Source organism: Lynx rufus, unplaced genomic scaffold (assembly GCF_022079265.1).
Source record: "Lynx rufus isolate CCGP_SWC_20201006 ecotype Redwood Valley unplaced genomic scaffold, mLynRuf1.p SCAF_12, whole genome shotgun sequence".
NCBI lineage: Eukaryota > Metazoa > Chordata > Mammalia > Carnivora > Felidae > Lynx > Lynx rufus.
In genome coordinates, this window is record NW_025814826.1 from 25,671,163 (window position 1) to 25,791,407 (window position 120,245).

General features: G+C 41.2%; 1 protein-coding gene across 1 annotated transcript; it reads right to left on the bottom strand.

Moving 5' to 3' along the window:
- Positions 1–10,671: 10,671 nt before the first annotated feature.
- Positions 10,672–93,767, bottom strand: JPH1 (junctophilin 1). The gene is made up of 6 exons (XM_047074055.1): positions 93,238–93,767; positions 86,861–87,620; positions 34,616–34,734; positions 18,903–19,552; positions 12,557–12,652; positions 10,672–12,383 (listed from the first exon to the last, which is right to left on the bottom strand). The coding sequence occupies exons 1-5, from the start codon at positions 93,614–93,616 to the stop codon at positions 12,572–12,574; spliced, it is 1,989 nt and encodes a 662-aa protein (XP_046930011.1). The 5' UTR covers positions 93,617–93,767; the 3' UTR covers positions 10,672–12,383; positions 12,557–12,571.
- Positions 93,768–120,245: the final 26,478 nt, after the last annotated feature.

Genomic DNA, 120,245 nt, shown 5'->3' on the forward strand with positions numbered 1-120,245 from the left:
GCTGAGTAGGTAACTCTCTGTTTTCTAGGAGGTAAGAGAGTTGAAAGACTATTTTAGAAGAAGAAATATGTTTGCCTTTTTGGTTGACCAGGACTTACAGAAGCTTTAATTCTCTTTCTTTTACTCCCTTTTTTTTTTCTTTTTTATTTCAGTAAACAAATACTTGGTCTTTCCACCCAGATAATAACTCAAAAATACTCGTGGACTTCAAGGTCAAACTTTGTTGTTTCTGTTTAAATGTATCTATGAGTTCAGTGGTAGGCTCAGTGGCACACAAAGCTGAAATAACCGGAAGGAGGACCACGAAGCCAGTCCCACCTTGTGCGGGAAGGGGTTTGTGCAGGAGTGATTAGCAGCTGCCCTCTTTTGCCCTCAGGCCTGATGGCCAGGCCCAGGCACCTCCTCATAAAGGAAAACTTTCTTGACCTTCATGATTCAGCTGAAGATAGCTTAAGGGCTTACAGATCAGTACAGTGCTCTAACCGTCAAAACCTGTGATAAAATGAATTAGAAAAAGAGTACGTTTTTTTTTCTTTTTTTTTTTATATTATTTATTTATTTATTTATTTATTTATTTATTTATTTTATATATATGAAATTTATTGACAAATTGGTTTCCATACAACACCCAGTGCTCATCCCAAAAGGTGCCCTCCTCAATACCCATCACCCACCCTCCCCTCCCTCCCACCCCCCATCAACCCTCAGTTTGTTCTCAGTTTTTAACAGTCTCTTATGCTTTGGCTCTCTTCCACTCTAACCTCTTTTTTTTTTTCCTTCCCCTCCCCCATGGGTTCCTGTTAAGTTTCTCAGGATCCACATAAGAGTGAAACCATATGGTATCTGTCTTTCTCTGTATGGCTTATTGGCAATGAGAAAAAATGAAATATGGCCTTTTGTAGCAACGTGGATGGAACTGGAGAGTGTAATGCTAAGAGAAAAAGAGTACATTTGATGTGATAGTGACCTTAGACTCAGGGATAAGAGAAGTTATTATAATAACTTCAAACACCTCTGGAATAATTAAGCCTGAATTAGTGAAATGAATGACCAAATAGTTACTTTTGTGAAGAGGCAATTAAAAAATACCAATAACAAAAGTCTGAAGATGCACAGTGGTGATGGCTGCACAATAGAATGCCACTGAACTATACATTTAACACTCGTTAAAATGGTAAATTTCTGTTATATATATTTTACCATGATTAAAAAAAAATCTCCTGAGTGTAGTCTTGTTGAGAGACCTGCTCTAATGAATAGACAGAAAATTTGTAAAGAGGAAAACGCATCATTGCACATTCCCTTCACCACATGCTCAGTACACATCTTGATCACAGAATTCCTGGAGTTTGGGCCTCTATACCCAATGGCATTCTCTCCACTGTTCCCATCTCGCAAGCCCATCAGGTCCACCATGTCTCAAACTAAATTCCATGTCTTCAGGCCATCTGGGCATAGCTCCTCCTATCTTCCCTTAGTTAAGGACTCTAACTAGCGCTCAATGGCTCAAGCCTGAGCCCTGGATTCCATTCTGGAATCCTACTTTTCCTTTATTCTCCATACCAAATCACCACTTTGGGTTAATTCTGTCTCCTCAGTGTTGCTCTAATCCGTCCGTTTTTTCTTCCCCTCGACAGTTGCCACTCTGAGGCAAATAAAGAATCAGGAACTCTCATCTCATAATGAGCACCTGGCATCCATTCGCCATCCACTTAATCCTAAATGCCTGAAAATATTTCAAGGTGTTAAGAAGTAATTAAAATTTTTATTGTGGTAAGAACACAGCATGAAATTCACCCTCTTAAAAGACTGTTAAGGTCACAATACAGTACTGTTATCTACAGGCACAATGTTGTACAACAGATCTCTAGAACTTACTCATCTTGCCTAACTGAAACTTTATTCTTGTTTATTAGAAACCATTCTTTTTCTTTTAGATTTTATTTATTTATTTTGAGAGAGAGAGAGAGAGAGCACACGTGAGCGCGCGAGAGCAAGCACACAAGCAGGGGAGGGGCAGAGAGAAGGAGACACAGAATCCCAAGCAGGTTCTGTGCCATCAGCACAGAACCCGATGCAGGGTTTGAACTCATGAACAGTGAGATCATGATCTAAGCTGAGATCAAGAGTTGGAAGCTTAACTTACTGAGCCACCCAGGTGCCCCTACAAATCATTTTCTTAATCAAGGTGGATTACCTATTTTCCTTCTTGGATATATTATCTATTAACTTGGCCAACTGCTTTTACAAAGGCTCTCAGTCATAATTTTTGCCAACTAGAAATGAGTGGCATCTGAACAGGATTTCTACACATGCTTAAAACTTCTTACTCTTCCACAAACATTCATTTTCGCGCCCCCACATATAGCTTACTAATATTAATATGATAAGTGTCATGTCCTCAAAGCATGTTGCAGAAGATGGCTTTCTTTCATCAGCAAGTGAGTGGTCCAAGTGGGCAAGGTTATGTCAGTTTTATTAATTCATTCATCAGTCTTACTGGACATATGTATGTATCAGGCACTGGTGGGTAGAGACATGGGACAAAGTCCCTACCCACAAGGAATGTACAGCCTGGTAGTAGAGAGATCTGAAACACAAATGGTTCATGCAGTAAAGGGATAAAAATCAAGCAGCGTGGCTTGGAGTCATCGAGGAGGGACATTCCTTGGAGTTTGGGAAAGGTTCCCAGAGTGAGAAAGTAAAGATGTCTAGAGTTGAGATCAGCGCTGACTCCACATCAAGCCCTTTTTCCATTTCAACTAAGAATGTAGTCAGTGTCACAGGCACTGGATTTTGAAAATCTCATTATTTTAATCTGTGTTTCCCTGGCTACAAGTCAGGTTGAACATCTTTAATGGTTATTGACCATTGTGTATTTCTCTTCTGTTTATTGTCTATTCTTGCCATTTGTGGAAAATCTCAGTGTTGAAGATAAACCCTCTGAGGCCGATAGGGAACTTGTCTGATGCTCTTTGAAGGATTAATTTCCTAAATCCCACACACGTCTCTTGACAAAAATAAGGATCAGGATGTTTTCCTAAAAGCCCCCTTGCTTCCTGCCAATCTCTGCCTTCTCTCTTCGCTGAACCGGGTTTCCTCTTCTAGCCTGGTGGTGGCTGAGGAAGGTCAGCAGGACGTGATGGAATCTGTATGTGCAGATGCTGTTGTCATCTTTAATGGCATAGTTTTGTTTTCTTTTTCCTGTCAAAACTAGGGGAGAAATACTACACAGATGGACAGAGTTATGTGTAGGCTTACAAATGTGAGCACATCTGATAAAACAGAAGCATTTGAGTGTGCAGATCTTAAAAGAATGAGGTCCAATTTCATATGTGGTTTGAGAAATGGCTATAGATAAACCACTACATGGATTTGAGAATGACCCTCATTCAAGTCATGGACAATGCATTACCTTCAACCTTAGATATCAGTGTTTTGTTTCAAGTAACCCCGAGGACTCAACCTTCATATTTTGCCTGATAGCAGTCAGAACAACTTTGCAATGTGCCTTGTGTTCTAACCTTTTGGTGGCTAGAGGACAGACTCAGAGCTGCTGAGATGTAGGGGAAAGGGACGCCCAGGACTTGGAGCCCCAGGTACCTGGGTGGGACTCTTGGCTCTGCTAGTTAGCTGTGTTTTGTCAAACACTTCTCTTCACCCACCTTGGTCTTGGGTTTCTTGTATGCAAAGTGGGGAAAATGCTTCCTAGTTCCCTTAGGTATTACAAGGATCAAATAATATTGTGATACCAGATGTTAGTATGTGTTGTATGCATTTTTTTCTACTTTCTCTTTTTTACCTAACTGTAGTTGGTACCTCATACTTGTACACTGCTTGATTATATAGGCAATGGTTCTCAAGGCATGGTCCCCTGGCCAGCGGCATCAGCATCACTTGGAAACAAATTAGAGACGCAAATTTTCAGAACTACTAAATCAGAAACTGGGTGGGGCTCAGCAATGTTTTACCTCCAGATGATTCTAATGCTCACTGAAGTTTGAAAACCACTGAAATAGAGTTTCCTTCCTGTTGTGGTCTATATAGAATGAGATTTGGTGAGAAGAAAAAAAAATTGTGTGTGTTTTCATGATATAAAAGCTATTTAAAGTCCAGGGAGGTGACTTTCATCTCATGTCAGGTTTTCCTTAAAATAGTGAGTGAAATATGTTTCAAACAGGAGAATTTTTTCCTGTTTTTCTATTGAAGAAAAGCACCCAAGTTCAGCTGAATGCAGGATTTGAGAGAAGCTATCAAGATGTATACCCTGAACTGAGCAGATAACTTCTTATCCTCTTTCTTTATAAATATTAATGAACTTATACACTAATGGATGCTACTGGAAGATCTCACATTATGATATTTTGCTATGCTATTTCTGATTAAATGTATTTTAATTTCATTGAAAGACAGAGCCATTTGCCTATGTTCATAATCATAGTGATTAAACATAATAGCTAGGTCCATTAACACATTTCTGCATATCAGTGAACATCTTGATGCTCTACCTGTATCAGGAAGTTTGTTCCTACAACCAAGAGTATAATCATTGTGGCAAATCTGTGTCAGGCTCATTTCTTGTACACTTTAATTGTATCTTCTTATTATGCAGTTTTTGTGAGTAATAGACATTAATGAACAGTTGTACCTAGTATGAGTGTTCCGTATTCAAGCATGCCTAAGCTTCTAATGAGAAATGCATCAACGCTCACTAGTGTATCTTCTGATCAGTAAGAGCCCCGATTTTTATTGTCTGTCCTTTGCTTTTGAGAAAGAACTCATTTAACTATTTGAGGTCCAACTGATTCTATATGCAGAATGCATTCCTTAGTGCAGGAGGATCTGATGCTTAATGAACAAAGAATTTCATTTCAATGAATTTAAATAAACACCAGTTAAGTACTATTAAAAACATTCAAGAAAACAATTTAGGCGATGTAAACAAACTTTATTTAACACTTCAAAAAGTGAACAGTCTCCCTCTGGAGAACTGCAAAATAGGGTAGAAGTCGGGATGCTTTTATAGGTTAAAATATAAAGAACAGGAATGAGGAAAAATAGAAAGTATCTGATTGGTTGGGGCCACAACACTCAACCTTGTGTGGCGTGAGCAGACCCAGAGTTGGCTTGGGGTGTGGGGATTGGCCGACTGGATATATTGTGTTTCTGGTCAAATGGAACATTTACAGGGATCCAAAAGTTATTGAAGTTCTGGTTGTTGACATAGCACCCTAGGCAAAGGAGGCTCCATCTTGGGCTTAGAATGTTCTTCCTTTCTTTTCCTTCCTTCCTTCCTTCCTTCCTTCCTTCCTTCCTTCCTTCCCTCTCTCTATATCTCTATCTCTATCTCTCTGTCTCTATCTCTCTCTTTCTCTCTTTCAAGTTCTGATTTGTTGACATAGCACTCCAGGCAAAGGAGGCTCTGTTGTGGGCTTAGAATGTTTGCTTTTCTTTTTCTTTTTTCCTTTTCCTTTCCTTTATTTCTCTTCTTTTTTAGAGAGAGAGGGCACAAGTGAGTAAGGGGCAGAGAGACACAGGGTGGGGGAGAGAGAGAGAAAAGCAGGGCTCACTTGGGGCTTGTGTTTTTCCCCAAAGCGGGGCATGAGCTCACCCGAAGCAGGGCTCACCTGAGACGGGACATGAGCTCACCTGATGTGGGACTCAAACTCACCAACTGCTAGATCATGACCTGAGCTGAAGTCAGATGCTTAACGACTGAGCCACCCAGGCACCTGAAAGTTATTTCAACAGTAACATAACAAATGTTTGATGAAAGAATAAGTAAAAATTGCTGGTAATGTTGAGACTATTAAATGTAATAGTTACTTACTAGATGTTGAGAGTCTACCGCATGTTGGGGAGTTGACTGAAGTTCTCTACTTTGATAAGAACACTAAGAGGCAGGTATTATTCCCATTTTACAGACACGAAAACTCTCCTCACAGTGTACCAAAATGGACATGTGCTGTTTGGTGCCGGCACAGCCAATGAACAGGGGGACAACTCATAAGGAAGTGTGTAGCTGGTTCCATAAACTGGCATCTGAGAAAGTGGCATGGCTGAATTGAAGCCTTTTTATGCTTCTCTATTTGAACTAATATCCTCAATTCAGCTGACATGTTTGTCAAAGTACACCAGTAAACTGTGTATGTCTAAGCATGCTGCTGGTCTGGGGAGACTGACAACCATGATTCAGTGCAATGGAGAGCTCACGTTTTGCAGGGCACGGAGGGGTCAGGCAGTGTAGTGAACCCATAGGCCACATTAAAATTCCTGAAAGCTTGTCTTTAAAAAAAAAAAAAACAAAGGGGGGGGGTGCCTTGCTGACTTCAGTTGGTAGAGCATGTGACTCTTGATCTCAGGGTTATAAGGGTTATAAGTTTGAGCCTCACGTTGGGTGTAGAGATTACTTAAAAATAAAATCTTTAAAAAAGTAAAACATAAAAGTAAAACTCCTTAAAGAGCAGGGTAGCAAGTAGGTTTACAGTGCTTCCTTTATAATTTACTCAGGTAGTCTTTAGAATGTCAATACAAATACAGGTAAATTGCTGATAGCTGGAGTGAGCCAATGGAAACTCAAAAATACAGTGTAGGGTCTTCTCTTTTGTGAAGGAAAATATAGATCTGATTATTAGAAAAAATGGAGTTCTTTCTATACACAAAAATCCTAATGGAAGAAAACCAAATTGTAAAGTACGTAAATACTGGGAAATGACATGGACAGTGAGAAATGAAAAATTATGCTGAGTCCCCCACGTTACTTTGTATCATGACAAACAGATGTAGATAGCATCAAACCTTATTTTGGGCACAGATGCACTGCATTCTTTGCGGCTTTCTTGTGTTCAGATTACTTCCCAAATTCTTGCTTGGTCTCAGTGGACTGAGGAGTAAGAAACAGATTTAAGGGACACTTGTCTATCCTTTTAAATGTTCCATAGATTTGAATGTTTCTAACCTTTGCTTTTATTTGGCCCAATTATCTGTTTTCAAAATGCTAGGTCTAGCCCTTAAGGGATGGAGTCCACACCTGTTGGCTCTACAACAAAGCTATGTGTGAGCATCTTTTTGGTTTTCATCAATCTCAGCAGCAGCTACGTGATTCCAGGTACTGGCTCCCGCGGTCAGAAGCTGTTGTTAGAACATGCCCAGAACTGGAGAATTTTAGATGATCTTTGGCTTTTCACCTTTGCTTCTACTTTGACTGCATGGGAATATGATATTTATCTATCAGATTCTTTTCTTCCAAATATGTGCCATCAATGGCAGGAATGTGACTTACATTCCTGAAATCAAAGACCTCTGTTGCTTTCCTTTGAACAAATATCATAATTCCATCAAATGCTCGATACAGTTCTTGATGTTTCATGAATGAGTTTGCTTGGGGCAAGGATGGGAATAAGAAAAGACTTGTACATCAATACTATCATATCTTTTGCTGAGTCTATCTCTCCCTCCACATCTTCTCTCCAAAATTCTCGGCAAAGATTGATACACTATCATAGTAAGTGAACTGCTTTACCAATCACTAGCCGAACAAAGGTTAGGCCCTCACTCTTGTGTTAATTCTAATACTTGACCTAAATCAGATTTGGGATTCAAGAGAATACTGAAGAAACTATATGGAACACTGCGATGAAGTATCAAAAGACCATTACAGTATCTGTCTAAATCTTTTAAGTCTTTTAGGCACAATGTGCAATTTCTAGGTTAATTCTTGAGATCAAGTTCAAGCACACACATACACACACACAGAATTCATTTATGACATGCTTTTGACTCCAAAATACCATTTAAATGTGAACCTTTAGTTAATATTTAATATTTTCTGAGGTTCAAAAATATCATAAATACCTGACTAAAAGTCATGAAACAGTAGAGTATAAATTATTCAGAACTTCTAATAAACTTTACTATAGTTAAATCGACCAAGTGTCCTTAAGGAACTTACAAAAATGGGTTCGTTCAACCCATACTGTTACTTTCAATTTCATCATATTTTCTACCTTTTTATGGTTGATGAGGATGACAGTGTGGAGTAATGATAACATATGAAATGAAATAGCACATTGAGAGTCAGATCTGGGACTAATATAATTTTTTTAACATTTTGGCAGGTAGCCTCAGGCAAGTCATTAACTGGAGAATTCTTTCCTAGGGATCTCATAAGAATCTAACAAGTCATTGACGTGAAAATTCTTTGTAAAGCCAATGTCTCACATCATACTGTACAGAAAATGGCATTTTAGTGTAGAGAAGGAACTCTGTTAAGTGTTCACCACTGAGGAAAGAACATAATCTGACCTGTGGCATAACCTTTAAAAAGGGGCCTTTATAGTGGGATCTATTTTTTTTTAAACTTTTAATGTTTATTTTTGAGAGCGCGGAAGAGAGCGAGCGAGCATGGGAGGGACAGAGACAGAGAGACACAGAATCTGAAGCAGGCTCCAGGCTCTGAGCTATCAGCACAGAGCCCAAGGCGGGGCTCAAACTCACAGATCGTGAGATCATGACCTATGCCAAAGTCGGATGGTCAACCGACTGAGCCACCCAGTCGCCCCTCACTGTATTTTTTTTAATGCGTTTGAGACAGAGAAAATTTTTTTCCTAGTTCCTCCAATTGGTAAAAGCTAACACAAGTTATTATGCGCCAGGCACTGTACTAAGCACTTAACATGAATGAGCTCATTTCTCCTTCACCACCACGCGGTGAAGTGTGTGCTAAGTGCTACGGTTATGTCCATTTTACAAATGAGGAAACCAGGGTCTGGGCTTGAGAAAAATCCACAATTAATCGTGACCGTAGCCAGAATTTTATCCATATCCATTCATTCAGCAGTAGTCATTTTATTCTATATGTTTTGTTATTTGCTCCTACTCCCATAAATGAGACTCCTATAGAGGCTAGTGCAGAACACTGAAGTACTTTTCAGTACTTTTGGGGTACGAAGGAAATGCTGGACCACAAACCTGGGATCATGAAACTCAGCCTGCTGAACTGCTGGGTTCCTGTACTGGCGAAATATGCCACGTGTACAGCCACATAGTAAGTTGGAAAGAGGAGGCTACACAAGTTTCCGAAGCATGGGAGGAGGGCCGCGAGTTGCACTGAGCGTATGCCTGGGGAGCCTGCTTACCATAGCTCCCGAAATAGCTATTGCATTAAAAGGGCATGTAGAATATTTTCCAGATTTCCCAACCACAAAGACTTCACCCCAGCTTTGGTTTCGGCCGTCAAAACTTGTGGTTTGGACATGAAACTGGAATCAATAATCTTTCTTGCACCCTGTACCTTTGCCGCCTGCTCCAAAACAGTGTGTTCTGTGTTCCATTCTTTTAGGATTTACTAGGAGATTAATCATTTAAGTTGATAAATCTGTTACAACTTAAGAGGCGATAACTTTATGTCTTATTTATGTTGGGGTCTCCAATACCTTAGCCTTCAACAGGAATGACTAATTTGGGAATTTAAGAGCACCACAGCAGCTCCCTGGGAAGCCGTTTTGGAGGTGGTCCTTTTATTATATACCTCATTGGCAGCTCGCGGTGCGTCAAGGCTGCCTAGGCCAGCATCGGACGGCCTCAAAGGGAGCCCGGGGGCTGGAAATTCTAGTGGCAGTAAGCTTATTCAACTGCACAGTGTGCTTAAGCTTCCAGAAATGCGTCTAAACAGGGGCCACAGCGAAATATTAATTTATCTGGGGCACAATGATCCAAAAACTTTAATTAATTGAAAAGTACCCAAGCAGGAGGGGGATTTACTCCAACTCTGGGTTTTCCTTAAAAACAGGAGCAGACATAAAACCCCAGATAAGGCCCTAATACAAGTAATGAAGGCACTCAGCAGAAAAACGAATCTTATTTTACAAAATTAAATTATCTGAAACGCCCGGGAAGAAAGAAATGCAGAAAGAAATAACATCACGGTATGAGTACCTCCTAACGATGTGGCTTCTCTGAGCATTTTACACCCCATTTCTATTGTTAATTTTTCAGCAGATCTTTCTTTTAATACAACCACCATCAAAAAATTCCACATAATTTACTCACAAAGGAAACACACCTGCAACTTTATTAATAACCAACTTTTTTTTTTATTAGAGCAGATACAGTTGTGAAAACTGTACATTATACATTTTGGTTTCAAGGATTATAAATAAAGGAACTCACAGGTAGGGAGTTCTTTTTCACAGCAAGAAACTTTAAATAAACAAGGTCATGTTTTATTAAGTACATTGGCAGACTTCATGTGCTGTCCAAAATGTAGAGTACAGTATAACAACCCATTAGAAAGAGCCTTTCATGTAAAATACAGCTGTGCACATTTTAGAAAAATACCAACAATTTGAGCTTTGTTTTTAAAAAAGCTTATAAATCATACACATATTTATAAATGGAACATGCTGACTTTATAAACATATCCTTTAGTTATCTGTTACCCATTATTTCCAAAGCATTACACGTTTTAAATAAACACTTAATAAGATTAAATATTTTGTTTTATTTTTTAAAAAAAATCCGCTTTCCCAGCATCAAGAGCTATGGGGTTAGGAAGGCGCAGTGAGTGTACGGAGACTGACACAGGAGCTGAAACGTTTCTTGGCTAAAAAAACGTACTTCCTAAATTTAAAAGTCAAAGCAAAATGTAAAAAATAAATAAATATACAAGTTGTAATTTTCATTTGCTCTCTTTCTGCTTTCTTCTTTATTCCATATCGGTCACACCCAGGATTCTCAATATATTGCACTTCTGCAAGAAACACCACTGGGTTACTGCCCTGCAGGGGACAAAGCACTCAGTCCACACCTGTGCTAACCTGTGAATTGTCTCTTCTGCATTGAAAAGGTAGCAAACAAGGTAACAAGAATCTGATTAAACCATGCAGACTGTGAAAAATATTTAGGAATAGCTAGCTCCTTCTCCACGATGTAATGTCTTACAGAGATTTAAGATACCTTTCCTCCCCTGATTTCTTTTTAAATAATTATTTTTATAAAGACCACGTAGTGTCTCTAAGTAAGCATGCGTTTGAGTAATAAAGGATAAATTATAAAACAGCAAAAAAAAAAAAATCAGATTATGTCAGAATAACAAAGGACTGCAAAAGACAAATATTTAAATAAAAACGTCTAAACCTTTAAAATGTGAAATAAAATTACGAAAGGACTTTGAAGGACACGAAAGGCATAAAATCGAGAAGCAGAGGTTTAACAAAGCTTTATGCTCTACCTGAATGTATTCAACAAAAATTTAAGTTGGAGGAAAAAAAAAAAGATTAGAGCAGTTATTAATAGCATCTTGCTTAACTTTCATGGGAATTAACATAGTCACTGACAAGATTTTATTTGGTTGTAAAGTACGTCAGCAATGAAACTGAATCCTTTAAACACCGATTACTGCAATCCATGCAACACTTTGACTATACTTCTTAGAATTCTGTTGTCTTTCAGCTTTTAAAATTTAGCACCTCCTAAGTGCATAAATAATTCACCTCGGTAATGTTAAAAATATTTCAATTTTTTTCTTAGGAAGGTATAATGCCTTCACATCGCTAAATTTTAAACAGCCTGTTACAGGTTTTGGAAGACTGCATGACATGAAAACAATGATGTATTGCTATCGAAATGAACACATCTTCTCTAGAATTGTGTCGTTTCTTTTCCTTGAGATGCAACAAGTGTGTTTCATCCAGCCGGGACCACACGTTGTAGAGGACTATACATCCTACTTCAATAAACGGCAAAAATGAACATAGTCGTGCACAAGCCAACGAAACGTTCTCTCCCAGAACATTCCAGGAGATGTTAAAGCAGCAGGTCACGGCATAAGACTGGTGAGTGATGCTGCTACCTATTTCTTCCAATGAGACAGGAGTGAGCGTTGGAACTGTGGCCACAGCAACACAATCCTCCGACCGCATTCCTCAGGCAGTCGCTCGTTTCCCCAGCTCCCTACTAAAAACGTCCGATGGCAAAATAGTAAGGCAGCTGTTGACTTCCATCAAGAAAAAAAAAAAAAAAATGCAGCTCCATACATTTCCAGTTTAGTCACACTCTGCTAGGACAGATGGAGTAGCCAATGCCAAGAACTTCGCCGGATGGGGCTGCTTCAGCAGATTTTAAAAAAGAATGATTATTAAGTTTTGCTCTCCAACACGGCTGCTTGCTTCAGCTCCCAGAGGACCCCAAAGCCACAAAGCATTCCCAGGGGAACATGAACAGGTCCTCTGGCTGAATTTTCCAAGTGTCATCTCTTTCGCGATCCCATCCTAATTCCAAGCCTCCTTCCCTGAGTCTGAGTCTGACTGGGGTGTGCCATTTAAAGGGCTGATGACGCCACGGCAGGGAAGTGTGGGCTAACACCGCTAGTTGTCATGACTTCACTGAGGGGTCAAAACAGTTATATCATTAAGTAACTATGTTGAATCACATTCAGGCACAGCCAAAATGAAAGTGAAGGACAATATGCAGTTGTTAAAAAAAAAAAATAAATTTGAATATGGGAAAAGAACGTTAGAAACTGTGATTTTTATGTAGAAATTAAGGCTATTCTTACCTTTCCTAATTCCAATCAAGTTAGAAAGTGAACAAAAAGAATGGCCAACCCGATATTCAACAGCATGACAAGGACAATCATGACTGAATTAGGGCCCTGGAAATGAACAGAACAAAACAAGGCATAACGTTTCCATGTTAACATCAATGTGTAAACTAGCTCATAAAATCGATTACGAAAAATACAAAAAAACTCAATCCCGTTGCAGTAAATATGGCATGAACAAATGACAACAGCTCCAAAAAGTATAAACTAAAAATAGCAAAGCCGTATTTAGATGGAGCCGTCTCTGCACTTTCACTATGAAATGACTCCAGTCTTGATTTAATCTAAGAAAATGACTTACAAATAATCTCAACATTCACCTCAAAACATTCGACAACAGTCTGGGTGAGAGAGAGTTTGCCACACTGGGGTCAGGAACTAATGGAAAGTGGGCATGACTTTTTGTTAAGGCATAATTTAGATGAGGAAGAATTGTTTCTTCATGAAGGCAGTTGGAAAGTAAGAATAAGATCTTTAGGATACTGAGGCCTCTCGGGAAAAATTTAGGAAAACTCAAAATGAGGGTCTCTCTTTTTCCTGGTCGTATTTTTCGACACCACCACATCCTGGAAGTAAAAACTGCGAGCGGGAATTTGAACACTTGCAGAAATTATTTTACAGGTCTAATTCTTTACGTCTTTTCTCACAGCCACAACATTTCAGAAATCAAGTTCTATTTGATGAACTGCAGACTCCTATTTTGATAAATAAGGCTACAACAAATACCAGCTAGCCAAGGTACTCAAACTTTGTTTACTTGTTTAAACAAAAGGCAACCTTATGACCCATCTTTTCAGAGCTGCTCATGCTTGGCCATTTTTATTACAGAGACATGATCTTGGTATTTACTATTAAAATAGAGTCTAATTCTTAAGTAGTATTAAATGTGTTCTAAACTGGCTTTAGGTGGGTGGCGTCGGTATTTTAATTCTTATTTCACAGATGAGGAAACAGTTGTGTGATTTTTGGTGGGGGGTGTTAAGTAAGGAAGACTGGAACTGTCATTGGTCCACTGCTCATGTCACAAGGTCTAGAGCTTGGGTCATATATCCTTCTAGGAGGTTTCCTCCCCAGATGGGCCCACAACCTCAGAGGCAGAGGTCAGAGTGTCCTGGTCGTTGTCTATCCTGACACTTCATACTCTGTCACTTCTTGTTAAATTCTGTCTTTGTCCTAGACTGAGTTCCACAGTGGCCTGCATTGATCACCACTGTGTGCCCACGCATACGGATTGTCCAATTCATTCAGGTTTCCATTATGGACACCTACTATCATCTGGTACTTTTCCAGGTACTGTGGGTGTGGTAGTTGACCTTATGAATTCATCATCTCAAATGATGAACAGGGTGATTAGTAAAGTCAGGGTGGTTGAGAAAAGGAAGTAAACACGGGTTGAGATAGGGAGTATTAGGAAGAAGAAAAACCCTAGTTCCTAAACCCCAAGTAAACGGGAGGAAAAAGCAACATTTACTGCACGTCTTTATATACCAGGCAGTGGGCTAAGCATTTCTGGGTAGGTTATTTCTTCTTCACAGGTGATTAGGAGTTCCATTTCACAGAGCTCTGAGAGGGTAAGTTTCTTGCCCGAGGTTACTCATCCAGTTTAAACAAATTACAGAACTAAAATTAAACTTTGTCTACTTCAGAGCCCCCTTTTTTCCCCACATCCCTATTATAGCCACAGGACTTAGTTTAAAAATAATTAATTTCTAATCAAGTTCTTAAAAATGGCATTTTCATCTATACCCTATGATTTCATGGTAGCAGAAAAAAAATCAAATCTTGATAGAATACAACTATTCTAGAAGAACAGTTGGTCCTAAGTTACTAGAAGGGTCCTAATCTATGTAACTCATCAATAATGATTAACCTAAAATGTATAATGTAAGAAACATTTATACCTCAGAAAATAATTGAAATAATCTTTTAACATTGTAACTCAGCATGGAAATTAAGGAAATGCTATTACTATCACAAACTTTGATTAGATTTTGCTCAGGAGTATGTTAAGGAGTTTGGATTCACTTAACTCTTCTGAGTCAGTGGATTTAATTTATAATTCCCAAAGACCATGATATGAAAGGCAAGGAAAAGTATATGGGGTCAGAACAACATAATGTAGAGTTCAGTGTTTCATAGTGGTCCGAGGAAAAGCAGACTAACAGAGAAAGTGCCTTTGGTGAATCTAACTTCAAAAGTTTAAGGTGAGTCTGGACATAAATCCGTACAAGTTCCCTGAATTTATCTTTTTGAATTGGTTAGCATTTTTGGATGGATACGTATGTATATATTGAACACCTAACATATATTTATTTATCCAACTAGGACAACTCCGTTTATGAAGCCATTTTTAAAGATGACCCGGTAAAGATGAGGGTGAGCCAGGCATAAAAAGTTCAAACAGCAACCAGGTGGAAAATAAATTCTGGGATGCTATGTTTAATAGGTAGATATTGAGACGTGACCTCTGTGTTCTTCAGATACCTAGGCTGGGCACGGGGTGGAAAGCTTTAAGGTGAAGTCTCATAAACATGACTGTGGTAGCCAGTTGTAGCTTAAAATAGCAAAATGAAAAAAAAAAAAATCAGTCTTGCTTTTCAAGACTGACTGAAACAGGTGGAATAAAAGAAGCTGTAGCCGGCAAAGTGCGTCTTGATTGGAAGAACTTTCAGGCAGTTAGAAAAGAAAGTGTAGGACGGCAAAATGTGGAAAGAAGTTCTAGCTCAAGAAATTTACCGTTTTTCCTTCAAAAGACTATTCCTCTTCTAAAACTGTGAGGAATAGTCTGGTGAGCTACTACAGTTTATGTTAAATCTAAAACTTCTCTAAAAACGTGGAAAGCACACAATTTAGTATTAATAGCCAAGTTTGTACGTATTTACTGTTTTTAGGGTTTCAGCGTGTGTGTAACTTCAAGGGATGCCTTAAAGTTTTATAACAATTGAAAAGCAAGATTAGGTAAATTTCAAAATAGACTTGGAAGAGAGTAAAGGGTAAGAAAAAGTGCAGGCAGTTCTCAGAAGGAGTCAAGATTCCTGCTTAGGAGAGCCCTTGCTGGTCTGTTTGATAAGGCTGTGAAGATGTCTCTCGTAGCTCCTACAAGTTGTCAATGTTGCAAAACCCTACAAAAATGTTGGTACCACACAGAACGGTTTCCCTGGGGCATTAGTCCATGTGCAACCATGGCCCATAGGAGTCACATGTTTCCTGAGAAGGGATGCTAGAGTAATCCCTTGGCATCACCTCCCTTCCCTTATTTGCTTAGTGTCAGCTTGTGTCCCAGAAGATTTTCTCTATTTCTAGAAGATCAATATCCAGGGTGATCCTGAGAATGGGTCCAAATCTATTGGAATATTTGTGAACTATTTTATGCTTTAGCAACTACAGTGTTGAAACCGTAATAACCATTGTTTTTTGAGCACCTATCCAGGTGCTGGGCGCTGTGCTAAGAACTGTGGAAGGAAGCACTAACTCAGTTAATCTCCTCAACAACACTATGATACCAGTGGAGAGGAGCAACTCACAGAACAGGTAGGAAACCTGCCCCAGGGCCCATGGCTGAGAAGCAACACAACTGGGATTTGAACTTAGAGAAAATCTGGCACCAGAGTCCACACTCTTAGCCACCAGCCTATACTGTCTCAGTCAATAGGCTGGTGACTAAAAGTCCAGATTCCAGTGTATCCAACCAGCCTAAAAATGGCGATTCTGACTCAAACCAGATCTCTCAGCTGCCCACCAGGAACACCGATTCAGTCTGATTTTCCGTCCAGTGTGTGCTTTATTGTGAATACTCCTAGGAGCTTTCAAGTTATTTGTAAACCTCTAGCTTATACAGTGTCTATGTCAAAATTGTATGCACTATTCCTTTGTTCTAAAGGTGGTTCATTAACTACCTCTATGACGGTTTTATCACTTCTTAACTGTCAGGAAAACAGTCACCAGGAGTGTGAAAGGCAGCTTTCTGTTATTATCAGGAAAAGAAGGTTAATTGTTAAAATCTTCACAAGGAGGTGCCAAGGCACTCTTGATTTCTGGTTCCTGTCACACACAGAGGCTGTGGAGTGCTAGGCCTCATGTACCTTAAGGTGTGGAAGGGACCCTAGAGACCGACCTACCCAGCTGGAGGGTGCCCAGCTACCTCCAAGAATCAGATGGTTCTGCACAGAAGTAAAAAAGATAACTTTTTCTAAACAAGGAGGTGGTGAATTTATCACACACTAGTAACATTTTAGAGAAAGTTTACAAGACACTGTATATGGCCTTGCATTGTTTGAATTTCACCCTTGTAAGTCCAGCAAACCAGCACTAATAGAGTTAGTCTGTTTTGAAAACCATTTATCCCCATGGAGGATGACTCTCAGGAAGTTAACGCAGTTAATCTAATTTATATTTAGATGATTAAAACGATGAGAACTAGTGTTGTAAATATTAGCAAAATAAACCTAAGAAACATCAAAGGTAAGTTAATTAAAAAGATGAGAACTGGTGTTTGTAAATATTAGCAAAATAAACCTAAGAAACATCAAAGGTAAGTTAATTAAAAAGATGAGAACTGGTGTTTGTAAATATTAGCAAAATAAACCTAAGAAACATCAAAGGTAAGTTAATAAAAAAGATGAATTTCAATTTTTTAACATTGTTACTGTTTAATTGTAAACAGTTTAACCCTGTTAAACTTAACAGACAAAAGAAAAAAAAACTTACAGTGGTATTATATTCTTGTTGCCCAATTTATTAATCTGCACATTTACGGAAAAGTCTCAGAAATTACTAAGTATTGGGTCAGCTGTGGCTTCTTCCCTAAGCTACATTTAACAAGCAACACCTTTGTTCCAAAAAACATGTGACTAGGTCAAAAGATCAGTTGGTCAGCTTCCAGATTTTATAAACTCTATAGAATTTGATAAAGTATGAATTCCTTATATCATTGAACAAATAAATCTCTACATGCTTATCAAATGACATTAGCAATAATATGGTTGAAGAATTAAAAACCTTAAGTGCTCCAGACTGACAATAAAACTAGCATTTACCAGGAAACTGAAATCTCTGACAAGTTAGAAGACCAAAGCAATTTTCTCAAGTAGTTGAAAAGAAAATGTTCTAGTTGCAAAGCCTGGCTAATTGAGTAAAATCCAAACTAAGTATTTAGGGGAATAATTCGCAATAGCTAGAAAAGATGTTCTTTTTTCTTTTTATTTTTAATTTTTTTAATGTTTATTCATTTTTGAGAGACAGAGCATGAGCAGGGGAGGGGCAGAGAGAGACAGAGGGAGACACAGAATCTAAAGCAGGCTCCAGGCTCCGAGCTGTCAGCACAGAGCCTGACGCAGGGCTCGAACCCACAAACTGCGAGATCATGACCCGAGCTGAAGTCGGACACTCAACCGACTGAGCCACCCAGGCGCCCCAAAGATGCTGACTGGAGTAGCTTTTCCTACTCCTTCACTTTTAGTCTGTCTCTTTAGGTCTGAAGTGAGTCTCTTGTATGCATATACATACAGATAGGTCTTGTTTTCCATCCATTCCTTTATGTGTTTCGTGAGGGTCAAAGCAGGGCTAAGAACCTAGTGAATGGTAGTGGAAAAGCCTCTTCCCAGCTAGGGCTCCGAGAGGTGCTGGCCCTGGTCAGGGTCCCATGACTCCTTTCTTAGCTACAGTTAAGGACTACATGTTTGTGTTTCTCCAAAATTTGTATGTTGAAACCCTACTTCCCAATGTGACGGTATTTGGAGGGGAGCCCTTTTGGGAGATGGGCCCTGGGTCATGAGGGTGGGGCCCTCACGAGAAGAGACACCACAGAGTATGCTATTTCTCTCTCTCTCAGCCATGTGAGGGTACGTACAGCAAGCAAGATGGTCTACGAACCAGGAATTGGGTTCTTGCCAGACGTCAAGTCTATGGCACCTTGATCTTGGGACTCCCCAGCCTCCAGAATTACAAGAAAGAAATATTGTTTAAGCCATCTAGTTTATGGCATTTTTGTTACAGCAGCTCAAACTAAGTGACCACAAGACTTACCAAGAAGTGTGGGTAAAGGCTTGCTAACATGTGACACACCAATAGCCTGGCTATCTGAATGATGTCTAAGGTGGGTGGCTGAGCCAGCAAGGAGGAATTTCTGCTCTGACAGTTCTTTGCTGTCTTAGGCTACAAAGATGCTAAGCTCTACCCTATACAGTCCTATGTTCATTCATCAGAACTTTCGCTAGCCGAGCTGTCATCGAGATGCAAGTCATCCTATGCCGCTACCTGAAAAGAACCAAAAGAAAGAAAAAACACATCTTGCACAACTTACCGAATTGGCTTCTTTTTCCAAAGAAGGGCATGAATCGTTGCTTGCTGGATTCTTTGGTATAGCAAGTTCAGACTTCTTAGCTTTTGGCTCAGCTTTGCTTTCTTTGGCAACTGGTTTTGTCACAGATTTAGGGGGACTCCACTTGTTGGGTGATGGCTTGTGCACCAGCGCTGAGGAAGACTGGCTCGATCCTTCATCTTCCTCCATGTCTTCCGGGGGGTGCTGGGGGGCGTTCAGTTTCACGTAGTAGCCGTGGTACTGAGAATGCAGCTCCCCGTTACTGGGGTTAGGGATGTGGTGGCGGCCAGAGTACTTGGAAAGGGGCACCATGGCTCCCACCTCCTTCGTGGGAGGCTTTGACATCAAAGGCTTGTTGATGATGGCTGTCACGTGCTCATCAGCCACACTCCGTTTGTCTTGGTTGAGTCTTGCCCCTGAGCTAGGGTTCTGCTTCTTCGTGGGTTTCGGGGAGGAGGGCTGGGGAGAGTGGCTTTGTTTGGGACTTGCTTCAGGAGACCTGGGGGGTGTCGTGCCTTTGCGATAAAAATGAGGAGATTCCTTTGGTGTAGGTGGCTTTTCTGGTACTTTTTCTTCTGGATTTTCTTTAGCATCTACACCTTCCTGAAATCTCTGTTTGATATAATCTGGGCCTGGGGAAAAATGGACAACAGAAGGGAAGGTAATAAAATAAAAGCAAGGCGTAAAGGCTTGTTCCTTAGGGCTATCTATATGCATTTTTTGCTAGTCAGATTAGCCATTCCTCTTGTTTCTTTTCCTTTAAAAATATTGACAAGGCTTGGATTAAGCATGAGCACACTTCATTTCCCAGGGGAAAAGATTATTTGTTGCTGAAAACATTAACATTTACCATTATTTATACTATTGTGATAGCTATGAAAGTTAAACAGTTCTGACTTCTCTAATAATTGCATCATTCCTGCCTGCTTGCAGAACACCGAGGTGAAATTCAGGTCGATGCAGCACTGGTGATAACACCAGAATTAATCTGCATATTCAAATTATGTGGCATAATTAGAACATACAGTACATACTCTACTAAACAGACAAGAGTCCGTTTAGTATATTAAAATATTTAAATTATTTAATAAACTGACATTTAATAAAGCGTCTACTGCGTAAGCAAGAATAGAACCTGCAGATGACATTTTTAACGCCACTTCCTCAATGGGTCATTCAAACTTCATGGAGTCTCTTCACAGGGGCTGTGAGCATTTTCTGTAAGCATTAAAGTCATGACAATGCAGTTGTTGTCTTTGACTCTGTAGTCCCAGGATTTTTTTTTTTCTTTTTCTAAATACTTTAGGATTGTTTACAACAATCATGCTATTTTTACATATGGAAAAATCTGCCTTTCAAGAAAGTGTTGCTACTTGGACTTATTATTTTTTTTGCTTTCATTTGCATGGAGTATCTTCCTACTCTTTCCTTCATTTTCAGTCTACAGTGAGTCTCTTGTAGGCATATAGATATAAATGGGTCTTGTTTTCCATCCATCCCTTTACTCTGTCTTTTGGAGCATTTAGACTATTTAAAGTAATTATTGATAGATATGTACTTATAAAAAGCTGGGATAGCAATACTTACATCAGACAAAACAAAGACTGTAACAAGACACAAAGAAGGGCATGACATAATGATAAAGGGATCAATCCAACAAGGGGATATAACAATTGTAAACATCTATGCACCCATCACTGGAACACCTGAATACATAAAGCAAATATTAACAGATATTTATTTTCTGCCTGGATGATCTACCCAAGTGGGTGTTAGAGTCTCCTACTGTTATTACATTACTGTCATTTTGTCCCTTTATAAGGGAACAGTGTCTTTGAATGATACATTAGACCAGATGGACTTAACAGATTATATACAGAACATCTCATCCAAAACCAGCAGAATATACATTCTTTTCAAGTGCACATGGAACATTCTCTAGGCCAGATCACGTTAGGCTGCAAAACAAATCTCAATAAATTTAAGAAGATTAAAATCCTAACTGACCATAACAGTGTGAAACCAGAAATCAATTATAAGAAAAAAAAAAAAAGGAAAAACCCACAAACATGTGGAGACTAAACAACATGCTACTAAACAACCAATGGGTCAACAAAGAAAGAGGAAATAAAAAAATACACGGAGACAAATGAAAACAAAAACACAGTGATCTAAATCTTTGGGATACAGCAGAAGCACTTCTAAGAGGTAAATTTATAGCAATATAGGTGTACCTCAAGAAAGATCTCAATCTAACCTTATATTTAAAGGAACTAGAAAAATGGAATAAAATCCAAAGTTGGTAGAAGGAAGGAAATAATAAGGATCAGAGCAGAAATAAAGGAAATAGCGAGTAAATATACAACAGAAAAAAATCAAACAAAACTGATAAACATATAGCCAGACTCCTAAGAAAAATGAAAGGAAAAAATAGAAATATGGGGGGAACAACCAGCACCACACAAATATGAAAGATTAAAAGAGACTAGTACAAAAAATTATATGCCAACAAATTGGATAATCTAGAAGAAATGGATAAATTCCTAAAAACATATAATCTTCCAAAACTGAATCAGGAATAAACAGAAAATCTTTTTTCAATGTTTGTTTATTTAGAGAGAGCTTGTGCACAAGCAGGGGAGGGGCAGAGAGAGAGGGAGAAAGAGAATCCCAAGCAGGCTCAGCACAGAGTTCTATGCAGTGCTTCATCCCACGAACTGTGAGATCATGACCTGAGCTGAAATCAAGAGTTGGACACTTAACTGACTAAGCCACCCAGGTGCCCCAAGAAGAAATAGAAAGTCTGAACATATCAATTATTAGTAATGAAATTGAAATGGTAATCAAAAAACTCCCCCAAAATAAAGTCCAGGACTAGATGGATTCAAAAGGTGAATTCTACCAAATACTTAAAGAAGAGTTAATACACAGTCTCCTCAAATTATTCCAAAAAATAGAAGGGGAAGTAAAGCTTCCAAATTTATTCTACAGGCCAGCATTACCCTCATACCAAAACCAGACAAAGACATTATAAAAAAAATACAGGCCAATAGATATGATGCATACAGATGCAAATACCCAACAAAACATCAGCAAACTTCATTTAACAATACATTGAATGAATCATTCACCATGAGCAACTGGGATTTATTCTGGGGGATGCAAGGATGATTCAATATTTGCAGATCAATCCATGTTATATACCACATTAACAAAATGAAGGATAAAAATTGTATGATCATCTCAATAGATGAAGAAAAAACATTTAACAAAATTCATCATTTACTCATAAGAACTGCCAACAAATGAGTTTAAAGGGATCATACCTCAACATAATAAAGGCCATATATGACAAACCCATAGCTAACATCATATTCAGTGGTGAAAAACTAAGAGCTATTCTCTAAGATCAGAAATAAGTTAAGAATGTCCATCTTGCCCCTTCTATTGAACCTAGTTCTGGAAGTTCTAGTTATATCAATCAGATTAAGAAAAAGAATTAAAGGCATACAAATTGGTAACGAAGATACAAACTTACTATTTGCAAAAGACAACATACTATATATAGAAACCCTAAACACTCCACCAAAAAACTATTAGAACTAACAAATGAATTCAGAAGTTGCAGGATACAAAATTAATATACAGGAATCTGTTGTATTTTTATATACTAATAATTTGTATAGAAACATTTAAAGAAAATTTTTTTGTAATGTTTATTCAGTTTTTGAGAGAGAGAGAGAGAGAGAGAGAGAATTTGAAGCAGGTTCCAGCTTTAAGCTGTCAGCACAGAGCCCAAAGTGGGGCTCAAACTCACAAACCGTGAGATTGTGACCTGAAGTCGGATGTTTAACTGACTGGGCCACCCAGGCGCCCCTATTAACAATTTCTAACAAAGTGGCAGAAAGAAATTAAGAAAACAATTGCATTTACAAGTGCACCAAAAACATTGATTAAAGAAACTGATAATACAAGGGAAAGATATTCCATGCTCATGGGTGGGAAGAATTAATATTGTTAAAATAACCATACTATACAAAGCAATCTACAGAATCGATGCAATCCCTATCAAAATAACAATAGCATTTTTCAAAGAACAAGAATAATCCTAAAATTTGTTCAGAACCACAGAAGACCTTGAATATTCAGCCAAAAACAATCCTGAAAAAGAACAAAGCTGGAGGTATCACAATTCCAGATTTTGAGATACACTACCAAAGCTATAGTAATCAAAACAGTATTGTACTGGCACAAAAATATATTACTGGAACAGAATAGAGAGCCCAGACATCCATGCTTATATGGTCAACTAATCTATGACAAAGGAGGCAAGAATATACAGTAAGGAAAAGACAGTACCTTCAATAAATGGCTGTTGGAAAAACTGGAGGACTACAAGCAAAAGAATGAAACTAGACCATTTTCTTACACCATACACAAAAATAAAAACAGATTAAAGACCTAAATGTGAGACTTGAAGCCATAAAGCCCCTAGAAGAAAACATAGGCAATAATCTGTTTGGCATCAGCCTTAGCCAACACTTTTCTAGGCAAGAAAAACAAAAGCAACAATAAACTATTGGGACTACACCAAAATAAAAAGCTTTTGCAAAGAAGAAACGAACAAATCAAAAAGGCAACCTACTAAAACTGGAAGAGGATACTTCCAAATGATATATCTAATAAGGGGTTAATGTCCAAAACATAGAAAGAACTTATGCAACTCAACCCCCCAAACACCACAATCTGATTGAAAAATGGGTAGAGGACCTGAACATTTTCCCAAAGAAGACATACAGATGGCTAACAGACTTGAAAAAATGCTCAGCAACACTAATCATTAGGGAAATGCAAATCAAATCCACAGTCACTTTACATCTTTCAGAATGGGTGGTATTAGAAAGACAAGAAGTAAGCATTGGTGAGAATGTGGAGAAAAAGGAACCATTCTGCACTGTTGGTGGAAACATAAATTGGTGTAACCACTGTGGAAAACAGTATGGAGGTTCCTCAAAAAATTAACAACAGAAATACCATATGATTCAGTAATTCCACTACTGGGTATTTACCCACAGAAAATGAAAATACTAATTTGAAAAGATATATGCACCTCTATGTTCACTGCAGCATTACTTACAATAACCAAGATATGGAAGCAACCTAAGTGTCCCTTGATAGATGAATGGATAAAAACGTTGTATATATAAATACTGAAGTATTACTCAGCAATGAAAAATAAGATTTTTGACATTTGTGATAATATGGATGGACCTACAGGATATTATGCTAAGTGAAATAAGTCCACATGAAATACCACATGATTTCACTTACATGAGGAATCTAAAAAGCAAAACAAAAAGCAGAAATAGCTTCATAAATATGGAGAACAAACTAATGGTTGCCAGAGGGGAGGAGGGTGTGGGAGGGGCAAAATGGGTGAAGGGGAGCGGGAGATACAGGCTCTTGTTGTGGATAATTAGCCACTCTCATCTCCTGAGGTGAAGTCAAGGTCACAGAGTGCAGGTGGCCCTTTTCTCTGCAAACAGGCAAGAACTGACAACATCATCTCTTGAGTAAATAGGGAGAAACCACCCCACCAATTTGTTTACAGAAATTGGCATCTGTTCACTTTCCTTCCTGTCCTCCACTTCCATCCCTCACACCAAACTTAAAGGATTTACAGAGGAGCTTAAGAACAATTATCCTTAATACTTAAAATACATACTGTCCACTTAGACTTTTAATTGCTCTTCCTGTGCTGAGTAGTAACTTATTGTTATGAGACTATGTACTATTTATACAAGGTATTTCCCAAAGTTTAAAGCCTCACCAAAATCTTAGGAAGCAGGCATTATTATCCCAATCTGCTGATGTGAAAATAGCTATAGTAGCTGAAAACCTAAAATCACATAGCTCCTGTGTTTCCTTAAGACAAAATGTAATTCAACATATAATGTAATATCTTAAGCCAAGAAATGACAATTCCCAAGGATCCACAATTACAGGTTATATTCAGGGGTGAAAACATAGCAAACAGCATTATCCCACTTTCCATCCTCCAGAAGTTTGAAGGATGCAAACTTCCCAAATAGGATAAAATCCTATGTCACCAATTGTGCTTTCTTCTCTAAACCTGATAAGCTCCCTCAAAGGCTACCACCCCTTTTAAACCTGGCAATTTTCGGGGTGCCTGGGTAGCTCAGTCAGTGAAGTGTCTGGCTCTTGATTTCAGCTCAGGTCATGATCTCATAGTTTGTGAGATCAAGCCCCACATGGGGAACTGTGCTTAGTGTGCTTGGGATTCTCTCTCCTAACTCTCTGCCCCTTCTCTCTCTCTCAAAAAAAAAAAAAAAAAAAAAATAATAAATTTGGCAATTTTCTTTGAAAGTATGAATTCCTGGCCCAGAAAAGGTATCTCAGTGGAGCAAAGAGAAAGGGGGATCTGCAAATCCCTCAAAAGGTGAGATCTTCCTGTTTCTGAATTCTTTCTTGGTGCTGTGACCAGCACATACCTCCACCAAGAGAAAGAAGTGGCAGCGGCACCAGAAAGTGACCTTTCATCAACAGATTTGCCCCTATTTCAAAAAACCTATTAGGATCATTTACGCTGGTGTTTCATGGAGAAAGAACCTCATTATTCTATGGCAGATTTATTTTTTTTATAAAACCCCTCCTACCCTCCTGTGATAAGGGATATTATCTGATAGAGTTTGAGGCAGTGTGTTCCTTACATACTTTTTCTCTGACTCCTTCTACTCAAAATTTCATCAGAGTTGGTTGGTTTTATATGTACTTCACTGTTATTCAATTTTACAGCATTACGGAAATACAGAAATTACAAAGTACTTTTATTTTTATTTTTTTAACACTTTATTTTTGAGAGAGAGGCAGAGGATGAGTGGGGGAGGGGCAGAGACAGAGGGGGAACAGAGGATCTGAAGCAGGCCCTGTGCTGATAACAGTGAGCCTCATGTGGGGCTCGAACTCATGAACCATGAGATCATGACCTGAACTGAAGTCAGATGCTCAACTGAGTTGACTGGGTACTCAACACCCAGGTGTCCCACAGAGTTCTTTTAATGTCTTCAATCTAAGGGGTACAAGCAAAAGTTATTTTTGCAAATCTAAATATCAAATCTAAAGTTAATATTTAACTTAAATAGCCATACAGAAGAGAGTGGAGAAAAAACAGACTCTGGCAAACACGATTGCTTATACATTCTTAAAGTTGTGAGGAAAAGATACAGAGTCACTGAACCATGAGAAATAAAGCTGTCACAAAGCCCATGTGCTTCACTTGGAAAATATGAGACTGTAACAGTGCAGCTTACAAATTTAGGATTTATCCAAATTTGTAAGGAAGAAATAAACTGTCACTATTTGCAGATAATATGATACTATATATAGAAAATCCTAAGGGCTCCACCAAAAAACTATCAGAACTAGTAAATGAATTCAGTTAAGTTGCAGGTTACACAATATACAGAAATATGTTGTGTTTCTATATACTAATAATGAAGTAGCAGAAAGAGAAATTAAGACAAGAATCACATTTACAACTGCATCAAAAAGAATAAAATACCTAGGGATAAATTTAAGCAAGGAAGTGAAAGACCTGTACTCTGAAGATTATAAGACACTGAGGAAAGACACTGAAGGTGATACAAATGAAAAGATATCCCATGCTCATGGACTGGAAGAATTAGTATGATTAAAATGTCCATACTACCCAAAGCAATCTACAGATCCCTATCAAAATACCAATAGTATTTTTAATAGAACTGGAATAGTCCTTAAATTTGTATGGAACCACAAAAGACTTCAAATAGCTAAAGCAATCTTGAAAAAACAAACAAACACCAGAGGCATCACAATCCCAGATTTCAAGCTATACTGCAAAGCTATATAGTAAGCAAAACAGTATGGTATAGGCACAACAAGAAACACATAGATCAAGGGAACCGAATAGAGAGCCCAGAATTGTACCTATGCTTATATGGTCAGTGTAGGATAAAGAAGGCAAGAATATACAATAAGGAAAAGACAGTCTGTTCAATAAATGGTGTTGGGGAAACTGGCCATCTACATGCAAAAGAATGAAACTGGATGACTGTCTTATACAAGACACAAAAATAAACTCAAAATGGTTTAAAGATCCAAATATCAGATTTGAAACTATAAAACTAATAAAACAGGCAGTAAGCTCTTGGGCATTGGCCTTAGCAAAGGTTTTCTAGATTGTCTCCTGAGGCAAGGAAAACAAAAGCAAAAATAAAATATTGGGACTATACCAAAATAAAAAGCTTTTGCATAGAGAAAGAAACCATCTACAAAATGAAAAGGCAACCTACTGAATGGGAGAAGATATTTCCATATGATAGATCTGATTAAGGGGTTAATTTCCAAAATATATAAAGAACTACAACTCAACACCGAAACCCCAAAATAATCTGATTAAAAAATGGGCAGAGGACCTGAACAAACATTTTTCCAAAGAGATATATAAATGGCCAACAGACACATGAAAAGATGCTCAATATCACTAATCATCAAGGAAATGCAAATCAAAACCACAATGAGATGTCACCTCACACCAGTAGGAATAGCTAGCTAGCTAGTATGAAAAAGACAAGAAATAATAAATGTTGAAGGTATGGAGAAAAAGGAACCCTTGGGGTACTTGGGTGGCTTAGTTGGTTAATAAGCATCTGACTGTTGACTTTGGCTCAGGTCATTTCCTGATTCGTGAATTTGAGCCCCACACCGGGCTCTGTGCTGATGGTACAGAGTCTGCTTGGGATTCTGTCTCCCTCTCTCTCTGCCCTTATCCCACTTGCTCTCTAGTTTCTTTCTCTCTCTCTCTCAATAAATAAATAAATAAATAAATAAATAAATGGAACTCTTGTGCACTGTTTGTTGGTGGAAATGTAAATTGGTGCAGACACTGTGGAAAACAGTACAGACATTTGTCAAAAAATTAAAAGTAGAAATACCATACACTACAGTAGTAATCCCACTACTGGGTGTTTGCCACAAGAAAAGAGAAACACTAATTCAAAAAGATATATGCACCCCTATGTTTACTGCAGCATTTACAATAGCCAAGATGTGGAAGTAACCCAAGTGTCCATTTATATGAGTCAGTAAGTAATACGTGGTACAAACACACACAGAGAGGAATATTACTCAGCCATAAAAAAGAATAAGATCTTGCCATCTGTGACAACAATGGACAGACCTAGTGAGTATTTTGCTAAGTGAGGTAAGTCAGAGAAAGACAAATACCATATGATTTGACTTATATGTGGAATCTAAAAAACAACACACAAAAAAGAACAGAAATAGATTTATAAATCTATGAAGAGAACTGGTGGTTGAGAGGGCATTGGTGAGATAGGTGAAGGGGATTAAGAGGTAAAAACTAAATAAATCAAGGGGATGGAAATGACGGCACAGGAAATATAGTCAATATTGCAGTGACACTGTAATAACTTTGATGGTAACTACACTTAAGGTAAGGCTTGCAGAATGCATAGGATGGTCATATCAATCACAGTGTTGTACACCTGACACGAACACTGTATGTCAAGTTTATGACAAAAAAAAATTACTAGAGTGGGGACGTACATTCTAGGGCCTACTTTACATCTTAAAAAAATTCTCAACTTTACTATGCATTCATAAATGGCTAGGTAAGAAAATAAATGTACTGTAAAGCAGTGGGCTCCCTATTTGCTGCCTATCAGAGGCACCTGGGATATGATTCCCAGAGACTTTGAATAACTATGAAGTGCAGCCTTGAAATCTTGATGTTTCACAAATGCTCCAGGTGATTCTAATGTACCCAGATACAGCCATTTAACAGCATGCCAAAAAAACCCCCAAAACAAACAAAAAAAACATTGACTAGAGATGGACCTAACTCCAGCCTTACATGATTACATCCAGCTGGCAATGGTTCCAACATGGTGTAGTCATGTGGAGACTGGCCAGGAAGGAGGATATACAGTTAGATTTTCTAGAGTGAGATTAAATGCTTTTTTAAACAAGACATATAATGCAGAGGACAGAAGTTTTTCCTGGACTATCTTCTTGGAAGGCATGTGTTGCGCTTGCTACTTGTTCTGTGGAGTAATGTGTGTCAGGCAGGGCCACACCAGCGACACAGGATTGAGGAGCCACAGTAGTTCATTAAAAAGACTGGTCAGGGGGCACCTGAGTGGCTCAGTCGGTTAAGTGTCCAACTTCGGCTCAGGTCATGATCTCATGGTTCGTGAGTTCGAGCCCTACATTGGACTCTGTGCTGACACAGCTCAGAGCTTGGAGCTTGGAGCTTTGAATTCTGTGTCTCTGTCTCTCTCTGCCCCTCCCCTGCTCATATTTTGTTTCTCTAAAATAAATAAACATTAAAAAAATTAAAAAAAGACTTGTCAGAATATTTCCAGGAAGCAAAATTAGGATACATGTTCATAGTTGTTGCAGTAAGCATTTTCATCTATTTTTACAGACCGTATCTATGAATCCTGAGGGACTCTTCCCCCACCCCAGCGATTCATATGAGGAAGAAGTCAGATACAGGCCACACGACATCAAACAACATTCAGCACATGTCATCCACCAACACTGAGAGGTTACTTGCTATAGTTGGCATGGAGGCCCTGAACAGATACGGCAGATGGTAACAGCAGGGTATGCACCTAGTTCCTCACAGGTGAGCCGTGGAGGGCTGGGTATGGGCAGAAGCAGTGCCATGAAGATTCCCCCAAACAAATGTCTGCAAGGACCGGGCGGATAGCAAATGCTTTATGGCAACGTCAGAAGTCATTAAATAGAAATCAGGTATTTTCTATGGAGACTGCCAATCAGTAAAGATTCTAAACAGATTACATAAGTGGTAGCAGGATTACTTTTATATTCTATGTGGAAAGAACACCCGTTTCCTACAGGACTTCAGAGTCCCATCCTTAAAAACACTGCTACTTCTTTGAACGTAGCCATGGCGCTCTCGTCCGCAGGCTGTGGTACGTCCATTCCGCTGCCTTGCGCAGGGCTGGCTCTTAGCACACGCTTGTGGAACCGAACATACTGAAATGAGTAAGTGGTAAGAATAACCAAACTCATGAATTATTAATTTCATGTCAACTAATAGATCATTTTTAAATATTTTAAAATATTTTTTAAAATATTTGAGAGAGAGAGGGAAAGAACACACAAGCAGGGGGAGGGGGAGAGACAGGAGAGAGAGTACCAAGCAGGCGCTGTGCTGTCAGCACAGAGCCCGACATGGGGCTCGAACTCATGAACGATGAGATCATGAACCAAGCCAAAATCAAGAGTCAGATGCTTAACTGACTGAGCCATCCAGGCATCCTGTATTTCCCTTTTGCTATGAAAACAGTTACTCTGAATTCTGGGTTTTGGAAAGTGAGTTTAGAAGTCATCTGTTTCAGGACACTTCCCTTTTCTTAACCAAAAATACTACATATTAATGATAAGCATAGACCATTAAATAATGAAAATATGCTTTGATTTCTAAAGATTTATCATTCATACCACAAACGTGACCTTAGTTTAACCCTGGCTCATAATAACCTAAAGACTTCACTTTTACTTTAAATAATGTACAGAGTGTATGTGTGTGCACATACATGCTATTATGGACTGAATGTATGTATCTCCCGCAATTCATATGCTGAAGCTCCAAATCCCAATGTGTTCGTATTTGGAGGTGCGGCTTTTGGGAGGTAAGTAGGTTTACATTAGGTTATGAAGGTGAGACCTTCATGATGGTATTAGTGCCCTTATTATTATTATTATCATTATCATTATTTTTGGTTTATTTATTTGGAGAAAGGGACAGGAGAGCATGGGCAGGGAAGGGGCAGAAAGAGAGGGAGACAGCATTCCAAGCAGGCTCCACACAGTCAGCATTGAAGCTCCACGTGGGGCTCAACCCCATGAACCACAAGATCATGACCTGAGATGAAATCAAGAGTCAGACACTCAACTGACGGAGCCACCCAGGCACCCCAGTGCCCTTATTAAAGAGGAAGAGAAACCACAGTTCTCTCTCTCTGCATACACATGTACCCAGGAAAGGCCATGTGAAGAGAGGGAGAAGAAGGCCATCTGTAAGCCAGGTCGATGGCTCTCTACCAGAACCCAACCATACTGGCACTGTGATCTTGGACTTCCAGCTTCCAGAACTGTGAGAAATAAATGTCTGTTGCTTAAGCCACCCAGTCTGTGGTACTTTACTTTGTTATAGCAGCCGGGCTGACTAATACACGTGCTTAAACACAGGAAGGCAAAACTTGCTGAGGATGTTGCCTAGGGAATAAGCTGGCAATCTCTTAAGAGGGCTCAAAGCAAATATGTTTACCACATTCTGGGGCAGTGTTTTTCAGTCTTTTTTTAGCCCAGTCACTCCCACAATTGATAAAAATATAAGTTTTACACCTTACTTAATATCACTTGGAATTAAAAACAAAGTAAGCATCTTGATGGAAAGGAAATGGAAACAGTGGGACAAAGAACCACCACATAGTTTCCCAGTCATCCTCCCCTCCACTTCCCTAGCGGTCATGCAAAATCTCATCTCAGCTTTCCTGGCTTAGAAACCCAATTTCATCAGCACTTTGAAGTAGAGCCATCCCCTGGGGCAGAATCACATCACCAGAGCTCACAATCCTGATGTATAACACCAGAAGGTCAAGTCATTAGTTCACAATGGGCAATGTAAACATGACACAGGCCAAGGGGCTTACACCGGGAACGCCAGTGCATGCTGTTCCTGATGGTAGACCTCCATGACAAGCTCACCCGAAATCAGAAGGTTACAGTGAGCGTGGACTCAGGACAAGATGCACGAGATCAATCAAATATCTACAGGCATCAGGCTGAGCAGGGCTGATGCATCCATTTCCCCAGTCGGATGATCTTGCCAATAAGGCCATACACGGTTGGCCACAGTTCCCTGCATCCTGCCCCATAACACAAACGTCCCTGCCAGTTCCACTGCAATACTCCAAGGTTCTGGCCACAGCTTCTCTGTCCTCTGGACAGTGTTTGGGTGGGCTTTGCCAATTTTTGCCTCTGTGGCTTTTTCTTTTTTTTTTTTTCTATACTACTTTGGGTGGCCAATTGTTTAGATGTTTTAATACACTTAGGTTACAAAGAAATCTTGCTGTAATACAGCTGTGCTATTACTTATGCTCACTTTGTATATCTTTGTGCAGCATCACAGGCTCATTTTAAAATTTCACTCTCAGAGGGAACTCTCATTTCTGAGTTCCTGGGGGATGCCTTGCCGTGCCGCTCACACATGACAGTGTAGGTTTCTGTGTGTGTACACGTGCAATTATCTACACGTACATTCACATACCTACACAGGTATGCTTTCTGTTACTCATTAGAACTTAACCCTTTGAGTGACAAAGCCATCCCTCATGCTCCTATTTTCCCCTTAGTTTTTAACTGAACTGTAGAATAATGTGATTTTGAACTAAAAGCATTCGGCTTAACTAAGATGGTAAATATCTGAAAATACTGCCTGCTCCTGAGAAAGTGTTCAAAGTGTAAGCTACAACAGACCTCCTTTATTCCAGGGCCAACAGCTTCTATGTACGACAAATGTGTTTCAAACAATGGAAATATTTATATCTAAGATATGTGAATTAAATGAGCAGCCTGACTTAGAAAAAGGACTTGAAAGCCCTTTTAGAAATGTCTATCTGATTTGATCACCCTATAAATGCAGAGTGGAAAGCTTGAGTTATGCTCCCTTGAGAAGATCAATAATACTTAGTACAGAAAAGGCTTTCTATCCAGCTGCTGAAGGAAGAGTTGGCTATGGGTCAAAGGGGATTGCAGCCTTCCCCTTAGCTCTTGTCTCCAATAGACCCGTTGTCATCTCGTGCTACTGTGATGTATTCATTACTGATGGACAACTTGAGTGTATGAAGCTGGCATGTTAGCTCCGAGGCTGGAATTACATTTTCCCACAATATTTTTTTCCCTCCAATGCTTTTATGCCATAAAAGGCTTTTAAAACCATTTAGTCTGGGCAACTGAGATGACCTTCAGTATCATTTACCTCTTGGTAACACCTAACAGAAATCTATTGGGACGCTATTCCCCAGGAGAATTAACAACAGACAACAATACTAAGTTTGTCTGCTTTCCAAGTAGCTCCAGCCCAGGGCTCCTCCATGAAGCGGCACTTGCTGAGCTGCTTCCCAATGGCAGTGTCACTGGGGAGGGCAAAGGACGGTCCCTCCTGGGTGGCTGAACTCTGTCTGCAGCTCTCACACCAACAGGTAGTGACTGACGTACTTAGGCACCAGAGAAGTGTGAGTTCATTTCACACCAGAACATAGTTTATTCCTAGCAGCGGTCACTGCAATGAGCAGAGTTTCCCTTTCTTAGAAATATATGCATGTATTAAATGGCTGAAATCTCACCCAGAGGTTTAAAAAGGAGGCACATGAAAGAAAACCCCCACGACTGTGGTTGTCTCCCTGGAGGAGAACTACTACAGAAGGTACTCTGACAGCCCTAGCGCTCAGCGGCTAGCCTGGGCCCCTCTCCATTCTCCTAGAAGAGCGGGGTCTTCTCAACCCAGCCTTTTACCCGGTCCTCATTCTTCGTAGGAAAAAAAAATCACCATGTCCCTCATTCTCATTCCTCCATCCTTTATTACAGCCAAGTTTGTAGCTTTGGTATGGATCTTGTTATTCTGTGCACTTGGACCTGCCTTGTTCATTTAGTTATAGTGCCCTGTGGACTCCAGGATTCTAGGACGTTTATTGGAAGCAAACATGGATTGAACACCTGTGTTGTGCAGGGTGCTTGTTTTCCAGCTTAACAGAAACCAGTGTGGAAAGATTCTTTCCCAAGAAACTATCAATTGTGATACTAAGAAATTTAAAGCATTGATTTTGATCCCTTCATCTAGAAATCTGTTGCCCCTCAATCACTAGGGAGCTGTGGGTTCTAAAACAATGAAGAAACATATATAAAAAAGAGGCGAGCATTATAGAAAGGGATAGAAACAATCTACTAGGAAACCACTAAAAGGGACTTAAATATTTAAACCTACTGCAAATATTCGTATATTGCTATTTTAAGACATTTGAGAGATAGATGATCTGGATTTTTTTGAGGTTATTTTAATTTCTTCTACTATGACCTGGAATTTCCTCTTAATCTGTGCAAATTAACCTGTTTTTAAGTGATTTACTTCCTTACCTAACCACAGTCCTTTGAACTTTAGTTCAAGTATATTAAAAAAATTAGTCACAGTAGTTACTAGCTCATTTCTTTACTACTGCTAATGGTATTGTTATATGTGCCTCTGATTTTGGAGTATTTGTTACAACATCTGCAGTGGTCACTAACACACTAACACCGTTTCTTAGAATCAGATGCTTCTTTTAGATTCCCATTTCATTTACTGCTGTCAGCTCCAAGTTTGTGGCCTAGGAGTCGGGAGGCAGGAAGGGAGAGACACTGGGCAACAAGCCAAATCTCCAGCACTAACACTCAGACTTCAAATACTTAGGACTTTTTGTACCTACTTGTTTTGTAGTACTGCTGGTATTCACGAGGCATAGACCTTTAAGGAGGAAAAAAAAAAAAAAAAGGAAACCAGAGGCAATACCCCTACCTCTCCCATCACTGGACAACAGTCTCACCTGGTTGGTAGAAGTCCGGCGACAGCTCCCTGGCCACAGCTCTTGCGATGTCACACTCCTGGCGGGCAGCCTGAGCTGCCTGGTCAGCGGCGTCAGCTTTCGCTCGTGCGTGTGCGGTCCTACACGGAGCACAAAGGGCGAGTCAGCAAGGGCGGCACCTTGTTAATCACACACGGACATGCAAGCTGTCTGCGGTCTGGGGAGGAAAATGCTGTGATCGTGGTCACACGCCTCCAACTGCAAGTTTTATGGTCATATTGTGAGAGATCAATGACGACGACATGGATGAAACCACCCGTATATTGCCTCAGTCCTTTCAAGGGAAATGAAAAGGGTGAGCAAGTTCTGTGCAGCTTGATGCAAAGCCTGGTTTTCAAAACATGGGATCAAATCTCCTGCTGACTCCTGCTGACTGATCAAATCTCCCCTGCTCCAAACCACGGAGAGTAGAGTTAGAGCTTATGAATATATAGTGTTCGTGAATTTAATTTCCTATGGTAGAATCAAAATAAGAATTGGATGGAGAAGGGTCTGCCCGATAGCATGCTGGAAAAGTAATTCTGGAAAAAAGTAGTAAAACTCTTTATTTGTGGCACTGATTACCATGGTATAAATACTCCCTCCTTGACCAACTGAAGCGACCAATGTGATGTCACTGAATGTGTAGCTGGGGAGACACGCACACAATGGGCTCTCACCAGCCTGTAGAAGCAGAGCACAGAGTGTGCTCTTAGGAATGTGCTCTGGAGGTTCTAAGGAGCCCATTTAACTTTATGTATGTTTTTGTGTGAAACAAGGAGACAGAGTTGGGAAGGAAGAAACAGATGTCTTTCAATCTTCTACCTGCCCCTTGGCCCATCCTCAACTGACAAAACCTCTTCTCTTTCCAGAGGACTAGGGTGAGGGAGAAGGCAGCTGGGTAGAGAATGGCGGGGGTGGGGTGGGGTGGGGTTCTTATGGCAAGGCAGGAGAACTGATGTCCACCTGCCCAAGCAGAGAGGATTTAGAGGGCAAGACGGGGAGCTCTGGGTCATCTCCTTCCAAAGAAGATCTTGTCCAGTTAGTATTTAGATGATAGTCATGGGCATCTATTTCTTAGAATTCTGTTAACCTTCCATCCTATTTTACTAGCACCAGGCAGGGCTGTAGATAACTACTAGTAAAAGCTAAATGAAAGTCTGAAAGAGGTGCTTGCGCTTATTTCAGAAACAGCAGGAGACGAAAAGTTGGGAAATAGCATTGTGCCCTAGCAGTTCTTAGTGGGGAAAACGCAGGTGGCAGCTGGTGCAGGCCAGCTGGGACTAGCTGCAGGAAGGACGTGGGGAAGATGGGGTCTGACCTGAGACGGGGGTGGGGGCTCACTGGCAGGAGGTCCCGTTCTCAAATTCTCCAACTACCTCCTCTCATTCTGTGTCCTCAGGGGACCCCTCACTCCTCCGCAGGACTTAGCGAAGCTTGGAGGCTGGCTGTACTAGGATGTAAGCTTCCCAAAGACTGGGATTTTACATTTCTGGTTCTCTGCTAGATTCTCAATGTGTACAACACTGCCTAGCACACAGGGTTTATTGGGGGCTCATTTTATGAATAAAGGATTGAATGATGCTTCCTTAGGAACATCTGGGTAGTTGCTTAAAAATGAACAGATTGACACAACCATAAAGCCAGTAAGAAGATCAGTGGTGGCCAAGGCTTCAGGGCAAAAGTGGGGGAGGAATGAAGAGGTGGAACACAGGAGAAACTGAGGGCAATGAAACTACTCTGTATGACATGTGACATTATGCATGTGTCAAAACCCACTAAAGAAGAGTGCGCTCTAACGTCAACTATGGACTTTAGATAATATTAATATGTCAATACTGGTTCAACTGTACCAAATGTACTTCTCCTGCAAGATGTTAATAATAGGGGAAACTGTGGGTGTGGGGAGAGGAGGTATATATACATGGGAACGAACTCCATGCTTTCTGCTCAATTTTTCTATAAATTTAAAACTGCTCTAAAAAATAAAATTCACTAATTAAAAATGAATGGATCAACTTCCAATCATCAAAATTGTTATTTCTGAATCACAGAGGACATTTTAGGTTATAAGGGACCATGAAATGGAAACAAAATTAACGGTTAGTCCCCGTGTTGAGTCTGAGAATCAATGGATGCTCTGTGTTATGTTCTTTCAGTTTCTCAGAATCCCCAACCCTTTTTCTCAGAATTATTTTCCATTTTATCTATTCTTAGATAGAGCCTAACTATGTCTAGGCATCATAATTAATGAAGCCAGAAGAGTACAGTTATGCTGCCTTATAATAAAATCTGCTAGCCCTTCAATGATAAATTTGTAAACCTAAGTACAAACAGTTTATTCTGATCCTATCACAATGCACCACCATAAAATGGTACCATTTATCTCCACCACTTTTTACAATATGCTAAGCTGGAGAATAAACAGATATAGCTTAACCTTTCTACAAATATATTTTGGAAGTACAGTGTCAGTAAAGCTGTGACCCTTTACTTTTTTACTTGCTCCTTCCTGTAAGCCCAAACAGGGAGGGGAACCTTTCCATCTAGTGCCCCACCCTGCATCAAGGCTCCTGCACAGCCAGCAAGATGAGTCAAAACCACATTCAAAACCTAAACGAGAGGCCTGCGTGAGTGCTTTTGGTAGCCCTGGACCCAAAGACAGGAAGCAGAAAAGGAACCCATCTGCGTTTGCTGTCACCACCAGCTTGGGGTGGCCAGGCCACTGACAGGTCTAGATATTAGCCCGGGGAAAAATCCGGGCTTAACTCTGGCTCATGTTAGTGAATTCATGTGTTCAAATCCCAGGCTCAGTTCCAGAGCCACACACAACCCCTTTATTCAGCCAAGTGGTAAGACATGCCATTGTTCATGGGTTGGGGGGGTGGGGGGTTTAGGCAAGTCAGTCTGGGGAGGTCAGCTGAAGCAATGCAAAGTGGACGCTTTGCTGCTGTAGCTGGTCACGTGGAAAACACACACACACACACACACACACACACACACACACACACACACACACAAGGAGCACACATGCCCAGTAAGTCTTTCACATATTCAAACACTGCTGATATCTGTAAGTGGTCAGACCCTTACCAATCTCAAAACACCATGATCACATACACTCGCTCCCATAAAATGCAGTGAAAAGTAAGTAGAAAGCAACTTCTTTCAGTTGGGCATCAGCTGTCGACTTTCTGTTAGGGCCATAATTTTACAAATAGACCCACAGTTTTAGCTTGTAGAGAGTTACTATGTATGGGTGAAGAGGCAAAGGGACCTGAGAGGCTGGCTAAGCTCACACAAGCAGCTGGGTGATGTCCCCCCGGACATAAGCCCCACAAAGGTCATGTGTGAAAAGCCAAAATGGTAAATGTGAAATTTCTGGATGTGAGGCATCCCCTGTATACAGGTACTTAATCTCAACCTATTTTTCCAATCAGTAATTTGATGATGAATATCGGAATTTCTTTCTTTAATGAAATAGTTTTTTCACAAACTCTCAAGTCACCGTGCTCAGAACAAAACAGTCCCGCTTTCCTGATTTTTCTTAAACCTAGTAATGCTTTTACACACACACAAAAGTCTATCGACAATATATTAAACACGCCTGGCATATACTCACTCCTGCTAAGGTAACATGCTGACCGCTTAGATGTCTGTCCCAACTTTTAACTTCAACCTTTCACTCATCCACTCGCTGACACGGCTGATGAAGATTTTAATTTAGAATGGATAAACTGTATACCACATTTACAAATTTTGTTCTTTCTGCTTTTTATATATTCTCTCCCCAACAGTAACTGCTTTTTTAAAAATGTGGATTTTGAGGTCTTTTAAAATTTGTTATATTAAATCAAAGTCAGCTCACTGATAGGATTTAAAATTTGATGGCAGAGCCTATGATCTACTTGGTTCAGGGGTCATACGTGTGATTTGCCTTGATGTCCCAACATTTAAAGAAGATTATTAGGAAAACTTTAAAATGAGAGCAACTGTGCATTAAGAATCCAAATCTCAGGTGATGGCAACCCCATTCTTCCAGTTCCTGAAGCCTACACCCTTGGAGTCACCCCTGAGGCCTCCCTTTCGGTCACACGCCACAGCCACAGTTGGCAAATCCAGCTGGAACTGCCTCCAAAATACATCCTCAATCCAGCCGGTTCTTGTTCGCATCCCTGCGCCTGGTCTGGTCACAGCCACCGTCTTCCACTGGGGCTACCACAGAGGCAGAACAGACCCTGCTTCTATCTTTACTGCCGACCATCCTATTTCCCTTCTGGTTCTCTTGGAAATGCCTGATAAGAGCTAAAACTCTTTCCTGGGTTAAGACATCATGGTAAGAAAATGCAACAGATATGACCTGTTAGCCTTCCTTTTGGACTGTGACCTTATTCATTTACAAGAGACCCAGATTTGTGAAAGCCAATCATCTTGTGTATACAATTTAGTCCTTTTAAAGAAGAAATCAGTCTGTTAAGGAATACTCCTGACAGGAACAACAGTGAGGTGACTACACAGACCTCGGCTTAAAAATGAGGCATGATTTCTGAGTTATTGCACCCGGAAGAAACTGTTCTTTCAATCTTGATTTGATTCTCTGATAAGACCAGCCTGGCAAGGCTCAGCATATACTCCCTCCTGCTAAGGTGCAGGCGGGCCCCTTAGATGCCTGTCTCAACTTTTTTTTTTTAATGTTTATTTTTTTGAAACAGAGAGAGACAGAGCGTGAGTGGGGCAGAGAGAGGGAGACACAAAATCCGAAGCAGGCTCCAGGCTCTGAGCTGTCAGCACAGAGAGCGATGAGGGGCTCAAACTCACAAACCACGAGATCATGACCTGAGCGGAAGTCCCAATGCTTCTTTTCCTAAAAGTGATAGCAAGTGATTGAGACATAAAATGTAAACGAAGGAGCATGATATTCCCATTGAAGTTTGGTATTTGATCTTTCAAGGGCTCAAACTTTCTCAGAGGTGTGATAACACTGGCTTTGAAAGCATTATTAGCCAGAGACTACACTGAGGCAAGTCTAGGCCACAGATGATTCTTGTCCCAGAGATCAAAAGTCAAACCACACCTCCTTAGCTATCATAGAAATCCCTTCATAGAATCATAATTCATATCATACTTTTGGCTTTTTATCAAAGGGAGGGAGGAAGAACCAAGATCCATATGAAGAATGTTTACACAACTTTTGTAAAATGTTGTCCGTTATGTGTGACACCATTATGTTTATACAGACCTTGGTGACACATTCCTCTTACAGTTTAGTCCCAGGGGGAAAAAAAAAAGGTCTCTGATGATAAATTTGTGCACCTCCTTGTATCATACGATGAGAACTACATAATCTATCATTTCTCTTTTTGTTAAGGCCACGAGGAATCTTGGGAGTAAAACTATCCTCAATCTATGTGTATGGTTATCTTCTCTAGCTACATGGCTTTAACATTCCCCAATGTCAGGATGCTACTATGAATGTGAACCATAATGTCCTGCAAATCCTTTTTTGGAAACTGGCAGGATATTGAAAAAAAAAAATCACCAGATCAATAAGCTCTTGTTATACTAAGTTTTGTGAACTCTAACCCCTCACTGTGTGTTAAAGCTGAGGAACACACATCATAACTTACGGACGAGCAGAACCTACTATTCAACTTCCTTAATAGGATTTTCTTCTATATTCAGAACACTTTCAAGCTTGAAAAACAAATCTTCATTCTTATGTATATTACAGATTTTATTCTCTAACATTTGATCAAACTTAATAAGCTTAAAGGCTGTATTCTCTGGACAGGCCAGGTCAAAAGCACATCTATAATCCTCAGCTGAAAGAGGCCAAATAAATAACTGGCTATCTTCTACTTTATTCTGAATTTTATACAACTTACCTAAAAGTCACCTCCCTATGTATTTTATGCACTGAGAAAAATCTGATGAAAAAACAAATTTAAGGTATGTTTTATTCTTTAAATAATTTTTACAAAAAGTCCTTTTTAATGAAGGTCATTCTAAAGTTTAAAAACTAGCACAAAATAAGCACTAAATAAGATTACAACTTCTCTTTAAAATATAATCACTGGTAACTCACCGAGTGGGAGAAAAAATTTGCTGACCATTTATCTGATCATGGGTTAATATCCAGAATAATATGTAAGAACTCCTTCAACTCAGTAACAAAAAAGGCCAACTAAAAAAAGGGCAAGGGACTTGAATAGACGTTTCTGCAAAGAAGATATACAAATAGCATGGGAGGATGCTCACCATTGCTAGTCATAACAGAAATGCATGTGAAAATCACAATGAGATACTACCTCACACTCATTAGGATGGCTACTGTAAAAAAACAAAAAGAAGAGAAAACAACAAGTGCTGGTGAGAATGCTAAGAAATTTGGAAGCTCGTGCACTGCTGGAGGGAGCGTAAGATGGCACAGCTGTTATACAGAATAGTATGGAGGATCCTCAAAAAATTAAAAATAGATTTACCGTATGATCCACCAATTCTGCTTTTGGGTGTCTGGCCAGAAGTGACAGCAGGGTCTCAAAGAGATATCTGTACACCCATTTTCTTAGCAGCACTATTCATTCACAATGGCCAAACGGTAGAAACAACCCAAGTGCCCATTAGTGAATGAATCAATAAACAAAACATGGCGTATACATACACAGAATATTATTCAACATTAAAAAAGAAGGGAATTCTGACACATGCTATAAAACACAGACGGACCTTGAGGACATTACACTAAGTGAAGCAAGTCAGTCATAAAAGGACACACATCCAATGATTTCATTCATATGAGGTCCCCAGAGAAGTCAAGTTCATAGGGACAGAAAGACGTGTGGTTGCCAGGGGGCTAAAGCAAGGGGAACAAGGAGCTATCATTCACCAGGTATAGGTTTTAGTTTTGCAAGATAAAAAAGTTCTCAAGATGGGTTGCATAATAGTGTGAATGTACTAAACACTATTGAACTGCACACTTAAAAATGGTTAGGACTGTAGATTTTATGTTGTGTATATTTTACAATTAAAAATTTTAAAAAATCACCCGACATACAAGTATTTATGGAGCATCCTAGGTGTGCTGGGAGAAGTGAGGAGAAAAGACCAAAGGTTAGGCTCTCAGATAAGAAGCCACTGCACTAGTCCAAGCCAGGGCATGCTAAGTATCTAGTGAGGGCAAGAGCTGGAAGGAATAATCCATGGACGTTTTAAGGGAAGGACTATCAGAAGTCTGAAACATGAGGGCAGCCTCTGTGTTAAGCCAGCTCTTAATAAAAATCCTGGAACAGAGGCTGAATACTGGTGGAATGGTAAATGGGTAAGGAGAGAAACACAGAAGATAACCCCCAAATACTGTATCTCACTCGGTATCCAGATGAATGGCTTACTTACTACAGATAGAAATGGTGCTGAAACAAGCACATTTAGAATCTGAGTAAGGGTTGATGGTGCTGGGGAAAGGGGAGGGCATAGGAGAGGCTGCTGAACTTGGTAAGAACCTTTGAGAGGGTAGTACTAACAAGCAGTCCCACTGCAGAAGCCAGTCGGATGGGGGGCTGGTGAGGAAATGGGCAGAGGAAGTGGAGGAAGCAGGTGTGGGCCACATGCTGGAGACCTTTGACACAGAAAGGCAGGAGGAAATGTGGACAGTAACCAGAAGGATTAGCTGGGACAAGGGAAAAGACGTTTTACTCTTAAGAAAATGAAAACTGATCTTATCACGAGGTGGGAAGAAAGATGCCCAGACAACAGCAGAAAATGAAGAATCTTTGAGGTGACAATTGCTGGAGACAGGTCCTGGATGAGGCAAAAGAAAGGAAACAGGAAAAAAACATAAGAACAGTGATGGATCCATCCAATGTTTTAAGGTTATCTGAAAGATCCTTTGAAAGCCTGCGAGAGCTCGAGAATGCAGTGGGCTCTGAAACCAGACAGGCCTGGGTTTAAACTCCAGGTTATCACATACTGTATTCCTTTCTCCTCAATTCCTTATGTATAAAATGGGGGAGGATATTACCTTGTAGAGTTGTTCTGGATCACAATTGATTGATATGAAATACTTAGTCCTAACTTAGGGTATGGAATCAATAAATGGCCATTATTAGTCTTCTGCTAAAATTTAGGGCCAGTGGGAAGAATCTGAGGGGTCAAAAAGGTGAAGATTTGGAATCAGAACTGTACAAAAGTTCTAGGGAATGGAAACAAGGAGTACTGGAATTGCTGAACAGGACCAGGAGGACCTTACTTCAGGTCTCCATGATTCCATCACATCTTCCTCTTGAAAGGCTCTCTCTTCTGGGAGAAGCATAGAAAGTGGAAGATGGCCTTGATGCAGGGTAGATGCATCAATGAGGAGGACAGAGACAGAACCTTAGGTAGGGAGACAGGGCACATAGCCAATGGTGGACTGTGGACCAGGGGAAACAGCAAGGGTTAAATAAGGACCAAGAGAAAAATGCAAAGGCAATTTGGTAATTGAGAAGTCCTATCAATGCAGACTATTATTATAGTTTTAGGTGCTTTTTAATTGATCAAAGTAAGGCTTCTGTCTTTCCTATGGCAGATTCATAGAAACTCCTTATTCTGAGACTGAATCTGATATACTATAAGTTCAAATAATCAGCCAGGAGGCTCTTAGTAACAAAAGATGGGTCAAATTATTTGAAAATGGATGCACGTTCAATAAAATGACACTAGACATCATAACTTTATTTTCTATTCAGCACTGTAACAGAAACATCTGGATGTGTCTGGTAAGAACTTTGCAACCCTCAGAACAGAGAAGACCTGGGTAATAAGAACTGGCAAGTCAGGGGCACCTGGGTGGCTCAGACAGGTGGGCGTCCGATTCTTGATCTTGGCTCAGGTCATGATCTCATGGTTTGTGGGTTCGAGCCCCCACACCGGGCTCTGTGCTGAAAGCATGAGCCTGCTTGGGATTCCCCCCACCCTCTCTCTCTCCCTCCCTCTTTGTCCCTCCCCTGCTTATGTGTGCTTTCTCTCTCTCAAAAGTTAATTAAAAAAAAAAAAAAGAATTGGCATGTCAATGCTGTTTTTATTTCTTCATCAGTGTTGTTATACTTCTTATCCTTTACCAGGGGTCCATTATGGCTACAAATTAAAGTCCAGTATGACTAAGAAGTAGAGCAACTTAAGACTACCCAGCGATCAAGACACATGATAGCAGCCAATGGCGTTCAGCTGAGTGACAGGCTGACAGGGTGACTGGCTCACAGGTGGACCTAATCTCCACCTTCCTGCCACCAGTACCCATTAAATGTACACCCTGGTGCTCAAGCTATTCCATTTGGTAAATATTTCTACATTAGGAAAAATTAAGAGAACAGCATTCACTCATAAAAATCACGTAAAACCCTCAGAATTCCTCCCTGAACTCATAGTTGAAACACATTCTCTTAGGTAATAAGATACCCGTTTTCTATCTCAGATGACCTAAAATGGCTCTCTAAATATCCCAAATCTACCAGTTTCCACTTCACTTTGTTCTATTTAGATATGCTTTGACGGTGAACAACAAGGAACCTATTCCTCTGTTGAACATTAGATGTGGAACAGTATTAGCAAAAGCTGACTTGGGACTGGCCGTGCAAAACCATCCTGCATCTTGAGCTCTGTCATGCTAAATGTGCATGTTTTGAAGGTGTAGAATTTATGAGACTTCTTTGACAGGGATGCCGAAACAGAAGGGATAAACAGTGGACCCTTGAACAATATAGGGGTGAGCGGCACCAACTCCCCGCATGGTCAAAAATCCACGGGCAACTTTCGACGCTCCCAAAACTTAACTACTAACTGCCGACTGTTGAGCAGAAGCTTTACTGATCACGTAAACAGTCCATCGACATGTATTTTTAAAATATGTATTAATATTCTTACAATCAAGGACATCTGACAAAGAAAATGGTATTAAGAACATAGTAAGAGAAAATATATTTGCAGTGTATTGTACCAAAAAAAAAAAAAAATCCATGTCTAAGTTCAAGGGTCAGCTGTAGTTATTCTCTCAGCAAACTAGTTTTAGTCACTTCATGTTTCCTTGTAGAAACTGTAATTCAGGTAACCCAGTTATTTCATGACTAGTTTGTGACAAGGAATGACTCAACAGTTCGACTAAGAATCCTTGACTATGTTTACTTTAAATCTTCAGTCTTTTGCTGCAACAGGTACTGGGGACAATATAAAAAGCATACAGGATTTGCTCTGATTTATGTTAATCTTCTGGTTTTGAGGAAGTGACTCTCGAAAGTTCTGCTTTACCAGACAGATGAAAAAACGCACTTAGAACTGGAAGGGCCTCTGAGAGCCCACACGGTCCCCAGTGGGATGAAAGGGCAGAACCCGTCTTTGAAACTTCAGGGCAAAGTGGGGTGACTATGTTGTGAAATGATTTCTGTATTATTATCCTCTGGATTTTGCTTTAGCAAACATTGTATTTAATTTCATTTTCCGGTAATAAACTTCTTTCTGCTATAAAAATTCATTCATACCCATTGTTCTTATATTCATGCCTTTCTCTGTTGCCCTCATTTCTCTATCCAATGCTTTAAAATTAACAGACTTATGACTCCCATTGAAAAATGCAAATTTTGAGCTTTCTTCTTTAAATATTTTTTAAAAATCAGTCTTGGCTGACTTTCAAATGAAAATAACACAGCTTAGAAAACATCTCACTATAGACTATAGGAAAGATTCGGTTTTCATCAAGGGTATTCTTTAGCAGGAACATTTTTAGGTGGTGTTAAAAATACTACAGATTCATCCAACTCATAGTTGCCTTTCCCCATATCACCAAATCAGTAATTAACGCCTCCGACTTTAAAAGGAGATATCAGAAGATCATCCAGTTCTTCCGGAATTCTTAAAAAGTTTTCTTCTTCATCTCCATGAGAATCTCAAAAAATTTCTGTTGTAATTTTACCTGTATTCAGTATTTGCTGTGTTAAACTGAGAACAGCAATTTTTCATCCCAGTATTCAATAGATAAAATAATGGCCTACCCTGGGACACAGAAAAATGGAAACAGAAAACAGATATATAAACCAGGGTAACTGGTTTTCTGTGCTGCATCTTTCAGTAAAAGTAACAATACGATTTGGGGGGCAGAGGCAGTCTTGAAGATGAATATATGTATATTGAGATAAAAATGTATATTTCATTAGCGATGGTGGTAGAAACACAAGGCAGAATTCAAAGGAAGTAAAAAAAAATCATGTTATATTCTGGCTCAAATAATAATAATCTTTTCCTTCTGATCCCAATAGACTATGAGTGATCCTTTAATTAACCTTTAATTTTCTTCTCTGTGGGATTGACACAGGGGCCTGGGATGCCATGCCTGTCAGCAGCATGGATGGGCCCCTGCTGCAGGCCCCAGGGAATGCAGGGGCTGTCTTCCGGGACTCCATTCCTTAGGAGACAGATGCATTAACCCAAATGGAGCTACTTCTCACCAATCCGAGATTCAGATCTAGTCCAAAGAATATCAGGAAGAATTCCAGGCATAGAAGGAATACTGCACATCCCAAGAATGGGGGGAATTTAGGATGTGATCTGCATTAAAGTAAGGATTCCCTCTGAGGCCCCAAATTAAAAATCTACTAATTGCTACCTTATGACTGGGGGAAAGTCAGACTGAACTCTGGAGGGACAGGAAGAATTACCTGGCAAACTCCAAAGCCTACTCTTCCCCCGGCAGAGAGATCCAGGGTCTTACCTGCCGCTTCACTGCTTTCTGACAGATGCTTTAGAGGTCTGCAGGTTTACCTCAGAGCATTGGTATATACTTTCCAAGTTGGATTTCCTGATTGTGCTAAATTCTAGCCACAGCAAGAGTACTGGAAATAGTGTTTCCTTCCTTTTCAATACAATCACGGTATCTACTGAAATGACAACAGTCTTGGGGACAATAGGACATGCTCTTGCCTTAGGGCTGCTCTGCCCTATCTGAGGTAGGAATGTGAAAAATCCCCTTGCACTTAAGGCAGAGAACCGGGTAGCATGAGAGGCTTTGTACGATTCTGGTAGAAACCTGTAAAATGTATTTATAATTCTGGACCCAAATAATGTCACAATGGGCACAATGGAGTATTACACTTCATGGTCTTCATTTTGTTCTAGAATGAAATGGGCGCCCTTGGGTCCATCAGATACCCTGAAAACATGAAGGACATCAAAGAAAGGAGATGCCTTTGAGAGTCAATCATAATGCATAAAACACACCCGTCCTGAAGAGACCTCATTCTTCTAGAGGATGTGTGGACTCCGCTGCCCTAGAGACAGGGCTTCTTACAGGGAGGAATTAGAATGACCTGAAAAATAGCATTTGTTCCCAGAGTAAGAAGAGGAGTTCCACAGAGTGAGAAGAAGCTCTTTCCATCCACGACAAGGAGGAGACAGCACACAAAAGACCAAGGCTGGGGAGCAGCCTTAGCTGGAATCTACGCTCTTAGGAGCTCCTACATAATGTTCAGAATGTCCCGCTGTTCCTTGTCTTCCTACTGATGCTTCTCCGGGTTTCAGACCTTGGATTTGGCTTCCTAAAATAATCACCCCTGGCTGGTCTCTCCTGACATCTCTCCATGGCGATGCAAATCCTCACTTCATGATCAACTCCTAATGTCTCCTACCTCAAACACAGCCTCCAGGTACTTAATTATTACAAATGTCTAGAAAGACTTTCAAATTATCTGCCAATCCAGGCACATATACTTCTACTTAATTCTAAATATCATGCTCACTTTTCTTTCCCTACTTAACTACATTTATATTGTACACATCACCATACTGCTCTGACCCCACTGCAATTCCAACAATGCTGGTGGTGAAATTAAAGCTTCTTTTCCCTTAAATCTCTCTCTGGCAGATGATCACTGTTGGCAACAGTCAGTTGTAAATATGAAATTTCTCTGCAATGTTTTTCTGAGACATCACAGCAATAGCAGCTCACATGAATGATCTTGCATGGCAAAATGAAATGAGAAAGGTTCTGATGCTGGTCTGAGAAAGAGGCCTCTGTCGTATCATGAGCTGAGACACTATATATATAGTAAGTTAGCACAAGGGATGTATTTTAATATGATAAATAACTTCATGGAATTTATGTTAACATTTCTTTTCCATAGTGCTGGCATAATCCTAGTAAACAGCTTACCTATCACCTTAGTTCTACAAATCTGAAATTAATTTTTAAAGCAAATCTTTTTTATTCTAGATATAACAGAAAGACCCAGGATTATGATTTTTTTAAACCTGCTTTGTAATCTTAAAAGTAACTATCAGTTGCAACTATTAGCTATCAATTTAATTTTTTTTTAATATTTATTTATTTTTGAGGAAGGGAGAGACAGAGTGTGAGCAGGGGGATGGGCAGAGAGAGAGAAAGAGACACAGAATCCGAAGCAGGCTCCAGACTCTGAGCTGTCGGCACAGAGTCCGATGTGGGGCTCAACCTCCTGGACTGAGAGATCATGACCTAAGCCAAAGTCGTATGCTTAACCGACTGAGCCACCCAGGTACCCCTCAGCTTTCAATTTAAATGCTGTAAGACCATGAATCTCTTCTATCATTAAACACTTCCAAAGTAGTACTAAATGTGTACTTGGTAGGTTTAATCAGACAGTGAGTTTTAGGGGAAGAATACACAAATATATGTACATATATAATATACACACATTTTAATATGTGGACATTATATTTGATTGAAATATATCTCTGTACCAACAAATATTGACCACTATTATGAGTGTCTGAAAGTTTTTTGTTTGTTCTCATCTGGGGCAAATATTTCACTGTACTTATAGTCCTCTAATAAAGTGTTTTTTGGTTTAGTGAATCCCAGGGAACGTGACAGAGTTGGAAGTAAGGAAAACTGAAACCAACCGAAGAAATAATTTTAGGAATAAATAATTTAACCAAAATACTAGCTAAAACTCTTGTGCTGACCACTAACACTGCCCGGGCAACTAGTTAAATCAGGGCTGCTTGCATTTTTATTTATTTTTATGGTATTTTTTTTAGGGCTGCTTATATTTTTAAATTATAATGTCATTATGTACAGCACCAGGCTCCTTTGTCAAAATGAGGCTTTGGCACAGGGTTATGATGTAATTCAATTCACCGGTTAAAACATCTCCTATGCCTGGAAAACCTAATTGCAATAGTATTGTTCTTGACTCATGATAAGAAATCATTAAACTGGAATTCAGGAACCAGATTCTAATTTAAAATTAATAATACAGCACATTTTAATCTGTTTCTGAGATACCCGTAGAAGCTTCTGAGTGTTTTGACCAGTTTTCTCTTTTATGCTCTGGGAATGTACACTGACCTGAAATTTAAGTTACAAAGCAGGATCCCGGGGTGTCCTATTTGCTGTTGTTATTCAAGCATGTATAATCCATCTCAAAAGCCCATTTTCCCTGTCCCTTAGCCATCTCTTGGCAAAGAGCCCCACTGCCTGCCATTTGCCACTTGTTCTGGGCTATTTTAATTCTGGACAAGTTGTGGTAGTAGGCTATATTTAAGTTGGCCTGCTCTGTGAAGAAACACGGCAAATGCACGTGGCACCTTTTCCCTTTTTGACATAATCCAATTGCGCTTTGGCTTTGCGTTCAGCTGCGTGAGATTCTGTATCATCGACACTGGCTTGGTCCCACCGTCCACCTTCCAGGTGCCTACTATCCATTAGGTGGGGCGGGGGGCTATTCCCCGGGAGCGATGAGCCATGGCAGGGACCCGTGCAGTAGTCACCAAAAACTTAGAGAGTAAACTGAGAAACACGAATAATGAAAGGAAAAATAAAAACACCTCCAGCTCTTGGCTAAGTGCTACTGGCACATTTGCAGAATAATTTTTCAAAGACCAACTTCCAGATACGAATGTTGGATTTTGTAAAATATGACGCATCTATTGGGAGAGCCTTAAGAGAAATTACATGCACCTAGAAAGCCAGCTTTCTCATTTCTGAGCTTTTAGAAGTGGACATTCTAAGAAACACTTGGTTCTAACCTGCCCCTCCTGAGGGGTCCCCACCCTTCTTCAGTGCTAACACTTGATATACAGAAGTGTAAGTTTTTACTTGCAGTTATGCTGTTCCTTCAGAGAAGAAAAACAGGTCTGAAATGCACCCTGATCATTAAAAGTTAAATACCATGTAAAAAACACCTTTCTAGAGAACTCCGCTGAGGTCCTCGTAAGCTTTGGAAGTTCAAAGCTAGCCTAAAGGCAGGATCTGTGATGAAGAACCAGAAGACGCTTAACTTTTAAGGAAATATTTTACAAGTCTGGGAACTTTTGCCTCTAGACCTTGATGTACAAATGCTGGTACTAACATACTTGTTTTGCTGGCAGTGGGATTAAAATGCAGACTAGTTACATGACCCTATTCATTTAGCCAGCCTAGACAGCTGAAGTATACAAAAACCAGATTCCTGCCTATTTACTTGAGAGATCCTTACTCTGACTGCTCGGACTCTCAAAAATGATCAATTTACTGACTTACTGTCAGCCAAGATTCTACTTGATTTTTTTTGCTGCATAAACTTTACGGCCCAAGTAGGGAGTAAAGAAGACTGAGCTTTTGTTTTCTGGAATGAACAGGAAAACCATTTTAGACATACTATGTTAGGAAAGCATTCACTCGCACAGACTTGTCAATTAATATGAAACCACTTTTAAATGTCCCTGACAAAGGAAGGGCCATTAGTAGACTATTTGGTTACATGTAGTCAGGGCTACAGGCTTTCAAACTTCTCTACATAGTAGCAAACCAGAGATGAAGAAAACTGATCAATACAGAGTTGCGTGTTTTTACTAGAAGGCACACAAGTGTCACGGAATATCATTACGTTCTGAGTATCATGAAAACACAAGGCAAAAAATAAATGACCCTTTCGTTCTCTAAGCTTTTGGAGAGCAAATTCCAAATTTCAATCCATACAACGCCATCTTCTTTGCCAAATGCATTCATTGCCAGGCTCCCTGGTATTCTTTTAGGAATGAAAATTACCTCAGGTGTCCCAGTTTACCTTTTCTTTTCCTCACATACTGTCCAAGCTCACTTTCTTAAAGGCAGCAAGACAATAAAAACACGTAAGCGACTGTTCCACCACAACCATGCATCAGGATTTAGATAAATCATGGATTTACAAGTCTGGATCAGAAACCCGCCCTGGAAATGCTGCCAATGGGAGTATATAACTGTGGCTACAGCTGATAGAAACATAATGTCCCTGAAGGAACTTCACATCCCCTCATGGAACTGCGCTAACGGTCACCAGGACGTTCCTCCTATAACCAGGATATGACGGGGGCTCTCCTGCACTCCCTGCTCTGAGAACACAGAGACAGAAAGGTCTTTGTGAGAGCTGTCCTCTTAGGACAGAATCAAGGCAGGGAAGAAAAAAATTCTGGCTTAAAAAAAATAAATGATTATTAACACTGTATTTTCTTTTGCTTTTTTGTTTTTGTTTTTGTTTTTGTTTTTTTTGAGAGAGCAAGAGCGAGCGCAAAGGAGGGGCAGAGAGAGTATCCCAAGCAGGCTCCGTGCTGTCAGCACAGAGCCTGACCTGGGGCTTGATGTCACAAACTGCGAGATCATGACCTGAACTGAAATCAAGAGTCAGATGCTTAACTGACTGAGCCATCCAGACGCCCTGATTACTAGCACTTTGACAGACGTTTTAAATAAGGTCTTAAGCATTCAACTTTTATTATATTGTGTGCTTCTGGTATTATCAACTAGAACACACATATATACAGATCACACATGTCCCAAAAGTAAAATAAACAGAGGGCATATGTGTCATCATTTCTAGGAAGGACAGGGAAAACGAGAAGAGAAATTCTATCATATTTCTTAAGGAGCCCAGGGAGAGAAACATACATTAAAGAGACAAAAACCCTAAAACCATAGGTGGTCGGAGCTGAAAACAAAGGGGCACAGGCCAAATTTCTGGGCTTGAGGGTATAAGGAGGGGTGAGTGGTGGGACAGGTCCCAGAAGGTTAGAGCAGCCATGGGCCTGGGTTTCACACAACCTCAACAACAGGCCACAGTAAGCTGTGAAGTTGTAAGCAGGTTAGTGACCTGTGAGCTCTGTCCTCTGTGGCCTGGAGGTCAGCCCTGACTCTGGTCATTAGGCCGCCCTGACAGGACCAGACACAAAGGAGAGGGACAGGTCCTTTCTCGTCAATGAGCTACACTCCACAAAATACCACCATTGCAAAAATATAAACACCTGGGATATACTTATTGTATTAAGTTAACCAAGCATTGATGGTGAAGCAAGCATTGATGATGATGACCATTAACATTTATTGAGTGCTTTTTACACACCAGGTTTAACTTGCATTATCCGTTCCAAGAGCTTTATGTGTAATACCTCCTGAAATCCACCCTGGGTTATGAGCTAGTGAGTGGAGTGGTGGGAGCTAATCTGAATTGCAGATAGGAACTGACCCCCCCCCCCCAAGTCCTTGTCAAGCCACAGACTTTTCCTATGGTAATCTTTTCATTTCCTATGGAAAACTTGGTTTTCCTCATCATCTGAGTTACTAAAAGATGAACATTTTGTTCCAGGTATTATCTAAATTAGCATATACGTTTCTCCTTTTTGCATGAATCGATCCTTGTATAGAATCATCTTTTAGTGATAATTTTTAGTTTAAATAAGAGTATAATCGATGCTATCAAGTAAAAAGTGATTATTAGCTGCACCAGCTTTTCAAATGATTTTCCTCCAAGCTGTGGGATTCTTTTTTTTTTTTTTTTTAACCAGGTTGCAATACCTCCCTCCGACCTCTGTAAGATGTTGAGGTCCTGCGGTCTTTCACTGGGGTTTCAGTGGGTGACACACACCAAACCCCCTGCAGCGGGCACCTCACCCCCGCGGTAGTGGCATCTGAAGCCTTCTGCCTGCCCAGCCACCCTGAGGCCACTTTGCCAGCCATCCTGGTCCCTGCTGTCTCCTGCCATCTGGAGGCTCTGAACTGTTCCCTCCCCACCTACTGCCCTCAGCATGTCCTTGGGTGTCTCAGCATTTGTAATATTTGGCATTGAAACCCCAATATCTCAATCTACAGCATGGTGTTACAACCACAGCATAAATGTAATCCTTGGATTAGATTAGCATAATAGGAATTTCACGGTCTCCCTGTACTTGCTCTATAGATGTGGACACATTATTTAGGATTCACAGATTTCAAAAGTGCCAAACTAAAAACATCTCTTGTGTCATATTGGAACACACTCAAAACTGAGTTTCTTGCTGTTTGTCTAATCCTTGCCTCTACTGGTTATGAACATGGGTTCTAGAGTCAGGCTGCCTGCATACAAATGAGCTCTAACCACTCACGAGCCTGTAACCCAGGGCAAGTTACCTACGCTTGCTATGATGCTGTTTCTTCTTCTATAAATTGAGAACAGTGGTAGAACCTACTTTGCAGAATCATTATGAGGATCACAGGTGATACAAGTAAGACACTACAAACAGATAATGCAGATGAAGCTGGGCACAGAAAACATCATTATAGATAATATTTATCCATTTAATTTAATAACTTAAAAATATATTAAGTTGCTAAATAATATATTCAAATGGCTCAATAAAATATAAAAAAATAATGGAAGGGGCGCCTGGGTGGCTCAGCTGGTTAAGCATCAGACTTTGGCTCAGGTCATGATCTCATGATTTGTGAGTTTGAGCCCCACATTAGGCTCTGTGCTGACAGCTCAGAGCCTGGAGTCTACTTCAGATTCTGTGTCTCCCTCTCTTTCTGCCCCTCCCCTGCTCGTGTTCTGTCTCTCCCTCTCTCTCTCTCTCTCGAAAAGTAAAAACATTAAAAAAATAATAATAACGGAAAAACTCTCCCTCTTACCTTGTCTGTTATTCATACCTTGGTGTTAGACACAGCTAACCAGTGTTTCTATTTTTTTAAAAAAATTCTTCCAGAGTTTCTTTAAGTATATACAAGAAAATTGGAATGTGAGTTCCTATTTTCTCCTTTTCTACACAAAAGGAAGTAATATATGCAATATGTCTGTACCTTTGTGACATGCAACAAGAAAGTGGTGACCAGACAGCATTAGGCATCATCTTGTGCCAAACTAATGTAACCCTTAACCTTCATGGGAGGGGGCAGCAGAGAGGTAACAAGGGCTCCGGTCAAAAGACCTGTATGTATGTCCTGGTCCCACCATCTGCAAACTATGCAGCCATGGACAGATTACTTAAAAGTCTTAGAGGCACAAACTGGTTGTCAGCGTGTTTATTATGAGATATGCAAATCTGAAGACACACACAGACACACCCAACCCACAGTGTAATTACCAGTTAGAAGCTTCCACAACCCACAGGGCCACTCCTTCTATCCTGGAAACACCGGTTTGTGGATACGGAGACACAAAGTCTCTACACATGACCTGGTATGTGGCCTGCCAGGTGAGGTTCCTTGTCTAAGGTGGCAATGGTCTACTTTTCCTTGAGGAACAAACACCTGGTATGGGCTACACTCTGTATCTTACCTTGATCTACCTTGGTCAACTTTTCCAACAAGGATCCAATTTTTTGAGAGCTGATCTAAAATTGCATCACCAGTAATGTTTACCTGACATGAGGCTTAAGTTTTGAAAATAAACGAGAGGTAAATTGGGAAGGAGAAGAGAAGACTGAAGGATCTAGTGGTTTTCACTTCCTCAGAGGCAGCCAAATGCGTTCAGTCCCCTGAAGGCATGGCTGATGGGCCTTCTCACTTTGTGTGGTGACACTGGCTGCAGCTGGGCCCATCGCTTCTCTAGGGGGCCGAGCCCTTGTCCAGGAGAAGCTTTGCCTGGGATGTAAGAGATTTGGCTTCTATCGCTGATTCCTTACTCTCACCTTCCTCTGATATATTAGCGTCCTCATCCATAAAATTAAGGAATCAGAATGAGAACAATTCGAATTTGTTCTTATAACCAAACTTAACCTACTTTCCCCCACCCCCTTTAAAATAGGATACAAGTGCTTACTTATGTTCCAGCTCACAGATGCCGATCTCCACCTCCTCGGCTTTCCCCTGCCTCCTGTTCACCGCCCCTCCACAAAACCTGACAGCTCTGAGGTACCCAACTACCCTGGAAAAGTAAAGAGTTTTTAAAGTTCTCCTCGACTTGGGTTTTCAAGAACTGTGGCAGGTGCACTTATTTCTAGGGAAATCTGCTTACTACATGTAAGTAAGAACCAGGCCTCCTTTTGTTTTTTTTAAAGTGATGATAGTCTTCCTACTAAATCTGATGAATTGTTTTGCTTTGGTAAATAAAGATAGGGGCATCAGATTCAAGTCGGAAAGGCAGCTGTACCTTCTAACTACAACTTTCCTACAATTTGAATGATAAAGAACTCTAAAAACAGCCTGTACCCGGCAATCAGATCATCTGCGGAAAGTAAAAACTCAAGTCGTATGTGTTTCATGACAACACAGATACAAAAAAAAAAATCTAGCAATAGGTGCTAATACATATGAGCATAATAGCCCAAGACTCCTTGAGGATTCATGGCGGATCATTCTTATAAGTGGATACCTAATGCTGGCGGCAGTCTTTAAACATCCCGTAATCAGCTAATTAAAGCTGGAATTATTAATAGTACATCAATGTATTTTACAAAATCCAGAAAGCAAGAAAGACCTCAGAAACCATTTGGCTCCAACTCATTTACGTAGACCAGGAAGTTCAGGTCTAGAGGGGTCACGGTTCTGTCACACACATGCACATGCACACACGGGGGGGCTGTCTGTGTTAGGTGACCCCAGGCTCCCCAGGCCAGTGCCCGCGGGGACTGCTTGATGGGAGGCTCTATGACAGACACAGAGGATGTGAAGTAGTAATATTCCTAACTAGTTGGGTAAACGGTATCAGTTCACCAGCCAGAAGGTGATGAAAGGGGACCTGCCATCCTCAGGGGACAGTCAGGACCCCTGCGTGGGGACGGCAGTTTCAGGTGTGACTGTCAACAACTGGGCTACTCCTCAGCAAAGTGGACAGGTGTTTTCCACTCGTGTTTTTCCCATTAGTTATACTTCTAAGGTATTCCCCTTGCTTACTCGTGATGAAATGGATGGGAGAGGGGAGCCGCAGGGAACGAGCAGCCCATACAAAAGGAAGGAAGGTGACTGGGAAGGCAAGGGGGTGGGGGTGGGGGGAGGAGAGATGGCAATGCACGGGGCTACCCTGGGTTCAACATAGCAGAGGGCAACCGCGTGGGAAGTATCCTGGAGCTAAGGCTGATGTTGAAAAATGATCTTAAGTCCCTGAGAGGAGCATGAAAATTAAAGTTTTCATATTTACTACACTACTATAATGGGTGTGTGTGCATACACAAATACATACTACCCTGCAATCACTGAGCATCTATGTTCCGCGAACTGTGCTACACACTCGATGAACAAAATTACTGTGTTGGACTCCTGCCAATAGTCCTTCAAGGCTATTATTCTGTCTATTGTATATAAGGAAGCAAGTTCTCACAGGTAGCGTTTTGCCCAAAGCACACAGCAGAGGGGCGTCTGGGTGGCTCTGCAGGTTAAGTGTCCGACTCTTGATTTCGGCTCAGGCCATGATCTCCCGATTCATGAGATCAAGCCCTGCATCGGGCTCTGCACTGACAGCACAGAGCCTGCCTGGGATTCTCTCTCTCTCCCTCTCCCCAGCTCATGCACTAGTGCTCTCTCTTTGTTAATATAAGTAAATAAACATTAAAAACAAATAAATCCAAAGCACACAGCAGAATTGGGACTGAACCCAGGTATGTTTAATGAAAAAGCCCATGCTCTTTCTTCCACATTATGCTGACCATCTTCTGGACATAACTAAAATGTTATGGGGGGAAATCTGCCAACCTGTGATAATGGTTTACCTATTACGCTGGTTTTTGTATTTAAGTCTAACGTAATCCCAAAATCAACTTTCCACTGAGTTGATCATTCAGATAAAGGTTCTTATCAATCCTGTGAGCTACACATAAAACTAATAATCAGCTGGAAATTCACTGCTGAACCAACTCTGCTTACCATTGTCCTCCCCAGGTCAGAATGTTACCAGTGGTCACTTAGGCATTTAAAACCTGCCTTAATATAGTAGGCGCAAAAAGCCTACTGATCCCTCAGTGAGCCAATCTGGTTAAGAGAGCTGAAAATACTAAGTGGACAGATGTGTTTACCCCTTTATTTCAGGCAAACAGACCCAGTCTTAGTAGCCAACACACTGAAATAACCCCATTCTTCTTTGGAAGCAAGTGTGCATGGACAAGTTTCTAACGGAAACTTGGTAAGAATACATTGTTTTCATGAGAGTTTGTAAAGGACGCTCCATGTTCTTCCAATTGCTGGAGCCCAACTACCCAGCCCTGGCTCCCCACAATGTGCCAGACCCGTTCTCATCTGTCCTTTGTGCTTAGTGGGAGCTACTCGACCCTGACCTAACTCAGCCCACAATTATCTCCTCACATTCACACTTTGATGATATTAGGTCATGGGATAAATCTTCTTAAACACAGTTGGATTTCCCCCTCCTACACCCTGTCCTTTTCTTATAACCACTGGTGCCGCCCACTGTCAGCCTCTCCCTGCCCAGGAGTGCCTACTACCCGCCATCTTTGACATTTTAACAGATGGAAGATGGGGAGAGGCTGCAGAGAAATGACCAAGCTGGCTCTTGGAAACATGTTTGAGAAGTTGTCTAATCCAGTCTGAGGTGAGACTTTCCTAATGTCCCACAGTTACCCCATATGGAAGGCTCACTATGTGTCAGGCATCACAAAAGATCCATCTCATGTATTAGCTTATTTAATCCTTTTGATGTCCCTATGAGGAGGACTCTACAATCCTACCATTATTGATGAAGAAATGAAGGCTAAAAAAAGGTTAAATAACTTGCCCAAGGTATAGTTAAGACATTCCTGGACTCCAAAGCACGTGTTCTTCCCATACTTTATGACCTTAAATTACAGAGTGTGAATAAGATCAGTCCCCCACACTAGTCTAGAATGTTCCTCCAAGTTCTGCTTTTCAAAGACCCAAAGTATTAGTAGGGAAAATGTGCGAGTATTTAATTCTAAAACAGAAGACCCAGAGGCTATCTGCCCAGCCACAAAATGCATTCCATCCTCCCCATCAGAAAGTTTTATTTTTTTCTGTGCCATCAGGGCAGAGATGCCAAGAATACTCATTCTGTGGTGGGCACCAACATTATTCTAAACTATACAAAAACTTTTAAATTATGAACTTTAGAATACATACATCTGAATTTTAATAGGTACCCCAGGATTTCTCCTAGAGGTACTTTAATGAACTGCAACTTGGCTTTTAAAAGGTAGTTGAACATAATGTTTTTATAGTGCTGTTCGTGACAGTGGGGTGTTAGAAGCAACGTAAGCATCCATCACTAAGGGAATGGTAAGGAAAACAGGATGCATGTGTACTTCAGAATACTGTGCAGCTGTCTGAACCAATGGCCCAGGTGTACATATGGCAGCATGAATACCAGGTGTACATCTTTAAATAGTGTTGAGTGGCAAAAAAAAAAACAAAACCCAAAAACAAACCCAAAACTATAACATTATATAAAAAATGTAACATGTTATGTTAAACATAATTAGAAATAAAAGAAAATGAACTGTGTAACATAGTGTCTGCCATATAAACTAAAAATATATAGAAACACACTATACTTTTCTATTTATACAGAATCGATGGCATGGGATCAACATTTATTACTGAGTGCTTAGGGAAGGGAAGGGAATGGGCCCCGGGGAAACAGATAAAAGGGAAAGAGGGAAAAGAAGAGAGGGACCTTGTATTAATGGTTGCAGACAGAAAGCCAGAACCTGAGGCCGTGATGACTTTAACCTTCCACACCAAAGGGTTAAGAAAACAAAAGGGAGGAGGGAAGGAAAGAGGGAAGGCGGGGAGGAGGAGAAGGCCAGAGGAGGGAGAGAAGACAGAGAAGTAGGCAGACAGAGGATGGACACCAGCTAGGAATCCAGCTTGGAGCTTTGTCTCCACACTCATTTTTATCTCTTAGCTCTGTTAGTGGTACAGTACCTAATCACCAGCTTTGGGAAGCTCTTTAATGTGTACACAGTCATCCCTCACCCCCAAGCCGTGCACAACCAAGCCCGGATTAGGAGCCCAGTTTGTAGGCTTGAATACTAATATTAACTGAAAATCATACTTGCTGGCATTAGAATTGAACCCTTGGATTTACTCCTACAAAAAGAAGCCACTTTCTTTTTATAACTACATAGAATGGTAGAGCATAAACAGTGCAGAATGGAGACCAAAAATTAAAAAAAAGAAGAAGAAAAAAGAAAAGAAAAAAAGGCAAGCTAATGACTGGATGTGATTAAAAGTTCGTTTCTCCCCTTCTTCTCCCTCTCGTCCTCCTTTCCCTCCCCTGCAACCTGCACCCAGTGAGTCCCAGGGGTAGCAGTGGCTGCAAATCTCCTTTCCTGGGACCCCAGCCTCGGAGAGGAGAGGCCGGCTGGGGAGGCGCTGTGGTGGCTGGGGAAAAAGCTGTCGCGAGCCAGGACTGGTGAATGAACTCCTAAACAAACTCTCCTCTGACACATCACTAAAAATAAGTATGCTTACATGCATAACACATTTTTGGAACAGTAAACTGAGCTCTCTCTTTCATCCTCTCTAGAGATTTTATGTTTCACATTCAACTCTACAGAAAATAAGATGCAGGTGTCGACAACGGCGAGCACTGCAGGTCCTAACTTTGGATGTAGGTGATAGATGCACATCTGCCAAGACGTTACGGAATTGCAGAGGGCGGACAAGCTCCGCACATCAGCTGCTCCTCCGTACTGCGCTCAAACGCTGATAAGGCTCAGTTGGGCATTGCCTTATTTAGTCAGGCTCCTCTGCCCAAACACCGGTGCACGGTGACAACGGCACATGCTATTACCAGGCTTTCTCCTTTCAGTCATTGGTGCTGACACACCAATTAAAAAGAGCGTCTCCGATATTTAAACAGCTTCTTGCCTCTCCTAGTAGCAACTATTCTACAAAGAATGATGATAATGACACGACAAATACATCTGCATATGTTTGCTTGGCAAAGAATTCTCAGAAGGAATACTGAAAAGGAAATTCTAGTTCTTCAGGCTGTTTCCCCCCCCCCAACACTGAACAAATTATAGTGCTGTGTATTATGGCTCTGTTGGTTTGGCTAAACTGTGTCACAAAGACGATGATTACTATTTTTATTTTTTTCATAAACCAGTATTATATTTCATACTATTATTTTTTAAAAACAGGCATTAGAGTTTCGTAAAGAGGCTTATATTAGTTAATAATTTGATCTAGACCTGACTCTGCTAACTATACACACATAAATGGATACGTACACAAACCACTATATGTATTTAAATTACTTCCTACAAGAAGTCAAGTATATGAGTCCATTCTAATTGTTTATGGAATGAGGAAGTTATGTACTGGCATGGGATGAATTCCAATATATACTATTAAGTAAAAAACAACAACAGGATACAGAACAGTGAGCATTCTAGGCTACAATCCTTTATCTGTAATTCCAGATCTAAAGTTTTAAAAACCAAAACTTTCTTTTATAAGTTTAATGTCAGAATTTATTTGACAGTAACACCTGAGAGCAACTGAACAAGCTATTTATGGTTCCTAGTTACTTCTTATTTACCCCATATGGTGAGAATATTCAGTTTCCTTGGAGAATTAGTATGTTCGATTACTCTGCTGTTCAGACCACCTGTAGATATTATGTAATTTATGCTATAAGCACCATATTGCTTTTTCTAAAATCCAATAAATTCTGAATTCTAAAACTTATCTGGACCTAACATGTCTTGAAAAAATTATGGACTTGTATGTAACCATTTGTGTTAAAGGGGATAAAATGTATATTTGTATGTATAAATATCGGAAAAATTTTATGAAGATACTAGTAAAACTGGTTGCCTTTAGGAAAAGGAACTGATTAGCTGAAGTCAGGAGTGGGAAGGAGATTGATCACTGAGTCTCTACCATTTTGTGACTTTAAAATTTTGAACCGTGAGGGTGCCTGGGTAGCTCAGTCAGGTAAGCGTTTCACTTCAGCTTAGGTCATAATCTTGTGGTTCGTGGGTACAAGCCCCGTGTCCAGCTCCGTGCTGTTGGCTCAGAGCCTGGAGCCTGCTTTCGATTCTGTGTCTCCCTCTCTTTCTCTTTGTCCCTCTCCTGCTTGTGCTCTCCCTCTCTCTCAAAAATAAACAAACATTAAAAAAATTTTTTTGAACCATGAGCATGTTATCATTTATCCGAAAAACAAGGTTAAAATTAAAAAAAATCTCCACTTATAAGCACACGACAAAGCCTCATCTATTTAAAGTACATTCTGTTAACAAGTCTTCAGTAGGCTACATTTATACCACTGTCAGTGGATCCCCTCAACTAGTCCTCCTTACCATGAACTCAAGTTGTTCTTGGCTCTCATTGTAAGCCCAGCTCTTTCCAATGCCGCCACCACTGCCTTCAAAATGCCATTTATAATTCATTTTTAAAAAATTATTAAAAAAAGTTTTTAAGTTTATTTATTTGAGACAGAGAGAGAGAGAGCGTGCAAGCAAGCAGGGGAGGGGCACAGAGAGAGAGAGAGAGAGAGAGAGAGAGAGAGAGAATATCCCAAGTAGGCTCTGTGCTATTAGCACAGAGCCCGACGTGGGGCTGAAACCCACAAACCGTGAGATCATGGCCTGAGCTGAAACAGAGTTGGATGCTCAACCGACTGAGCCACCCAGGCATCCCTCAATTCATTTTTTAAAGTTTATCTATTCTGAGAGAGAGGGAGAGAGAGAGAGAGGGAGAGAAAGAGAGAGAGGATCCCAAGCAGGCTCCACACTGTCAGCACAGAGCCTGACATGGGGCTTGAACCCACAAACCATGAGATCATGATCTGAGGTGAAATCAAGAGTCAGATGCTTAACTTACTGAGCCACCCAGGCGCGCCCAATTCATTTCTTAAATGAAGCTCTTGTCTTCCTAACTCACCTGTGGTTACTTCAGTTATGCCTGTCACTCTATAAAACCCATGGAACTGGCCAGCTATATGCTCCCTATTTGTCCCATCTTTTCTATTACACTGGAAATTCATGAAAGGAGTGATCAAATAATCTAGCTTTAAACATTCTACTTGGCAGTTTTTCTTACATTGATGGTTAATTATACTGTGTGTGTATTTGGTCGTCCTAATGAGCCTTCCAGGGCCTGCCCAAATAATAAATGATAAATATTAGCTAAACTGAACTAAGCCTACAAAACAAAAATCATTTCCCAGGAAAGCTTTATAATGAAAATGAGATTAAAAAAAAAAATAAATCAAGGCAGGCTTCTGAAGACTCAAATGCCACCTGTAATGACAATGAGCAGTAGAGCCTGGGCTGACGGGGAGCTTTTTGAAATTTCCCAATTTCTAAGTGCTAAGATGTGCACCGATGGTGGAGAAAACCCAGTTTCATTTTGGTGTTCTTGTGCATATAAGAAGTGGTCTAGTAAGAACTGCTGTGAGTTAAAAATTGCATCTGTTCCCTGTAATGTTAAGAAGTAAGTTCTCAGGGCGCCTGGGTGGCTTTGTCGGTTAAGCAACCAACTTCAGCTTGGGTCACAATCTCACCGTTTGTGGGTTCGAGTCCTGCGTAGAGTTTTTTGCTGACAGCTCAGAGCCTGGGGCCTGCTTCAGATTCTGTGTCTCCTTCTCTCTCTGCCCCTCCCCCACTAACTCACATTCTCTCTCTCTCTAAAATGAATAAACATTAAAAACATTAAAAAAAAAAAAAAGGATGTTCTCGACTAATTGTGATGAATCCTGAGGACTCAAACTAAGATTCAAAACCTTTAAAATCATGGGCTACTGAATTTAGAAACAACTAAATCCTTATATTTTTTAGAATCTTTGAAATCACTTCAAAATGGTTTTTGAAAAGGTCACAAAACTGCATTATTATATTCAATTTAACAATTAGTCCAGTTTTTCTTTTTTAAGACAAAAAACACAGCCTTTCGAAGAAGACTAAAATTCAATACAATGAAGTAAAATTTCCCTCTGACTATACATTTCCTTCAAGGTCACTGTTTTGGCATTGGTAACAAACTTTCATATTCAGAACTATTAAAAAAAAAAAAACACCAAAAAGAAAAACTATGTTCTCTCTCCTTTTTGTCCTTAGAAATTAATCCTACTAAAGAAATTAACTTTTAAATCATGCCTGTGTCATCACAAAATAAAGACAAAATGTGTACAGGATTTTCAATATAAATATGTACTTATTTTAGTGGAGTATCATAAGGTGTTGTTTTCTGTTTTTTTTTAAAGCCAGGAAAACTTTGGCAAGAATTCGAAGTCACTGTTCTCACTTTACAGAGGAAAAGACCGAGCCTGGGCAAGTCAGTTTGCTGGATGTGTCCTACCCCCCATCCAGTGTTAGGTGTACAATTACTAGTAAGAACTGGCTGGTGAAAACAAGCACATACGTATAGTCTAAGAAGTACTGAAACAAGAGGTCTGTATGGAATGGCAAGGAGCAGGGAGGAAGATGGAGGGGACTGGAGAAGGCGGCCCCAGGAGGGGCTCTGGCGGGGGCAGGTTTCATCTTCCCATCATCCGTGGGTCGCTAAGCCTCCCGCCGCCCTCTCCAGCAGATTTTCAGCCACACCAGCATTTCTGCCTGTAATGGGCTGTTTACTTGTTTGTCTCACCTCATGACATGATGAGCACCCAAAGGGCAAGTGCTGCCTTTGAAAACCCATTTCTTGAACATGCATCATGTCAGCAGGGAGCAGGTTCTCAATTAACATCCATTAAAGGAATTGGGTCTACAAACGACATTGGGGTAAAAGTGAACCACGCAGAGCTGGACATCCAGAAGGATAATAGATGGTAAGTCCAGAAGTGGGAAAGGTTGGGGGTGGGGAAAGGCAGATGTAGGCAGAAGTCAAGAACAAGCAAGAGGCAGAAGGAGACGCAGTGAAGGAGCAGACAATGAGCATTCAAGGAAATGTTTTAGGAGGAGGATGAAACAAAAAGAAAGCTGAGCCCATGGACAATTTCTCAAAAGAGATTAATCTGATTATCATCCTTAGTCGGCACTAAGTTAAACAGAGGCCATGAAACCACGGTCTTACCTAATTGTAACGACAGTCTTAGGTTATTTGAACAACCTTTTGTTCACATGTTTCTGTTAAGAGGTAGTAAATATTTTCACCGTGTGGAGCTACTTAGCCTTAAAAGTGACTTTCAAACTATGCATTTCTTTTGTGCAATGGAGTGAGGATTTTACTTAAGAGTTTGCTGCTTAGCAAACATGGCCTCACCCATACGTGAAGGGAGTGGATGGACTACTGGAAAGGAGGCTGCTGTGTAAACTACAAAGGATACCAACAAACCAGTCCCAAGAAATACACCTGCACTAAAACCACAAGGTCCATTAAACCAAGCAACCGTCAAAAAGGGGAAAAGAACATTTTCTATAGAAACCTCACCTGAGAGAATGGAGCGAGAGAATTCAGTTAGATCCAATTTTCATTTCTTTACAGCATTAAAAGGAAATAAATGACTACTGAGATTAACATAGCTGCATTTATGGCAATGAGTGCATCTATCACAAATATACCACCAGCTACAATATGGCCCTCTTCAGAGAGAGAACACAAATCTGCTCAGCAAGAACAAGATGGCCTAACAGATTTATAATGGTAATTAAAGCTTTTTTTTTTTTAAAGGCGATATCCCCAAAGGTATTTAACTGGAAAATGCACAATAATCACAAACCTTCAGTAGCACACCAGGACCTGTGTACATTATGGGATGGTCCCCATTGTGTCACTGTTGCCCCCTGCCCCCATATCCGCTTTTGTGCCCTTTTCTCATGCTCTTTGCTTAAGATGTGCTCTTGCCCATCTCTGTGTGCAGGAATCCTTCCCAACGTTCAAGATCCAACTCTAACCCCTTCCCAGAGGCCTTTCCTGACTCTCCCACATGGAAAAACAAATCCCTTTGTTCTCTTAAACTTCATGCAGGACTAAAAAGATTCTGAAAACTGCAATGGACTCTATCATGGCACTTACTCTCCACCACGGTGATTTGTTACAACCGCACTACTAGAAGACATCCTGCTAGAGCGCCAGGAAGATCTCAGACCCACTTCTGAACTCCTAACAGTGTTCACCCATGGAAGCATCCACAAGTACTTCCTGTCTTCCAAATTTGTCACAATGGCCTACCGCATAGGGGTCTGTAAGTACTGACTTCTAGATCCCTACTTTTTACTCCATTCTTCTGATGTCACTTCGCAGATTGCAAATTTACCCAACTATATATGGGGGAAAAGGCGGGTTTCAGTTATTTCCCTAAAGCCTAAACAGACATGCCCAAGAAAGAACAACAGGAGGATGTTTTAATCATCATACAATAGACATTTCATGCTCTGTCTTTTTAAAAAATTTTTAAATGTGTATTTATTTTTGAGAGAGACAGAGTGCAAGCGGGGGAGGGGCAGAGAGAGAGGGAGACACGGAATACTAAGCAGGCTCCAGGCTCTGAGCTGTCAGCACAGAGTGCGATGCGGGGCTCAAACTCCCGGACCGCGAGATCATGACCTGAGCCAAAGTCAAATGCTTAACTGACTGAGCCACCTGGAACCCCCTTTCTGTTTTTAACCAAACATGAACACAGTAGGAGGAGAATTTTCTATCTAACTTTCACGTCATCTTCTCATACTTTCAAGTCTGGCTATTTTTTCTGAAAAGTTGGCTGAAGCACTACGAGGCAGGAATGCAGAAATGCAGGCATGCAGGTGGGTAACTGTGGAAAAGAGAAGTCCAATCAGATCCTGTTTTGCAAGGCAGGACCTGGACAAAGACACAGGTGTTCGGCTCAAAGCTGTTTAAACTTCCACAGTGCACAGCACACAATGGCGAATGAATCAGGCTGGTCTGAGTCTCAGAAAGGAAACCTGCGCCACCGAAATCTGTCTTTCCATTCACAGCGTGCACACACCCTGGCATAGCCTTCGGGCACTTCAAACAGAGGTGTGGCTCCGTACCCTGCAGGCTGGAGTTTGTCTTCCTATTTGTAAGTGATTTATTAGGAGAAAATCATCTATCCTATTCCAGAATATTGGGAAAGAACCTCTATAGCTACCTATGAATGCCGATGGGCTTCCACTAACCCAGTGACTGAACATGCATATTACTTGAACTTCAAAAAAGCCTCGGGTAGTGAGTGCCGCAGAGGCGTTGTATCCTCACGTGTGCCCAATGAGGCCTCAGGAGAACAAGTTCACCCTAGATTTCTCTATGTACTCCGTAACAAGAAAAAGAGCTCATGCCTGCACAATGCTTCCTGATGTCTAGTACTGTTCCGAATACTTAACACACACCAACTCAGGGAGCACTCATTTTAACCCTTGGCACTATTAATGATCACACCCATTTCACAGATGCTGAAATTAAGGAAGGCTTAGAGAGGTAACATTGTTTAGCTGACACCACTCAGCTAAAAATGTGACAAAACCAAGACATGAAGATGCTTTGGCTCTAATATCTGTGCTTTTGACTACTATACCATATCCAGAGAGAATTCCCAAAACCTCTCTGGGGAAAATCGGGCTGTCAGTTAAACATTTATTTGAATTGTTTCCCTCTTTTCTCCCTTCTGAAACTCTGCACCATAGCTCACACTCACTTCTTCCTTGATTTTCAAAGGCAAAGATGACTGGGTTAGAGCTGACTTACAAGCCTCTCTTGCCAGGACCAGCCTGACCAAAACAGAGGGGATGGCTTGTCATCAGAGCTCAAGCTGTGGGGCAGAGTCAGGCACAAACCACCATCCGTGAGACGGTTCTGCCAGAAGTAGGAAAGCATGGACCCAACTGTTGGAAGACACGGGCCAACAGAAGCCCACCTCTTACCTGTGAGCTGGCAGCCCCTGGGGGACATGGGGACTCTTGGAGAGCATGGCAGGTGCTCCTTCACTACAGGGGAGGGTTGCTATCACTTCTCTGCTTTCTCACATCCGGTTTCCCATTCACAGTGCAGGCCTCACTCCAGTCTGTGCTCGGGGAGCAGTGGGGGTGGCGACCTGAAATTCTGAGGGGGTTCTTCTGAATGTGGGGAGTCGGCGCTGGAACCAAGAGCAACAAAACAGAAGCAGTGCAGGGGCTGGAAGGGGAACTCCGTGAATGGGCTCCAAAGCCTAAGGCCTGGGGACGTCCCTGTAACCTGACTTCTTCCCACTGCAGATAAAGTCCCAGTTCCTGACTGCCCTCAGCTCCTGCTCTTCCTGGCTTACGATATAAAGACCTACCTGATTCACCCTTCCAGCTTCAGTTCTAAGGGAAGCATTTGAATGCCGTCCAGGTAAATGGCAAAGGAGCCAAGACAAAGTCGGCCCTGGAGAGGGAAACAGGCCCAACAATGCGCCTGGATGGTCCTGTGCTGAGTCACACACAACAGAGCCAAAGCAAGCCCAAATGAGCACTGGGTGAAAAGTCTACACCAACCGCACTTCTCTGAAGAATTCCTCCTCCTCCTTGGAACAGATTTCTTTTCTAGTGATGCTCCCACACACTGCTTTAACCTCCACATAGCTCTTGTTTAATTTCCAGCTGCACTGCAAGTTGTTGACCTATCCATCTCTGCCACTAGGTTATAAATTTCCTGGAGGACAGGGCCATTTCTCTCTCTCTCATTTTGGTTTCTCCCAAAGCACCCACTCTTCCTGCTTGTGCACAGAGTGGTATTCAGGAACCACTGATTGAAATAATTACAACAGTTACTCTAACGTGAACCAGCATCCACTTTCCACTTCAAATTTATTACCTCGCTTAACACTCACAATAATCCTGCGAAAAGCTATTGTTCTTTCCCCACTGTGCAGACAAAGGCACGTAAGGCCCGAGTTTCATCACTGACAGTGCCAGGATCTGAACCCAGACTGTAGCCACTGTGTTCTTTCTTAAAATTTTTTAATGTTTAATTATTTTTGAGACAGAGAGTGCGAGCAGGGGAGGGGCAGAGAGAAAAGGAGGCAGGGGAGGGCAGAGAGAAAAGGAGAGAGAGGATCTGAAGCGGAGCTCGAACTAACAAACGAACCACAAGATCATGACCTGAGCTGAAGTTGGACACTTAACTGAACCACCCAGGCGCCCCCACAGCGCCTGTGTTCTTAACCACAAAGAGCACACACTGCCTCTCTATGCCCTGGAACCCCAGGAGTATAAATGACAATAGCATTTTATCAGGGGAAGGAACAAACGAGAGGTCTAAATCTTCCACGCTTTTCCCCATGTGGCTCCCTCTGTTAGGAAAGTCTTTCTTCCCCCTTCTGTTCCCGGCAATGCCTACTTGTCTCCTCAAGACGGCCCAAAAGTTGCCCCTTGAAGTCTCTCTCAGTTCCTCCAGATACCTAGGGATCTTCTGTTGCTTTCTTATATGCACTGTCTTTTGCTGTTATCACATCATAGAATCTGCTGCTTTTCTCCTCCCTCTCCTGCCTTGGAATATGCCTCAGAGGGTGAGGGCTGTCTTTATACAGTACTCGACACGGAAGTAATCCAGGACTGCTGGTTCTATCAGTTCATTTAATACCTACTGAGTGCTACTTATCGTGTTAGGGGCATTCAAATTGAATTCTCCCAACTTCTGTGAGCTGGATGCCAAATCATCCCATTTTCTGATGAGTAATCTAAGGCTTAATATGTCACATGGTTAGATGACATCTGAATAAAATCTCCTACCTCAGCCCAGTTTGCTCAGCTCCCAGAGTCTTTCTGGCATCCTGGTCCCCAAACATAAGGTGGGGCCAATACCATGAGGAAGAGCGGGATGTTCTTCAGGTTGACTGTGAATGGGTTTCTTGGGGTCTCGCTCCTGGGCCCTGCTCTGAGCCTGTTTGAGAAAGGGATACAGTCTCCAGGTGATGAGTGAATCAGACCTCTCAAACTTCAACTCTTTCACCTGCTTGTCTCCTATCGCTCAGGTTTCATGTGTGTGTTGTAACTGAGCCCTAGGAAATCGGTGTCACTAGCCATAAAGGACTCAGTAATGAATGATCGTTTTCATTAAGCTTAAAAACTTTTAAAAAAAAAAATTTTTTTTTCAACGTTTATTTATTTTTGGGACAGAGAGAGACAGAGCATGAACAGGGGAGGGGCAGAGAGAGAGGGAGACACAGAATCGGAAACAGGCTCCAGGCTCCGAGCCATCAGCCCAGAGCCCGACGCGGGGCTCGAACTCACGGACCGCGAGATCATGACCTGGCTGAAGTCGGACGCTTAACCGACTGCGCCACCCAGGCGCCCCTAAGCTTAAAAACTTTTAAGCAATGATCTGAGCACAGAAATTAAAAAATATATATATTTATGCAGTATTGAACTGATATATGAACCATCAGAAACCTGATGAGGTCTTAGCTTTGAGGTGGATTTTAAATCCCTGGGGGAGAAAATCAACTCAAGGATGACAAATGAGGAGCTCAGTTGGTTAAGTGTCTGACTTCGGCTCAGGTCATGATCTCGGGGTTCACGGGTCTGAGTCCCACATGGGGCTCTGTGATGACATATCAGAGCCTGGAGCCTGCTTTCAGATCCTGGGTCTCCCTCTCTCTCTCTCTCTGTCCCTGTCTCTCTCAAAAATAAATAAATACATTAAAAAAGTTTAAAGAAAGAGATGACAAACGAATCAAAACCAAGTACTTCAAGTGCCTATGAGTTCTTGATACTTGTGCTGGACCCCATGTACCGTGTAAGATAGAATTAGCTTTATTTGCTACACAGTCTATATTAATAAACATAAAGTAGACTACTGAAGTCTAAAAATGACCAAAAATGACCACTTACTCACAATTATCATTTTCTTTCTAGGTATAAGAAACATCTTATTCTGGGCATAACTCTCATAGTTCTTACTAAGAATGATTCCAGCATATTTAGATTTGTAAGTAATTATTAGGAAAAACTTATAGTAATTCTAAACAGCTTTATAGTTCATTAGTTCAGCAGTAACTCAGATTTCTAAAAATTATTTAGTACTGAGGTGGGCAGAATTTCATACTAACTGTATACAGAGATACAATGGATGAAGAAAAGGAAAAACAAAAAAAAATTAAGAGAAAAAAAATCTTGAAAATGTCATGAGGAAAACCAGCTACATATGGCCTATTTTAAGCTCCTAAAAGTCACTACACCTGCTTGGTACAGGGACTGTAAATATATTTATTTGTCTACAAGTTTTACCTTTGTTTTCCTAAAAAAAAAAAAATCTTAATCCTTAATTAAGGAATCCTTGATTAAGGAATCCTTAACTCCTTAATCTCCATGGCTTGAACACCTAAACTTTTACATTCTTAGCTAATTCAGAGTCCTCTCCGACAGACAAAAGTTATAAAGCATGACTCGATGTAATCCACGCTTTTGAAAGAGCTACAATTTTATATTTTGATTCATTTAATAAGTGTTCATCATTTAGTGCAAGTTGTTTTTCTTTTCATATTTTCCTGTTTCATGAGAATAAGAAAAACTGCTGACCGACTAGACCACAATATACAGGTAACCAGTTTCTTCTTAATGGAAAAATTGAGACCGCTCAACAGAGACCCCTGGACCTCATCAAGCACGCCTGCACCTCCCTGATTTCCAGCAGGAGGGGTGATCTCTCAGGTGATTGGTCAGACCCTGCTGAGCAGGGGGCCTCTTCAAGCTGGGACTTGCCACTGCAAGAATTTGCAGGCAGGGTGGACTGTGTTCCTGGACACTCCTGCTCTGGGGGGCCAGGCAGATTCTCTATTACAAACCAGAGAGGGGTCAAACAAAATAAACTTGCAACGAGTTAGAGCAGAGACCCAGGGGAGAAAAAAATGTAGATGCTACTGTGGAACACAATCATCACAAAACAGACGCCCGGTTCTCCCGTGGTTTGGATCTTAAGCTGAACTCACATGCTCTTTGTAAGACTCGTAACTCTCTGCTCTTGGTCCTACCTCCTCTGTGTAGGTAAAATGCCTACTAATGTCCTTCTGGAGGGAGGTCCCAGCTGATAAGGTTTGGGGCCTGAAATTAGCTTCTGCAAAGTTTTCACACTTTTTGTTTAATTAGTAACTCAGGCATCTTCATGCAAGTCATGTGCTTATTTTCTTGATCCATTTTGTATATACAACAACGAATCAAAAATCAAAGATACCTTACCTAAGGCAAAGAAAATCATAGATGTCAATTTCAACCTTTTACAACAGGCAGTATAAAGAGTTAATGAAAGCTCTGATTACTATACGGCTGACCATCTAGATACTTCGATGGCTACTCTATTAATAGAGTAAATAAAAACTTAAAAGGATTTGCTAATTTGACTTGATTTCAGACAACGGAATTATGTGAATAGAGATGTTGGTTATAACCCCAAACCTTGGCCAGTATCTTGCCTAAAACTTATCTTAGTATAAAATAATTCCCGTTTCCACAAATGGCTATCTCCAATGATTCCTTCTACATTTCTCTACCCCAGCCTTCTCTACTCATTTTCCTAACAACTATTACAAGTGACTATGGAAATCTTTGATGTTAATGTTTTCATTTCCGTTGGAAGCTCTTAAACGCACCATTTAGAGGCTTCTGAGCACCATCCTTACAGGAATCTCTTTGTTTTGTTCTTCTTTGAAAGTCCGGGACTCAAAGATTCATTATCCCTCTCCCCAAAGTGTCACCACCATCATATACGGTCCATGTGTGCTCTTAGCTGACTATGCTCAGATCCTTAGGGTTTTAACTCTCTGGCACACAACCAGTGATATACAAGATGAGTTCTCCTTTACCATTTTCAAGGATCCAGTTTTTCACATGTAGACTGATTTGTTCATGCCCTTGATGGTCCTGTCCCAACTCTGCTTCCAGTCCACCTTGTGCATGACAGCTAAAACCATTCTCCTCAGATGTTGTTTTGATCCTGTTACTAACTTCCTCAGGACTCTGAAACGGTTTCCACTTGTGTGTTGCATAACACCTGATTAGAGCTTTTAAGATCCTTCAATAGTCAGCACCCTTATCTAATTGTCCTCCTCTCTCACCATGACTCAGCTGTACTCTACACCACCCACTACAAAGCAAAATACTGTGCCTCTTACATTCTACACACCAGCAGTGGGGTGTACAATCCAGAAGGGTTTTGAGTACGTTTTTGTACACATATTGTAAGATTTCTCAAAAGAGGACGGAGCTTCAGAGTAAAGATCTAACAGAAATGTTAGATCCGGTGTCCCTAGCCTCCCACCTTCCTATGATTTTTATTCTTTTCTACAAACCAACCGCATTAGCTTTCAGGAACTTCAGACTAGCACCACTAGTGCTACGCCCAAATTTACTAACTTTCTGGATAGTTTTTTTTTTTCCTGGGTGGTAGGAGGAGGGGGAGAGGGAAGGGTCTGCATGTGAAAGACCCTTGTTTTCAGGTTCTGTTGGCCATGGGAGTCACCACGGAATATCAACATAGAACATCAAAAGGTTAATAAGGCAATAAGGCCAAAAGTAATACCCACTGCAGCGAAGCACAAGGACACAGTAATGCCCACAGATAATGAACACTGGTGATCTCTACTGCCTTGAAGCATTTTTCTTTCTCTTCAGGCTGTGAGTCATCAGAGACACTATTCTTGCCCTACCTGGTAAAATCTCTGTTGCCTCTGTGACAAATCATGCCTTCGCTTCCCTTCAAAATATCGCTCAAGGCTCAAACTCCTTATGAAATCTTTCCAGACCAATTCCACCTGACACCAGACACGCCAATTATACCAGAACATCCTTTACTCATGCTGTCTCTCTCATTTTTCTCCCCCTTCTCATTACTCGGCATTCCCTTAGGACCAGCATCTTATACACATGAATTTACATAGATTCATATGCATACACGTTCACATAGACACTGTTTATGGGGGGATTCTTGAGGCTTTTTTTTCCTTCCCTTTGTTGGCTTATGCCTTCTGTTTCCTTTGCAATTTCCATTATCAGGCACTGAATAGAGGAGGCCCTGTAACTGTTACAAATATAGCAAACTGTAATTTAAAGAAAACTTTTCAAGAGTAAACGTTAGTAACTGAACTTTAACACCACAAAATTAACCTATTACTGGAGATTCCGAAGGGGGCGGGGAGAAAACTGTTACACATGGTTGTCTTTCCTTTGTTTTCATTTATAGAATGAAACATTAGAGACTGTCTGCTCACTCTATAATTAGATTTTAATCATTCCAACAATGGGCTGAAAGTTATTCTGATTTAGTGAGGAGTTAAGAAGAATAACATAATTTTGAAAAATGCTCTGTCAAGTTTGTGAGGTAACATGAAAAAAAAAAAAGACCTCAAAATATTCCTAGTGGCCAAGAAAAAAAAAAAAAACCTTGGGAGGTGCTTTATGGACTGGTCCATCTATTCTTCTTTAATTCCCGTAAGACTGACCATTCAGACATTTACATAAACTACTTCAAGACCTGTATGGGATGAGGCAGGCACTAATAAACAGCTGACTGAATGAATTGGTGTCTTATTATTTAATGACTCCCTACAGGTATGAGGTATCTCCAATCAACCCTAAACTTGTGGAAGATTCAGGCCCATGCTTCCTTTCTCTCACTGCAGGTCTAGGGCAGTACTAAGTGTGTAAGCATTGAATAATACCCCTCAGATGATCAAGAATGATTGGCATGTGAGTTTTGCTCCTGGAATGTTTATGGGTACTTCAAAAATGGTTTTGATTTTGGTGATATGTCCCTCACTATAATCTTGTTCCTAACAGTATACACAATAGGACATTTGTCCTTTCAGTACACCATCTTCTGATTGAGGACAAATCTGGAGTTGGAAAAGTGAAACGTCAGTGATATGTTCCACCATGTTTCCTATCTGAATAATTTCTGTAAGAAATATTGTTGGTGTGGTTTTGTGAAGTGCAAAAACTGGCAAAGGAAGGGAATTCACACAACAGTGGAGGCCCAGACTTGGGCTTTCTGTGACAGTGTGGTCCAGTTCCTCACTTCCTCATCTCCACTGATGAGAGACCCAGAAAGATTACTTTACTTTATATGTTTGAAATAAATGACCCACATTCCAGGAATGATGAACCTTTTCACTAATCTTATTCAGAAGCATTAGAATATCACACGCACAAATGTCTTAGATGTGCCTCTGTTCCTTGCCCACCACTTCTACCCACCAATTCCTGCTAATTTCATTTCCTGCTTCTCAGGCAAGGGCATGGGTCTTTATCATCTGTCCACAGCCCAGGCCTCCACAGCCTTGGCCCCACTTATATCCATCTCAGAGACAGATGGTTCCCTGCTCACCTTCCTTCAAAGACTCCCCAAGGCCAACAAATGGTAGACAATCCAGCTCCCAAACCTTCATGACATAATTTCCTATCCTATCTTTACATTTATCAACCTTCAGCATACTTCAGAATAACCTGGGAAGCTTGTAAAAGCAAACTTCTGAGCCTCACCCAAAGAGATGCGAAATCAGCAGTAGGTGGGAGCCAAAAGATTTTAAGTGCCCCTTCTGATCTGCTGCAGGGGGTGGATGGACCACACCTGGAGAGGCAATGTCACCTCTATCCAAAGGCCGGTAGGAACCTACCCTATGTACTTTTATCCCACTCCATCTTCCTCCAGATACTCCTTCTGTCTGGGGCATCGTTGCCACCATTTGCTTCCTGCGGAATCTCGATTCACTCTCCACAGCACAGGCTCAGCCCCACATGTGTTCAGTGTTCTTTCTTCTGATGTGGTTTCAGTTTTTCTTAGAATTTACCATATTAAACTGACATAATCCGTCTGTTTGTCTCATCCACAAGATTTGTGGCTATCAAACGAATATTGGTTAAATGAAACTGGCAAAATGAAACATGTGACTAAATCACACTGCTCCCAGATGGATCTTCCTTTATGAGCCTAAGGCAGGTACGTGGGGTAAAAGGAAAAAAGTTCCTACCCCAATTCTCAAAATCTAGTGGACATTAAAGGCTTGGGCTCTGATGCTGTACTGCCTGGGGTCCACCCTACACAGGGCACCTACTTGTTTTGTGAACTTTCTACGTCACTAACGGGGTTGCTATGGGGATTAAGGGAGGTTACAGATGCCAAGGTCATGGCACAGGTTCAGACACCAGGTGAGCACTCAACCAGGTCAGCTTTGTTTGTATGTGGCCAAAAGGCATCACCGAAATTGCAATCCTCAGAGCAAAAGGGGAAGGGTGCTTGCACTGGTGCGTAGGATACGTGGGGGAAATGTTTAGCAGTGTCGACACTGCTTCCTTAGCTGGAAACACCGCCAAAAAATCAACTTACCGCAAAATAGCTAACTTTGATGTTTCTATGTCCAAATGATGCTGGGATTCTGCTACCATCAAAAATCACATCTTACAGACTCTATGCAGAGATGAGTTAAAATGTGATTTAAAATTATTTAACTATTGAAAAACTTAAAATTTTTTTAAGTTTATTTTTAAGAGAGAGACAGAGAGAGCGAGTGGGGGAGGGGCAGAGAAAGAGAGAGAGAATCCGAAGCAGACCCTGCATGTCAGCATAGAGCCTGATATGCAGCTAGAACCCACAAACCGTGAGATCATGACCTGAGCCGAAACCAAGAGTTGGATGCTTAACAGACCGAGCCACCCAGGCACCCTGAAAAATCTAATAGTTTTTTTTTAATGTTTACTTTTGAGAGAGAAAGAGAGACAGAGAGCATGCACGCCTGCACGCAAGCCTGGGAGGGGCAGAGAGACAGGGAGACGGAGGAGCTGAAGTGGACTCTGTGCCGACAGCAACAAGCCCGATGCGGGGCTCGAACTCATGAACTGTCAGATCATGACCTGAGCCAAAGGTGGACACTCAAGTGACTGAGCCACCCAGGGGCCCCATTAGTTGTTGCTGTTGTTTTTTAAAGAAAGTGCTAGTCATCTTCTCCCTAGTACTATTCAACTCTTACCTATGTATATTCCGTTGATAGCACTGCTATTGTCAGGGGTAAAATTACATATACGAAAAGACATTTTGTTAGGTTTTCTTAATTCAGTCCCGTATGGACCTTGAGCGTGATCACAAAGGACTAAGAGAGGTTAGGCAAAGGGGCGTGGGTGTGAGGGCGTTCCAGGCAGAGAGCTGCTTGTGCAAACAGCACAGGGGAGTGTTGGTGACAAGCTCACCCAAGCGGGTCAGGTGCTTCCCAGTGGGTACTTCCACCTCACAGCCCCCATCCGGCTCACAGCTCCCAACCTGACACACGGAAGTGCTATGACACCCCCCACCCCCAACACACACCGCCCCAGGGTATTTGCTCTCAACGGCAAGTTTTGTTTCTTATTCATCTTTGTATTCCTAGGGCCTAGTATCGTATTTGGACAGAGCTGGCACTAAATAAATGTTTGCCAAAGGATGTTTCTTCAGCACAATAATTTGTGAGGGTGATATTTTGTTCCAGGATGTTGCCAAGAAAGAAACAGGCCAACAGATCTTGCTCACTGGGTAGGTCCTTTGAGCACAAATCTTAGAAAGCATAATTTCACAAATTCAAGAATAGATATTCTGATACCTGAATTGCATGGTCTTAAGGCAACAGATTCCTCCTAGTCCTTAACATGAGAAGTGCTTTATTTGTGCTTCTTTAAAAGAGCTGCCTCCAGTATCCTGGACGTGGAATTCCTCTTTTGCAATGTGCCTCATAAATGTCTTTGTTCCTCAGGGTTGGGTCTGAGCTCTCTATGTATGGTACAAATCTGAATTCCAGGCTATGTTCCCTTTTGTCTTTGGGGCCAGCATCTCCCAATTCAAGAATTTTCCTCTCAAACCAATTTTCCTCTCTAAACCCATACTTTCCTCTCCGGTCCCTGTCTGAATAAACAGTACTAGCATCCATCCAGTTGGCCAATCCTGAAACTCAGGGGTCACTCTGACTCTGCCTCTCCTAGGTTTGCCACATTTATTCAACCAACCATCAAGTCCTATGGAGTCTGCCCGGGATGCTGTCACCATACATTTTCTTCTTTCTATCCCCGCTGTCACTGCTTAGCTCAGCCCATGGGCTCTTACCTAGATTGCTAGTTAGCACATTACCACTTAATCGGCCTCCAATTGTATTGCCCCTTACTCTTCCCAGTCCCTATATCACCTGCATCCAGAGTGATCTTTCTAAATTTGATCATGTAATTCTGCCTAAAACTATCAGTAGCTCTCCTCGGACTTTGGGATAATGTCCAAACTCCCCCTTTATAGGTCAGTGAGCCCCTCATCTCATCTCCACTTCATCTCTCAACACCCCCCACACCTAAGTAGTCTTTTTTCCAGCCATACCAAACATTTTACAATACCCCAAATACATGTGGGCCATTATCCTTTGTACCAGCTGGATACAAGCTGGATACCACCTGCACAATCATGCCTCCGGCCCCAGGCTATGACTAAGCTCCTCCTATGTGCTATCTAAGCTCGTAGCCAGGTGCCAATCACCTGAGAGGTAACCGCATTTTTATTTTTTGAGAGAGAGAAAACACATGTGCATGCGTGAGCAAATGATCTCATAAGTGTGAGATCACAACCTGAGCAGAAATCAAGAGTTGGCTGCATAACGGACTGAGCCACCCAGGTGCCTGGGTAATTGCAATTGTATCTGTCCTAACCAGGCTCTATGATGGGAAGAGCTGGATCCTAATCATAGTATTACATTTACACAGTATGTCATCGATTAATATTATAAGAGTGATTAAAATCATTATTTCCCTGAGATAAAAAACCAAACCTTTCTGCAAGTTCAGACCAGGGTGTTAACTAACGTGTTAGCTAATGACCCTTCCAGGGCATTTTCATCTTTGCAAGGTATCTATCAGTCACAGCTCAACTCATTCTCAAATTGCTAGGGTGAACAGGAGGGGTGGGAATGAGGGACAAGGGCCGGCAGTGGGTGGGTATGGCCCCGTCACCAGACACTCCTCCATTCCTACTCCTTAACCTGAAAGTCCAGCTTCTATGGGATTTTTCCTTAACATGTTTTGACTTAGTAGGGTCCCCACATGAATATCAAACCTTTCCCTTAATGGATGGAAGTGAGTGTAGGAAATCCTGAAATACTAATTCAAAAAGCTCTTACACCAATGTAAAAAATTAAACAGGGATCTCTGGACCAAGCCAATTGAGATCAAAATTTGATGGACTTTATGTAGTAAAACTCAGCAAAATTTTAACCTTATTCAAAAGAAAACTGACAAAAATCTAACAGTTATTTGTTAATCTCTGGCACAATTATTTTTAAAATGTTAGAAAATGAATTAATGTATTTTACTTGACTTGAGTAAGTTTCTTTCGGCACACAGGGAATTCCTAAGAAGATCTGACTTCAAAGAGTTGCACTCTTTTGGAGGCAATCTTGATTCCTTACATCTTAATTAAATTTCTGATAAAGAAGCTTATTTTGAATTGAAGCATATTATACAAATAAATGTGAAACACCGACTAAAATAGAAGGGCAAAATTATTAAAGGCTTATTTAGTTTTATTCTCAAGGGGCCGTTGTACTAAAGCTGAATGAGTTACATAAATACCTTTGGCATTTGTTGGATCCTGTTCCTAAACACAATGTTCATATTTCATCTATAATAAGAAAAGCATCTCAAAGATTTGCAAGGCACTAGTCTTGCAAGCGGCCAGTTTGGTGTCTTGAGTAAAGTGAGATTGGCGGAGTCAGCTTAATCCATGATGGAAAGTTGTGAGCGGGGTCCTCTGGCTGTCGGGCAGCTGCCGCTCAGAGGAGTCTCCTGGCTCTGTGAGCGTGCACGCAGAGCTCTGCCACTCGCCTGCAGACAGAGGCTCTGTCTCCAGGAGCACATGGGATGGAACATGGATGCTATCACACTTGTGGCTTTCATCATGTATGTGAGAAAGTCATTGCTGCTTTAACTCTTCGTATTTACAGCATCAGGAAAATGTCACGTTTCAGAGATAAAGGAGATCGAACCTGCTGCGGTTTGTACCGTCTAAGTCAACTCTGATTTTTATAGTTAAAACAAGGGTGACCTGTGTCCCAAAAACCTGGCTTACCCTCCCCTTAGAACGTTGCCTTTTTGCTCCAGTTTTCACCAAGTTGATCTCCGCAGGACTGAACGCTACCTCGTATCCCATGCACACCACACACAGCATCTCCTCCTTATGTTCTCTGTTTAATCAAAGTGGAAAGCCATGCCTCTATGATCCCCAGGTTTAAAAAAGTATGTTTCTAATGGCCCGGAAGTCTGGATAACTGTGTGACCCTCTCATTATTACGGCATAAGACTAATTTTCGTGACATTTGTATTGCTTGAACCTACTTGTTAAATCATTAGAACACCCGGCCACCTCCAGGCCTGTTTCTGAATGGGGCTGGACTCGAGAGGGCAGGTGGAAGAGTTTTTTCAAGAAAGATATTCAGAAACAAGATTCCCATAACACAGTAGGTTCCCCTGTTATGTGTAATGACCCACTAAATTTTCACAAGGTTCCCATAACACAGTAGGTTCCCCTGTTATGTGTAATGACCCACTAAATGGCGACACATCTCACAAAACATAAACTATATGTGGTTATTTACAGTTTATAAAGCCCTATGATAGCCACTCTCTCATTCAACTGTTAAAACAACTCTCCTGTGAAGAAAGAGGCAACTATCAATTCCCATTTACAATAACTTTTTTGCACCCCAGCCTGAGTGTATTAACGAAGCCTCTGGAATCTGCTTGTAGAAGAGCTGGTGATAACAGGGAAAGGGGTGACGGGTAGCAGAGGTTGATATGGAAGAGTACAGGAGGCCTAAATAAGGCAAATAATTAATGCTCTCCTCAGTAGTGAATTCCCATATTTTAGGTGATTTCCTCCAAAATCACTTTACCTACTTAACAGCCTCTTCATTAAAATGGCTTACAAGGCATTACAGAAAAATCCAACCTTCCTGAAAAAAAAAAATCACTTGCGTTAAAAACTGAACATTAACCAGAGCCCCAGTAGAAGATCATCTACAATGGTCTGACAATCTACAATGGTTTTTAAAGATATGATAGGACTACTAACATTACAGAAAAGAAATAAAGATAGAATATAAAGTAGAATTTTGATTTGCAAAAGAGAACAAGAATCCTTTTCTCCAACTGAATTTAAGAATTTCAAATTCCTGGCTCTTCACAATAACTTGGAAGAGACTCAGCTTTTTTTTTTCTAAAATTGGGAGAAGTTTAATTTGGATCCATAATGTGCACTGACTCATGGTTGACTCTGGGTTTTAATTACTAATAAGTGAAGTGAATCAAGTCAAGTAATCTTGTGAGGAACTGTTCCATTGAACGCTATTTTTTGAGCTTAAGAAAAATGACCAGGAAAAAGAAAGAGGTAAGACAAGAAAAACTTTCAAAAGGAAAAAAAGACAAGTGAGCATTCGGCGAACAGGTTTTAAAAAACAGTAAGCTCTTCGGCTCTGCTCTGATTTATCCCATATTTTGGTGATGTCAACCAGGTAGGGATGAGCTAATATTTTTATAGTGAGTATAAGCTGACTTCCTGGAGTTTCCATATCTGTTTACGGGAAGCACTCACATGTATCACTGGACCAGCTCACACCTATGAAGAATGGAGATAAGAGTTTGGCTTAACCTCAAGTTCTTATTTCCCAGCCTTGCCTTTGTTATGATTTTTTTTTTTTTAATTTTTTTTTTCAACATTTATTTTTGGGACAGAGAGAGACAGAGCATGAACGGGGGAGGGGCAGAGAGAGAGGGAGACACAGAATCAGAAACAGGCTCCAGGCTCTGAGCCATCAGCCCAGAGCCTGACGCGGGGCTCGAACTCACGGACCGCGAGATTGTGACCTGGCTGAAGTCGGACGCTTAACCGACTGTGCCACCCAGGCGCCCCTGTTATGATTTTTTAATGCTGTTGACATAGTTAAGGAAAAAGGTACCTGAAACATGCACTTTTGCATTTTCTGTACTTCCTTCACTACGGTCAGATTATAGCATGATGAATTATGAGAGCTATGTTTCCTTCCTTTAAAGCTGGTTTATAAATGCCCAAGAAAACAGAATTAGAAGCACTGGCAGTGTTTATAGCCTAAGTAGTGAGAATTTAATTCACTCATTCATCAAATATTTACCGGAGCCCTTACCAAAGTGCCCTGATCTAAACTAGCTCCTTGGGTGTACCAAAGTGAGCAAAGCTCCTTTCAGGGCCTGGCTTTCTGATCTAGTTGGAGAAAGAGATGTGAAACAAACATACTGAACTAGACGAGAGCTCAGACAAATGGGCATTTAGGTGGAAGAGGGTGGCAGTAGAGTGGGAGGGTATGGGGTTGGGTAAACCCTCCATGAAGAGGAGACTTGATGCCTAGACCTGAAGACAGAGCAGCCCTGAGCAGCTGGCTGGGGCCAGGGCACCAGGAAGAGGGAAGGGATGAGCAAAGATGTCCTTTAGAACTTCAGGAAAGCTGTCGTGGCTGAATCATTCAAGCCATGGAAGAAACAGGAAGAGTGGTAAGAAATCATAAAATACCTTTTTATTTAAAAAAAATTTTTTTAAACATTTATTCATTTTTGACAGTGAGAGAGACAGAGCATGAGTGGGGGAGGGGCAGAGAGAGGGAGACACAGAATCTGAAACGGGCTCCAGGCTCTGAGGTGTCAGCACAGGGCCCGACGCAGGGCTCAAACTCACGGACTGTGAGATCATGACCTGAGCTGAAGTCGGACGCTTAACCAACTGAGCCACCCAGGCGCCCCTTAAAATACCTTTTTAAATGAAAAAGCATGGGGTGCCTGGGTTAAGCATCCAAGTTTGGCTCATGCCATGATCTTGCAGGTTCATGGGTTCAAGCCTCGTGTCAGGCTCTGTACTGACAGCTCAGAGCCTGGAGCCTGCTTCAGATTCTGCATCTCCCTCTCTCTGCCTCTCCCCCCCTCATTCTTTCCCTATCCCTCTCTCAAAAATATTTTTTTTTTTTTTTGCAACGTTTATTTATTTTTGGGACAGAGAGAGACAGAGCATGAACGGGGGAGGGGCAGAGAGAGAGGGAGACACAGAATTGGAAACAGGCTCCAGGCTCTGAGCCATCAGCCCAGAGCCCGACGCGGGGCTCGAACTCACGGACCGCGAGATCGTGACCTGGCTGAAGTCGGACGCTTAACCGACTGCGCCACCCAGGCGCCCCTCCCTCTCTCAAAAATAAACAAACATTAAAAAAAGTATGGAAAATATGTCTTTTATGTAGGAGTTTTGAAAAAAATGATGTCATTTTTCATATTCAAGTCCAAACCTGGCAACATGGAATCCAAACTCTAGTTGTGAAAACAGGTGCAGCAGGCACACCTGTGCACCAGTTCCTTGGGCTTCAGGCCTCCACATTCGACCTGGTGCTTCTGTCCCCTGTACAACTGCATCTGTGACAAGCCTGGCAGGGAGAGTGCTGGGCCAGGGACAGCACAGGGCTCCCTCCTGACATTACTGGCCCTGCTGTTACCCCCTGAAGTTCAGGAGAGGCTGGGAGCAGCAGTCACTGACACGTCACGGTAGTCCTGGAAGCCTGCCCAGTAGAGTGAGCACCGTCCCAGCTTCAGGCAGTCTGGCCACAGAGTCAGAGAACAGGGTAACTATTCCATTCCACTCTACACTTCCACCTTGTTTCCTTTCTTTGAATCTGTGTGCTTCAATGAAGGCAGTACAAACAAATGCCTAAGGTTCTCAATTGCTTTAAATTTTTTTCAAATGTTTATTTATTTTTGAGAGAGAGTGGAAATGGGGGAGGGGCAAAGAGAGGGGGGGACAGAGGATCCGAAGTGGGCTCTGTGCTGACAGCAGTGAGCCTGATGTGGGGCTTGAACTCACAAACCATAAGATCATGAGCTGGACCAAAGTTCAAAACTCAACTGACTGGGCCCCCCAGGTGCCCCAGGTTCTCAACTGCTTTAAGCCAGCTCTCTTCCATCCTTTAGCATGATAACCATGTCCTCTGGGGCTCAGAGTCTACAAACCTCTTCTTTTGTCTACATCCTTTTCTAAACGATCTTTTTCCAAAGAAGAGTGGTTCTCTGAGGGCCACTCATATGCTATCTCAGCCAAATGCCTCACTTTAAAACTCCTTAAAATATTTTTCTCAAGAAACAGTACTCTGAACATGTCTTAAGAAATTACTGAAGACAAGAGTTAAATGGGGTAAAAATGCCCAAATGAGAACTGTCATTGAAACAACAGGTATGGAAGGGTGATCTTGGGCACAGCGCTGGTCTCGGCCTCTGAATGTGAGGGGCTTGAGATATTCAGAGCTGCTCCCCTACATCTGGAACCTTTCTTTAAAAACAAGGGTGAGACAGTTTCTCAATTCTAGCAGGTGATTTTTACCCGCAGGACCAAGACAAAAAGGGAAGAAAACATTTTGTTAAATCTTATACTTTTGGTACTTTTTAGATCAGAACAGAAACCTGAGGAAAAGTTACAGGAGTCAGCAAATTAATAGTACCCCTTAGAGTTTTCACTCTTTCTTTTAAAAAATGTTTATTTTTGAGAGAGACAGTGTGAGCAGAGGAGGGGCAGAGAGAGAGGGGGACAGAGGTTCTAAAGCAGGTTCTGCACGCTGACAGCAGTGAGCTCAATGCGGGGCTCGAACTCACAAACTGTGAAATCATGACCAGAGTTGCAGTCAGATGCTCAGCCAACTGAGCCACCCAGACGCCCCAGAGCTGTCACTTTTTAAGTGCTAACCTGCTAGTAAAGGATCAGTATCTACTGATTCTTTATCTGCTGCATTATTTTTACTATCTACTGGTAACATGATTCCCCACGTTCTCTTATCTGTAAGAATTAAACAGGGGCCCACAATAAGTCTTCTGAAATACGCCTCCTGTGCATTTCCTACGGAGATACACCACTACTCCCTATTCAACGAAGCAAAAGAAAGGTCCACAGACCTTCTTGAGTTTCTGGGCTGAAGTTGGTTGGTTCCATGTCCCCCGATCTCCCTGAGGAGGATATAATTATTTTCTCTCAAAGCCAACTTGAAGCTTTGCTTCAGGATAATATAAGGTGATGGTACACAAATGGATCCAACTCCCTGAGACTTAAGTAACAAAAAATTTTCCACAGCCTATGAAATAACAGCAACAGAATAATGATTAGCACTATCTGGGTGGCAAACTAAGATGGTCAGTAACTATTAAAGTTATCATCTCCCTCTGTTGCTAATGGCGAACAAGTGATTTTGAGAGCAGCAGCTGCCAGGAGGTAGTTATTTCTAGTTGTTATTCTGCCATTACTGGGGCAGGATGAGGGGGAGAATGTCACCTTATGTTGTTAAACTTTTGCTATTTTGTAAAACCAAAACACTAACAGTAACTACTGGAGGGTCCAGGAAGTACTGAGCAGATACTGAGACATTATAAAGAGCCATGGTTTATGACAATATAGCAAGAAGTCCCCCCCCCCCAGCCATCTCCAAAACCTTAATGGAAGCTTTTTTTTTTTCTATTATTTATTCATTCACTCATTTAATGAGAGCATGCTTTCATGCTGGGGCAGGGGAGATACAGAAGGAGAGATCGAGAATCCCAAGCAGGCCTAAGCATGGAGCCCAGCGTGGGGCTCAATCCCATGATCCTGGGCCAAAATCAAGAGTCTGAGGCTCAACCAATGAAGTCAGCCAGGTGTCCCTCTCTTTGTTTAAAAAAAAAACAAAAAAGCTTTTAAAAGAATGTAGAACTTTAAACTCAGAGCTACTGAAGGGGAATGTCAATCCATCAGCTATTTTCTACAAAAACAAGTGGCAAAACTCTATATCTGAAGTATCATTAAAACAAGGAATCTGGAAAGAGGAGTAACACAATGAAAGTAAGGAAGACATAAAAGGTTACTTGAGAATTTTGTTTTCTCTATTGCATCATCCAAATAGTATACATATATTTTTTACTGTAGTTAGAAGAGTTAACATGATATCTACCCTTTTAACAAATTTTTATGTGCACAATACAGTATTGTTAACTGCATGCACAATCGTCTTGCTTAACTGAAACTTTATACCTGTTCAACAGCAGCTTCCCATTTCCTCCTCCCTTCAGCCATTGACAACCACAATTTTAGTCTCTGTTTCTAGGAGTCTGACCATTTTAGACACCTCACTTAAGTGGAATCATGCAATATCTGTCCTGTGACTGGCTTATTTCACTTACTATAATGAATTGAGCATTGAAAAGATAGCTAGGTGAAATTTTTAGGAAGTAGTTAACTGGCCAAAAGTATATTTGATTAAAAACTATACAACACAGTAATCTCAAACTATATTACCACTACCCCCAAAAGATTTTCAACAGAGAGGATGTGGCTAGCACTTGGGTAGGAGTTTATGATACTAGTATAATCAGAGATCCTTGCATTACAAGCCTTTCCCTTTCATTATGTAGATTCCTCCCATTTAAACTAATCATAAAAGTCAATAACTAAAACAAGCTTAAGAAAATCATTTGCTAGAGTGTCCTGCACAGTTTTACTTTGCATCTGCAGAGATCAAACTGCTTCTACTAGGATCACTAAGCTGTAAGGTGAAAGCAAATGGAAAAATCCAGGAGTGCATTTAAAATTAGAGGCCAGGGCATAATCAAAGGTATAGCACTAGCTCAAAAGTTAGCTGAGGGCCAGGAAGCCAGTAAGATTAGAGGTGCCAAGTATCCCATCTATAAGCAAACTGAAAAGCAAGTAATTCAACGCTTGGCTATTAGGGAAACTATGGTCTAAAATAAAATAATGCTCAACAGAGAAACGCGGAGAGGCCCTTCCCGAAAGTTTATGCTAATCAACAATAAGCAATATTAACTTTAAAATAGGAGGAGTTTGGGATAAAGATGGAAACCCTGAAAACTTTTGACACCTATCTCAATATAACACAAAAAACATGACCTCTTCATTTTCCAAGTAATGTTTCAGATACTCAGAAGTAAACAGTGACCATAAAGTTTTTATTTTTTAAAGAAACTTCAAAAGTCTGAAAGTATAAGGTTGAACCTTGTGCCTTGTGCAAGTGCCATTTTTTGAACATCAAGAAGTTCAAATATCAGAAATTTTGTATGGTTCAACCAAAGAAAAGAGAAGCTTAATACAATGCTAAGAATAAAAATCTGAAGACACGCTAATATTCTGTGGCTTCCAAAGGACATTTACTTCTACAGGAAAATATTACTCAAGCAAGAAAAGGGTTTTTAATATTCTATGCTAAATGTACGCCTCAAGTCACATGATACTGTGGCCATTCGGTGGCCATGTAAATAAGCCTAAAAATCATATTTTCCATTTATAACCATCTTTTTTTTCTTTTTTTGTCTACAATATGACAATTCTATTCCCAATAGATTTCTCCATCCCTCTCTATGGACCCCAAATCCAGCTATTCATGGCAAAACTTCAAGCACATAGTCCTTCTGTGCCCACATACACCCCACTTCTCAATCTATAATTCATCGCGATCTCCTACTCACTCCATCCCTTCTCTACTGCTCTACTTTCTTCCAACTTTGGCACACTGACAGTCCCATCTGTCCATGGCAGGTTCCCCCCACCCCTTTCCTTTTAATACACCGGTGATCTAATCATTCCAGCATAGAATGTGACAATTTGTATCAGCCTTAGTCCCTATGCCATTCCCATACAGTTGAGCTCTGTTGTTTTAAACAATGCATAGGAGATTTGGTCTTGTAACTTTCCATTTCTGCCATATCTAGATCTTGGTGGCTTTCTCAAAAAAAAAAAAAAAAGAAAAAAAGAAAGAAAGAAAGAAAAAAGAAAAAGAAAGAAAAAAATCATTCTCTGTGGTAGTATTAAAACAACACACCCCTGAAAGTAACTTTCTCGATTCCTGAAAATGTGCACAGTCTGAGTGACCCGACGTTAAGTATTAGGGAAGTAGTTTGTGACAGCAAGGGGATCTCAATGTGCTTCCACATTTTGCGATGACGGCCAGGTTCAGAACAGTGCAGGTACATTTCTGACTCTCATTCCATTGGAATTAATCATTTTCTAACTTTGATTCTGGCAGTTACAGAAGCAAATATGGTGATGTTACCAACAGAATGACAACCAAAATATTTGATATCCCACTGTTTCGAACGACCATGCACAACCGCCCTGCATTTACATACCTTGAATTTGCTATTTCCACTTTGGTTCTCGCCATGGCAGCTGCCCTTTGCGCGCCTTCAATTGCTCGGTCCACCTTCTCCCTAGTTTTTGTATTTCTTATTGGTATAAGCTGCTTCCTTATTCCACGGACCAGAATATTATTTTTGTATTTCCCCTCTTCTTTGGAGCCGTCGGGAAACACGGTGCAGCCATATCCATGCCTCTTGTTATTTGCCCACTCTCCTTCATACTTCATGCCGTTGGAGCGCTCGCTAATGCCAAAACCATTTCGCTTGTCGTTCTTCCACTCGCCCATGTAGGTTTCCGTGGTGGTGGCGTCGACGTGGTCTTCCACCGGGCAAAAATCACAATCTACGTCGCCGAAGCTGATCGTGGAGTTGGCATCGCTGGAACTAATTCTGCTCATGGCCGCGTCGCTGCGGACCGAGCTGCGTTTGCTGGAGATGGAAGACTTGGATTCGGACTTGCGAAGTTTCATGCTTCCGAGAAGGGAGCCCCTTCGGAAGAGGCCGCCCTTCTTCTTGCCCGCGAGCTCCGCGTCGGCGTGGAAGTTGAGCACGAAGCCGCCGCGGGTGCCGGCGGGGCTGTCGGCAGCGGCCGCGGCGTCGTGGAGCACGCTGCCATTGCTCTGCTCGCTGCGCAGCGAGGCCATGGACGTGCGCAGCGGCGAGCGGATCACGGTGGCCATGCCGTAGGGCACGCTCTGGCGCACGCCGTAGCCATGCCGCATGCCGCCGGCCCATTGGCCCTGGTAAGTACCTTCGAGAGAGACGGCAAGAAAGCACAGTGTGAGTCGGGGGCGGAAGAGGTGCGATCTCGCCTGCCAGCACCTGGGTGCGTCCCAGGAGAGCCCGGTGCTCACAGCAGGCAGGCTCATGGTCAAATCCTACACGTATCCAAGTCAACTCTAAGTGACACTTTACGTTTCATCCACTTGTGGGTTCCCGCCCTGTAATCTTGTGTCAATGGTTTCAATGTAATTGTTTAGCATTTTCCAAGTTTGGTAATTTTCCTTTTCATTTAAAAATTTATACGAATGTTTCAGATGAAACCACCACTTTCTAATACAAAAAGAGTGATCATTAGAAAACAACTTTTCTCCCCTGATCAAAATCCCTCATACGAAGGCAGTGTCACAAAAGATGAAATGAGTTCTCTTCCTGAATTTTAATTTTACTCATTCAGCTGAAAAGCTCTAAAAGCTCTAGGTCTGTCACAATAACATTCCAACAAGCTAAAAGACTTAAAATTGTTAATGATCGGGACATGGGTCATCAAACACATTATTTTACTTTACATTTTCTTTCTTTCATGTTCACCATCTTTTTTTAGGGCAGGGAAAACTTTAATATTTAGGATTAGATTTGGGAGAAATTTTTGAAGCGAAGAGTGATTTGACAAATATGATACAGATCCTGAATATTGTGGGACATGAAAAAATGGGCAATTTAACATTTTGTACTTCCAGGTGAAATGGTCAAAGATTTGCCCTGTACTCGTTGCCAGATTTCTGCTTTCTCCCCGTCATTCTCTTCATGGATTTCCCTAGTCACTGCCACTACATGAGCCACATCATGGACTAGAAGCACTCAGAGAGCAGGAGTTCCCTCCTAAGCGAGGGCAAAATTTCCAGTCTCACGGCTTATGTGTCTTGTGATCTGCAGGTGTTGATGACTTTATAGTAAACAGCTATGATGGCTCAAAAGAATATGCTATTTACCCCTAGAAAAACTGGACTAAGGCCAAAGTAAAACTTCCATTCTTTAACAGTCTGGAATTCATCTCAGAGCAAAGGGGTGTTTGACAGTGTCCCTCAAAACTCTGTTGACACCAGATCACTTCAATGAATATTATGCCTTTTTAGGAATAGGATAATCTCTAATCTAAAGCATTTGTGCTCAGTAGACTTTTCTATTAAACAAGTTAGCAAAATAACATAGTGCTGCTTTTAAAATAATCACATGCTTTTAACTGAATACTAAAATTAGGGAACTTATGGGTGGCTCAGTCAGCTGCAGGACTCTTGATTTTTAGCTCAGGTCATGACTTCATGGTTTGGGAGTTTGAGCCCCGAGTTGGGCTCTGCCCTGGTGGTATGGAGCCTGCTTAGGATTCTCTCTCTCTGCCCCCTACCTGCTCTCTCTCTCTCTCTCAAAATAAATATAAGTAAACTTTAAAAAATCTTAGGGAACATAGGGAAAAAATTAAATTTAGGAGTTGAGAATTTTCTTTTCAAAATCAAGGCCATTTCCTTTACTTAAAGGCACATTTTAAATTACAGTATCCCCCATAAGTTATCTAGAAATTTTAAGATGTAAGTATTTCTGTATGATTCATAGTAACTCACAATATCATAGAAAATAAATTACAGCGATATAATTATTTGATGTAATCAAATGTCTTGACCTCTCTCAGTTTCTGATTATATAGATCCACCTTGCAGTCGCCTTTCGTTTTATATTGCTACACACAGATTTCCACTGTGTGACATACATTTACTTTTTAAATACTGAGCAATGATGCTAGTGGTTTTGTACCATTGTGTTAATACGTACTGATTATTTCATTGCATTTAGAAGTTAAAACTGTAATGGATCCAAAATCAAAAGTTTTGACTCATTTCAAGACTACCTTCTTTTTTTGTTTATTCTGATATATTTATGTCCTATAAACAGACCTAACAGCAGGGCAACAATGAAATTCTAGGATGCCTGGTACTGTGAATGTCCTATTCTAGGCAAATGTAAAAGTTTGAACCTGACCTTTATGAACTTCTAAGAAGGTAGGTGGGCCATAGCTTTCTCAAAAGGAGTAAATCCAAAAGGATAAGATAGTCATTTAGACAATTCAGGTTAAGAAGGTTTCTACTGAATATTAGCCATTTCCAAATACACCACCTTAACAGGGAAGGGAATTAAATTATTAGGAAATTTGAACTTTGACTTTTCCTTTGTCTATATAGATAAAATACAAGTTCCAGGATAAAAGTTCTACAACTTGACTTACATGTACTAGAACAACCTTTTTAAAAAATATTTTGTTTAGATAAACAAGGGATCCTATAATCATCTCCTACCTTTCTACATCATGACAAGTTAATTTTGCAAAAATAGTTTCCAAAGGTGCTATTTGAGATCAATTAAGTTTTATACTTTTAAAATGCAACCATATCATCTTAGTAAATGTTTAACAGTGAGGGAGAATTAATAAGTAGCTTCCTTGAACTGGTATCTCCAAAAGTAAGACAAGCATTCAGAATTTCCAAATAAGTACTGCTTGAAAATCCAAGCAGTTTGAGGCAACAGCAGTAATTAGAAAGTTTATCTCTATGCTTAACTGTCAAACAGGGAAGTGGGGGGTGGGCAAGAGCATTGGCCACATTCCCATCCTATTTTGTTAAATCACAGTATATGGAAGACTTCCTCCATAGAATTGCTAAAAACCAATTTACAGTCAAACTGTTAGTAGTTCATTTGAAATTTAAAATAGGGTTAGTCAATGAACTTAGGAAAAAAGGGCTTCTATTTTTATGAAACAGGTGGGTACCAACTTCTCCCCGCTGTCCAAATAAAGTTCTAATTAGTTCCTCTCCATTCCTCAAATAAAGATGCGTATTTCACAAGTGTAAAAAGTATTTTGATGGGTTTTTAAATTACATTCTATGATTTTTCATCTGGGAGCTGGTTTTCTAGATATAGCCATTTTAACTACAGCCTTGTAGTGGAAGGCATCCAGTTCCAGTAAAATGTATACTGTGCTATGCCAAACTTACATCTACGTGCTATGAATGGGCATATGCAAGCATATACAGTTGATAAAGCAATGCATCTTCCTAGATATTTTCAATAGTTTTATGACTGGTGGAAAAAAATGAGGTGCAGATCAGAAGTTATGCAAAAAATTCTGGGCACCTAGATGTGATTTCATTACTATGGTACTAATTTATTTTTAATTAATTTTCAGGCAAGTTCTATGCCAGCAACACTTCACACAAATTACTGATGAAATAAGTGGTACTTCCCACATGAAACTTCTAGTTTAATGTCATCACAAAATACATGGAATCAGATTTTCCCTAAGTTTGACAGAAGGTGCACAGGGATGGGCATGTGGTGGTGCAGAGACAAAAATAAGCTAATTCTTAAGAATAGGGAAGGTGATATTTCCTATTTTGGCCAAAACTTTTGTATAAAATAAGTTATTGCAATATACCTCTACTTAGAGCACCACTTCATGATTAAGGACCTTCTAATTAAATGGAGTGACATATGAAAGAAAGCAGAAAATCAACTTGCACAGAGGAGACCCTGAAAGTGATTTTTAAGGGTTTTTTTCCCTTCCTAATTGGTAGCATATTTGATTTCTTTTAATAGAAAAGGAAAACCACAGTCCTATGGTGATGCCAAATTTTAAGGGTTTAAAAAATTTTTAAGTTAGTTTTAAACCAGAAGGCAGATTATCCATAAAGTCATCCCAGTCACTTAACTGAGCTTCTAAAACACATAGAGGACCTTTGCTATGCTGCATATTATATATATATATATATATATATATACACACACACACACACATATATATATATACACATACACACATGTATTTTATTGCTACATATTATATATATATATATACACATGTAGTTTATTGCTAAGTGTAATGAATATTCTAAACTAAGAGATTTTGTTTAATGAGTAGTAACTTTTAAAAGACGAATTTATTTTTAACCTTCCCAAACTGAAGAGAACTATCCTTGTCCTTCTTAAAAGGTTGTAAAATAACACGCACATTTAAAAAATAAATTTTGCATTCTACTTTTGAGCATGGAATTTAGTTATATTACAGATCTGGGGCCTCCAATAAAATCCAATCACAAGCTAGCGTATTTATAGGGCTGTCAACCAAGGCACTATATGCCCATTCAGAACATTTAAGGGCCCGAATTAACTACTGTGGAGCTCAAGACCCATGCAACCCTTATAAAAGTATTATGGAAACAGTTCCCCCCCCCCTTAATCCATGAGAACCATATCCTTTATTTATACTGTGGGATGGAAAGATGTCCGTTTTATCGAATTCTACCATTGTACTGTTTTGCATCTGAAATACAGCCCAAGTGTTCTGAGTAACTGAAGTGTACAAATTGTATAAGCTTTTATATAAGTAGTGGCCTAACTGAGGTTGCAGTGGGCTGGAGAAACTTTTAATTGGATCCTTTTCATACCCTTCAGCTCTGAGCTGCATAATTACGAAGCTGACACTGCCTCCTATAACCCTTTTCAATTAACTATGATTATGTTTATTACCAGAAAATGTATTTTGCCAAAGTATAACCCATTCATCCTTCTCCACTTATTGCACAAGGAAATTCATCAGGTTTTGCACCTGTTTCAGCAATGTATACTTTTTGTAATTAAAAAAAAAAAAGGACTCTGCCTCTACACAATTCATTTTGCAAATACTGTTAAATATGAAAATAAGGTGATTTTGTGCATAGCCAGCATGTTGAGGTCATACAACTTAGTGCAATTTGGTGATTCCATATTGCCACTCTCTGGAGTAAAGTGGCTAACTTAGCAACTGCAGGACCAGAGCTTTCTAATATATTTCTTAAAACGGAGGCTTCCTCGTTCCTTTCTGAGACATTTTCCTAGTAATTTGCCCAAAGCTCTCCAGGTCAACAATGACTACCAACCATTCTTTTGCTTGAAAGCCACTACTTTAAGGAACGAATGAAAACTAGGAAGAAAAACCCACACCCTCTGAGCCCCACCTGCATCAGGTGGCCTCTCCACTTCCATAGCTAGGATATTTCCAAATGCACTCCAAATAAGGCACAATTCCCCTACATCCTAGTTATGGGGTTCTGTTTTCTATCTTTAGGCTACGAGAGGACCAGAAGCGAAATACGACTCCACGTGAAACCAATCCGGGGAGCGGTCAGCACCGACCGCCAGGCTCACAAGCCCAGGGCGTTCGCTCTAACTCCACGGGAGTGGCGTTTTCAAACCCGGCCGGGAGAGGGAGGGATCAGGAACGTAATGTGACGGGCTCAAGTGACAGCGTCCTCTCTCCAGCCCAACCCACCCGGGCGGCGCTCCCTCCTGGTGGCAGTGCAGCGCTGGCGCCGGCCAGGTATATTCACGCCTTGCTCCCCCGGGTGTGGACACACAGCCCGTTCCAAGAACCAGGGCAGATCAAACCCCCGCGCACTAGTCGCGTCTCCACGCTGGCGCGGGAGGTGGGTGGGAGGCTTTCCCAGGTGTTTTGGCGGGTTTCCGGACACGTGCGCCTCTCGTCCTCCCCGCTTCCCCGCAGCCTGGGCAAAGCCCACCGCACCAGCTCACGAAGCAGCCGAGCCGCCTGCGACGCTGCTCACCTCCGTCCCCGTAGGTCTCCACGCCGTACCCGTCCTGCAGCCCGTTACTCCAGGTACCCTCGTAGCGAGCGGGGGTGCACAGGCTCTGCCGGACCCCGTAGCGCCCCTTGAAACCATGTGACCACTCCCCCCGGTACATCCACTTGCCCTTCGTCTCCACCCCCAGCCCGTGCCGCTTGCCCTGCGCCCAGTAGCCCTGGTAGGTGTTGCCGCTGGGCCAGGTGTAGCCTCCAGCCACCTCGAAGCCGTGTGACCAGGAGCCCGAGTACTCGCCCTGGCCCTTGGGCCCCGTGCAGATGCCATGCCCGTGCGCCTTGCCCTCCTCCCAGCCGCCGCAGTAGGTGCCGCCATCGTCGAAGTCGAACCTTCCGCCCGTCATTCGGGGGGCAGCCCCGGCGCGCTCCCCGCGGGGGCACGGACGCGGGCAGAGCTGGGCACGGCAGGGTGTAGCTCGGGGATGGGGGCCCGGCGGGCGAGCTCACGACAGCGCCCCGGGCAGCTCGCGCCGCCGCTCGGCTCCAGTCCGACGCCGCCCCCGTCCTCCCCTCTTCTTTCGCCGCCGCCACCGCCGCCTTCCTCCTCCTCCTCCTCCTTCCCCGCCGCCGCCCCGGCCAGCGCCGCGCGCGAGAGGACAGCCCAGGCTCCGGAGCGGACCTTCAGCTGCTCCCGCCCGCCCACGTGAGCCGGGCGCCGCCCCGCGCCCGCCCCTCGTCCCCTCCCCGGGCGCCGAGGCCCGGCCCCGCGGCGCTCCGGCCCCACCCGGCCCTGCCCCCAGCCCCGGGAGCCAACGCTTCCCCGGCGGGCGGGCGAGCGAGCGCGGGGAGCGGTTGGCGCGCGTGTGTTCGCGCAGTGGGATGCCGGTGGGGGGCGAGTGTACCCAGGGACGCGCGAGAATCCCTGCCGGTAGACGAAGGCGCGGCTGCATGTGTGGGGGCAGCTCGCGGGCGGCGGAGCCTCCTGTGTTTGTGTTTGGGGTTTATCAAAGTGGTTAAGCTCCTGTAAGTGCGACCACGTGTGCGTTGAGGGAAAACTCCTGTATGCGTGTTTGTCTGCATGGGGTTTGTAGTTGCATTTTTTCGGCATTCCAACTTGTGTACTGTTGCATTTGTCATGCTCAGCTGTCATCGTGAATTAACAGCTCCTAGATAGATGTATGCATGTGATATAAATCTCCGGCAGCCTAGATATAATTGTGCAGAATGTTCTTTTACACCTACCCATTTCTAAGCACATGTGTTTGCATTTATTTAATGAAGATACTGGGCGGGGGGAGCAATGAACTTTGAAAATGAACTTTGAAAAGGCTTTTTATTTGTAATAACGAAGAGGATGTTTTTCATCTGTCTTTCCAGGGGTATGAGCTATTTCCTTTCACATCAGAGCCCCTAATGCCTCATTTGTTCTTCTGACAACCTTAGAAATTCTTCAGTCAGGAGCTATGTACCCAACAGGCAGACAGAGCAGTCTTTGAATATTGTGTAAGTATCTGGAATGTACACCTGGTACCTCTCCACCGGTATCCACAGTTTACCAAAGTAAATAGAAGATCTCAAGGAGGAATATGGTAAGTAAGACAGTGCTTAATCTAAACTTACAAAAAGCCTGTGACCTAAAAAACTGGGGACAGGTGTCAGCTGATCTACTTTCCAGCTACAACACTGCTTTGTTGAATTCACTTTAGGCAACTCTTTTGAACTTGCAAACCTCTGTGTCACTATCTGCCTAATGGGAATGACAAGATTTGTTTGCCCCTCTCTATGTTAGATAATAACTGAGTATGTTGTGGTATAGTGCAAAACCAAGAATTAGAGATTTCGTAAAAGGCAAGTTGAATAAGTTAGTATTGTCTCTGGTGAAAGCAGGCATTGGTCTCAACCTCACCCTCAAAATATTTATGGGAGATACCTCTCTGTGGTTCATTGCCTGGAGTCTTAGGTTGGCCTCTCAAGGACACTGCTTTGCAGAGTATTCATGATATTCCTAGGCTGAGAGGCTTTTGGATGACTGGGGGAGCACCAGAGGCTGCCAAAGTTTCTCTCAGTAGGTATTTGATAATCAGATAAAAATGATCTGATGTCAGGGTGTCAGGGTAAGGGAGCAGGAGAAAAATAGATGAAACTACACAGGAAAGGAACCGAAATTGACCTTGATTGGCTCTATCTCAGGATTGGAGCTGGCCTTCCCTGCTTATCTGGCTGAAATACTGAAAGAAAAATCTCAGTTTACACAGAACGAAATCACCAAAGAGAATTAGAAACCCTCATCCACGGCACCGCCTGCAGAGTCGCCCGGAATAGTGCTTACCCTAGTGGCCTGGAATAATTACGCGTCTTGCTCAGCATCTTGTCCTGGACTAGGGATTGATTTAGGCCACTGGGAAAACAAGGGCCCAGGACTTTGCAGCTGAGCCATAATTCCATTTCTCTGTTATGGGGTACACCACGATCAGGATCTAGCAGAGAGACGCACATTGCCATCTATTGTGGGGTTCTATTTGATGTGAAAAACAGTGTAGTTACTCAAGTCAACATCTTTTTCTTCTTTTTAAACTGTTTTTTCTCGTGAAGTAACTTTTGTCCTTTTGCCTTTTTATTGTTTAAGAAATAACACACCCGTTTGTGTTAGAATCCATATATGAACATCTCACGACTAAGTTTTTGTTTGCAAGCATGGTGGAAACACTTTAAAAAAAATTTTTTTTAATGTTTATTTTTGAGAGGGAGAGAGAGCGCGTGCGCGCGCACAGTAGGAAAGGGGCAGAGAGGGAGACACAGAATCTGAAGCAGGCTCCAGTCTCCAAGCTGTCAGCACAGAGCCCAATGTGGGGCTTGAACCCACGAACCGTGCGATTGTGACCTGAGCCAAAGTCGGACGCTTGACCAACTGAGCCACCCAGGCACCCCAGAAACACTTAAAAAAAATTTTTTTTAACGTTTATTTATTTTTGAGACAGAGAGAGACAGAGCATGAACGGGGGAGGGGCAGAGAGAGAGGGAGACACAGAATCGGAAGCAGGCTCCAGGCTCTGAGCCATCAGCCCAGAGCCCGACGCGGGGCTCGAACTCACAGACCACGAGATGGTGACCTGAGCTGAAGTCGGACGCTTCACCGACTGAGTCACCCAGGCGCCCCCAGAAACACTTTTTAAAAAAAACTTTTCCTAATGAGCTCTCATGCAAATGATGGATTTTTCTGAAATAAACTCTCACTGAGCAAGTGTCTGGCTTCTGTGACGGATGTCTACTCCATCTGTGGTGGGTGGACAGAGGATGATGATGCACACATATCTGGATAGAATATGGAGATTAGGGGAAGATAAGAGACAAGGCCATTTGTCTGTTTATCTCTTGCTGTCCGTAATAGATGTCTTCTTTGGAAGGAATCTTCATTAAAAGAGATAATCCACCACCAGATATGTGGTATTCCATTTCAAGTAATTATAATCCTAATCTGAGTCTGCCATTGGCTCTCTTCATGGGAGGAAATTAGTATTGAATTTTTGGTTCAAAATTCAAAAGAACAACTTTGGCACAGTAACCATTTAAGCCATGCTTCCACTTACCTGCTGCCATCACAATGGAATGTTTCCCCAGTCACACTGATGTGTTTGTTAATGTAAGTGTTCAGGTTCAATGGTTGGAGAAGACTGGGAAAGAGAAGTAGAAGGAAGAGGTGCTGACAGTGAGGGCATTGCATATAGTAAGCAGTGGAATAATGTTGCAGTTCACTAGTCGGGGTTAGTAATGTCCTTATTTTCCCTCTCACTCTGAACCTTTGCCCTGGATAAGGGGGAGTTGAATTTAGCTTTAAGAAGGGATTAGTAAGAAGAGAATGTGAATGTTGGTTTGACAGGTGGGATGGGGGAGGCCATCAAAGCCCAGGGGCCAACAACCACTCTTGCAGTTTCTTTTTCTCCATGCTCAAAATTCAACTATTATAGGCTTCTATTCTAAAAAAAAAAAATTGTAACAAAACGTAAGCCATTTTGAGTGTGAATGTCTAGTGACAACCTGTTGGTGAGGATGTTTTGTTTAGAATTTAATACTTTATGATGAAGATGTGCTTAAAAATGTATTGGGGGACCCCATTTTATTTACATATTGGAATTGTTGAAATTCTTGGTAAATATTTACAAATGACAAAGTCTAATCTGTAGGTGTGTATGGTCTAAAGTGTGTTTGTTGCTTCAACGTGTGTAAAAAAATCACATGCAATTAATTACTGCATTAGGTAAATAAATCAAACTGAGTATCTATCACATTTGTAATACAGCATTCATAAAAAATTAATGTAGTGTGGAATAGATATAAAAGTTAAGAAATATGGTTATAAGCTCTGCAGACAACTTGATATCAAAAGGGGAAGAAAATTCCAAAATTAATGGTCTTCAAAACTTTGAAGGCAAATACTAAGTGCCAGATGCAGTGCTAAGTTCTTTACATGCATTAATTCATTTAAATCTCATAACATAATACCCATGTGATTAATATTAGTGGTATAATTTTTTTTTAACAGAAGAAGAAAATAAAGTTTAAGACATTTATGTGCCTGAGATCATTCTGGGTAGAAATGGTCCAGCTGGGATTCAAACCAGGTCTGTCTGACTCTAGAGGTAGTTCGTTCCCTCTCTCTCTCTAATTTGAGAGAGAGTATGAGAAAGCTGGGGAGAGGGGCAGGGAATGGAGAGAGAGAGAGAGAGAGAAAGAGAGAGAGAGAGAGAGAGAGGGAGGGAATATCCCAAACAGGCTCTACACTCAGCATGGAACCTGACGTGGGGCTTGATCTCAGAACCATAAGATTATGTCCTGAGCCAAATGCTCAACTGGCTGAGCCACCCAGGCACCTCAGACATGGTTGTCTTTATTACCATCCTTCACTGGAGCAAGGATTAGAGCTTTCAAATGAGGGAAGGAAGTGGCTGGGTGGAGAGCAGGAAGGGCTGGTGAAGGTGACATTTATTTCTTATATTTTAGACTAGCTGGACAGATGAATGGTGATGCTACTGTATAAAATCAAAGAAGTGGAGGAAAGGGGCACCTGGGTGGCTCAGTGGGTTAAGTGGCTGACTTTGGCTCAGGTTGTGATCTTGCGGTTCATGAGAGCCCCCTCGACATCAGGTTCTGTGCTGACACCTCAGATCCTGGAGCCTGCTTCAGATTCTATGTCTCCCTTGCTCTCTGCCACTCCCCTGCTTGTGCTCTCTCAAAAATAAACAAACATTTAAAGAAATAATAGAGAAATGGAGGAAGAAGAGTAAATTACAGAGGTGGGAAGATAGGTTTGTTAAGGAGAAAAAGATTCAGAAATATATCCCAGGGGAGATGTTCAGTAGACAGTTGGGTAATGCAGGTCAAAAACTAGAAATAAATTAGTCAATAAGTAAATAATTCTTAACTTGGCTCCATCTTCTCTAGGTCACTGCCCCATGTTCATCCAGGACTGGTGGCTCATGCCCTCTCCACCCCACACACTGTTCCCTGTCATTGTCCCGAGCAGCTTTGTCCTGCCTCACAGTCCATTGTCTTTCTCAGCATCATGACCTTTATCCTAATGTATCATCAGACACAGTCTGGACCTTACTTTGACTGTGACGTAGGCCAGCTTGAAAGCTGGAAGTTTACAATCCTACTCTTTGACAACACTGTCTGGTCTTTTCCACACACTGAACAAGCCCTTGACTAACCAGTCTTTACTCCTTTCATGCACTACATGTCCTCCTAGCCCTTCCCTACCCTGTCTGAAGGCCCTGGTGAATGATTTCTACCACACTGTGCTTTACACAGTGATCTCCTGGTGCCTGCCCAATCCCCAATCTCATCCCCTGCTCTTAGGAAGCCCCTTCTGGAGACAATCGCATCATGTACTGAATGCCATTGCCATGGCAAATGTCAGTCTTTCCACACACACAGCAGATCTCTTCCCAGGAAACTTCCAGATGCCTGTCATCTGCTCCCCTCTCAGCCCCAGCTGCTTCCCGTTGAACAGGGGCCTTTCTTTTCCCTCACAGAGGAGAAGGGCTAACTTGGGAACATCTTCCCTCTTTTTCCTCTCTTTGAAACTTAACATTGGTTCTCATTTTCTTCCTTTTCCCACCTACTCTGTCCCAGAGGAAAAGATATCCCTTTTCTTTTCCTTGTTCTGGGTCAATTCCTCCTCTCATTTGAATATGCTGTAATTTCTTTTCTTCTGTCCAACAAACATGCTCATGTGTCCTCCATGTAAAAACAGTCCGAATTTCCTGGTGCACCTCAAGTGCTCTATGTTTGTTCTTCTCAAAACTGCTGACCTCCTTGAAAGTCTATTACATTCATAAAACATACATATTCAAGTATCATATATGTTCATATATACATTCACGTATCCCAGCTCTCATTCGCAGGCCTCTCGATTTGGGTTCTGTCCTCACGAGTCTAATGAAGCTAATCTCACCATTAGGGACCTCCTAGCTGACAGATATAATGGCAGCTCTTCAATTTCTATCCCACTAGTGGCAGCTGTGAATTTGATACTTGTGAGCAGTTCTCTCCCTCAGCTTCTGAAAAACCCGCATCTCTCGCCTCTGCTCGCTCTGTACCTCTCCCACCACTTCGGCTGTCTCATCCCCTGTATGTTCTTCTTATCCCTTTCTAGTCTCCTTAATTTTAGGCTGTCTTTTGTGTTCTAAGCATTAGCTTCTTGGTAGCAGAATTTTGTATAATTGCTGGATACTTGTTGAGTTATCTTATCCAACTAGGCAATCCTGCCCTAGGGGCTACGAGTCTAATTTAGAAATAGTCTAATTCAGGTATAAAAACGCCAGCTGAGCCTTATTTAAGTCTTAAGGGCAGTGCTTTGGTTTCTTCCCATGACTTGTCCCTTGTGGCTCTCTGCCTGCTCTTCCTAATGGGCAGAGATCCACGTGGACTTAGTGTACATGTCCAATGATAAGGCTTACAAAAGGTTTCAGGAAAGTTCTCACAGTGACAAAGATGAAAACAGACTAAAGGGAGACTTAAAACAGGCAGTAAGCTTGAAGACACCGTGTGGACTGCAGGCCTGTACCAAAGACCCAGTACCTGAATGAAGCCAAACATAAAATGTACGTGTGTCTGTGTTTATGTGCACATGTGTGCAGATATGTACATGTATATATGAGTAGTGGGTTAGGTTTGGAGACGCAGAGAAGTAGAAGGCTCAGCCCTTGCTCCTAAGGGTATAAAACATCTCTTTAGAGGCAGAAGATCTAAAAAGAAAAGTAATAAAGGGACAAGGGAGGCAACTACAAGCAGCAAATAGATGCCAAGTGTCCTAGGAGCTCAGAGGACAGAGTGATTTTTGTGGGCTACAGTACCTGAAGCTGTTTGTAGGAATCACATACATATTGCTTCACTCTGTGGGTAAAAAAGAAGGGGCTCTCTTGCAGACATCTATACAGGATGACCTTCTTGCATGAAGAGCTGCCCTACAGAGGGAGGGAGTGAAGGGAACCCACGCCTGCGATGGTGAGAAAGAGGAGGCCTCCTGGAATCTGCAGACATAAGGTGATAAGTTCATTTCTCTTGTGCTACCTGGAAAGTCACAGTGCTTTATTCTGAAAATAGGAAGATGTTGAGGCAACTGGATATTGGAAATAGCACACATTGGGGGTGACAAAGGAATATAAAAACATATTTGGAAGTGCTGGCATTTTTTCGATTTTTACTTAAAATATAGTTAGTTAATACACAGTGTAGTGTTATTGTCCAGTGTACAATATAGTGATTCAACACTTTGTACAACACACGGTGCTCATGGAAGTGTTGGTATTAAGATGTTAAAAGTTTTGAAAATTGATGAGATAACCCTTTTATAATGAATTGTATAAAGAAGGGAGGCACACAATTTGCTGAAGGCACAACTAAAGGTAAGTAGCTGGTAGATGCCTGATAGCTGAAGGAGAGAAAAAAAAATCAATTATTAGGCAGTAAAAAGAAAGGTAAGTTACAATTGGGGAATGAAGAGCTCTGGAATGGAATTTGAAATAATAGCCAATAATAGAAAAGGCTGTCTTCTAACTGAATGACACAGGAGAATGTTTTATCCTTGCCAACTGTTGCTGTCCTGATCCACAGCTCACCTCAACATGCACACTTCGAAGCCTTGTTGGATTCTTCAGGTGCTGACTGTGTTCCAGATAAAGCTTAAATTCCTCTTCCTTTCCTTAAACATGTCCTAGCATTTTTGTCATCGCTGGCGTTTTCCTTATTACTTTCCCATGGCAAGCACTTGGTAAAGCTTACTGAGAAGTAGAAACACTCTGTGGGGTGGCCATGGAGAGCAGCACTCAGATCTCCCTTAGAGAGACCCTGCAGTGAGGAGGGTACTTATCAGACAGCCTCTAGCTGGTGCAACTTCGGATCTGCTGTGGTGGTCACATCAAGGCCACATTCTTCCCAGGATGCCCCCTCCAAAACAAAAGGCAAACTGCTGTATCTTATGCCTTCTTATCCAGAAAGGTAGCCCTCTTGGGCCCTGGAAGCAACGCAGATCACACTTGCAAACTGCTGCAGCCTATGTGCTGAGTGACACGGAGGAAAGCTACCATCTTGGAGAGGGCTCAGAGCAGGGAAGAGTTTTGCAGAAGGCCCAAGCTGTAATGCAGGCACCCCTGCCTCTTGGGCCATACGATCAGGCAGATCCTTTCGTGTTGGTGTTTGGTGTCAGTGGTGAGAAAAGATACAGTAGGGAGATCATGGCAAGCCCCAGTGGAAGAATCACAATGCAGGTCCGTGGGGGATCTGAGGCAAGGCTATATCATCTGCAAAAGAGAATTGTCTATCTTTCTTTAAAAAAAAAAGTTTATTTATTTTGGGGGGAGAGGGGCAGAGGGAGAGAGAAAATCATAAGCAGGCTCCATGCTGTCAGCACAGAGCCCAACACGGGGCTTGATCTCACGAACCTTGAGATCACCTGACCCGAAATCAAGAGCTGGACACTTAACTGATGAGCCACCTAAGAGCCCCTAGAATTGTTTATCTTTTGAGAAACAGTTCCTGGTAAGTTGCTTGACCTTGGTAGAAAAGGAATGCTTGACCATAGGACACCAAGGGACCAGTCATCTAGAATTTCCCATTATAAACTGGGTCTTGTGGAACCTGCCAAAACAAAAATCAGAAGGGGTCAAAATAGTATACTGTAAGTTGGATACAGTATGTACAGAATCAAGCTGAGTGGAAGCAGGGGGCATGAGTAAGTTACCAGAACAGGTTGCCCAGACCCCCATATCTGTAGTGTTGCACTAGGGCCCCTTCCCTAACTCTCACCTGTGGGAAGATTGGGGTTCTATACAACTAGCTGAAAAAGGAAGAAACGCCTGCACTTGGTTTATAGATGGACAGGCTCAGTATGCGGGTGAAGCTGAAAATGAATGGAGGCTGCACTCAGGAGTGGTCTTGAAAGTCTCTAGAGAGGGAGAATCTTTCAGAGGGGCAGAGTTGTGAGTGGTAAACCTGGTGATCTATTTTGTGTGGAAGGAAAAGTGGTCTGAGGTAGGAATGCATGTAGACTTCTAGGTAATGGCCAACAGCCTGGGCATCTAGTCAGAGGCCTGGAAGGAAAGAGACTAGAAGATTGGAGACATGGAAGTTTAGGGTAGAGACGTGGGAATGAACACATGGGAATGGACAGGAAATGTAAAGAGTTTTGTGTTGCATGCCAATGCCTTCCATGGGAGAAGCACTGAAAACCCAAGCAGACAAAAGTACTCAGCCAGTTGATGTCAGCCCTCTTCCTTGTCAACCACCCCAGATCTGGAACAAGGGACATATGAATTTAGTGGCCTCAGTGGCAGAGATGGAGGTTATACATGGGCCCGCCAAGAAGGACTCAGGCTTATCAAGGCCAATTTAGCTACTTCTGCCTCTGAATGTCCAACCTGTCAGCAACAGAGACTAGTTCTTGAGAATACCAATAATTTGCTTGGTGCCGAGTTGACTATATATTGAGCCCCTTCCAGCCTGGAAGAGCCAGTGGTTTATCCTCTCTAGGGAGAGACTCTCTTCTGGGTATGGGTTTACCTATTCTGCTCACAGAACCTCAACCAGTATCACCACTAGCCAGGAACTTATAGAATACCTGATCACAGGCATGGAATTTCGCACGTCACGAGTGATCAGGGGACCTACTTCAGAGTGAACGAGATCCTAAAATGAGCCCTGACCATGGGATCCATTGGTCTTACTACATGCTGCATTACATATTAGATACTGCATACCTCTATTGTCTATGAGGAGCTAGCCTCACAGAGTGATGGAATGGTCTAAAGGCACAGCTCAAGTTCCAGTTTGCTGGTAGTGATCTGCAAAGGTGGAGTGGTGCCCTTCAGGATGCAGTATATTCACTAAGTCAGCTTCTGTGTAGCACTATGCTCAGTAGGAAGAACCCATAGGCCTGGGAACTAAGAGGTGGAAGCAAGTGTACCTCACTCAACCTCATGTCCAATGACCTGTTCATGGTCTTTGTTCTTCCTGTCCCTGTAAGTCTGGGCTTTGCAGGGCGTCTAGTAGGGAAGTACTTTTGTAAGAGGACAAAATGAGAGTCCTGTTTAACTGCAAGTTTTGAGGAGGAAGAGGCTTTTCTATAATGGGGACAGTAGGGAAGATATGTGGAACACAGGTGGCCCATTGGGTGCTTTCTGGTACTCCACTGACCCTTTATGACTATGGATGCACACATTCAGCATCCCAGGTATGAGAAAGGCATGGTTTACCAAGATTCAGACCCTCTAGGAATGAAAGTTTAGGTCACACCACCAGGTAAACCACTAGAACCTGCTGCTAAGGTAGGTGAGGGGAATTTAGAATGGTTAGAGGAAAGGGAAAAGATAATCATTCACAGCCCCAAGACCTACTACAGTCTACTGCTACTGTGGACCTACTACAGGGCTCCTATTTGTCCCATTAACTCCCCTTTTCTAAGCTTTCCCTTAAGAAGAGAGCTCCCTAGGGGCACCTGGGTGGCTCAGTCAGTTAAGTGACTCTTGATTTCTGCTCAGGTCATGATCTTTGAGGGTCGGTTGTGAGATCGAGCCCTGCGTCAGGCTCTGCACTGAGAGAACGGAGCCTGCTTGGGATTCTTTCTCTCCCTCTTTCTCTGCCCCTCCCCTAATTGCGTGTGCGCTCTCTCTGTCTCGCTCTCTCTCTCCCTCTCAAAAATAAACATTTTTTTGAAAAAAAGAATAAAGTTCTCTATGAAATGATATGGAAAACTCCCTAAGATCTATTAAATGCAAAAAACAAGGTACAGTATAGTGTGTGTAACATGGCTGTATTTTTATTTGTATGTATGTAAAAACCTGTAAAGATACAGAGAAAAATAGAGGGAAGCGGGTGGCAGTGCTCCCTGAAGAGCATTTTGATTTGCTTTTAATTTGAACCTTGAAATTGTACTACCTATTGATAATTGTAATCAATTTTGCATCTTAGCATGTTATTTTAAAAGTCAGTACTTTATACATGATTGCATAGACTGCTGGTTGGCATATGACACAGTAATGTGTATAGTAGTGAGTGGACCTAATGAATTTTATGACCCTCAAAAACAGTGTCCCAAATGGAAAAAGACTGGGTAGTCCAGATGGCATGAGTGATTTCTGACTCACCAACTGATTGAATAATTCATAGGTTGTCTGCCTGGCTGTGGCAGAGTGGACATTTAGAAACCTCCAGCTGTATACTGGTGTATCATTCTTGCTGTGTTTGCTGGTCTGAAAAGTTTTCTACTTCTAGGAGGAAGTAGGCACCACCATGTTTTTTCTTCTGTGTTACAGCCTAGGCTAAATTATGCCTCATTTCCACACCTCAGATCCATATGAAATAATGCTTTAGGACTGATACTTCACCAAAGTGCAGGTTTGAATCTCTTGGTGAACATTTTCAAAAGATGCTTGTTCAGGTTCCCCCCTCCCCTAGCAAAATCTCATCACATACATTCTGAGAGCATCCCCATGATCCTAATGTATTTCCCTGATGAAGAATCACTTATGTAGGGCAATTTCCAAACCTCCCCTCATGACAATCACCAGGGGTTACTTGTGAAATAATACACATGCCCAAGTGTCTCCCATGGTGAATTCTGATTTAGTGGGTTTCAGTTGGGGCTCAGGAATCAGAGTGTTCTTCAGGGAAACATTGTAGGGCAGGCAGTCCCTCCATGTGGACTACCTTATAGTCCATAAATTGATAAAACAAATTCAATGTTGCCTGACACCAGTGATCCTAATATTAGTTCATCTTTCTTGCATGGATTCTCTTTCAGAATGCTTTGATATTACAAATAATATTCTCCCATCATTTTAAAAGCAAAATTCAAAAGTACTATGTAAGAGCCTGTCTCCTGAGGATAAATGCACAGCAGACAGTGAATACTTACAAAATAAAACAAGCCATTACTGGGGTGGCCTTGCAATCCAGACCTTAACAAAAATCTGATAACTCTAGACCAAATCAGTTGGTGGCCAGGGACAATCTCCATTCCTTTCCCTAACATCTCTGGAGCATTGACTCAGGGAGTTAACGCTATCTTTAGTGATCACTGGCTTTGAGAGGACTGTCTCCTTCATCCATCTTGAAGCAGCAGGGCACAGAGTCTGGGCTAAGATGGGAAGACCTGAGGGTTACCACACAGCAAAGGACCTCGAGCCCCAGCTCCTGAGGTTTCCAGACAGTTTAGAATTACCTGGCAAGTGTCATGTGGCCTTGGACTAGCTGGGCACTGTGGCAACTGAGCACACTGGCCTGCCCCCTGCTACTGATTATTGGTACCTGGATTAGCTGGGTTTTCTGTCACTCTTGGGAGTTTAGAGCAGTGTTGAGATAGGAGGGGCTTAGGGTTAAACACATGGGAAGAAAATGTGTCCAAATGAACCTGGGACCACGTCTTCTAGATTTAAAAAAAATAATTATATCCGTTAAGTGAAAAAAATATCTATTATGAGCAAATGGTTTAGAGAAGACTGAATCATACATATCTTAAGAGCCATTCTGCCCAATCGCTAACTGAATTTTACTAAAAAAAATCTGTAGTCTTTATAGTCACTTTCACACTGGCTATAATGTGTATATTTTTTCTTTGATTAGAGTCTCAGGGGGCTGGCTGTATGCAAGGGCGGTTTTAGTTTGTGGTTCTTTTTCACCTCAAAGGCCAAAATTTATCATTTTCCTCAAAATTTATCATTCTTTAGATTGTCCCATGTTAATGTCATCATTATTTAAAGGACATTAAAGTGTTTTCAGTTACTTTACTCCTGTGAATGTAGTCTTCAGGTTTTCCTTCTGTTCATTTACTATATATATGTTATATATATATATATCATATAGTATATATACTATATATATAATATATATTATGTAATATATATTTAATTATATTACATGTAATAATCATGTAATGTACAGTTCACTGAGGGGGGTGTGGATAGATAGTAAGTTAATACATCATTGAAAATCGCTGTAATATAGAAGAAAAAGTAATGCTATGGAAAGGAATGTTAAGCAATACTTTCATTTAGATTGCAGGGTCAGGAAAGGCCTCCCTACCCATCTACCCATCCATCATACCAATAGATACTGCTCAGATGCTTCTCTAACAAAGTGACATTTAAGCTAAGCTCTGAAGAACGAGCAGGAAATAGCCTGGAAAATACATAGGAGATCAGCTGGAGAAGAGGAAATAACTGTGAGGTAGAACAGAGCTTGGCACATAGAAGGAACTGAAGTGGGAAAATATGCTGAGGCTCACTGAGCAAAGGAGAGGATCTTGGTGAGAGATGACAGTGGGGAGGGAGGCAGGAATGAGGGCATATTTGTGATCTCATTCTAAGAGGTCAGTAAGAAATGATGACTGTTTTGTCACTTATGCCATAGTTGGAGGTAAGGCAGAGAAAAAGAGGAAGAAGGGTAGTGCTGGAAAGAAAAATACGAAATTAGTGCTAAATGCCAACCTCTCCTTGTTCATTCTGATACACACCCTGAAGCAAGATGTGACCCCCTCTTCTAGAGAACGGTGTTTTTCAATCTTGAGAGATGTACAAATAGCTTTTGAAGGAAAAAAAAAATTATCCAGATCTTCCTCCCATGGTGGTTTAAATAATTTTATTTTTATTTGAATGTGTGATCATTGCATATGTATACTTAAATATGTAAACCACAAAGTATACTTCTGTATGCTTAGTTTATTTACAACATAAAACAACATAAGTTGAAAGTGATACTGAAATTAACAACCTGAATTTAATGTGACAGGTGATGTTTTGATGAATTGAAACTAATGCTTACATTTTAAAAAATTATAGCCATGCCCGCAGAGACATAGCTTCTCCTGATTCAGCACATGGTGATGCCTTTGAGGACTCCTGTATGGGATCTGTTAGGAAGCCTTTCTTTGCATGCCATTTGACTATTGCTTGGTAGAAGTGCATCATTTACAACTAGGTCTGCCTCTCTTCTCATTAGTCATAAACAAAGTAGAAAGACTTAGTGCCAAAGTTAGCCTAAACGTTAATACAAGATCAGCAACAGTCCATGGAGATGGAAAAATCTGGAATTACTAGACCCCTTAGAATACATGGGTTAACTCCCACGGGCATGTAGACTTCTGTTTGGAAGACAGTTCTATATGAGAGTGGGTTATTCCCAGAGTCTTCCTAGAGGAAACTATTCCTTCTCACAGAGCCATGGGGACAGGATGAATTGTTTCTTTTAACAGTCTCCAAAGGGGTCTTTGGAATCCAAGGTTTGGTGGAGTCAAGAGGGATAATTAAGTTTTGAGCCTAAGGAGAGACCAACTGGGGTGTCGTCAACAAGTGCCCGTGGTTCTTGTTTACGGCAAGGAAGACAAGATCAGAAAGAGGCAATCCAGAGTTCTCTGCCTCCCTGGCCTTGTGGGTGAAAAGGCTTCTAGCACTAGCTTCCCAAGTCAGGTACACAAACCCATCCATTGGAGTGTGGGAAGAAAATATTAAGGGTCCTGGGAAAGCTTAGCTCTGCCCTGAGGCACATAAAGAATGGCTTCCAAAGAAATGTGAGTGGGGACTCTGTAAAACTGAGCACTCAACAGTTTGTATAATTTTCCAAATGCAAAGAAGAGCCGGTAAAATAAATGTGCATTTCCTGACAAGGCAGAAGATGATGTAGTAGTAAATTGATCAGGTTAGTATATGTGGAATGTCAACTAAAGTTTACTGTTGGAAGTTGTCACAAGTCTTCCCATCCATCAGCAGTGGGGTAGATGGCACAAGGGCAGGGACTGGATGGAAGATGTGGTTGAATTCCAGACGATTAGTTAGAGCCAAGATTGAGTCAGTGCTGGGGAGGGGAGACCGCCACACGCTGACTACGCCTGGCCATGCTGGAGGGACCGGCCATGCATGACCTCAGACATAAACCCTCCACCACATGCAGCAAGGCCAGAGCTCAAGTTCCAAAGATCCACCTGGACAAGATACCTCAGGGAGGCCAGTGAGGACAAGAGGCCGATTGTCAAGTCAGATGTCCCTTTTCTTGAGGTCAGGTGAAAACTAAGGCACCAGAACACTAGACCCATTCCCCGCCCCCACGCGCACCACCAGAGAGAGGGATAATGGAGAATGAGTATTTACCTCAGAGAGACTTGTATTATATGGCAGTGCCTGAATTACCAGGAAAGAGACAAAATTAAGAGGAAATGGGTGGAAATGGGTCTCTTAGTTATTCCACCATCAGTGGAAATGAATGCAGAAATATGCAACTGAAAAGAGGGAGTAAAGACAAAAACATAAATCAGGGCACAAAAGGCTGCATATGTGATATATATTTATATCACTTTAACACTAAGAATCAGGCCTTGTTTTAAGGGCCTCTATTTAAATTGTTCTGTAATTTATGGACTGTCCAGGTGAAAATTATCCAAGTGCCAGCTGATAGTACACTTTAAATACTACCCTGGACATTGAAAAGGTATTTCCCCGGCTGGCAGCCAGAAACATCAGAATCTGGAGCACAACTGCGTATTGTCATTTTAAGAGGCCCAGACGGAAGGAGAACCACAATGTGCTAGAGTGAGGTTAAATTTCTCTGCCCTAAAATGAAAAAACAAGGCTTCCGTTCTCAGCCTTTTAATCTTCCTGTGTTTCCATATAGTTTTCTCATTTAATTCTTACAACCACTCCTGAGGGGCTACTATTATCATCCTAATTTTTATAGAGGAAATGGAAGCTTAAAGAGGTCCCCCAGCGGGGCCTTGATTGAGCAGGGCTTCAAACCCAGGTGGCTGGTTCCTAGCCCACACAGGCACACGTGTCACCCCTGCACCCCACTGCTTCCCCCACGCTTTCTGCTTCTGTGTCCATTACCAATGTGATTTGTGTCAGGGCACGTGAAACCTAAAGAGTCCTGTTAGCAAAGCTAGGGACGTGGTTATTGCCAAGTGCAGATGATCAGCCAAGGTGAGCACTAACGTGGACGGATTATGAGCTTTGCTGAAGACCTGACGGACTGGGAAATGACTAGGGGCCAGTGGTAAAGTCAGAGCCACTCACTTCTGGTGCATGGGGTAATGCATGTGGTAATTAGTTATTTATGTGTCCACGTTCTTCATTTAGAAAATCTGTATATAGTTACTTTCCAGGAGCTGTCACCTGTGCCCTGTATCATTGTATCCTTAATAGGAATTTCTGCGGCTTGTCATTTGGTCCCTTCCATGTCCCAAGAGGGGAGTGTCTTAGTAACGAGGAGTGAAGGGATGGAACCAAGTGAGGTCTTCAAGTGCTCTGGTAACATTTGGACATTCCCAACAGACAGCAGTGGAAAACTCAACATTTGCCAGATTTCCAAATTGTGTTTATCAGTCAGGTTTCCCTCCATCCCCGCCCCCCCCCCCCCCCTGCTTTGCAAAGTTTTCTTTCCTGAGCAAAGTTGCCACCAACAGCAGTTTATAATAGTGGGATGCAAACGGTACACATGTAAAACTTAGGACTACAGAATTTAAAGCTTTTAAAGCTTTATAGCATTAAAGCAAATAGACTGGGAATACTTAAGAACTTCTCATTATAACTCTCCTCCTGATAGAGTCTATTTGTATCCCTGGTTTTAGCCTTAGCAGACTTGGAGGGAGTGGTGAAAGATGAACGGGCAGTGCTCAGCCACAAGGGGAGAAAAACGTCATCCGGGCCCCAGAATAGCAACAGCAATAAATATGGTCATGTCGCTCTTCTGCTGAGGCCGAAACGACAGACAGGATCACATTTGCAGCACCAAGCAGGCCTCCTGGCGATGGGGGGCTGGCTCAGGAGTTGGGAGGAGACATGTACAAAAGCTGATGCTGACTGAGAGGCTTGATTTTGGAGCTGTGATTTAGCACACGACATGAGAGGGCACAGAACCCACCACAGAGCTAGACGGGGCCCTGCAGCCTTCTGGCCCCAGGGGACTAAGTTCTAAATCAGCTTTTAGGACAGCTGGCTCAGGACTCTTGAGAGCTGAGCCGTGAACTTCCTTGCACGTCTGCCTGAGAACTTGCTGTTATCTGCAGCTGCCACAGCCATCAAGGCACCTGTGTAACGAGGAAGGTGAAAAAGAGGGCTCTTGTTGGTCATCGGTTATTTGAGGAGGGCCCATCGGATTTCAGCTACTTCATTGTACGGAATCAGCACCTTCGCTCTGGGAAAGTCTGGGAGGAAGGGGCGTCTCCCTCCCTCTAAAGCTACTCAAGTCTCCTATCCAGACCAAGTTTCTGGGCTCTAGACATTTCTGGGACTCGTGGCGCTTCATCTTCGTGTGTATTTCAGTGTCCCACTTTGTGTGTATTTCAGTGTCACATACTGAATGGTCATTTCTCCGAGTGCTTGTGATCTTACCATCTTCATATCGTTTTGCCACTTGGAATTGGCAAAACTGGGCTTTTACGTTTGCAGAACTTGCATGGAACACTAGTCTTTCAGGCTGAAAAGTTGACATATGCATCTTTTTGGAACCCAAAGTATCACCTGAATTTGACCAGTTTTTTTTTTCTTTCTATTGAACTGCCATGCCCTAAAAGGATGTAATTCCTTCTAAAGCCAAGCTCCTTTTCTCTGTGAGGCTCACTGGTCTCCCCAACCAGTCCCCAGTGTCACTTAGGGAGTTGTTGTAAACAGGTTCATTGTGGTCACATCACCCATTTCTCTCACGCAGCTTTAACAAGTACAGATTCAATTCCATGCTGTCATTCGTCTCAGTTATATGCTTAGGATTTAAATTAATCTTTTCTCTATGAACCAGAATATTGCTTTTATCTGAAAAAAAAAAAGGCATGTAAAAATTAAAGCAAATGCTGCTTTAGACTTTGCTATCTCCATGTAAGATTCCGCACTTTATTCTATTGTCACTATTATCTTATGCTTCTTTAGGATCTTGTTAAGATCAACAAGATAAATGAAGTCGCTTCTGTAGCATTAGCTCTTATGTTTGTTCTCCCAGCATCCCTGGTGACATTGGGTGGTTAAGAAGAAAGTCATTCCATTGTGTTGGAGTTGGTGCCAAAGGAACATAGATGACTATTTGGTGCCCAGGATATGCTGCTGCCCAGAACCTTATCTTGTCCTATTTATACATTAACAAAGCAAAATCTTACTTAGAGCAATCCTCGCAACATTAGCATTTTCTTTCTTTAAAGCTTATGTCTCTGAGTTTTTATGCCATTTTTCTCATGTGGCCAGAGACAGTGTAGGCATAAATTAACTTCTCCACTTATTATTTAGTGACTGAAAGAACACAAAAGCGAGGGTATTGGAAAAATAAATTCCAACGTATTATTGAATATTCTAATTTGAATTACAAAGATAAGCGCTGAATGATCTTACATCCCTGGAAAGATTCCTTTAAACATAAAAAGAGAATGATAAGGTGTTTGGGAAGGCTACCTGAGGCACTTATTGGGAAATGGGGAGAAAAAGTCACTTTCCACTGAGAGAATGGCATTCTGTCGTGAAAGGGTAAACAGTACACAAGCACATTGTAAATTGGTAAGAAAACTCTTAACTTTAGGAAAGATAACTAGTACAAAGATGTAATTTCAGAGCCAAGCTGTAAGTATCTTGTAGGGAATATGCTTTTTCTAAGACTGTGTCTGAGTATCCTAGAGGCTTTTAGAGCTACAAACATTTATAAATAGACCTTTTTATTATTGTCATTAATGAAAGAAACATTAGTGATATTATCCAAATACTAGTTAAGCACACTGGGAAGCGACTCCTTTTTTTCTCCTTGACCTCTCTTACCTTCATATTATAATTGATGTTTGCCTAATATGATTAATACACTCATCAAAATGTTTTTCTAGTGATCTACTCCAGTGGCTAGCATCAAGTCTAGAAATGAACTTGTGTAGATCTATGCGTAGTACCTAAGTATTTTATTGTTATTTCTTTCATTGGAAGTATTTAATTTCCACCTAATGCTGATGTTTTAATATGTATTTGTGAAGTGTAAATAGCTAAAATTTACATGAAATTATTAGAAAGAATTGCCAAAAATGAAGTTCCAAGTTTCAGCCAATGTGGCAGCGAAACTCCTCTGACTGGAGAGGTAACATTTACCCAGCGTGTTAAAAAAATACCGGTTACTTTTACCATCCTATCACTATTCTAATTCTTATATATCCTATGCAAAAAATTGTGTTAAATACTTAACATTTTATAAGTCACAATTAATCCTCAATCTATCCCAATGAAAGTGATATGATTGTTTTTCCTGGTTTATAAGTGAGGAAGCTATGCCCATGATCACATAGCTGGTGAGCGGTGGAGCAAGGATTTGTTTCCTGCTCTGACTTTAGAGTCCGAGCTCTTAACTGCTATGCTGTGGTCTGCAGTGGGGGGTGGCACTAAATTAAAGTGGACAAGTTACACAGTGAAGTATAACTGCAGGCACCACACCCATACAACGAGAGGATCCCATGATAGATATGGGATCGCTGTGTCCAAATCCTTCATTGGACAGTCAAGAAATGGACCGAAGTCAGACTGTGATGTAATAAACAATGGAGGGCTCTTGGGTTGGCCTGTATCTTGGCTGAGGCAAGTGGGGAGCCTCTTGGAAGATGTGGGGTGGCATAGGATGTGCATAGGATTTAGAGCTGGAAGCCTTTAGTTCCTGCTCTACCAATGATCAGTGAGGTGGTATACGTCCTATCTCAGTGCTGATTCCTTATCTCTAAAAGGGGGATTGTTGGGAAAATCAAATGAATACTGTTTTTAAGGCACTTTGTAAACTTTTGAAAGATATTAGATACTATTAGAGGAGTGTTGGTAGAAATTTGTAATAAGTGTTTAGTTTTAAGAGCATAGTTTTTCCATCCTGTTATTCCCTATTGTTTTCTATGAACTCTAAACAATCCTGGACAAAAAATTCCCGAGCTAAAACAGTTGGTGACTGAAGGAATAGGTAATATTTGCATATGAGGCTAGAGAAATCAGAGCTGATGACGCTATGGTTGTCCCTCATATACTGAGGCTGCATCTTGTAGTGGCATGAACATGATCTCTAGACCAGACTTCTGGGGTTAATAGTGTGGGTTTGGGAAATTTTGTGACCTGTCTATGTCTCAATATCCTCATCTATAAAATGGGGATGATATTTCTCCCTGTCTTAAGGGATTTTGCAAGTGTTAAATACAATCTACACGTAAGAGCTTGAAACAGTTCCTGGCACACAGTAAACACTCCAAAAAATATTAGCAACCATGTAAGACAAATACATCTTTCTTCAAAGTATATATTAGTCCATATTCATGTGTTTATTCTGAAGTGTATACCATTCATCACAGAGATAGATGAGATAGATGAGAGGCTGAACAGATATGCCAAATTTTTTCCACCAGAAATATGGCTCAAAGTGAGTTCTCTACTCAAAAATAAAGAACTTAGTGCATTAACATTAGTAGCCATTCTTTGAGGGACTAGAAAATTAATCAAATTATTATAAGTCTACAGTAACCTCACAGCTAGAGCCTCCTGAATTAATAAGTTGCACTTGGTATTGAATATGATTATTTGCTCTGGGATGCAAGAAAGACCAGAGGCAACATTTTAGAGTTTCAGAAGCAAGTTTGGGCTATTCTAAGGTCATTGGGACTTTTGCTCAGAAGCCTGCAGTAGGTAATCTGCATTTTTGGAGAGGAAGGTGGAGGTGTCTTGGCATCTTGGGCCTATAAACTATAACTGGTAACTTGGCACCATGGTTTTACCAGACTGTTTTGTGGAAGTAGTTTCAAATTATTTGCCTTTTTTCCTCAGATGCCGTAAGTCAGGCTTTTGACTTCCATACCCTGTTCTTTATAAATTTTACAGATGGGGCAAAGCAGGGATGGAGAATTGGAACCGTTCATCAACTTTATACTGAATTGGTAGTTCTTAAACCCTACCGGCATCAGAGAAACCTGGAGGGCTTAAAAAATTTTTTTTTTCTTAAGTTTATTTATTTTTGAGACACAGAGAGACAGAGCATGAACGGGGGAGGGGCAGAGAGAGAGGGAGACACAGAATCGGAAGCAGGCTCCAGGCTCTGAGCCATCAGCCCAGAGCCCGACATGGGGCTCGAACTCACGGACCGCGAGATCGTGACCTGAGCTGAAGTCGGACGCTTAACCGACTGAGCCACCCAGGCGCCCCTGGAGGCCTTTTAAAAACACCAGTTGCTCCAGAGTTTCTGATTCAGTAGAATGGGTAGCAAGTTGCCAAGTGAGGTTGATCTGTCAGGGGTTCACACTTTGAGAACCACTATGATAAATCAAGTACAGGAGTCACATTGATTAGAGCTCTGGTCAACTAGCCAGAATTATTGCAGTTCTTTTACCAAATCAATGTACTCCATGAGCCATCTCTTAGCCCATTCAATTAGATAATACCTTGAGTCCTGCAGATGCTTGAGAATGTTAGACAACAGGATTTATTCACGTTTGAAAAAAAAAATCTCAAAAATAATTTCTAAATAAGGACTTCCCCTCCTTTTTTCTTATGCTCACACCAATGACAAATTCTATGCAATTCACATGGGTCAGATAACTGGCATGGGTCAAAGCAGAGGAGGGGAAGTAGCTTCTGGGTGCTTAGTATTAAGGTTGCTATTATCAGGAGGAAGTGGAGACAATGCTGTTTTTCTACATTTGAGTAAAAGATTTTCTTCTGATTTTGGAAAATTTGATTTTGAATGAGATAGCTTAATGAGTTAAATGTACTGTCCTGGGAATACCACCATTTCTGTTTTCTAATTTGCAAAGCAAAAAAAAAAAAAAAAAAAAAAAAAAAAAAAAAAAAAAAGAAAGACTATTCTTAAAAAAATAGAGACCTCTTGTGGTCATTCATAAAAGTACTTTAAAAAACAGAAACCTAGAGTATTAACAATTTGTCAAAAGGTTTCAAGATCTCTGGCTTAGTTGATATATGTTAAAATACTATATATTATATATTTTATACACACACACACACACACACATATACGTATATTACCTAATACCTGCCAAAATAGATGACTGGTAGGACCTTGAATAATAGTAACTTTTATAAATATGTACATCATTCCTTCATGACAGTTCTTTATGATAAATCAAGACTTGATTGAAGCAGAGGACACCAAAGGGACATATTATAACTGTCTAGCACAAGGACTTTTCCCAAACTGGTTATATCTGCATAGCCAGAATATCTGGAGGATTTTTATCGTAATTGTATAGGTCAGGTGACTCAGGCACGGAGAGGTTATGTGATCTATTATTTCTAACATTAATCAAATTCACTTTCACTTCATTCTTTAAAATATTTAAATGAATAAAGAACTTCAGTACATATTAACATAAAAGGCAGTTCACTTTAGAGTCATGAGTTCAGAGTCAGAGTTCAGAGTCAGGATCCACAGTCCAGATTTGTAAATATCAAATTCTGTCAAATAAAATTAGCTTTACACAGAATTTCTAGAGCAGTAAACCAAACATGCTACAATTTATTATCAATTATTATTTTTTGTTGTCATTATTTGCTGCTCGTGGTGGCGGTGATGGCTAGCTACTATTTTTTTCTATTAATTAAAAAACAGTTTGGATGGGGCACTTGGGTGGCTCAGTTGGTTGAGTGTCTCCCTTGATTTTGGCTCAGGTCATGTCTTGTGATTCGTGAGACGGAGCCCGTGTAAGGCTCTGTTGTGACAGGGTGGAACCTGCTTGAGATGTTATCTCCCCCTCTCTCTGCCCCTCCCTAGCTCTTTCTCTCAAAATAAGTAAATAAATATTTAATAAATTTTTAAAAAGCAGTTTGGAGCATTTTTTTATGTACCAAGCACTATTTAGGGTTCCTAGGGATACCAAGGCTCAGAATGCAACACAGAAGGAAGATATGTAAACAGTAATTTAATATGACAGTTTATGCTTTAATAGAAGTATGTGTAACTGTGGGGCTAATCTTCAAGAAGGTGACTGTATTTTCCTCAAAGTCTATCACAGGCTGTGTAAAGCTTGAAAGTCCACAACTTTGGCTTAAAGCTAGCATAATGTAGTAGAAAATAATACCTTGATGAGTAGTCAGAAAAGTCACATCTGAGTTATAGTTCTTTCACTTACTATAGGATTTTGGACTAGTCTCTCAGTCGCTAAACTTATTTCCTCAATTACAAATTAGGGGCAGTAGCTGCCTTACAGGCTATGATGGGGATCAAATGAAACTGTAAGAAAGTGGTCTGTGATCTTTAATGCAAAAAAATTCTACATTTTGCCTTTTGTTTAGAAGGTATTATTAGTATTAAACACCAATGCAGTATTCAATTCACTCAGTGTTTACTGTGTTTCATGGTTGTGCTGCTGGGAAGATGTGCTAGAGAAAGTGCTCATTGTTTGAAAGTGGGCTGATAGATGCATGCATATCTACTTATTCCCTAAACACAGTGAAAAGAATGAAAAGGAAGTAGGGAGTGGTTGTCTGAGAAGTGGAGAAGGAAGCAGAACTAAAGCCGGTTGGGAAAGGTACCAAGTACAAATTAACATACAAATGTATGCATTCACAAATATACTTAGAGTTCTCCTGATCAAGACAGTTTATTAAATATTAAATGTGTGCATTCAGTGGTGTGCTGGTAAATATTTAAAAACCAACTTTCTTGAAAAAAAAAAAAACCAAACACATTATATATACTACTTGCTGATTTCTGTAGTGTCAGTACCCCTACCATGACTAATTTCAAGTTACTAACATGACATCCCTGAACAGGGAGTTAGGAAGGGATGCATTGTAGCACACCCTTATATATGATTTCCATCACAGATATAAGAGACATAAATAAACTCAAGAGTATAAATAATAATTAACAAAATAGGAGTTTTGAGTTCTTGTTAGCTTTATTTTAAAAATCATTCGTTTAAATGCAGTTCAGTTTTACATACTTTTTAGTAATGGCTGGGTTGAACATCCAGCTTGTAAAATTCCTGAAAATGTAACCATCAGCTCTCAAGAGCCTGTATGAGCCAGAGGCGGCATAACAATGGATATACTGGTAATTGCACTACTATGATACTAGTTACAGTAAAGATCATCACCTCTTCTGGGAAGACCATCTGTATGAGGTGCCTTGTCTGTATTCCTACCATAATCTCCTAAATATCAAAGCAATTACCACATATGTTGAAATCTCATTTCTCTTCCTCACACTTGAGTTCCCAGTGACTATGAGTTTGAACTCCTTGTCTTCTGCATCTAGCACTGTTCCTGGGACAAGATCAACAATGCATATTGAAGAGATAAATTGACCTTTATCTGGCTGCTGTTCTCCAGGAACCCACGATCTATTATTATGGACACACAGCTACAGAATATATACACAATTTAGTCAAATCTCTGAATAAACAAGTGAATGGATAATAAAATTTTCATATAACCTACAAGTGGATTTTAGTGGGATGGAAAATAACAGGAATTATGGATCAATGAGAAAAGATGTAAGTTTTTTTCCTACCCCTAGCATGATTAAAACAGAACAAAACCCCCAAACACCACCATGTTTCCTTATCTTGTTTACTTAATGATGTTGTTTTAATGTTCACATCTTTAAGAGGTAAAAGCAACACATATCTGTTTATAGAAAAATTACTATATCTAGAAGCATAAAGACATAAAAGCCATCTGTATTTTACAAGATTGATATATTCTTGAGGATGGGTTAAGGCAATAGCACCTGGTAATCACAAAAAATTACAATGGCTTAGCTAATAATTGGAGGTTTGCAGACTGAGATTGGTGTGGTGGTTGGTTCTGCTCCCAGGTCCTTAGGGGCTCAATTACCCTGCAGCTCATGGCTTTGGTCATCCCTGGGATGTGGTCCCACCCCTCATGGTCCAAATCAGCATTCACCCTCCCAGAAGCAGGATGGGATAAAGAAGAAGAGGCACAGGACTAACAGTTTTCTTAAGAAAACTTCCCATAACTTGCCCTATGGGATGTCCATTACATCCTATTTATTAGAATGTAGTCATAAAGTCACATTTAGGTGCGATGGAACCTGGGACATGCAGTCTTTATTCTCAGCAGGTATGTGCTTAGCTAAAATTTCTATTACCACTGACGAAAGAGAAAGTAGAATTTTAGGGCCATCTGCTGGGATTTGCTAAAAGTTACTTCCTTAGTTAAACTGAAAATAGAAGAATAGCTAGGTTAGAAGTTATGCCCATTTTCAAGGTTTCTGATGCATATGTATGAGTTTCCCTTCAGAAGCTATGTATACATTTGTACTCCCAAAGACATCTATGAATACTTAACATTAAACACCCACACAGTAATGGATCAGTTCATTCAGTGTTTGCTATATGGCTTTGTGGAAGATATGATAGAGAAAGTACTCAGTGTTTGACAGACCTGAGATTTATTGTGAGAATGCTTTCAGCAGCAAGTGACAAAAGAGCTGCCAAGAGTGTTGATTCTATTCAGATAGTGAGGCGAGTGAATTAAAGAAAGGTAACTGTATAGTATTTGTTGGAAACTGAAGTTGAAGAATTTAAAAGGAAGTTTTTTCTGAAGAGGAATGGAAATGGAGGATTATATAGGTAGTTGTAAAAATTTTGAAAGTATATTATGTCCTCTTAATCTCATGGAGGAGGTTTCCACATATACTTTCATCAACCGCTATAGTCCAGGCAATATCCTAAGTGCTTTATATACATTCTCTTACTAAATTCCCACAGCAGCCATATATTTTTAGATATCCATATTTTACACATGACAAAGTGAAGTCTCAGGAGAGGTCAAGTTAGGTGTGGAGCCAGAATTTAAACCTCACTCCGTCTCATTTCAAAGTCTTACTTTTCCTCCTTCTACTATAAAGAGTGAACTGATTAAAAAAAAAAAAACAAGTTTGGTAAGGGTCATGTTGCATATTGAATTAACATATTAATTAATTTATTAACCCATAGCTTATATCCATAAAAAGACATTTTAAAATCTTTAAAAATTATAAAAGAATTATAGAGAACAGTGAAGTGTTGTAAAGGGGAGGAAAGACCTCATGAGATGTTGTCTTTCCTTTTTGACCTGAGTTGCATACTTGCCTCTCTTTTCTTATAGAACCTTGTGTTCATTCTAACGCTGACAGTTCTCATCTCTATTGTGTTGTCTATTTATATTGTTGTCTCTGCCACCAGGCATTTCTTGAGTGCCCGGTCTTTGTATTCTCAGAGCCTACTGCATTGCTTGGAATGTAGTAGGTGTTCAGTAAGGATTTACTGAATGAGTTATACAAACATTCATTTTATGGTCATATTAACACATTGGCTAATGGAGAATTTTTATTAATTTAATATTATGCCAAATTTTAAGAGGTCTACAATGATAACTAGTATAAAATTATGGTTTTCACTCTGGCTATGAAGAGGATATTATAAAGCAACCGAACTTGTGAATATTATTGTCTACATCATGTCAGGCTATTTTGAGGGTTTAACATTGTATTTACTTATTTGTCAGGAAAACCTTATGGGTTAAAGAGAATTATCACCTCCACTTCAAA

What these genes read in the sequence shown, in the direction of transcription:
- JPH1 (XM_047074055.1), bottom strand. Translation starts at nt 93,616, where the DNA reads ATGACGGGCGGAAGGTTCGACTTCGACGATGGCGGCACCTACTGCGGC. An exon ending in GGAGACCTACGGGGACGGAG is followed by an intron (nt 87,621 to 93,237) that starts GTGAGCAGCGTC and finishes TCTCTCTCGAAG; the next exon opens with GTACTTACCAGGGCCAATGG. An exon ending in GTGGAAATAGCAAATTCAAG is followed by an intron (nt 34,735 to 86,860) that starts GTATGTAAATGC and finishes TGCTCCGTGTAG; the next exon opens with GACCGCACACGCACGAGCGA.